Genomic DNA, 144,179 nt, shown 5'->3' with positions numbered 1-144,179 from the left:
AAATATCATATGCCGTTCATTTATCATATAAAGAAACAATCTTTTCCTCCGTGCTACAAACTCCCAGCTTATAAAACTACTTCCCCTTTTTATATCAAAGACACAGAGCCTGTTTTTTTTTTTTTTTTTTCAGAATTAAAGGGCAATGAGCATCCTTACATTCTACTATTGAATACAAGATTGCTGTGCTTTCTTATGAAACAATTCAACACATTATTGTTTATACTTGTTTCAACTCATTTATCATAATACTCATTCAACTTCATACTCTCCTGCTTCCATATTTCTGCAACTGATTTTAAGTTTGTTCTTGCCAAATCTGTTTCATACACTTTACAAAAATCTGCCATATCCTATCTTATCTTATCCTACAACTAGGATTATTAGCTGTCCAACTACAGAACACTTTAATTGGCTGTGTAGCCCAAAAACTATGCTCCCAGAGCATTTAATCTTCGAATGCAAACTCCCTGGTCTGCCCCATTTATCTGGTAACCCTGTTACCCATACACTCTAAGGCCATGGTCCTAATGACCTTTCTCATCGACCCCTGGTCGGTATCTACGGAAACCCAGTTTCCCATTTCACTGTTATCCAAAAATAGAATAACTACCTATAACTCCCAAGTACCCTGACCTGGACTTCGGCCCTCATAGCCGATACACAATGTCAGATTAACTTCTAACTACCCTGACCTGGACTTCGGCCCTTATAGCCGATACACAATGTCAGGCTAACTCCCAAGTACCCTGACCTGGACTTCGGCCCTCATAGCCGATACACAATGTCAGGCTAACTCCCAAGTACCCTGACCTGGACTTCGGCCCTCATAGCCGATACACAATGTCAGGGTAACTTCCAAGTACCCTGACCTGGACTTCGGCCCTCACAACCGATACACAATGTCAGGATAACTTCTAACTTAAAATCAGCCTATTACCATATGCATATGTTTACATATATACTATAACATAGAGATAGAAACCTTTACATGCATATGAAATGTCAGGCTAAAACAGTCATATACATTCAATGCTTGCTACGTCTCAAATGGACACTCCGAAATGAGACCGCTTTACCAGAACACAACTGGGGGTCACGTTCCTGCGTGTCCAAGACACCCACAGTGGTGAGGGTTGACCCAACCTCACCTTTCGCAACAAACAACAAATGTTAGTACTTAGTAGCAATATATACACCGACTAAGGGTTTAGGTTCTTTAAGAGGGTATTACGTCAAAAATAAAACAGAGTTACCTGGACGTCATTGGATGGACTGAAAAACATTGTAAGCAGACAATGGGCTTACCTGGCCAGATATTTTCAGTGTATCCAATGCAGTCCAGATGTCTCACTCCGTCCACAGATGACGTCACCTCTCCTGGCTGGCTCGCCAAATTGTTGTGGAATTTTTCCTCAGGTACAAAATACCTGTTACCTGTTAGTCAGTGATACCAAATCAGACAATATATAGCTATATATATAATGAGATCAGACAAGACTCAAGATGGCTGAATCATAGTGACCTGATTTATTACAACATTGCTGGAGTTTATATATACTCAAATATGGGTTTGTCATTACAATCTGACGTTCAAGAAATGGGTTGTTATTAACATCTTTTATCCAATCAAAGTTAACAACTAATTATAGTAAGCATTATGTCAATCTAGATCGTGATTCTCTGTCATAAAGGGAAATTTCTTGGTGACACACAATAAAAGTTCCAAAGGGGCTTTTAGAAGATATTATTGGCTTTGTGGTCAGCTGTCCAGACAGAGTTGATATTCTGAGAGATAGGGAATTTCCACTGTTTCGTTCATCTGATATATTCTTAGCCTTTGCAAGCTCAGTGACACATGTAAAGAAATCAAAGTAAAATGAGATTAACTCGAAAGACATTTTGTTTAAGATAACCATTCTAAATGCCAGTCAAGGCATCCTGTAAAGGCCAATAAGGTATCCAGAAAATGTGAGATAGGTATGCCACGACAAACAACATTACAGAGAGACATCATCTCTAGGTACTCATTTTTCCTATTGGTGTAAACTGGTGGATAACTATAGCCACATATGAAGCACGAGGACCGAATTGGTTGGGAGAGCTTGCCACCACCATTATATGTCTCCATCATTACTACTTGGGTAAAAAGGAGATTTTAGGCTTTTAGTAGGGTTGCACACCACCGACTGCCCGGCATCCCAGACACGGCCACCCCAAATGGGAACCACACTGTGGCCATCTCTGGAGCGCCGGGCCCCAGCAGGGCAATTCCCATACCGCTTAAGGAGCTCAGATCTCCTATCACGACTTATTTAACCACGAAATCCACTCCTCCTCAGGATCTTCATCATCAGCTACTTCTTCTGAAAGCATGTGGAAAGGTACAAATTCAGGAGCTTCTGCCCGAAGGGTTCCTCTTTCAGCCAATTCGGATGAAGACAGGGAGGCAGTTGTGGGCTCTGGTAACTGATATGACCACATCCAGTCAGGTACCTCCTCTTCATCTTCCAGATCTTCGATTGGAGAATCTCCATCCCTCACATCTGGGAGTGTCGACTAAGATCTGGTGACTGGTCTGGACATGGGAGAGGTCGAAGGGGACTCCGACGAATCTACGACAGGAGGCATGCGAACTACTTCAGAGAGAGGTAGTAGATGGTTCTTATGCCAAGTCTTTATTGGACCCACACTTCCTTCGGGCCGAATTTGATACACAGGAAGGTTTGGTAGCTGCTAACAGATGACATAAGGGTGGGACTTCCAACGGTCCGCCAACTTGTGTTTTCCAAGGACACCCACGTTTCTCAACAATACCCTGTCCCCGGGCTGCAAGTCTTGGATCTGAACTTTTAAGTCAAAATTCCTTTTATTCCTCAGCCCCCGTTGATCAGATTTTGCTTGAGCTTTATCATAGGCCGTTTTTAGACTCTTCCTCAATCGGTCCACATATCCCTTGTGCGATGCTGAAGAGGTGTGATCGGGTGAGATGCCAAAAGCCAAGTCCACTGGCAACCGAGCTTCTCGTTCAAACATTAGATGATATGGGGAATATCCAGTAGCATCACTGACAGTACTGTTGTAGGCATGCACAATGGCAGCTACATGTTTGCCCCAATGCTGCTTCTTCTCTGAGCTCAAAGTCCCCAACATGTCTAAAAGAGTCCTGTTAAACCGTTCAGGCTGGGCATCTCCTTGTGGGTGGTAGGGAGTAGTTCTCGTCTTTTGGATGCCTAACAGATCTAACAGTCTCTTTATCAGTCTGCTTTCAAAATCTCTTCCCTGATCTGAATGGAGGCATTGTGGTAATCCATAGTGTACAAAGAACTGCTCTACAAGAACTTTGGCTACCGTTGAGGCCTTCTGGTCCTTTGTTGGGAAGGCTTGGGCGTATCTGGTAAAGTGGTCTGTTACCACAAGGACATTCCCTTGACCACTAAAATCAGGCTCTAGGCAAAGGAAATCAATGCACACCAGTTCCATGGGTCCCTGGCTTTGCAGATGGCCCATTGGGGCTGCTTGACATGGCAGGGTCTTCCTTTGTATACATCGAACACAAGAATGACAGTATCCTTCGACTTCGACCCGCATACAGGGCCAGTAGAACCTGTCTCTGACAAGCTGAAAAGTTCTTTCAGGTCCCAATTGACCATGATTATCATGAAGAGCAGCCAGGACTCTCTCCCTGTATTTAGCTGGTAAGAACAGTTGCCACTTCTCCTCCAGGTCTTCTGATGGGCCTCTTCGGTAGACCACCCCCTCTCAGGTCTGTAGCCGGGTCCATTCTCTATGCAACAGACGGGCCCCTTGAGGAGAGTCTGTTAGAAGTAAATGAGGGCGCTGGATCTCCAAGGCTTCCAACAGAAGTTTTCCCAGAGGGTCTTCTAGCTGTTCCTTCCTCAAGTCCCTTTTGGACAGCCGGGGTAAATCTTCCCCTTCGACTTGGGTCACCCTGCAATAGCATTTGGGTACTCCAACAGCTGAAACCCCAATCTCCTCAGCTCTTGATTCTCCTCTGGATCGAAGTTCAGTTCCCTGATATAGGGCACGCACCCCTTCTGGAGCCAAGTGAGTCCATTCTCCATCAGGTTCGTGTGGTACATGCAACCTTCTGGATAGGGCGTCTGCATCCCTGTTCCCAACTCCTGGCCAATACTTCAGGCTGAACTTAAAGCTAGAGAGGGCGGCCAACCATATATGTCCTGTGGCATCCAGCTTGGCTGTAGTCAACAGATGGGTAAGTGGATTATTATCCGTCTTGACTATGAATTCAGATCCGTACAGGTAATCTTTCAGTTTGTCGACCACTGCCCACTTTAAGGCCAGGAATTCAAGTTTGTGGGTAGGATAATTCCTTTCAGCAGGTAGTAGACTCCTGCTCACGTAAGCGACGGGTCGCAGGTGACCCTCATGCTCCTGGTAGAGTACCCCACCCAGCCCATCTCGGCTGGCATAGACATGTAGTTCATATGGTTTTGTGGGGTCTGCGTAGGCCAACACAGGGGCAGTGGTTAGATTATTTTTCAACTGAATGAAGGCCTCTTCACATTCTGGGGTCCACTGATCCTGGATGGACTCCTTAGCCTTCCGGGTTCCCATGGTGAACTTCACTGGCTTGACCAGTTCAGGATTCAGGAACTTCATCTTCTTCGTTCTCCCCTCCACAAACCTCCTGTAATAGGAGCAAAAGCCCAGGAACGACCGAAGTTTGGTCACATTTGTAGGTCTTGGCCAGGAGGCGACAGCATCCAGCTTGTCCGGGTCGGTGGCCACCCCTTCTGCAGACACAATGTGGCCCAGGTAATGGACCGAAGACTAATAGAACTGGCACTTCTCAGGAGAAAGTTTCAGGCCTTCTTCATGTAGCCCCTTCAGGACCTTTTTTCAACCTCTCCTCGTGTTCTTCCAAAGTTCTGCCAAACACGATAACATCATCCAAGTATACCAGTACCTCTATCAAATTCATATCTCCAACAATCCTTCCATCAGCCTTTGGAAGGTAGCAGGGGCCCCTGACAACCCCTGAGGCATGTGATTGAACTCAAAGAACCCCACAGGGGTGATGAAGGCTGTCTTCTCCTGATCTTCAGGGTGCATGGGGATCTGATAATACCCACTCTTTAAGTCCATCACGCTGAACCACTTCGCCCCTGACAGGCTCTGTAGGGTGTCTTCAATTCGAGGAGTGGTATACTGGTCTGGGATGGTTCTTCTGTTCAGTGTTCGGTAGACAATACAAAGCCTCAGAGATCTGTTTTTCTTCCAGACTACCACTATCGGAGAAGCGTATGGGCTACTGGATTCTCGGATAATCCCGGTCTTTTTGAGTTCTGCCAGCTGCTGACGTAGATCTTCTAAGTCACCTAAGGGAACTCGCCAGACTCTTTCCCTGAAAGGTTTGTCTTCACTCAGGCGGATCTTATGAGTGGCACTCCTGGCGCATCCCACGTCAAACTCATCCTTAGAAAATATTTCTCTCCATCTAGCAAGTTGTGCCTTGGCCCTCTTCACCCATTCTGGTGGGAGGGCAGCGTTTCCAGAGCAGAGCTCTTCTATGACAACTTCACCCCTTTCCTCCTTTTCAATATCAGATGGAGCAACTGGGGTAGCCGGGTTAACTTGGCCCAACAGCACTTGGCCGGTACCTTCACCGGTGTAGTAGAGGTGTTTCTGACACTCACTAAAACCCTTCCATGATTTTTCTGTAACACCTTCAAAGGGATCACTTCGGGGATTACTTCTATCCCTCTCTGTTCTTCCTGTGGACCTGATTCAAAGATGATAAAAGGGCCTGGCTGCTTCCATGTGAGTTTGACTGAAGCTTTTAAACAAGCCACCTCTCCCGGCTGCAGGACCTTTTCCGTTCTGTCCAACTTCCAGATTCTTCCAACTCCTTCTGCAGGGGTCTTCTGCTCCAATACTAGTCATTGATAGGCCTGCCGTAGCATGGGGTGAATCCTTGGCGTTGGAGTATCCTGTCCCTGGACCAGTTGTGTCAAGAGGCACCTTACCAGGTCCATGTTGGTCCCTACGATGAGAGAGCTTCTGCTGGCCCCTGGCGGACGAGGGCAGACCACCGCTAGGGTGTTGAAAGTTTCAGCTTTACCAGCCACTGAGGGGTCAAAGGTCAACTTGATTGGCAGATACCCATCATAGGGGAAACTTTGAGTCCCTATACCCCATATCTCCAGGTCTTCCAGTTTCTGCAGAGGTAGATGGGTGAGGTGTTTATCATAAAACTCTCTATACAGAAGAGTCACTTGAGCCCCAGTGTCATGGAGAGCTCTTGTGTTAATTCCTTCTACCTGGACGGAGACTACAGGCGAAGGCCCGACCAAGTTAGTTGGGAATTCTCTTGAAGTGGCCTTTTTGTCTGGTTCAGTTCTCTGCATCCAAGCTCTTTTCTTCCTTGATTTTCTTCTGGATTTCAGTCCCCCCTGGGACCGGTGTGCATTGATTTTACTCCTCCCAGTAGCCTGGAGTATAGAACTAGGGGTGTTGTACCTAGATCTGACTCCCTGACTCAGATTCCCTGAATCAATGAGTCTCTTGGAGTCCGTTGAAACTGGCGGGCACCCGGCCGACTCTTTCACCGGTGCCCTCTGAAGTTTTCCGCTGGCTTGCGTGGTTTGGAGGCAACATTCCCTGGGCTGGGACATACTCCTTTAACATGTCCTACTCCCCCACAGTTGAAACAAGTTGGCAATCTTCTAGGTTTCGGTTCCGGGTCTAATCTAAGGTTAGGAGGTTTATCCGGCTTCTCCGACGTGTTCCCATTAGGTATAGTAGATGCCTGACTAGTCAGGATGGACACCATTTCTATCAACTGGGACAACTGGGTTTTTAGGAGTTCAACTTGTGAGTCGCCTTCTTCTGCACTTATCACTCTGACTCGAGCAGTTGAGTCAAACTGCCGACTCCTCCTTTTGTTGTCCAACATGACCTCTTCTTCTCTGACCATTCGGATCAGGTCAGGGTATTCCAAAATGCCACCATCTTGGCGAGTTTGCAACAGTATGGCAATGGGATCTAAAGGTTGAGCCCGTCTCAGCACCTGCCGCGCACGAGTCTCATCCACCTTTCGGGGGTCTATCCCTTTCTTTAGCAGGATCTGGTAAATGATCTTGTCCAGGCATCTAATAAACTCAGACAACTTCTCTTCCTCTTCTTGGTAACAGTGGTCGAACTGGTAAAGAAGTTCAGTCATGTTCTTCGTCCGACCAAATACATCTTGCAGAATGTCCAGATAAGCCTGCGCAGTACAGTTTTTTGCTTAGCTTGAGATTATGTACAGCCTCTAGTGCAGGTCCCCTCAAACTTTCCGTGATTCTCTGTTTCTTTTGCTGTTCTGGTACCTCCCACTCTTCCAGAGGCTGAGTGGCAGTATCTAACCACTCTTCAAATCCATCTTCTGCTGAAGGCACAGGCTGTTTTCCTGAGAAGGTCCTGAGCTTCCTATATCCAGTCATCAGATAGTTTGGGGAGTCCTTACTACATTTTGCTACGATTTCCCCGAGAACAGCTGCAATGTGGCATTCTGGCCACTAGGTGGAGCCGAGTTCCTACAAAAGGACATACAGTCTTCTTATGCACAATGTAAAGGGGAAAACCCTGCTACATAAAAATTATTGAAATGAGAACGAAAAGTTCATAGGTGACGGTAAATGGTGAAGAAAATCCCCACACCAAAAAAGAACAGTGAATGTGCTCACGGAGGGTATGGACCCAATTTACCCTATAGCAAATGGGTCATATAGGCTGGTTACACTGGAAATCCCCAAAGGTAGCTGGATCACCCGAAGTTTCCAAAAGGTGGTCAGAGCATTTCATAAATGGATGCCAGGGAGTCCCTCACGAGTTGTACATAAAGGGATAAGGCAGACAATACTGACATAGTGTAAAACTGCTTTAACCACTTCCCGCCCGCCCTATAGGCAAATGATGGCGGTAAGGTGGTTGCATTATCCTGACCGGACGTCATATGACTTGGGGAGGGGTGCCACTAGAACCACCAGGGATGCCCACCCATTACCCCAGGGATGCCCACCATGGCCACCAGGGATGGCAATCAGGGCTCAGGGAGCCCACCAGTGCCCTCCCCATCAGTGCTGCCCGCCAGTGCCCTCCCCATCAGTGCTGCCCACCAGTGCCCTCCCCATCAGTGCTCCCCACCAGTGCCCATCATTGCCATTTATCAGCGCCGCCCACCAGTGCCCATTATTGCCCACCAGTGCTGCCTATCAGTGCCCATCAGTGCCACCTATCAGTGCCCACCAATGCTGCATATCAGTGCTACCTATCAGTGCCACATATCAGTGCCCATCAGTGCTGCCTATCAGTGCCGCATATTAGTGCCACCCCATCAGTGCCACCTCATCAGTGTCTGTCAGTGCGACCTCATCAGTGCAGGAAAAAACGTATCAATTTACAAAATTATAAACCTAAAACAAAAAATTTTTTTTTTTCAAACTTTTCATTCTTTTTTTATTTGTTTAGCAAAAAAGAAAAAACCTTGCGGTGATCAAATACTACCAAAAGAAATCTCTATTTGTGGGAAAAAAATGACATAAATTTGGTTTAGGTACAGTGTTGCATGACCGCGCAATTGTCATTCAAAATGCAACAGCGCTAAAAGCTGAAAATTGGCCTGGGCAGGAAGGGGGTGAAAGTGCCCTGTATTGGGGTGGTTAAAATGTATTAAAGGAAAGAGCGATACACTTACAAGCATCCAAGATAAACATTTAGGGAATAGAGATTTAGATGGCAATTCTGACGTTACTGACGCGTTTCATCATAACAGACATAATCATAGGAAGTTGCCTTGGCAACTTCCTGTGATATTGATGCCTCATAACGGAAGGCCCAAGAAGCACCCGAGTAGAATGCGCCGTGACAGGGAAAGGTGGAACCTGACCTTTAAATAAAAAGGCCTAAGTCACCTTCTGTCTGATCCATCATGGTAGCCAAAGAAGTTGGCAGTCCTTTTCTTGGTCCATCGGAAGCCACAAAAAGAGTCTGACCTCCAAAAGGACTCGGTAGCTGCCAGATACACCCAAATCGCACTAACCACATCCAAGGTATGCAACCCAAATTCCTTGGAATGAGCCGTCTTGGGACACAAGGAAGGCACAAGGAAGGCAACACAATGTCCTCATTGAAATGGAAATCAGAGAAAACTTTGGGCAGGAATGGACAGGGATGAAAAACCACTTTATCCCTATGGACCACCAATAGGAACTGGGACAGGATAATGCCAACAATTCCGATACCCTGCTGGCCGAGGTAATAGCCACCAAGAATGTCACCTGCTGGGATAATGTTGAAAAGAGAATCTCCCAAATATTCTTAAATGGAGGTTTCTGGAGAACCAAAAAGCACTACATTTAAATCCCATGGTGGCAAAAGGGACTGTACAGGTAGAGCCACATATCGAACTCCCTGAATGAAGGTACGAACTAAAGAGTGCATGGCTAGTGGTCGCTGAAAGAAGATTGCCAAGGCAGACACCGGGCCCTTGATGGTACTCAAGGCCAACTTCTGATCCACGCGCCGTTGAAGAACACAACACAAACAGCAGACTGGATGGGAGATTGGGATAGAACTGCTAACATTAATAGCAGAGGTTGATGAGAAGATGCCGAAAAGTGAGACAGTTTATGACACACAACCACACAAGAGGCTCCCTTAATCTGTACGCACTGAGCCCAGCAGGGATGGATGGATGGTTTACATGCAACTAACAGAACTGACACCCCCTCATAAAGGCATACAAATCAATATGTGAATGTCCTTCAGGAATGGAACATCAGTTGCTTGATTGAACTGTATAGAAATAACTTCAATAATAGGCAACACTGTGTCTGCATACAGTGGGAAAAATAATTATTTGATCCCCTACCAACCAACAATAATTCTGGCTCTCACAGATTGGCTACAGTAGAGGCTCACGTGGTACACAGATTAGTTCTGTCAATTTAAGAAGGTGCTCCTAATGGCAACTCATTATGTGTATAAAAGAAACCTGTCCACAGAATCTTTCTTCCATTCAAACCTCACTATCATGGGCAAGACCAAAGAGCTATCAAAGGAAGTCAGGGACAAGATTGTAGACCTGCACAAGGCTGGAATGGGCTACAAGACCATCATCAAAAAGCTTGGTGAAAAGGAGACAACTGTTGGAGGCAGCGATTATTCGCAAATGGAATAAATACAAAATAACCATCAATCGTCCTCGGTCTGGAGCTCCATGCAAGATTTCGCCTCATGAGGTTAGGATGATCATGAAAAAAGTGAGGGATCAGCCTAGAACTATAAGGGAGGAGCTTGTAAAACAAACCATTGGTAACACAATACGCCACCATGGATTAAAATCCTGCAGCACCTGCAAGGTCCCCCTCCTCAAAAAAGCACACGTACAGGCCCATCTGAACTTTGCCAATGAATACCTAAATGATTCAGAGAAGAATTTGGAGTAAGTGTTGCGATCAGATGAGACCAAAATTGAGCTCTTTGGCATTAACTCAACTCGTCATGTTTGGAGGAAGAAAAATGCTGACTGTGACCCTAAACACCATCCCTACAGTCAAGCACACAGGTGGAAACATTATGCTTTGGGGTTGTTTCTTTGCTAAAGGTACAGGCTGACATTGCCGCATTGAGGGTCCAATGGACACGTCTATGTATTTTAAAATCTTGGATAAGAAACCTTTTTCCCTCAGCTAGAACACCGAAGATGGGTCATGGATGGGTCTTTCAGTATGACAATGACCCAAAACATACCACCAAGGCAACAAAGGAGTGTCTCAGGAAGAAGCACAACAAGGTCATGGAGACCATAATCCTATAGAAAATTTATGGAGGGAGCTGGAACTTCGAGTTGCCAAGCGACAGCCAAGAAACCTTAAGGAATTAGAGAAGATCTGTAAAGATGAGTGGACCACAATCCCTCCTGAGATGTGTGCAAACCATGTAACCAACTACAAGAAACGTCTTACCTCTGTGCTTGCCAACAAAGGTTTCTCCACCAAGTACAAAGTCATGTTTTTTTTGGGGGAGATCAAATACTTATTTTACTCACCGAACTGCAACTTTTTATAACATTTGTATCATGTATTTTTTCTGGATTTTTGGTTAATATTCTGTCCCTATCATTTAAAATACACTTACAGTATGATACAAATTATAGACCCTTCATTTTTTTGGTAAGTGGGCAAACATACAAAATGTGCAGGGGATCAAATAATAATTTTCCTCACTGTACATTAGGTATAGCCTGGATGGATGGATAATTCAGATGTAAGTAAAGCTGACATTGCCAAATAGACGCATGGGCTGTGTGTATATGTGTCTCCAAACAGTGGACAATAGTTACCCGACTGAACATTTCACAAATTATATTCAGGGTGAGATATCTACCCATATTCTTCCAAGTGCAGCTACTAACCTTCAAGAAAGCAGCTAGATCAGGCCCAAGATAGGTACTGTGGCTACATGATTAATGGTACAGCAATCTCTAGGTGATGACTGCTTTTCCGGTATACCAAATGGGATTGTACAAAGTTGTTTAACCAATGGGTAAAATACACTTATGTGGAAAGACAGTAATTACGGATGATCGTTATTAACCACAACTTTCAACTATCCATCCCAACAAAATAACCCATCCATGATCCACGGAATGCAGACACCTATAACACCTTATCCAACGCACAATATTTCTAAGGGAATAAGGAGGACTGTACGAAAAGCGAAGACTGGGGTGATGTTGGTTGTTATTTACAAGACAATTTTGATACGTGTATATTTCAATGAACTTTTAACATGTTGATTGAAATAAACTTTTTTTTCTTATGTAGTCTGCATACATGCAGTATTGGTCCAAAAATATAACCACTTTGAAGGTAGGGTTTCCTTCCTTCCTTTCCCCTATATTTTTTTTGAAGAGCGCTCACTAGTGCCCCCAGATGCAGGCTGAGGCTGCTGTTTACCACAAAGGAGGCGTTAAGACGACTGCATTCCAACTTAAAAGTTAAGCTTCTCCTTAAGTGCAGGATTAACTCCTTGTAATCCGTGGCCCAAGTTTTGTAGAACTTTGTATTGGACATCAGTTCCTCAATAAACTCTGTGAACTATGGATAACAGCTCATCGAGACACTTCATTACTCCTCTCTCAAGTTAGTTGGGCAGCATTTCTAAACCGATACTGCCATGTACTGGACTCCACCAGCCCAGTAACCATCACTTCCCAGTGACATTGATTCATATGCTTCACTTGAATACTAGGAAGGCTAACTCTGTTCCTTAACCACTTTAGCCCCAGAAGATTTCACCCCCTTCCTTACCAGAGCATATTTTGCAATTTGGCACTGTGCTACTTTTAACTGTTAATTGCACATGCAATGTTGTACCCAAACAAAATTTAAGTCTTTTTTTTTCCCCCACAAAAAGAGCTTTCTTTTGGTGGTATTTGATCACCACTGGGAATTTTATTTTTTGTGCTATACCAAAAAAAAAATTAAATTTTTTTTATTATTTTGAAAAAAATTATCATTTCTAATTTTTGTTTTAAAAAATATCCAATATATTTATTGGTTTGCGCAAAAGTTAAAGCATCTACAAATTATGGGATAAATACTATAATTTACGCATCTTTTACTTTCTGACTGCCTATCTCATTTCTTGAGGTGCTATCATGGCAGGGCAGTACAACCCCCCCCCCCCCCCCATTACCCTTTTTTGGAAAGTAGACACCCCAAGGAATTTGCTGAGAGGCATGTTGAGCTTGTCACAAGTGAAAAAATGACAAATATATATATATATATATATATATATATATATATATATTTTTTTTTTTTACACAAAGTTTTCACTGAAATTATATATTGCTCACACATGCCATGGGTATATGTAAAATTGCATCCAAAAATACATTTTGCTGCTTCTCCTGAGTATGGGGATACCCCATGTGTGAGACTTTTTGGCAGTCTAGCTGTGTACGCGACCCAGACAACCAATCACCACCTTCATGATTTCAAAGGGCATAAATTGCTCATTTAAATTTTCACTACCTATCACAGTTTCGGAGGCCATTAAATACCAAAATAGCACAACCCCCCGACCCCTTATCGGAACGTAGACAACCCAAGCTATTTGCTGAGAGGCAGGTTGAATCCATGGAATATTTATTGTTTTGCCACAAGTTTCTGAAAAAAAGAAAATGTTTTTTTCTTTACTACACAAGTGAAAAACGACATATATATATATATATATATATATATATATATATATATATATATATATATATACATATATATATACACACACACACAAAGTTTTCACTGAAATTAGTCTGTCATATGTGGTGTCCCCATAGTCAGGAAAAGCAGCATAATGTATTTTAGGTTGTAATTCCACGTATACCCATGGCATGTGTGAGCAATATATCATTTAAATGACAACTTTGTGTAAAAAAAAAATAATAATTTTTCAAGAAACTTGTGGCAAGACATAAAATATTTAATGGACTCAAAATGCCTCTCAGCAAATATCTTGGGGTGTCTACTTTCCAAAAAGGGGTCATTTGGAGGGGTGTTTGAACTGTCCTGAAATGTTATGCCTAACATTAGAAGCTTATGCCACACTTTACCCACTCTTCTAACCCCTTGAAGACCAAGCCTTTTCTGACACTTTTTGTTTACATAAAAAACATTTTTTTTTTTTGCTAGAAAATTACTTTGAACCCCCAAACATTAAATATTTTTTAAAGCAGAGACCCTACAGAATAAAATGGTGGGTGTTGCAAGTTTTTTTGTCACACAGTATTTGAGCAGCCATTTTCCAAACGCAATTTTTTGGGGAAAAAAACACTTTTGATTTTTAATGAACAAAAACACAATATATTGCCCAATTATTTGCCTTTACAGGTTTACCAATTTAGATATACAGAGGAGGTCTACTGCTAGAATTACTGCTCTCAATCTGACGTTTGTGGTGATATCTCACATGCATGGTGCAATTGCTGTTTACATGCGACATAAGACTGATGCTTGCGTTCAACTTTAGGTGCGACCACAGGGAGACAGGGGTGCTTTCATTTTTTTTTAAATTTATTTTGCTTTTTTATTTTCTTTATACACGGGGGGGACTTCCCATCCCACTGCTTGTAAAAACAGTCTAGCAGCTCATTAGCCACTAGGATTGCTTTTATATAAAAGCCTCATGTTGGCTGAAAAAAGGATACCAAGATGATGCCTAAACCTGCAGACATAATCCTGGTATAACCACTCAAAGTCCAGTGACGTACCAGTACATTGCTGGTCCTTGTTGGGCATATATTGTAATGTTCTTTTTTTTTTTTTTTTCCATGCAGCCTATGGGCTGAGCAAAAAAAGAGAACCTAACAGATTCCACCATTCACAACGATCAATGTGGATGAAGAAATCTCTGCCAGAAAGTGTGTAGTATGGCCACCTATAGAATCGCCCTGCATCCACCCACTTCTAATGATGGGCATACATGCAATGTTCTTTTTTTTTCGTTCAGCCCACTGGAACCAAATTTTCGGTTTAAGTGATTTACGAGGGGCCGAATGTTCTGGAGCCGATCATATCCGGGGTCACCCCAAGGATGACAGAGTTCATTGTCATTGCATAAGTGCATAAACCGCAAAATTTGCTTGTATCTAGTCTTGGCCATGGCAGCAGAGAACACGGGCATATGATGAATTGGGTCAGTGGACCAATATGACCGCAACTCACTCTTTTTAGTAATGCTCGTGATGAGGGGTAGGCCCAGAGAGGTCCTATATTCGGAAACAGTGTTACGTTTCCATGCAAATAGTCTGGCAAGGGTCAAATTTGGGTTTGTAGCAATAAATTGATCAGCATATTTATGCTTTGGTCCACAATAGATCTGTACAGATCTGCCATGAGAAACAGCTCATAAAAAAAGAAGGGAGAGTTAAATCAAAGCTGAATTTTAGGTTGGCCAGTGAATTGGGGAAGTACGGGCACTGCAGAAGTAGTGGCCTCCCAATCCAGGTTTGAAAGTGCAGCGGGAGGGATATTATGGGCTCTACAGGCCTACATTTGACTTCTTGGTGGCTGTGGAAACACTACTTGTGCTAGCCACCGCACCAGCTTGAACTGCACTCGCCACATCACCAAGTGTTTCTGAAGTTCTGGTTTGTCTTCGACCAAGATGTACTAGGCTGCTGGTGCTTGCCATTTCATCAGAAGGTAGAGCGACACTAGTACTGGCACTCTGCTGCATAGGAGAACCATGCGATTGTAGCACCTGAGCAACAGGGGAATGGGGTCAGGTATGCCTGACCTTAGCAAGGACCTCTACTCTGTCGTCAGAGCCATCTGTCAGGGTCCCGCTGCTCTCTACAGGTTTGAATACTGAGCCTGATTTTAACAGTGAGAACTCCCCATTGCTCTCATCTGTCATGTTTATAGGTACCTAGTGCGACTCACAGGTAAAGCACCTGGTTGTCCAAGACTGTTTGAACCGCTACAAAATAATAATTTAACTTTTAGCGCTAGCAGAGATCAGGCCTGACTCTGCTAATGCTGCAGTTTTGTGTAATGTGTATTGGAAGTGACAGTGATCTACTGATACTGCACTTCTTGGGGGGTGGGCAGAGAGGCTAAATGCAGGTGTCGGGGCTGATCCTGCTAATGCTGCATTTTGGGAACACTATACTATTGGGAACGCTAGTATAGTTCTAATCTGATGAAAGATATTGATCTGTTCAGACACTATACTAATAATGAAGGTGTATAGTGTATGTGTGTTACTGGCAATCCCAATCCCTGACGCTATAAAAGACTGACGCTAACTGAAGCTGACACTAACTAGCGTCACCCGTGATACTAATACAATGATCAGTAAAAAAACTGTACACTGTACCTAGTGACACTGTGACAGGGAGTGAAAGGATTAACTGGGGGGACGGGGGATTAAGGGGTTAAATTTGTCAAATTGTGTGTACTAGTGTCAGTGTATGTTAAGATCTTACATTGCCCTACTGTTAGCCGCCATCTTGGATCTGTGCAGACTGCTGCCTCTTATAAACTCTGATTGCATCATTACTTGCCTGCTGCCTGAGTGTCACAGTGATAATGCTGCACACCTGACTATATCTATCACCTGATGAGTTGCAGTCCTTACTCTTGTGTTTGTGCATCTCTGCTAGCAGTCTTCTGTTTTCCATATTCCTCCGTGTATGACCTGGCTTGCCTGACGACTCTGCATCAGCAGACGACCCCGCATCGGCAGACTGCCCGTTTCTTGACTTGACCCCGGCTTGGTTGACTACCCGCTTCTGGACTTAGACTTGGCCCCAGCTTGTTCCTGTTCTCACTTCCTCACTCTTGCTGTGCGTTTATTGTTGTTTGCTCCAATAAACTGCTTTATTTTACCTGCATCCTCGTGTGGTCTGGTTTCCTGGAACCCTGACAGTACACAAGGGCCATGAAACCTGACGATGCAGGTGCTCATACGCTCCCTATGCTGGTTACCAGGCTTGATCAACAAGATCACCTATTGGGTCAGTTCTCTCAGATGTCGCAGACGTTGCTTGCATGCACAGCGCACCTCACTCCTGGTGCTGCTGGGCCGGAGGTCCCTCCTGTTTTTGCACCTGCTGCTGCTCCTGTTGCCGCTCCTGCTCTTGCAGTTGCAGCTGGAGTTGCTGTTCCTGAGGCATTTCCTTCTGACAGGTCCAAGGTGGGCTTCCTAATCTCTTTGCTCTCAGACAAGGCCTTGGCATGGGCGAATCCCTTATGGTAGAACAATAATCCTGTGATACTCGATTACCTTTCGTAGGGTATTCAATGTGCCTGCTTGCTCTGCCTCTGCTGCTATGGGTAGGAGTTGAGATGATGAGTAATATTAAGTTTTTGGGTACAAAAATGACAGGTGAATTCTGATGGTCTGCACATACAGTATATGACAAAAGTGAGTACACTCCTCACATTTTTGTAAATATTTTATTATATCTTTTCATGTGACAACACTGAAGAAATTACACTTTGATACAATGTAAATTAGTGAGTGTACCGCTTGCATAACAGTGTAAATTGTCTGTCCCCTCAAAATAACTCAATACACAACCATTAATGTTTAAACCGCTGGCAACAAAAGTAAGGACACCTCTAAGTCAAAATGTCCAAATTGTGCCCAAAATGTCAATATTTTGTGTGGCCACCATCAGGGGCGGACTGAGCGGTCGGGCACTTCGGACGTGGTCCGAGGCCCCGGCCGGGAAGGGGGTAATGAATAAATGCACCCTACTGACCCAACATAATCGGGCTATCGGGGCCCGGCGGCCAGCGCTACGTAGGTGGAAGGAGGGGAGGAGCCCGGCAGCAGGCTGTGCTTCCGTGGGAGGAGGGGCCCGGCACTGGGTTTCCATGGTGTGTGTCCTTCTCTGAGCGGAGGTGCGTCGCGTACTGACGCTGCGTATGTGACATCGACATGCGCCGCCTCCACAGGCCACAGAGGCCAGTCAGATTTCATTAAACATAACAAGCAAGCAAGCCACAGGCCCACAGCCTGCCAGCCAGCCTGCAAGCCACCGCCTGCCAGCCACAGCCTGCCAGCAAGCCTGCCAGTGCCAGCCACAGGCCCACAGGCAGCAAGCCACAGGCCCACAGCCAGCAAGCCACAGGTTCACAGGCCCACAGCCAGCAAGCCACAGCCTGCCAGCAAGCCAGCCAGGAACAGTGGCGGAGCCAGAGGGCTAGCTGGGGTGGCAATTGCCACTCCAGACGAAGTCCTTGCCACCCCTGTTGCCACCCCGCTGAAAATATTACACTCATAGGCGTGCGCACGGGGTGTGCCGGGTGTGCCTAGGCACACCCTAATCACCCTCGTGCAGTGCTTCTGCATGGCCGCCGCCGCTGTGTCTGCTGCTCTCTGCCCCTGGCCGCTCAGCTCCCGAACCCAATCCTGTCGGCGCCACCCACTGTAGACTGGTGGGGGAGGCGTGCGGTGCAGAGACTGAGAGGGACTGTCTGGGGGAGGGACTAGCCTGTGCAGCGGCTGCCCAGCGCAGCGCGGGAGAGAACCAGGCAGTTAGCAATCGAAGAAGCCGGCGCGGCGAGGAGCGGAGGAGGAGTCGGATGACAGGAGTCCAGTCAGGACTCAGTATTAGCAGCATTGCCAATCGCCATCAATTATTCAGGCTCAGCAAAGAAGGCAGCGGGGGAGAGGCCAGAGAGCTGATTTCTGTCTGTGGTGCTGCAAGAAAAACCTCACCTGGGGAGTCGGGACAGGTGAAAAAAAGGTAGGTAAGAGACTACTACTGTAGTACTGTCTGACTGTACTAGTGACTGACTGAGTAGTGAGAAGTCTGTAAAGGAAAGGGGATCTATCTTGCGGGGAACCTGCCCTTGCCCAATGACTGGCCTGCTGACTGTAAGGGGGGGATCTATATGGGGGACCTCACCTCACCCTAGCCTGCTGTAAGGGGGGATCTATATGGGGGTCCTCACCTCACCCTGGCGTGCTGTAAGGGGGGATCTATATAGATATAGTCCCCCATATAGATCCCCCTTACAGTAGGCCAGGGTGAGGTGAGGTCCCCCATATAGACCCCCCTTACAGCAGGCCAGGGTGAGGTGAGGTCACCCATATAGATCCCCCTTACAGCAGGCCAGGGTAAGGTCCCCCATATAGATCCCCCCTTACAGCAGGCCAGGGTGAGGTGAGGTCCTCACCTCACCCTGGCCTGCTGTAAGGGGGATCTATAGGGATCTATATGGGGGATGGGACCTCACCTTACCCTGGCCTACTGTACAGGGGGAGGGCTATATGGGGGACAGAACCTCACCTCACCCTGGTCTACTGTAAGGGGGGGGATCTATATAGGGGACCTCACCTCACCCTGGCCTGCTGTAAGGAGGATCTATGGGGGACCTGCCCTGGCCTGCTCTAAAGGGGATATATGGGGATCCTGCTCTAAAGGGGATCTATGAACACTTTGTATATTGACCCCCCAAAATAATACCTTGCCACCCCTTTGCCACCCCTGTTTAAAAAGTCTAGCTACGCCACTGGCCAGTGCCAGCCAAAGGCCCACAGCCAGCAAGCCATCGGCCCACAGTCAGCAAGCTACAGCCTGCCAGCCAGCAAGCATGCCAGTGCCAGCCATAGGCCCACAGCCAGCAAACCACAGGCCCACAGCCAGCAAGCCACAGCCTACCAGCAAGCCACTGCCTGCCAGTGCCAGTCACAGGCCCACAGCCAGCAAGCCAGAGGCCCACAGCCAGTTAGCCACAGCTGCCAGCCAGCCAGCAAGCCACAGCCTGCCAGCCACAGCCTGCCAGCCAGCCAGCCAGCAAGCCCACCAGTGCCAGCCACAGGCCCACAGCCAGTAAGCCACAGGCCCACAGCCAACAAGCCACGGCCTGTCAGCCAGCAAGCCACAGCCTGCCAGCCACAGCCTGCCAGCCAGCCACAGGCCCACAGCCAGAAAACCACAGGCCCACAGCCAGCAAGCCAAAGCCTGCCAGCCAACCAGCAAGCCACAGCCTTACAGCCAGCTAGCAAGCCTGTCAGTGCCAGCCACAGGCCCACAGCAAGAAAGCCACAGGCCCACAGCCAGCAAGCCACGGCCGGTCAGCCAACCAGCCAATTTGCCAGTGCCAGCCACAGGGCCACAGCCAGCAAGCCACAGGCCCACAGCCAGAAAGCCACAGCCTGCCAGCCAGCCACAAGTCACAGCCTGCCAGCCAGCCAGCAAGCTTGCCAGTGCCAGCCACAGGCCCACAGCCAGCAAGCCACAGGCCCACAGCCTGCCAGCCAGCCAGCAAGCCTGCCAGTGCCAGCCACAGGCCCACAGCCAGCAAGCCATAGCCTGCAAGCCAGGCGGCAAGCAACAGCCTGCCAGCCGTAGCCAGCAATACCACAGCCTGCCAGCAGTAGCCAGCAAGACCACAGCCTGCCAGCCACATTTAGCAAGACCACAGCTTGCCAGCCAGCAACCATACTTAAGTATAGTTTAGTAGTATAGTAGTAAGTATTAAGTAAGAGGAGCCAACTTGACCTAGGTATCAGGGAGCTATGTTGTGTTGTTTTATTGTGGGTGTGGCTGGCTAGCTACTCTTTAGCACCTTAATCCTCCCTTCCATTCCACCTTTCTTTCCTTCAATCAGAACCTTCTTCCCTGGTCACTGTGCCTCTATGTCACCCAGCTTACACCTCCCCAGATCATAGTACCTCCAAATTCAAACTCCCCTTCTGCTCATATCGCCTTTATTTTACCCATCCCCCACCACCCCTTTCCCAGGCACATTGCTTCCCTTCAACCACCTTACTTCTCCCCTCCCCCTATTTCATTCTTTGATTACGCTGCTTTTGCATTATGCATCTTACCCCCAGGTCACAGCACCTACTGTCCTCCTTGAGCCTTCCCACCTCACTTCCCCTTTCTCTATTTCTCATCAGACATCTCATCCCCAGGTCACAGCATCTAATGTTCACATCAAGCCTCCCCTTTCCATCCATATCACCTCTCCCTTACTCACCTTTTGGCATCTTCACTGTGGACACTGGATGATCTTGTCCTGGCACTGGTTCAGTGCAGTGCGGTTAGATGTGTTACATATAATAAAAGCCTAAAATTAAACATTGTGTCTCACACTGTTGCCCACAATCAGTATAGAAGGGTGCATGGCCCACAGTGCCAGCCCACCTAAATGGTGCCAATTTCAGTCTTAGACCTAATGGATATGCACTGCCCAAAAGAAAAGAAGGATGTTAACAGAGGGGTCAGAAGAACAAAAGGGGGCTTGCAGAATCATTATTACAGAAGGGGAAGTTCTTTGAGATGTTCTTCTGCCAGCTATCGTTGGGGCCCTTTAAGAGCGACAGTGCACTTAATGACAGTCCTAGTTAACCTGCATGCAGTACAGGTGCAATATAGTCTTAGCACCTGTACTGCATGCAGGTTAACTAGGACTATCAATAAGTGCACTGGCACTCTTAAAGGTAGATGTAGTTCAAATTCGGTAAAGCTTGGGTGCAGTAAATTTTTAGATACACTTATTGTCCTGCTTTCAGTGGCTCAGTCCCTGCTCGCAATATGTCAGCAATGTGCAAATATCCATCTCACCAGTCCCTGCTGCAGTGACCTCTCGTTACAGAAGGGGGGATCCCCTCGGTCTCCCCCCAAAATCCTCCAGTAATCAGCAATTGGAAGCAGATGGTAGGTGGGCACTTCAGTTTCCCTGCAGCAGCGCTGCCGGTATTGTGTTTTGGGTGGTTCTGCACTCCCCTGGGTGTCCTTACTCCCAGTCTCAGATCTCCGTTGGTAAGGTCTCTCGCTGGTAAGCGAATATTCAGACAGAGGTGCTCTCTCTCTAACTTCCTCGGTGCCAAGAGGAAGAATTTTACCAGGCAATTTAGTAAAAGTAATCTCTCTGCTCTAACCATTATAGTGTAGTCATCAAAAGTCTGCCGTCTCAAACTACAACTCCCAGGATTCTCAGCACTCTGCATAGAAGTATATGGGCTTGCTTGGCTTTAGCTCTCCCCCTGCTGGCCAGGGGAGGATGGTGCAGCATAACAGTAACTCAGTAGAGTGAGAGAAGAATAAGGGCATCATAAAGATAGACTGTGCTGAATAATAATTTAGATTTGCAAATTAGACAAAAATGATTTTGTGTGCATAATTATACAATTTCTGAATTCTGTCTAAATTCGTGAGTTGTGTATTTTTCCTTACTTTGGACAATTTTCACAGGATCCTGAACAAAAATGACTTGTAAAATCAAACAGCAATACAAAGCCAAAAGTTAAAAATGTAGTTGCAAAATGAAAGATGGGGTGTGCTGGTTGATGATTTTGAATTGCAAATGAGATGAATCATAAATAGAGTTGAGCGAACACCTGGATGTCCGGGTTCGGCGGGTTCGACTGAACTTGAAAAAAAAGTCCGGGTTCATGAACCGGACTTAACCCGAACATTGCCCCGATCCTGAACCCCATTGAAGTCAATGGAGACCCAAACTTTTGAGCACTAAAATGCCTCTAAAACAAACATGGAAAGGGCTAGAGGGCTGCAAATGGCAGCAAACTCATCCTAAGAGCATGGCAAGCGCTCTGCAAACAAATATGGATAGGGAAATAACTTAAAATAACATAAAAAAAAACATAAAAATAAAAAGTATTCATCTTGAATTATGTAGGAGGACGAGGCCCACATGGAGTAGGAGGTTAAGGTGGCAGTGGATGTGGCGGTGTAGGTGGAAGCGGCGGTGGAGGAGGACGAGGTACCCAACACTGGTTTTTGTTTTTAATTTTATATCTTTTTAAATTAGGGTACACCCCAAAAGAGTTAGAAAGATCAAATACAACAATGGCTCGGTAAGGCCGATATACATGTCTGTTCTGCACAAGATATGGACAATTCATGTGGGATCCATGCCTGGTTCACTTTAATGAACGTGAGCTTGTCCACATTGGCTCTGGACAGGCGGCTGCGCTTGTCTGTGATAACGCCCCTAGCCGTGCTAAATACACGTTCAAATAATACACTGGCTGCAGGGCAGGCCAGCACCTCCAAGGCGTAAACGGCAAGCTCAGGCCATGTGCCCAATTTGGAAACCCAGAAGTTGAAGGGGGCATTCAGAACGTCTAGGCGTGTGCACACATACTGCTCCACCATGTTAGTGCTGGGTCGTGGTGCTGCTGGTGGAGCTCCTGTTGCAAGGAGAGGACGTGGTCGATCTGTGCCAGCTACACGCACAAGTGAAACAGCTTTCTGAGCTGCGAGTAGGTAACAGAACCTTACAGCAGTATTTGGCAGGGCCTAATGCACCTCTACAAATGTTGAGGCAAGAACAAGTACAGGCGATAGTAGATTGGGTTGCTGACAGTGCCTCCAGTTCCTTCACATTGTCTCCCACCCAGTCTTCTGCTGAGAGGTCAGAGTTGGCACCTGCAGCCGATGTCCATCAATCTTTCACCTCACCCCCTTGCAAATCAGCCAAGCAGTCTGAGCCCCAAGTCATGCAGCAATCTCTTCTTCTTTTTGATGACTCTGTTAGCATGGTTTCCCAGGACCATCCACCTAGCCCTGCCCCAGAAGTGGAAGAGATTGAGTGCACCGATGCCCAACCACTTATGTCTCAAGATGAGTACATGGGAGGACCATCGCAGCACGTCTCGGATGATGACGAAACGCAGGTGCCAACTGCTGCGGAATTCCGAATTGTGGAGACCGACAAGGGTTGCAGGGTTGAAGACTGCGTGGAAGAGGATGTGGAGGACGATGAGGTCCTCGGCCCCACATGGAATGAACGTTATGCAGGTGACCTGAGTGGTTTGGAGGAAAAGGTGGTGGTCGCACAGAGCCACCAGCACAGCAGAAGGGGGAACAGGGTGCAAAAGCGGAGCGGCCGTGCCCTATACACTACGCCTGCTACTGCCCAACGCAGCAAGGGACTGAGCACACCAAAGCCAGCTCAAAGGAGTTCCCTAGCGTGGCAGTTCTTCAGACAATGTGATGATGACAGGACAAGAGTGGTTTGCATGCTGTGCAATGAGAGCCTGAAGCGAGGCATAAACCATATCAACCTGAGCACAACCTGCATGACCAGGCATCTAAGTGCAAAGCAGGAGCTGCAGTGGAGTAGACACCTAAAAAACCAAGAAAGGTCTCTGGCTCCTCCTGCTTCCTCTTCTGCTGCAGTCTCTGCCTCTTCATCCACCTCTGTAGAGAGACCGGCACCTGCCACCCCGCAAACAAAGGATCTGCCAGCAACACCACCACCTGGGTCACCAACAACCTTCTTCACAATGTCCCGTGGAAGCGTTCAGCTTTCTATCCCCCAAACACTGGAGCAGAAGAGGAAGTATCCGCCCTACCCACCCGCGATCCCTGGCCCTGAATGGCAGCATTTCAAAATTCCTGGCCTTTGAAATGCTTTCATTCCGGCTGGTGGAGACGCAGAGTTTTAAAAGCCTTATGGCGGTGGCTGTCCCACAGTACGTCGTGCCCAGCCGCCACTACTTTTCCAGGCAAGCCATCCCTTCCCTGCACAACCAAGTGGGTGACAAAATCAGGTGTGCACTGCGCAACGCCATCTGTGGCAAGGTCCAGCTAACTACGGATACGTGGACCAGTAAGCACGGTCAGGAACGTTATATCTCCCTAACAGCACACTAAATGCAGTGGCGGCTGGGCCAGAGGCTGATAGCAGTTTGGCGCATGTGCTTCCACCACCGAGGATTGCAGTGCACTTCAGTTTGCCTCCTGTTCCTAACTCCTCCTACTCCGCTTCCTCATCCTCTACCGCCTCCTCATCTGGTCAGCGTAACACCTTCACCACCAACTTCAGCACAGCCAGGGGTAAACGACAGCAGGCAGTTTTAAAATTTGCCTGTTTGGGGGAAAAGCCACACACCGCACAGGAGTTGTGGAGGGGCATTGAACAGCAGACCGCTGAGTGGTTGGTGCCAGTGAGCATCAAGCCCGGCTTGGTGGTATGCGATAATGGGAAAAATCTTGTAGTAGCTCTGGGTCTAGCCGGGTGGACACACATCCCTTGCCTGGCGGATGTGCTGAATTTGGTGGTGCAGAGGTTTCTTTAAAAATTACCCGATATGTCAGAGCTGCTACAGAAAGTGCGGGCCGTCTATGTGCACTTTTGGCGTTCTCACCCTGCTGCTGCTCGCCTGTCAGCACTGCAGCATAACTTCGGCCTTCCCACTCACCGCCTCATATGTGACGTGCCCACAAGCTGGAACTCCACCTTGCACATGCTGGTCAGACTGTGCGAGCAGCAGCAGGCCATAGTGGAGTTTCAGCTGCAGCACGCACGCATGAGTCGCTCTGCGGAACAGCACCAATTCACCACCAGTAACTGGGCCTCCATGCGAGACCTGTGTGCATTGTTGCGCTGTAACATATGCAGACTAGGCCGCAATGAAATATTTTTTCCCTAAATGGGTGTTTATTGAATAGCGGAATAGAACAACAGTATCCAAAGGGTGTATCTCACAGTAAAATATGCAGACTAGGCCGCAATGTAATATTTTTTCCCTAAATGGGTGTTTACTGAATAGCGGAATAGAACAACAGTATAGAAAGGATGTATCTCACTGTAAAATATGCAGACTAGGCCGCAATTTTTTTTTTGTATAGCAAAGCGGAATACAACAGTATGCAATGGGTGTATCTCACTGTAACATATGCAGCTTAGGCCATAATTAACTTTTTTTCCCCCTAAATGGGTTTTTATTGCAATGCGAAACACAACAGCATGCAATGGGTGTATCTCACTGTACCATAGTACAGTGATCCTATTTCCTATCCTATATCCTATCTCCTATCAAAGTTGACGTCCGCATTAGGAGAAAACGCGTCAGAGAGGAGCGCCACATCGTCACTACTCATCGCCGCGGACCACGCTGCAGGCGGCCGCGGCTCACCATCTCCACCTCTCGGTTCCAGTCCCCGTCTCGTGTTAAGATCTTATATGTAAGTGCATCCTTTTATTTTATTAAACATATATGAAGGTACTGCACTATTGGTCTGTCTTCTTTACATGACACTTCGTGAGGGTCATAACGGAACCAGAGGGGATCAATTCAGGTACATGTCAATGAGTGAGGAGGATATTCATCACCTGAGGAGCTTAAGGATCAGCCCTATACTACCTGCTATCTGGGAAGAGGCGAATCCACCTTTTCTACAGAGGGGAATTTTCACCTAATACCCTGTCCTCACCCTGGCATGAAATATCTCTTATCTGGATTTCATTACTCAAACGCCCAGAGTTTTTTGTTCTGGTAAGGGGCCAGTCTTTCTATGGTGGTGGGATCTACTGCACACCCTGAGTTGCTGTGGAATTCTTCACTTGGAGACACTTTGGAGTGCCTAGATACACTATAGACTTTTTTTGGACTTCTGCACCTTCACCCAGTTATTTTTTGTATATCACCTAGGATATATTTGTATATACCATATTTTCTGTCATCATCTACACTAAATTGTATCATACACTTATTTGCTCCACTTTTTATTCACTTTAACTGTTGTTATACCGGTTTTCCTTTGTTGTTTTTACTGGTGTCAGCAGCAGGTCATTTATTGGTTTCACAACAGGTGAATATTTGAGTGACGGATTATATGTTTGTACACAAGCAGCTTATATCAAGTTTGATCAGCACCTATTAGTTTAGCGCACCTGCTTTTATTTACTTCATCACTGTTTTCCAATTGGATCTAAGGTTGCAGCTTTACTATTAATTCCATCCAGCGCACTTTCATTTTTATTATAATTTACATATGCACAGAGCTTGCATTAAATGTGCAGCTCCGCACGCCTAACAGACTCATAAAAGTATTTTTTTTCTCCTTTCTCCTCCTCACTTGGCTCAGGTCAGGGCATAAAGATCGTGCACTGCATTGCTCCTATGCTTTCCCTCAAAGCAATCTCCAGCCTGACTCTACAGTAATCTCCTATCTCTCCATCCGGGCAAAAAGATTGTGCACTGCACCCCCACATAATCAAATCAATGTAGATCGCTGTCTGATTAAAGAAGATTGTTCCTATGCTTTCCCTCAAAGCAATCTCCAGTCTTACCCTACAGTAATCTCCCTATCTCTCCCTCAGCAAAAGTATCAGGAGCCTCTCCCTAGTATAGTTTGAGCAGAGTGACGCGCGCCACTATGTGACTCCATTCCTATATAGACTCTGGGTCACATGCTGCACTGGCCAATCACAGCCATGCCATTAGTAGTCATGGCTGTGATGGCTTCTAGGGCACACTAGTTAAACGCTTGCTGATTGGCTGCCTTGCACCTGTTGAAACCGGACCATTAAAACCGTGCCAAAACATCAAATAACTTTACCAAACAACGGTCAGTACCCGAATATACAGTGAAATGTTCTGGTTCCGGTCCAGGTACCGAATACCCAAAAGTCCGGTACGAACCCGAACAATACAGTCCGGGCTCGCTCAACCCTAATCATAAACGATTTATTAGACTTCAGTCTGTGTATTTATGTAACTTATCTAACTCAATTGTTTGGCTTTGTGTGTTTTTCTGCACATCAGACAATTTTCACAGGGCCCTGGGGAAAAAAATGACTAAAAAGTAGAACAAAGACGATTAACTCAAAAATTGGAAATTATTTTAATTTGCAAATTAGATGCATCACAAATGATTTTTGTTATGATATACTGTATATAAAAAATCATTTTTGTTTCATCTAATTTGCAAATCATTTCCAATTTTTGAGTTAATCATCTTTGTATTACTTTTTAGTCATGTTGTATACTGTATATACTGTATATAAATATATACACTGTATTGTCAAAAGTATTGGGACTCCTGCCTTTACACACACTTAAGCATTAATGGCACCCCAGTCTTAGTCTGTAGGGTTCAATATTGAGTTGACCCACCCTTTGCAGCTTTAAATGTTTCTGGGAAGTCTGTCCACAAGGTTTAGGAGTGTGTCTATGGGAATGTTTGACCATTCTTCCAGAAGCGCATTTGTAGGCCTGGCTCGTAGTGTCCACTCTAATTCATCCCAAAGGTGTTCTATCGTGTTGAGGACAGGACTCTGTGCAGGCCAGTCACGTTCCTCCATCCCAAACTCGCTTATCCATGTTTAACCCCCCTCTCTCTCTCTCTCACACCTTTCCTCTCTCTCACCCTTCTTTCTCACCTGCCTCTGCCATAAGATATGAAATGTATGAAAAAATTAAGAAATGTTTGTTGTTTGAGTTTTGGATTGCAAACTCTAATGCAAAAGGCTGCGCACACCAATGGTGCCAGTACATACTATCCTTTTATATAAAAGTTCTATCAGGTAGGGTTCTCGGTGTACAATTTTTCAATAAAGTGGAATGTGCTCAATTTCTTCAAAAATGCTCCAACAAAGTGGGGTTAATTTATTAAAACTGCAGAGTGCAAAATCTGGTGTAACTGTGCATGGCAGCCAATCATCTTCTAACTTCAGCATGTTCGATTAAGCTTTGACAAAACAAAACAAAAAAAAAAAACTTAAAGCTGATCGGTTTCTAGAGCTACACCACATTCCAAAGTAAAGCAAAAAACGTCTTGGCTTAATATATACTGTCGGTGGCCACAAGCATTGCTCTCAGTTTGTTTATTTCCAATTAAAGGACATTGGAGTGACTCAGGCGGGTTTTTAAAATAACCTGTTAGGGCCTTATTTTCCTCTCTATTATGGAACGAAAGGAGAGAGTTCCATTGTGCTTCTCTGTCACTTTTGGATACATTTTGCTGCAGCTTGAGAAACAGTGGGAAGTTGTTGGATGGACTGATACAAGTATCTCTATGCCTATGGCAATCATTTGACCACCCAGTAACATAAGACTACACTCACTGATTTTTGGTAGATTCCCCAGCCATACTGAGGTTAACATATAAGATCATTCCTCCAAGTTCCTCCACTGGTGCGCAGTCATGTTGGAACAGGAAGGGACCTCCCCAAATTGTTCACACAAAGTTGGGTGCATGAAATTGTCCAAAATGTCTTGGTATGCTGATGCCTAAAGAGTTCCCTTCACTGGAACTAAGGGGCCAAGCCCAACCCCTGAAAAATAATCCCACACCATAATCCCCCCTCCACCAAATAAGTTTTTTAATTCCATAAAGACATGAATGAGTGAGTTTGGGGTGGAGGAACTTGACTGGCATGCACAGAGTCCTGACCTCAACCCGATAGAACACCTTTGGAATGAATTAGAGTGGAGACTATCAGACAGCCCTTCCAACATTGGCGCCTGACCACACAAATGAGCTTCTGGAAGAATGGTCAAACATTCCCATAGACACACTCCTAAACTTTGTGGACAGCCTTCCCAGGAGAGTTAATGCCGCAGAATAATGAGACGCCAACTAGGAAGGACAGAGATTAGGGATTGGCAAGACTAATATTAGCACTGTAGTTCATAGCTTCTAGAGAAACGCACCTGGAAAAGAGTAACACAAGAATAGCAAATATAATTTCTTAAAAGCCCTTAGAAACAGGCTGTAATGTCCTGGATATAAATCATTTCTGGGTGTGGGTCAGTCTTTTAATTATCAGACTTCCACAGAATTGATGATAACAGATGCGAGCCAGATGCTCCAAACAGGTGTATATTCAACCAATTGCTGAAACCAAGCCTACTTGCTCACAGGATGTCGGGATGATTCCTCAGCTCTGGCAAGCACCTGTAAAGATGTTGTATTGCTGGGCTATACTGGTGAGCTAGTGGGAAAAGTAGGGGCTTTTGATGTCTAGCGCTTTCCGCAGCACTTGAATATACACCAACCAGAGGAAACTGCAGCTAGTCATATCATATGTCAGGCTCAATGGTAGGCTCTATATTCAGACCAATATCACAGGGCTGGATGTTACCTGTATCTTGAGACTTGGTAAAATGGCTCTTGATTGTCAAAGTACAAATAAAATTATGCAGATCTTTATACAGCCCAAACTGATTTGGGCTTCTGGAAGGAGAAAAACGTAGGCCTTTCTTAAGAATAGACATTTCTGCTCCATTTAGGCTATAGGAGGATAAGTTGAAGATTTTGATCGTACTTTCTAACTGCTCCCTTTCCTTTCTTTTTTGTTTAGCCCTGACCACTCTTCCTCCTCTTCTGTCTCTGGTAGTTTTCTTTTTTCAGTTTTTTCTATTAATGCGCTTTTTTGGGATTGTACTCAAAAAGTGTTCCCAAGGGTATCATCGGTGGTGTGCATGTTGGAAGTAGCTCTAGAGGGCTGCATGTCAATTGAAGCAATCCATATTAATTTTGGGCACCCTTGTTAGCGAAATTCTCTAAATCTTGTGATAATGGGCTTTACCGATTAAAAATGGATAAAGCATACGATGGAAGGAGAGCTGTATTGGCCATGATGGGCGGAGTAAAACCCCTTAGGGTGAGGAGTAAAATCCCAGGATGATTCCTCAGCTCTGGCAAGCACCTGCAAAGATGTTGTTTAGCTGGGCTGTACTGGAGAGCTAGTGGGAAAAGTAGGGGCTTTTGATGTCTAGTGTTATCCGTGGCACTTGAATGGGCAGCAACCGGAGGAAACTGCAGCTAATCACCTGTGGAGACACTGCGTCTGTGTGTGATGCAGCTGGCGATGACATCAATCGCTGCGCCGGAAGAACAGAGCGGAAGTCGCTGGAGGGATGGACTCCTGGGATGCAAGCCTGTGTGCATGGTCCCATCACTATGACAACATGTTTTGCTAACCTGCGCATTATCAAGTCATGTGACGGACGGACCAAAAATAAATATTTAAAAGAATTGAGCTGGTAACAGACAAAGAGGGCTGGATTAGTGTAATTAGCCTTGGACGTATCCCTTGTTGGAGATACAACAACTTTAAAGCTTAGCCTATTACAGATTAACTGCAGTTCACAAATAGGACAGTAGATGTCGCTAATGCTAAGTGATATGCTATGCATTTTCTATGATGTGTATTTCCTGTACACTGCACTGTACTTGTTGGTTATCTTTTCCTGTCTGTGTTTTTCCTCAACATGAGAAGGTGATATCTTTTGCTATCTGTGGTTATGTTCCAATAAAGAAGGCAGTTCCTGTTTACTCCACAATGTCTGATCTGAATGGACTCCGCTGCACCCAGTGATCGCACTCTGCAACAGGTTATGGGCCCAGGATCCAGATAAAGTCTTATGACCAGGTGCGGCCCAGGCAGAACAAAGCCTTCAACGGGAGACAGTGTGACTGATGCGGAGATCGACATAAGGAAGGTTTCCAGTGACATCTCCTATAAACAAGTTAGACTGTTTATATATAAAGGAGGGAAAAATGGCCGGAAACTCAGAACTTAAACTCTCAGTGGCCAAGCTGAACAATGACAATTATCAGCTATGGAAGTTTAAAGTGGAAATGCTATTATCTAGAGATGACTTGTGGGAGGTTACCACCACAGAGAGGCCACAGGACAGTAATCAGGACTGGGAAAAGAAAAACAGACAGGCACGGGCCACCATAAGCTTACTAGTGGAGGATGATCAGCTCATACATATACGCCATGAGGACACAGCGAAAGGGATGTGGGACGTTCTAAAAAGACTGCATGAAAGATCCAGTTTAAACAGCAAGCTGTTTCTACTGCGGAAACTTTTCAGAAAGAGACTTAGCAGAGAACAGGACATGCAGGAGCATATAAATGCAATGCTGGAAGTGATCGCGCAACTCAGATCAATCGGGGAGAATATAACAGACAGCCACGCAGCAGCCATGTTGTTATGCAGTTTGCCCGATACATATACTGCACTGATCAATGCACTGGAGACACGATCTGAGACAGATCTGACGCTATCATTTGTGAAAACCAGGCTCATAGATGAGTATCTAAGTATGAGAAGAAAGGAATTAGTGCATGACTCCACAGAAACTGACACCAGAACCGCTCTTAAAGCTACAGACGCAAGGTTACACAGGAAAGAGACCAGAGTGTGTTTCAGATGTCACAAACAGGGACACATAAAGAAAGACTGTGCTATATGGAAAGCAGAGCAAAGAAGACAGCGTCCCTATTATGCTAAACAAAAGGTGAAAGCCACAATCAATGATCCATGGGAAGGAAACTGGAATGCCACTTTTAAAGCGACAGGCAACAATAAATGTCAAGGCTGGTGCATCGATTCGGGGGCAACGAGTCACATGACAAGTGATAGAAGTTTTTTCACAGAACTTGATCTGAACAACAAAGAAACTATTTATCTTGCAGATGGAAGCAAAATACATGCAGAAGGATATGGGCATGGAACCCTTGTATGCCCTGATGATGCGGGACACAATCTAGCCATACCAGTGAAAGATGTACTTTATGTTCCTAATCTAGAAGGAGGACTCTTATCTGTGAAGCGTTTAACAGCCAGAGGACTCACTGTAAAATTCCAAGGTGACAAGTGTTCAATCCTAAACGGCAACCAAACAGTAGCAAGTGCCAAGATGGATGATCATCTACATCACCTCGACACAGTGAAGGAAAAGGTGAGACTATGTACACACAAGCACAATGACTGCATACATATATGGCACAGACGTCTAGGTCACAGACACCCAGAATGCATACAGGAACTACAGAGGAGGAATCTGACAAGGGATCTAACAATATCCCCTTGTCCAGTTACTGTTAAGTGTGAATGTTGCATTAAATCAAAAGCTACAAGAGCAACACTTCCCAAAGTCAGTCAGAAGAGAGCTTCAAGACCACTTGACTTAGTTCACAGTGATGTGTGTGGTCCCCTAAACCCACCTACACCTGGAGGCAAAAGGTACATAGTGACTTTCATAGATGACTATTCAAGATACACAGTCACCTACCTAATACAACACAAGAGTGAAGTTTTTGACAAATTACAAGACTATATAATAAAGACCAGTAACAAGTTTCAGAGGAAGCCTCTCATATTTCGGAGTGACAATGGAGGTGAATTCACAGGATATAAGATACAAGAATACTTAAAACAGAATGGAATAGAACATCAAAAGACAGTCCCATATACACCAGAATAAAATGGAGTAGCTGAAAGAAAGAACAGAACTCTGACTGAAATGATCAGATGTATGCTGACAGACTCTGGACTACCACAAAAATACTGGGGTGAAGCAGCTATGACAGCTACATATTTGCAGAACAGACTTCTTTCCAGAACAATAGAGAAAACTCCATATGAACTTTGGCACAATGAGAAGCCAAATGTAAAACACCTAAGAGTTTTTGGATGCAAAGCATTCATCTACATACCTGAAGAAAAATGCACCAAACTCCAAAACAGAGCATTTGAAGGTATCTTCATTGGATATAGTGACAATGTCAAAGGTTACAGAATCCTTAATCCCAAAACAGACAAGGTTACCATTAGCAACAGCATAACTTTTGTTTAAGATTTAAGAGACAATGTAATGACAACAGTAGAAGCAAGAATAGAAGAGAAAACTGACATTGACCAGCCCGTCTCTGTAACTTCTGAACAAACAGTTGAAGTGAGTGCAGACTCTACCAGTACTGAAGAGCAGACACAAGAAGGCTCAGACACAAAACCGAGACTTTCAACAAGAGAAAACAAAGGTAAGCCACCTGTACGTCTCTCATACAAAGCAAGTACTGCCAGTATCAATGAACCTGCAACCTGGGAAGAAATATCTCAGCTTTCAGAACAAGAAGCAAGTAAATGGATAAAGGCTGCTGATGAAGAGATAAAATCCATGCATGACACTAAAACATGGACACTTACAGAACTAACACCCGGAAGGAAAGCCATAGGCTGTAAATGGACTTTTAAAGTGAAATACAATGCAGATGGCACAATTGAGCGATACAAAGCAAGACTAGTAGCCAAGGGCTATTCTCAAAAATACGGAGAGGACTATGACGACACATTTGCACCAGTAGTCAAGCACAATACAATATGGACTTTACTGACAATAGCCGTCACAAGGAAAATGCAAGTGAAACATTTTGATGTGAAAACCGCGTTTCTACATGGCGAGCTAACAGAAGAAATTTACATGGAACAGCCGCCAGGGTTCAAAGATGAACAAAGGCCAGACCTAGTATGCAAACTTCGCAGGAGTATATTTGGTCTAAAGCAAGCAGCCAGAGCGTGGAATATAAAAATAAATGAAGTGCTTACACATCAAAACTTTCTGAGGAGTAAAGCAGACCCCTGCTTATACACAAAGAAATTGGGAGAAAGATGGGTCTATATGCTTATTTATGTGGATGATATCCTGATTTGCTTTGAGCAAGAAGGGGATGAAGCAGAAATACTAGAAAAATTAAATCAGAACTTCAACACCAAAGATCTTGGCAACATAAAGAATTACCTCAGCATCCAGATCGAGAGAGAGGAAGATGGCAGCTTTCTTCTGAACCAAAGACACAAAATACAAGAAATAATTGAAACATTTGGAATGGAAGACGCCAAACCAGTAAAGTTTCCTATGGAAACCAACTACCTAAAGGAAATGAATTGCCAAGATAACCCATTACCTACTAATACTCAATACAGGAAGGCAATAGGGAAATTGCTATATCTTACCACTGCTACAAGGCCGGACATTGCAGCAACTGTTGGAATCCTATGCAGAAAGGTTTCAATGCCAAGTCAAAAGGACTGGAATGCTGTAAAGCGAATCATTCGCTATCTTAAAGGGACTTTGCATTACAAGTTAAAGTTACCAGCAAGTGATGAAAGCACCTTAACAGGATATATGGATACTGACTGGGCAGGAGACACCAGTGACAGGAAATCTACCAGTGGATACTTATTTTTTCTGTCAGGAGGTGCCATCAGTTGGACTAGTAAAAAGCAACTCTCTGTTTCACTGTCCTCTACTGAAGCAGAATACGTTGCTGCAGCGCAGGCAAGCCAAGAAGTTATATGGCTGAGACAGCTATTAACAGATTTGAGTCAACCACAGTTGGGACCAACAGAAATTTATGAGGACAATCAAGGATGCCTTGCACTTGCGCGCATGAAAGGAGTTAATTCAAGAACCAAGCACATTGATGTGAAGTTCCACTTTCTTAGGGATCTTCAAGAGCAAGGTCTTCTTGAGTTACTTTATTGCCCAACCGCGGATATGACAGCAGATATCCTTACAAAGCCTCTGACCGCTGAAAGACACTCAAGGCTTACAAAGAAGATGGGTTTAATAGACTAAGCCTTAGCTGTTGAGAAGGGGTGTTGGAGATACAACAACTTTAAAGCTTAGCCTATTACAGATTAACTGCAGTTCACAAATAGGACAGTAGATGTCGCTAATGCTAAGTGATATGCTATGCATTTTCTATGATGTGTATTTCCTGTACACTGCACTGTACTTTTTGGTTATCTTTTCCTGTCTGTGTTTTTCCTCAACATGAGAAGGGGATATCTTTTGCTATCTGTGGTTATGTTCCAATAAAGAAGCCAGTTCCTGTTTACTCCACAATGTCTGATCTGAATGGACTCCGCTGAACCCAGTGATCGCACTCTGCAACATCCCTGACATCTCCCTCCAGAAAACCTAACAATTGCGATTTCGGCTCAATACACATTAACCACTTGCCGACCAGCCACCGTAGTTTTACTGTGGCAGGTCGGCTGTGTTACGCAAAACAATGTACCTGTACCTGTTCCTTCGCTTTGTGTAGCAGATAGTGGGGGAGCGCGTGCTGCTGGAGGGGGAGCCAATTAGTGGGTCTGGCGGACACGATGTCCGCCGGGCACCCACGATCACTCCCCATGGAGACAGAATGGCGGTCTGCTGATATAAACAAGGCAAACTGCTGTTCTTTCATTGATGAACACAGGGATCCTGTGTTCCTCTTATTTAGGAACACAGGTCTCTGTGGTCATTCAGTGAGTAAATCCCCCACACAGTTAGAAAGCATCCCCTAGACACACTTAACCTTTTGATTGCTCCTGGTGTTAACCCCTCCTCTTCCAGTGTCATTAGTACAGTAACAGTGCATATTTTTAGCACTGATTACTGTAGTAATGTCACTGGTCCCCTCAAAAGTGTCAATTAGGTGTCCAATCTGTCCGCCGCAATGTCGCAGTCCCGTTAAAATTCGCTGATCACCGCCATTACTAGTACAAAATAATGAAATAAATAAATAAAAATGACATAAATCTATCCTCTAAATTGTGGACGTGATAACTTTTGCACAAACCAATCAGTATACACTTATTGGGATTTTTTATACCAAAAATATATAGCAGAATACATATTGGCCTAAACTGATGAAAACATTTGATTTTTTAAGCTTTTTTATTGGGAAAGTTTTATAGCAAAAAGTAAAAAATATTGTTTTTTTTTTTTCAGAATTGTCGCTCTTTTTCTGTTTATAGCGCAAAAAAATAAAAACCACTGAGGTGATCAAATACCGCCAAAAGAAACCTCCATTTATGGGAACGAAGGGACATGAATTTTATTTCGGTACAGCGTCACACAACTGCGCAATTGTCAGTTAAAGTAACTCAGTGACGTATCGCAAAAAATAGCCTGGTCATTAAGGGAGTAAAACCTTCCGGTCCTTAAGCAGTTAGGAAAAAAAATTTAATTTATATGTAGCAGGATTCCCAGTCGTTTTGCTGGATATGGGTCCACCAGGGTCACCAGGGTCACCAGGGTCACCGCTAACAACAACAGCACATTTAAGCATGTTCTCCAAGTGTGAGCACTGAGACAAGGAGTTGGAGAGGGTCTTCCTTTTACCTCTCCCAGGCAAAGAAAAAGGGGTCTCCTCTCTTCTGATCAGGGAGCTATACGCTTCATTTTGGTCCCGAGCCCGGGCATAGTATGCAGGTGAGGTGAGGTCTGGGACCCTTTTGGTGTAGGCCTCACAGAACCCCAACTTTTCTGCCAGCTCCCCTCTTTCAATGGACTCCCGAGTCTCTTTATCAGGCACATTACTGGTTATGGGGCCTGGTGAGCTGCTCCCAGCTTCAGAACCCTAACCCCATTCCTTTTCCTTCCTCGGATCTCCAATCATCCATTCCTTCCTCGACAGATCCGTACTTCTGCTGAAAGGAGGGAGACCCCACATTAATAATCCCAGCTTCTTCCTCACTACTTTGACTGGTCGGTGAGGCCTTGATGGCCGCGGGCCAATTTTTCTGGGATATGGGAACAGGGGCAGACCTTATTTCTGCTGCGGCCGATTCCGGTGCATTCTCTGGCCACCTCCCGGCCCGCTGAATTGGCATGCACCCTCTTCCTAGTGAGTCCCTTGCACTGATAAAGCTGGACCACTGTCAGTCTGCATGGTCTCCAACTTCATCAGCACCCGGATCGTGCCCCTCCCGCCTCCGCGGAGGAACCTGGACTCCGTGCCTGTCACTTCTCGAGTGAGCCCTGACTCCCAGGCCACACACATCTGCCTGGGCCGGCCTCCACCCTTCTCTGCCCGCAGCAGCAGGTAGCCGCAATGCCCGTACTGACTCCACGCTTGCACTTTCATAGTTACTCTCTCACACTGGGGACATACCGTGCCAAGGTACTCCAGGCCTCCTCCCGTGCACAGCGCCAGTCCTCCTTCAGGCACCATCCGTATGCCTGTGTCCCATACGAAGGCCTGGCTCGGCTTACCAGTCTGCTCCTGGATGTTCCCAGCAGGTTCTCCGCCGGCGGGTGAAGCGATCATGGTTGCGCACTTCTGCTCTCCAAACAACTCCATGGTGCTTTTCCTTGCACGTGTCTCCCTCTCACCCGCACCCGAAGGGGGAGTATTATATGGACTCCCTTCATCACTCCTGATTGGCTGGGCGCGATCGATGCCTTCACCCTTACTCCTTGTTTGGCGGTGGCTCCTCCTGCTAGGCAGTGCTTTGTGGATCGCGCTTTCCCGCATGGTGCAGTAACTCTTTCTATGCCTTGCTCTCTCTCTCTAGCCTGCAGGGAAGTTACTGCAAAGCGGACCATGTCCCTTGCCAGACATGCATCCACTTTTCTTACTTACAACAGGGCCCCAGCTGCACCTCCCTCTCCCGGAGCCAGCTGTACCCCTTTGCCAGGCAAGAGAATTACGTATCCCGCTGTCACAAGCACGGTCAATAGTGCTCTCCCCAACACATGTGCAAGTAAGGCCCACCATACGGTCTCTGAAGATAGCCCCACTGCCTTCCCCGGCATGGCCGACTGCAATCTTCACAATATCAATGCACTCACTGTATAGAATGAAGGTCCCGCTGTCAACATCAGTCCATATAGCTTGCACACACACCTGGCCCCTGGCACCTTGCTCCTCGTGCCCCTGGCCGCCATTTTCTTTGTCCATCTCTGGACCTTTCTCTGTTAAGCAGCTGCAGCTTCTGTTCACTGACACAAACTTCTTCCCTGCTCTCCAATACCTGATAGTGGAGGGCTCCCACCATTTTGCAGAACTGACTGGAACATTTTCGTTGCCATGGGCAACCTTCCATGTGCACTTCAATCTTCATCCCACTCTCCCTGCCTCCCGCACAACTGACCTCACACTTGGCTTGAGTTTTGTAGAAAAGTTTCAGACACAAAAATAGAGATTTTTGACATTTTCTTTGGACGTTGCCAAGGGCAACTGACCAGGTAACCCATGGCAAAATCTCAGATGAGCCCCCAAATGTAGCAGGGTTCCCAGTTGTTTTGCTGGATATGGGTCCACCAGGGTCACCGCTAACAACAACAGCACATTTAAGCATGTTCTCCAAGTGTGAGCACTAAGACAAGGAACAGTCCAGTATCTTTGGGTTTTTATGTTTATTTGAGAACTTGGATGGGAGAAGGGATGAGTGGGATACTCCTCTGACTCAACTATGCACAACTGTAATGGGACAACTGAAAATGCTGCTTGACGCTGGCCAGATGCCGGTCGACGCTGATTAAATGCTGGTTAACGCTGACTTGCTGCCCGTTAACACTGAACTGACTTCTGACACCTTCAAGTGGTACAAAGTCCTAGTTAAAGCTTCCTTTACCCCTCTTCACTGAGGTAGCTACTTGTATACACTGCTGCGTTGCTTAACACTTTAGGGCCTGCACCGGCACCCTCTTTTACATACACTTATCTTCAGGGCTTAGGCACTGGCACCCCCTTTCCAAGCCCCCTCTACTGGTTAGCTGACTTCTGTATTCCTCTGACCTTCTGGAGTGGTCCCCTATCCTAGGCAGACCCCTGGGCAGTTTACAGTACTCACGACACTGTTTTCCTGGAAACTCCTGCCCCAGCAGCTCCACTCGGTCCTCAGCGCAGTGGATCCCTCTCTGCAGCTAAGCTCAACCTTCTGTCCTTCAGGCCGACCACCTAGGACACCCTCAGTTGCTCCTCCTGGGACTCTGCTACCCGCCAAACACACCCTGTCACATGCTTCCCTCAAACTTATATCTCTTCCCAGGATGCATTGCAGCAGATTCTGCCCTCTGGGATAGATACAAGCCCTGGAGTGATATTGGCCAGGTTTCGTCCACTGTCCAATGAGAGCCCTCATTGGACACAGTGGGGAGGCTCCCCAGACACAACAGTCACCCCTGGAAACCCATGACAGCATAACAGAATAATCAGTCCCCCTGATAAGCAGACAGGGCCACAATATGCTTTTCCTAGCACCTACCTAGGAGGGTGCTACATCTATATGTATAAAACCACATTCAAATAACCTATTTGGAAAGGCCAGAAATAGTATAAGGATATATACATGTGTACACACATACCAAATATATACATATACATAAACTGTACATACATTCATGCACTACCACAACCACAATACGAATACACGCAGGGCAGTATAGCACAGAACACAAAGTGCACTGTACTAACATTACTATGTAAATGTATTATTTCAGTGCAAAAAATAGATTCAAGGTTGGTGCAAATATGCCATTTCAATAACACCAGGTTTATAGAGTTCCAACCTGTAGTTTCCATAACCTGATGAGTTGATTATAATCCTCTGAAATAAAATATGAATTAAATAGGATGACTTTATGAACTATACACAATATTAGGTTTTGAACATGAACCCCTTAGACAAAGGAAGGACAAGGTAGGACCGAAAAAGCACAAAGAGAGGAGGGTAAAGGATATTTATGTTAGACTGTGTGTTTCAAACTCTTCGTTCCACCCTTTGGGGGACAGAGTATTTAGCTTGAAAATCCAAAACACCTCCTTCTTACTAAGCAGAGCAAATTTTTCGCTATCCCTTAATGTTCTATCTGAGATGTATTCAATTGCTATAACTTTTAGACATATAATGTCCAGGTTATGGTGTAGCAAGAAATGTTGGAGCACACTATGCTTATCACATCCGCCTTTGATGAACCTCCCATGTTCACCCATGCGTTTACGTAATGTACACATAGTGCGAACAACATATAGTACATTACAAGGGCACCAAAGTACGCATAGTATGTATTCGGACGAACAGATGATGAATTGCCCAATAGTGAACACTTGACTGTTAGTACTGGAAAAACTAGGTTCGCCATGTTAAATAAACTTACATGATAGGCAACCGCTCTTACGACACTGAAATATCCCAATTCTGTAATCGAAATAAGAGCGGATGTCCATAGTATGCACTATTTTGTAGGATTTCAATCCACTTGGAGCAATAGTGTTTTTAAGGGTTTTTGCCCTTCTGAAGGGGACCTGGGGGGCCCTAGGTAATTTCTTTGCTAACTTGGGGTCGAATTGTAAGCTACTCCAATGTCTGTGAAAAACCTTTATGATCTTTATATATTTGTCATTATAAGCTGTAACAAATCTAACTGTGTTTTTTTTCTTCACCTTTCTGGACTCTGCTTCAAGTGTGGGACGAGGGGAGATGCATGTTTTTGGAATGCTTCACTCAATAATGTTTTGGGAAAACCCTTCTCTAGAAGCATATTCACAAGAATCTGACCGTGCTTTTCATATTCCTCTCCTTTAGTACAATTACGGTGTAGCCTATGAAACTGGCCTTCTGAAATATTATTGTGCCATTAGGGTTGGTGGCAGCTGGAATAATGTAAATAAGAATTGCTAGTTGGTTTACAATGGTTTTGAGAAAATATATTACCTTGTTCATGGGATAGTGCCAAATCTAAGAAAATGAGTTTGTGTGGATCTATGACTATGACATTTGTGAACTGCAGCCCAAGATCATTCTTATTACAATGGGATACGAAGGAGGAAAACTGTTCCACAGTTCCAGATGAGCAGAACATCATCAATGTACCTGCCATAGTACACGATGTGTTGGGAAAAGGGATTATAGTTCCAAATAAAGAGTTCCTCCCAGTATCACATTGTAATATTGACATAGCATGGGGCAAAATTAGCCCCCATGGCTGCTTTTAATTGGAGATAAAACCTGGTCTAGGAACATGAAATAATTGTGTAGCAGACAAAATTCTGTCCCTTTAATCAAAAATTGGAAGTAGCTTTAGTGGGCTGTGTGTCGATTGAAGCAATCCATGGTAATTTTGGGCACCCTTGTTAGGGTATTGCTCTAAATTTATTGATAATGGGCTATAACAATTGGAAATGGATATAGCAAACGATGGAAGGAGAGCTGTATTGGCCATGATGGGCGGAGTAAAACCCCAGGATGATTCCTTAGCTCTGAAAGGCACCTGCAAAGATGTAAAGATGTTGTATAGCTGGGCTGTACTGGAGTGCTAGTGGTTAATCAGGGGCTTTTGATGTCTAGTGCTGTCCGCAACACTTGAATGGACAGCAACCAGAGGAAACTGCAGCTAATCATCCATGGAGACACTGTGTCTGTGTGTGAAGGGGGTGGTGATGACATCACTCGCTGTGCCGGAAGAACAGAGCTGAAGTCGGTGGAGGGATGAACTCCTGGAATGCAAGCTTGTGCCTGCCAGAGCTGAGCAATCATCCTGGACATTTCCATCTGTGGACAAGTAGCCTGGTTTCAGCCATTGGTTAAATATACACCTGTTTGGAGTATCTGGTTTGCAAAGAAGTTTTAGCCTAATTTTTAGACTGTTTTTATGGTTTATCCTATGATCTCAATGGTATAATAAAACTGTTATTACCAATTCTGTGGAAGTATGGTAAATGCAAGACTCACACCCAGAGATTATATTTATCAAGGACATTACAGCATGTTTCTAAGCACTTTTAATTAATTATATTTGCTATTCTTGTGTCACTCCTTCCCAGGAGATTTTATTGCTAATGTTAGTCTTGCCAATCCCCAATATCTGTCATTCCTAGTTGGAACCTGATCATTCTGTGACTTTATTTCACATTTTTGGGACCTGATCAACGGCTGCCTTTGCTACAAGAGAACTTCTTTAAATACTATTTTGCCCAAAGACTAGCACGGAGTCCCTTAAGGACAGATCATAATAATTTGAAATATTCATGAATTCTACACTATCAATCATTGCCTTTATGTTTGGAATATGCCAGTTGTAGTGTATGCTGGGGTCCATGTCATTGTTACAGTGGGCCCTTGTTGAGTGCGTAATTTGAGTGTACAATAATTATCTAAATAATTTTTATTTTACTTATATTTTTTTTTTTCTCCCCGCCAAGCGCCTTTTCTACAGTTATTCTCTTATCAAGGAGATTGACTGACAGATAGAACATGCTGCAGTCCATTTTTAATAAAGCCATGATATTAACCAATCCTGGCCCCAAAGATCAAGGTAAGATGAGCAAGCCCCCCTCAGGTTTAATTAACAAAGTAACCTCACATGAAGGAATTTGAATTGAATATGAGGGAAGCTTTTCTCCGGGTACAACATGCTAGGGAATATGAAAATATGTACAATGGTGTAACCTATCATTCTTGCAAAAATACATTAGACCTAGAAATCACACCCAAAGGTCTGCGTATTAAAAGCAATGTAACTTTTTGGACATATATTTGAAAAAAAAGATTTTGAATTGTTAGCAGAATTCTGCGCTACTAAGTGGTTTAAATGTATTATACAACAAAGAAAAAGGAAACTTAAAATAGCTCAAACACGTGTTAAAAATAGTGACATAGAAGTAAAAATAGAATGCTTCCTGCCTTTATCACAAATGGCATGAAGTATTAATTAAAAATCTACAGAAGGCTAAGGACAACATTTTGTAAAAAAAAAAAAAGACGAAGAAATTGGAGAGAGATATCGAGGACTATAAGATGGGAAGAGTTTTTGAGTGGAAGCAAAATATCCCCTTGGCTGATTGCCGAGGTGGCAATCAACACAATGCTCACCCCATGGCAAAAAGAACATAAACACTACCAGTAATAAGCACGGTAGTAGAGGGCCCTCCTATAGACATTATCACAGCAATAATAATAACAACAAAGATAGATCGCAACAGCGCACAGCCTTTCATTCATCACAGGTTTATCAGACACACAGCATACAGAATGAAAAATCAGTTGTCATTGCACCCCAGAGCAATAGGAATCTGTATGGGGCCGGGGAACCTGAACTCCATTGAACATAAAGTCCTAAAAGATATGGACGTTAATGCTAATATCGATATAAAACAGGCAGATAAAGGAATAAGTATAGTTGTCCAGAATAAGGATGACTATCTAAGGGAGGCGCATTGTCTCCTCTCAGACAATAATACTTGTACCAAATTAAAGAAGGACCCCTTACCTGAATATCAACAGGCACTAAAAACCATAATTATTGAGGCTTTTGAAGATGGGGTTTTGGATAAGAAAGAAGAGTAGTTCCTATTACCTACAATCAATAGTACCCCATATTTCTACCATCTTCTGAAAGTCCATAAGTCTTTGGTACACCCCCCTGAGCGACCTATGTCCTAGCACGAATAGTTGTATTAGTGGGCCTTTCACATTATATAGACTTCTTTTTTCAGCCTATTGTGTCCAACCTCCCTGCATTCATCAGGGACTCTAGTCTACAATTGTGAAGAAGGCTACTTGTGGGCATCCCTGAATGTATGCTCACTCTATACGTCCATCCCTTACACAGTAGGTCTGAGAGCTTTACAAAGACCCTACAGTTAGTTCTCCACTAACTCAATTTTTGATTGAAGGGACAGAATTTTGTCTGCAACACAATTATTTCATGTTCCTAGACCAGTTATATCTCCATTTAAAATGCAAAGCTATGGGGGCTACTTTTCCCCTATGCTTTGGCAATATTACAATGAGATACTGTCCTCACCATCCCCCGTGGACACATTTATAGACTGGGCATAAGGGAAAGGCTACCTGTACTTTGCACTTTGTTGTTAATTGATTGCACACATTTTTGCACTTATGCACTTTGTAGTATTGCACTGATTTGCACATTGCATATGGATGAAGCACTGTAGCACTTATGTAAATAGTATTCACACAGAGATGGCCTCGCGGTTCGCTCGGCGGTCGGTTCGCGGCAAATTTTGCTTGTTCGCTACCCGCTAAATTTGCGAACACATGGCGTTGTTCACGGCGGCCATAGATTACATTGGGGAGAACTTTGACCCATGACACAGCCGTCAGGTGGAACGGGACAGCCAATTGAAACATTCCAGCACATGGACAGTCCCCCTACCCTATAAATAGACCTGACCTGGCGGCCATTTCACATTCCGCTTTTTGCCAGTGTAGGGAGAGGTCTGCTGTGCTCATCAGGGAGAGTTTGCTAGACACATATAGCGCTGTGAAGATCCACAAAAGTCCTTTTCAGGGCTGGTATTTCGGTATAGGTCTACTAGTATCTTTTGAGTTTAGGGAGAGGTATCCAGTGGTTGCTTTAGTGGCAGTTAGAGATCGGCTGCAGTCACACACATCGCTCTGTTAATGTCCACAAAAGTCATTTAAAGTGCTGCAATGTCTTTATAGGGTCTATTACAGTCTCTTTAGTATAGAGGCAGGTATCCAGTGGTTGCTGTAGGGGCAGTTAGAGATCGTCAGCAGTGACACAAATCACTCTGTTAATGTCCACAAAAGTCATTTAAAGTGCTGCAATGTCGTTATAGGGTCTATTACAGTCTCTTTAGTATAGAGGCAGGTATCCAGTGGTTGATGTAGGGGCAGTTAGAGATCATCAGCAGTGACACAAATCGCTCTGTTAATGTCCACAAAAGTCATTTAAAGGGCTGCAAATTTTTTGGTACTGCTGTGCAGTGCACTAAAAAGGGGGGGGGGGGAGGGGGGGGGGGTAATCCGCAGTATAATATACTTTGTAGAAAGCATATTATAGTGGATTAGCAGTATTATTATGCACTGTGCAGCATTGTGACAGATGTGGTGGTGAGACTGAGCATTTCTGCACCAACACAACACACAGTGAGAAAAGCACTTATAATGTATTATAACTGGTGTGATAGACCAATTGCCCCCCCCCCCCCACAATACCACATATTGAAGTGGGGTGTTATCTGAGTATACTTTTACATGTTTATTTGTGTCATGCAACAATATTGCCTCGTTTTCTGAGTGAAGTCTGGTACACACAGCGCCAAACTCACTGGCCAATTTTTGGAACTGGTGTGATACACCAATGCCCCCCCAATACCACATATTGAAGGTGGGTGTTATCTGAGTAAACTTTTTCAAGTGTATTTGTGTCATGCAACAATATTGCCTCGTTTGCTGAGTGAAGTCTGGTACACACAGCGCCAAACTCACTGGCCAATTTTTTGAACTGGTGTGATACACCAATGCCCCCCCAATACCACATATTGAAGTGGGGTGTTATCTGAGTGAACTTTTTCAAGTGTATGTGTGTCATGCAACAATATTGCCTCGTTTGCTGAGTGAAGTCTGGTACACACAACTCAAACTCACTGGCCAATTTTTTGAACTGGTGTGATACACCAATGCCCCCCCAATACCACATATTGAAGTGGGGTGCTATTTAACAGTATCATTTTCTAAGAGTGTATTTTAGTCCTGCAAAATTTGGCCTCTTGCTGTGTAAACAGTGCTACACACAGCGACAACAGTTACTTGCCAATTATTTGTAGAACTGGTGTGATAAACCTGTGGCCCCCCCAATACCACAGATTGAATTGAGGTGTAATTTAACAATATATGAGAAATAGAGAGAATCAGCGCTCAGATCCTTAAAGATGATGGACCACGCAAAAATATGAAGGGTTAATGTGTGAAACTCTAAGTAACAATAGTTAAATGAAAAATCTTATAGAAAAACTACTGATGTAATGGTGTACTCAGATCACAATAAATATCTGCAGTGAAGTAAAAGATCCAGTAACAAAAGTGGCATTCCATGTAGCTGCTCTGCAAGACAGTGAAAGTCCCAGAAAGTGATGACATATCGTGGTTAAATAAGGATATCGCTTAAAAAGGAAAGGATTATACAGTCTTCCATCACTGAAACCCATATATATATATACTTTGAAGCGCTGCTATTATTTGAAGAATACCATAAGATTGTCGGCATATATAAGGCATTTTTCTGATTGGAGAAGATCCAGAGGTTCTGTATGGTGAATGATTGCACCTAAAACGCTCATTTGAGTGTTAATGGAGGTGAGCGGCCATTACACCTAATGTTGGATGTTTTAGCTCATCTACCACTGCACCTGGCTGTCACCGGAATTTATTACTTCATCTTTTTAGCCCCTTGATCTTTTTATGGACATCTGAGCACTTTATTTATTCACCGTTATAATCTTTTTATAGTCACCATATTGATTTATGGACTTCCCAGCACTTTATTTATTCACGTTGTTTATTAGCACCTGTATATATCAACACATGAATATATGTATATATATATATATATTTTAATGAGATTATTTTGATTTTTTTGCCTATTTTTTCATCATTATCTTCACTAATTTTCACATCTGGATTTATAACCTGTCTATACTTATTTTATGTAGTGATCACTGTCACAATTTCAAGCTACTGGTGCCTAGTATTTTATCACCACCCCTGCACTTATTCAACACATTATCAATGCTTATTTTTTACGTAATTAATTTATTCATTTATGAGCGTTGATTGATCATTGATTGTTTGATTACACCGTGGAGATTTATTGTGATTTTATCAGATTCTTGCAGTATCACTACTTTTACCACTTTTGTTACTGGATCTTATACTTCACTGCAGATATTTATTGTGATCTGAGTACACCATTACATCAGTAGTTTTTCTATAAGATTTTTTATTTAACTATTGTTACTTAGAGTTTCACACATTAACCCTTCATATTTTTGCGTGGTCCATCATCTTTAAGGATCTGAGCGCTGATTCTCTTTATTTCTCATATTATTGTGGTATGTGGTGACATTACTGAATTAGCAGCTTAGTCCTTGGTGTTCCACTATATACATATATCTATTTTCTTCATTCTTTATGTCTTATACCTACTGGTAGCGCATAGGTTTACCCTTTCTATTTAACAGTATACTTTTCTAAGATTGTATTTTAGTCCTGCAAAAATCTGGCCTCATTTGCTGTGTTAACTGTGCTACATACAGTGACAACAGTTACTGGCCAATTATTTGTAGAACTGGCAGGCTGACGGACCGGCAGATAGGGAAGAGAGGCAGGTAGAACTTGCATTGCACAAAAGGTACAAAGCAGACTGCAAATGTATCAGGAGCGAGCCATAAACCATGTACAGTCACATCTGGCGCTCCCAGGACGCCGGCACATGGCTCCGCAGTGTGGGCTTTTTTTAATGTGTCTGTTGCTGACACCAGTGTTGCCATCTGCAGCCTTTGCAGTCAACGCATAAGTCGCGGTAAGCCTAACACTCACCTGGGGACAACCACCCTAAGAAGGCACCTGAAATCCCATCACCAAGCCCACTGGGAGCAACACCGTCAGAACCCACAAAGCCACACTCCATGCCAGCCTCTTCTCCTTCTACTGTCTCCTCACAGTTGTCTAACACTCCACCTTCCATGATGCCGTCGTCACGTTGTTCTGGAAAAAGGCAGGTTTCTGTGGCTCAAATGTTTGAGCGTTAAAAAAGGTTGTCCGACAGGTGTCCGACTACATCGGTTTAACGGCCGATGTGGATGCTCTGAGGAGTGATGAACCCCTGGACTACTGGGTGGGCAGGCTTGACCTCTGGCCAGAGCTTGCACAATTTGCAATGGAACTGTTGGCTTGCCCCCCCCCCCCCCCGTACAGTATCCTGTCCGAAAGGACGTTCAGCACAGCAGGGGGGATCGTGACCGACAAGCGCACTCGCCTAGCTCATGACAGTGTAGACTACCTCACATTTATAAAAATAAATGAGGCATAGATCTCTGTGGAATTCAACACATGTGACCACCAGTAGACCATGTTTCATTGAAATTCCTCATCACAGGCTACAAATATCTGCCAGACCGCCATCCACCCACAACAATTCCTGGTCCTTGTCTTCGCTAAATACAGCGGCATAACATTTCATGTCCATTGAATGGATCGTTTTTGGGGCCTATACAGGACGTCACTTACTGTTCTGTGTACTGTGAATGCCTACTGTACTTCTAGCCATCAAATAGTACGTTCTTTGCTGTCAGTTCAACCCTCGTGAGCTAATTTTTGGAGCCTATACAGGCCGATACTTACTTCTGTATACTGTGCATGCCTACTGTACCTCTAGACATCAAAAACAAAGTTCTTTGCTGTCAGTTAAACCCATGTGAGCTAATTTGTGCAGCCTATACAGGCCGACACTTACTGTTCTGTGTACTGTGAATGCCTACTGTACCTCTAGCCATCAAAAACTAAGTTATTTGCTGTCAGTTAAACCCATGTGAGCTAATTTTTGCAGCCTATACAGGCCGACACTTACTTCTGTATACTGTGGGAACGCCTACTGTACCTCTAGCCATCATATACTACGTTCTTTGCTGTCAGTTCAACCCATGTGAGCAAATTTTTGCAGCCTATACAGGCCGACACTTACTTCTGTATACTGTGTGAACGCCTACTGTACCTCTAGCCATCAAAAGCTAAGTTCTTTGCTGTCAGTTCAAATCATGTGAGCTAATTTTTGGAGCCTATACAGGCCACCGCTTACTTCTGTATACTGTGAATGCCTACTGTACCTCCAGCCATCAAATACACTACGTTCTTTGTTGTCAGTTAAACCCATGTGGGCTACATTTTGGGGCCTATACAGGCCGACACTTACTTCTGTATACTGTGTGAATGCCTAATGTACCTTCAGCAACAGAATACTACGTACTTAGCTGTCAGGTAAACCCATGTGGGCTAATTTTTGGGGCCTATACTGGCCGACACTTATTTATTTATCCTGTGAATGCCTAATGTACCTTCAGCCACAGAATACTACGTTCTTTGCTGTCAGTTCAACCCATGTGAGCTAATTTTTGGAGCCTATACAGGCCGACACCTACTTCTGTATCCTGTGAACGCCTACTGTACCTCTAGCCATCAAAAACGAAGTTCTTTGCTGTCAGTTCAAACCATGTGAGCTAATTTTTGGAGCCTATACAGGCCGACGCCAACTTATGTATCCTGTGAACGCATACTGTACCTCTAGCCATCAAAAACGAAGTTCTTTGATGTCAGTTCAAACCATGTGAGCTAATTTTTGGAGCCTATACAGGCAGACACCTACTTATGTATCCTGTGAACGCCTACTGTACCTCTAGCCATAAAAAATGAAGTTCTTTGCTGTCAGTTCAAACCATGTGAGATAATTTTTGGAGCCTATACAGGCCGACATCTACTTCTGTATACTGTGAACGCCTACTGTACCTCTAGCCATCAAAAATGAAGTTCTTTGCTGTCAGTTCAAACCATGTGAGCTAATTTTTGGAGCCTATACAGGCTGACACCTACTTCTGTATACTGTGAACGCCTACTGTACCTCTAGCCATCAAAAACAAAGTTCTTTACTGTCAGTTCAAACCATGTGAGCTAATTTTTGGAGCCTATACAGGCCGACACCTACTTATGTATCCTGTGAACGCCTACTGTACCTCTAGCCATCAAAAATGAAGTTCTTTGCTGTCAGTTCAAACCATGTGAGCTAATTTTTGGAGCCTATACAGGCCGACACCTATTTATGTATCCTGTGAACGCCTACTGTACCTCTAGCCATCAAAAACTAAGTTCTTTGCTGCCAGTTCAAACCATGTGAGCTAATTTTTGGAGCCTATACAGGCCGACACCTACTTCTGTATACTGTGAACGCCTACTGTACCTCTAGCCATCAAAAACGAAGTTCTTTGCTGTCAGTTCAAACCATGTGAGCTAATTTTTGGAGCCTATACAGGCCGACACCTACTTATGTATCCTGTGAACGCCTACTGTACCTCTAGCCATCAAAAATGAAGTTCTTTGCTGTTAGTTCAAACCATGTGAGCTAATTTTTGGAGCCTATATAGGCCGACACCTACTTATGTATCCTGTGAACGCCTACTGTACCTCTAGCCATCAAAAACGAAGTTCTTTGCTGTCAGTTCAAACCATGTGAGCTCATTTTTGGAGCCTATATAGGCCGACACCTACTTATGTATCCTGTGAACGCCTACTGTACCTCTAGCCATCAAAAACGAAGTTCTTTGCTGTCAGTTCAAACCATGTGAGCTAATTTTTGGAGCCTATACAGGCCGACACCTACTTATGTATCCTGTGAACGCCTACTGTACCTCTAGCCATAAAAAATGAAGTTCTTTGCTGTCAGTTCAAACCATGTGAGATAATTTTTGGAGCCTATACAGGCCGACATCTTCTTCTGTATACTGTGAACGCCTACTGTACCTCTAGCCATCAAAAACAAAGTTCTTTGCTGTCAGTTCAAACCATGTGAGCTAATTTTTGGAGCCTATACAGGCCGACGCCTACTTCTGTATACTGTGAACGCCTACTTTACCTCTAGCCATCAAAAACAAAGTTCTTTACTGTCAGTTCAAACCATGTGAGCTAATTTTTGGAGCCTATACAGGCCGACACCTACTTATGTATCCTGTGAACGCCTACTGTACCTCTAGCCATCAAAAATGAAGTTCTTTGCTGTCAGTTCAAACCATGTGAGCTAATTTTTGGAGCCTATACAAGCCGACACCTACTTCTGTATACTGTGAACGCCTACTGTATCTCTAGCCATCAAAAATGAAGTTCTTTGCGGTCAGTTCAAACCATGTGAGCTAATTTTTGGAGCCTATACAGGCCGACACCTACTTATGTATCCTGTGAACGCCTACTGTACCTCTAGCCATCAAAAACAAAGTTCTTTGCTGTGAGTTAAACCCATGTGGGCTAATTTTTGGGGCCTTTTATGGCCGACACTTACTTCTGTATCATGTGAATGCCTAATGTACCTTCAGCCACAGAATACTATGTTCTTAGCTGTCAGGTAAATTCATGTGGGCTAATTTTTGGGGCCTGGAATGGCGGACACTTAACTGCTGTAAAAAAAAAAAAAAAAAAAAATTTAGGGGAACTTTTTCAATATCAATACTTCTGTTATGACATTGTCCATGTGCTGGGACTATTTGTGCAGAGCTAGTACGTCTTTTGTGGCTGCAAATACAGTATGACCTAAAGGTTTTTAAAGTTCGCCTCCCATTAAAGTCAATGGGGCTCGCTGCGAACTCGCGGTTCGCGGAATTTTGAGAAAATTAGCGGCTGTCGCTCGCGAACCGCCCCGGCCGATGTTCGTCCATCACTAATAGCACATATTGTATTTATTGTATGCACATGGTAATTATGTTGGTATAGTTATCAACATTATTATTTATTTATATAACACACACTTTTACACACTTAATCACATTTATGGTTTAGTGGGCTAGTCCATAAGCCCTCCCACAGTCAGTAGTGACACTCCGCTTGTCACTACATAGTTACATATAGTTACATAGTTATTGAGGTTGAAAAAAGAAATCCATCCATCCAGTTCAACCTATGATGTGTGTGTGTGTTTGCTGTTAACCGTACATTGTATACATGTATGTTGTGGTCTTTAAGGTGTCCATCTAATAGTTTTTTGAAACTATCAATGCTCCCTGCTGATACGACTGCTTGTGGAAGAGAATTCCACATCCTTACCGCTCTTACACTAATCTATTTTCTTTTAGGTTTACCTCGATAAAAGGCAGCGCCATAATTCACCTGCACACAAGCACTTTTCTCTCTTTTTATGGTTTATCCTATGACCTCATAAGGTATAATAAAACTGTTATCAATTCTGTGGAAGTCTGGCAAATACAAGACTGTGACTCACACCTAGAGAATATATATATGCAGGACAATACAGCCTATTTCTTAGCGCTTATTGTTGCTATTCTCAGAGGTGTTGAAGCTGTTATAGCTGCAAAGGGTGAGTCAACTCAATATTGAACCCTACAGACTAAGACTGGGATGCCATTAAAGTTCATGTGTGTAAAGGCAGGCGTCCCAATACTTTTGACAATATAGTGTGTGTGTATGTGTATATATATATATATATATATATATATATATATATATATATATACATACTGTATATAACAGATATGCAAGACTTTGGTCTGTATATAATATAATTTATGAATTATAGCTGTCTTAATTATTGAATTGAAGGTGCTGGTAATCCTGCCATAAACATTTGCCCTGGAGGGACACACATGGCAGAGGTAATTGTGGGGATAAATTATCATCTGGAACTTGTTTGACTCAATTCTCTGTCATAAAGTAAGTACAATACAGAGACCCTTCCTCTGATCTCTCTATATAAGTGCCATCATCGCTCTCATGTTCATCTCGCAGAGTTCACCTGATCAGGACCAAGGCATTAGGACCTGCTCACCGATATCCAGTTCCTGTAGGGAGGAACACAATCTGTCTATCATTTCTTATTGTACTGTGTATTGTACTCATTTATGGGTTTTTTTTTCTCATTATTATCTTATTTGTCATTGACTTTGGATCATAAAGTACAATGTGATGTTTATAATTCTGTTGTCTATATTTCAGCCCATTGGCCACATGAGGCAGACTTCAGTAGTGGGAGTGAATTTGATTATAAATTTGAAAACGGATTATAATGACATTGATCTCTTGCAGTCTCTAATTGTCTTCTTCAGCATTCCTTCAGTCTCCAGCAACACCTGTATCATGTCTCTAACCATCTCCTGTAGTTTGGCTGCATTCTCTGATATTCTTCATTACTATGTCTGCAATCTCACTCTGACCATCTCCTGTATTATGTCTGCATTCTGTGACCATCTCCTATATTATATCTGCAGTCTCTTACCATCTCCTGTATTATGTCTGCAATCTCTGACCATCTCTTGTAGTCTGCATTCTCTGACCATCTCCTGTATTATGTCTGCAATCTCTGACCATCTCTTGTAGTCTGCATTCTCTGACCATCTCTTGTATTATGTCTGCATTATGTGACCGTCTCCTGTATTATATCTGCAGTCTCCTATCATATCCTTTGTTATGTTTGCATTCTCTGACCATATCCTGTATTATATCTGCAGTCTCTGACTCCTGTATTGTGTCTCCATTCTTTGACCATCTTCTGTATCATGTCTGCAGTTTCGAATTCCTTTAGTATGTCTGCAGTCTCCTATTATCTCCTGTAGTATCCAACTATCTCTTCTAATATGTATGCAGTATTTGATCATCACCTCTAATATGTTGACAGTCTTTTGAAATCTTCTGTGTATCTCTGTAGTCTCTATCAATCTCCTGTAATATGTCTGCAGTCTCGGACCATCTCTTGTATTATGTCTGCCTTCTCATATCATCTCCTGTATTATATCTGCAGTCTGTGACCATCTCCTTTAGGATGTCTGCAGTCTCTGATCATTTCCTGTATAATGCCTGCAGTCTCTTATCTTATACTGTATTATATGTATTATATGCACAGTCTCTGACCATCTCATGTAGTATGTCTGCAGTCTCTGACCATCTCCTGTATTATATCTGCATTCTCTGATCATCTCCTGTATTTTGTCTGCAGTCTCTGACCATCTCCTGTATTATATATGCAGTCTCTGACCATCTCCTGTAGTATCCAACCATTTCTTGTAATATGTATGCATTATTTGACCATCTCCTTTAATTTGTTGACAGTCTCTTACAATTAATCTTCTGTGTATCCCTGTAGTCCCTGGCAATTTCCTGTAATATGTCTGTAGTCTCTGACCATGTCGTGTGTGTGTGTGTGTGTGTGTGTGTGTGTATATATATATATATATATATATATATATATATATATACAGTATCTCACAAAAGTGAGTACACCCCTCACATTTCTGTAAATATTTTATTATATCTTTTCATGTGACAACACTGAAGAAATGACACTTTGCTACAATGTAAAGTAGTGAGTGTACATGTTGTGTAACAGTGTACATTTGCTGTCCCCTCAAAATAACTCAACACACAGCTATTAATGTCTAAACCGCTGGCAACAAAAGTAAGTACACCCCTATTTCAAAATGTACATATTGGGCCCAAAGTGTCAACATTTTGTGTGGCCACCATGTTTTTCCAGTGTTTTTGCAGCATTGCCTTAACCCTCTTGGGCACCAGAGCTTCAAAGGTTGCCACTGGAGTCCTCTTCCACTCCTCCATCACAGAGCTGGTGGATGTTAGAGACCTTGCGCTCCTCCACCTCCCGTTTGAGGATGCCCCACAGAGTTCAATATAGGGTGAAGGTCTGAAAACATGCTTGGCCAGTCTATTACCTTTACCCTCAGCTTCTTTAGCAAGGCAGTGGTCATCTTGGAGATGTGTTTGGGGTCGTTATCATGTCGTAATACTGCCCTGTGGCCCAGTCTCTGAAGGGAGGGGATCATGCTCTGCTTCAGTATTTTTTTATAGTACATGTTGTCATTCATGGTTCCCTCAATGAACTGTAGCTCCTCAGTTCTGGTAGCACTCATGCAGCCCCAGACCATGACACTCCCACCACCATGCATGACTGTAGGCAAGATACACTTGTCTTTGTACTCCTCACCTGGTTGCCACCACACACTCTTGACACCATCTGAACCAAATAAGTTTATCTTGGTCTCATGAGACCACAGGACTTGGGTCCAGTAATCCATGTCCTTAGTCTGCTTGTCTTCAGCAAACTGTTTGCGGGCTTTCTTGTGCATCATCTTTAGAAGAGGCTTCCTTCTGGGACGACAGCCATGCAGACCAATTTAATGCAGTGTGTGGTGTATGGTCTGAGCACTGACAGGCTGACCCCCCCACCCCTTTAACCTCTGCAGCAATGCTGGCAGCACTCATATGTCTATTTCCCAAAGACAACCTCTGGATATGATGCTGAGCAGGTGCACTCAACTTCTTTGGTCGACCATGCCGCGGCCTGTTTTGAGTGGAACTTGTTAAACTGCTGTATGGTCTTGGCCACTGTGCTGTGTATATACAATTTGCACTGCATAGTACAAATCAGTTCTCCATATCCACTATTACTATATAAGTGGCGCTGAGATGTCTCAGATTGTTCATGGAGTGTAGACATGACTGTATCAGTGTGTATGTAAAGACAACTTGTGTTTTCTGTCTGTAATTCCCACACAAAATACTGATCTTCTCTCTCCTCTCCAGATGTTGGGGAAGATTTTGCTGTTCATGTTCATTATACAGTCAGTGAAGACAGGTGAGTGATGTATATATATATATATATATATATATATATATATATATAAATATTTATCGATCTGTGTAACCTGGGCAAAAATAGAAATATTAAACTATTCTACTCACTAAGAATCCCAACCCCCATTATGTGTTCTGGCTGCTCCTGACATTCTATTTGATCCATAAGATAAAATACATGAGATATCCAAGATTTCAACCTGACTAATTAAGATCCAGCTGTGATGGCGGCAGGTGAACGTAACTGGGAACTCCCACTACCAGAGCTCCTGGAAGATTTAGGAAACTCTCCAGCAGTGCCTAGACAAAGTCTTCTAGCACCCAGGGTAACAATGCCAAACCGCACCTCCCATCCAGTAGTATGAGAATTATGTGTCAGTAAAACCCCCCCCCCCCCCACAACAATTGAGCAAACAAAAATTCTCCCTCCTCCCAGTACAAATCCCCCGTCACTGAAATCCTCCCTCCAAGTACAAATCTCATCCCTTCTCCAAGCTCAAATCCTTTTGCTATCTCAAAATCCCCCCTCCTAGCAGATATCCCCCCCCCCCAAGAATCACCCCTTCTAGCACACATACCCCCAGTCATCCATGCTACCACAAATTCTTCCCCCAAATCCCTCTTTCTAAGAATAATTCCTCCCCAATTTCCCCTCCTAGCACAAATCTTCCCCTCCCCCAAATCACCCCTTCTAGCACAAATCCACTTCCCCTCATCTCCCCAACACAATTCCCCATCAAATCACCCCTCCTAGCACATGCACACACACACACAGACACACACACACACACACACAGACACACACACACACATTTCTCCTCCTAGAACAAGTCCCCTCCTCCCAATCCCCCCAGCAGCAATCCCCCTTCCAGCACAAATCCTCCCAATCCCCCTTTCTAGCACAAATCCTTTCCTCTTATCCCTCCTTCCAATACAACAAACACCACCCCCACCTCCCCAATCACCTCTCCTACCACCCCCCCCCCTAAATTACCCCTCCCAGCACAAATTCCCCCTACCCCTCTTCCTGGACAAATCTCCCCTATCCCCTCATAGCATAAATCCTTTCCCCATATCCCTCCTCCCTGTACAACAAATCCCACCCCCAATCACCCCTTCTAGCACACACCCCCCATTTCACCTCCACCTATACCGCGTTACCCCCCAAATTGCCCCTCCCAGCACAAAATCACCTTACCCCTCTTCCAGGACAAATTCCCCTCAACCCTCCCCCCACACCTAGTATTAATCCTCTTCCTTCTTCCCCTCCTAGCACAAATACTCTCATCCCCAGCACAAATGTTTGCTACTGTCTAGACACTCCCCCCCCCTTTCTTCAGAGCAGTTCTTTACTCCCTCCATTCCTCCAACACACAGACTTCAGATATAGCGTGGCAGAAGGCTGTGGGGTGCCCATCCTCCCAGGCTTCACCTCATCAAGATATGTCAGAGCTAAAGAGGGGCCTATGAGAAGCGGACTTCTAACAGTTTTGACAAGCAGCTGGCAGGAAAGAGATGCCGCTGCTGCAGGGGTAAGGGATCATGGCTCGGGGATGCGTCAGCTGTCACAATGGGACTTCATAGGGTTTGATTACCTGGCCCGTACCTACATTCTTTTCTGGGAGGAGATAGAGGCAGGTGAGCAAACCCTGCACCTTAAGGAACGCTGCAGCAGCAGAAGGAGGAGCTGGAGGGGAGAGAAAGAGCAAAGCTCACACCTCCTCCCGACTCTTTCCTCCTCTCCAGATTTGGTTGTATCTTCCAGCTCAAAGCTGACAGGAGTATTTATGCTGCTGTCGCTTCTCCTCTCATATTGTAGTGGCATGAACTATCCTCGTGATTAGGGATGATCGAACTTTTGAAAAGTTCGGTTCGACCAGAACACCCGAACTTCACGAAAGTTCGGTTCGGATTTCAGAACCCCATTGAAATCAATGGGACCCGAACTTCTGTAATCAAAAAACACCATTTTTAAGCCCTAAAACCCAATAAATGCCCCTAAAAAGTGCCTAGGGTTCTGGGTCATGCCCCAGGGACTATTAATCACACAAAAAAAAGTTCTTAAAAATTGTCATTTTTGATAAAAAAGCCAATTATTGAAAAATTAAAAAAAAAAAAAAAAGAGATTTTTTTGATTTTTACTTTGGATTTAGTATCTGGGGGGTCTAAAAGGTGTGCATGTGAAGTTTCAGCTCTGTAGCATGTCCAGAACCATGAAAAAAAAAAAGATAATTTTTCAGTAGAACAGGGATGTGGTTCGGGAGCCTCCTTTAACTTTAACACCTATATGATCTTTTTTTCTGGTTCTGGACATGCTACAGAGCTGAAACTTCACAGGTACACCTTTTAGACCCCCCAGACACAAAATCACACAAAAAAAAGTTCTTAAAAATTGTCATTTTTGATAAAAAAGCCAATTATTGAAAAATTAAAAAAAAAAAAAAAAAAAGAGAAACCAGAAAAAAAAAAGATTGTTTGTATTAGAAAACTTTAAGCACAGGAATATGGCTTCTCTGCTGTAACACCTTGCCGGTTTAATAGCAGGCATTTTTTTGGGTTCTTTGCAGTCAGGAAAAACATCTGAACTTGTGTATAGTGGTACTGTGCACAAGTTCTGATGTTTTGCCTGCCTCCAAAACCCTCCAAAAAATGCCAGCAAAAACACACCTGGGCATTTTTTTTTTTGACGCTAGCGTTTTTTTGGCATTTTTTGGGGTTCTTTTGAGGCAGGCAAAACATCTGAACATGTGTATAGGGGGGATATATAGACATATATGTCTGAATATATACCCCTAGACATATATAGGTGTGATAGTAGCAGAAATAAATGCTTGCGCTAATGAAATCATTTACAGTAATATATTTCTGCTACTATCACACCTATATATGTCTAGGGGTATATATTCAGACATATATGCCTATATATACACCCTATACACATGTTCAGATGTTTTGCCTGCCTCAAAAGAACCCCAAAAAATGCCAAAAAAACGCTATCGTCAAAAAAAAAAAAATGCCCAGGTGTGTTTTTGATGGCATTTTTTGGGGGGTTTTGGAGGCAGGCAAAACATCAGAACTTGTGCACAGTACCACTATACACAAGTTCAGATGTTTTGCCTGCCTCAAAAGAACCCCAAAAAATGCCCAAAAAAACGCTAGCGTCAAAAAAAAAAATGCCCAGGTGTGTTTTTACTGGCATTTTTTGGGGAATTTTGGAGGCAGGCAAAACATCAGAACTTGTGCACAGTACTACTATACACAAGTTCAGATGTTTTTCCTGACTATATATGTCTCGGGGTATATATTCAGACATATATGCCTATATATACACCCTATACACATGTTCAGATGTTTTGCCTGCCTCAAAAGAACCCCAAAAAATGCCAAAAAAAACGCTAGCGTCAAAAAAAAAATGCCCAGGTGTGTTTTTGCTGGCATTTTTTGGGGATTTTGGAGGCAGGCAAAACATCAGAACTTGTGCACAGTACCACTATACACAAGTTCAGATGTTTTTCCTGACTGCAAAGAACCCAAAAAAATGCCTGCTATTAAACCGGCAAGGTGTTACAGCAGAGAAGCCATATTCCTGTGCTTAAAGTTTTCTAATACAAACGATCTTTTTTTTTCTGGTTCTGGACATGCTACAGACCTGAAACTTCACATGCACACCTTTTAGACCCCCCAGATACTAAATCCAAAGTAAAAATTAAAAAATCTCTTTTTTTTTTTTTTTTTTTTTTTTTTTTTAATTTTTCAATAATTGGCTTTTTTATCAAAAATGACAATTTTTAAGAACTTTTTTTGTGTGATTTTGTGTCTGGGGGGTCTAAAAGGTGTACCTGTGAAGTTTCAGCTCTGTAGCATGTCCAGAACCCCAAAAAAAGATCATATAAGTGTAAAAGAGGGGTCCCACCATCCCTGCTCTACTGAAAAATTATCTTTTTTTCTGGTTCTGGACATGCTACAGAGCTGAAACTTCACAGGTACACTTTTTAGACCCCCCAGACACTAAATCCAAAAAAAGTCATGCCTGCCTCCAAAAATGCCCGATAAATGCAAGAAAAAGCGCCGTAGAGAAGCCGTATTCCTGTTCTAATAAAAATTATAAGAAAATGCTAATTTTTGGGGGGTTCTGGACATGCTACAGAGCTGAAACTTCACATGTACACTTTTTAGACCCCCCAGATACTAAATCCAAAGTAAAAATTAAAAAATCTCTTTTTTTTTTTTTTTTTTTTTTTTTTTAATTTTTCAATAATTGGCTTTTTTATCAAAAATGACAATTTTTAAGAACTTTTTTTTGTGTGATTTTGTGTCTGGGGGGTCTAAAAGGTGTACCTGTGAAGTTTCAGCTCTGTAGCATGTCCAGAACCATAAAAAAAAAGATCGTTTGTATTAGAAAACTTTAAGCACAGGAATATGGCTTCTCTGCTGTAACACCTTGCCGGTTTAATAGCAGGCATTTTTTTGGGTTCTTTGCAGTCAGGAAAAACATCTGAACTTGTGTATAGTGGTACTGTGCACAAGTTCTGATGTTTTGCCTGCCTCCAAAACCCCCCAAAAAATGCCAGCAAAAACACACCTGGGCATTTTTTTTTTGACGCTAGCGTTTTTTTTGGCATTTTTTGGGGTTCTTTTGAGGCAGGCAAAACATCTGAACTTGTGTATAGTGGTACTGTGCACAAGTTCTGATGTTTTGCCTGCCTCCAAAACCCCCCAAAAAATGCCAGCAAAAACACACCTGGGCATTTTTTTTTTGACGCTAGCGTTTTTTTTGGCATTTTTTGGGGTTCTTTTGAGGCAGGCAAAACATCTGAACTTGTGTATAGTGGTACTGTGCACAAGTTCTGATGTTTTGCCTGCCTCCAAAACCCCCCAAAAAATGCCAGCAAAAACACACCTGGGCATTTTTTTTTTTGACACTAGCGTTTTTTTGGCATTTTTTGGGGTTCTTTTGAGGCAGGCAAAACATCTGAACATGTGTATAGGGGGTATATATAGGCATATATGTCTGAATATATACCCCTAGACATATATAGGTGTGATAGTAGCAGAAATATATTACTGTAAATGATTTCATTAGCGCAAGCATTTATTTCTGCTACTATCACACCTATATATGTCTAGGGGTATATATTCAGACATATATGTCTATATATACCCCCTATACACATATTCAGATGTCATGTCTGACATCAAACATGTCCTCAAAAAAGCACTGGCAGTGGCAGCCCCTGCAGCATTAAAAAATGCTTGCTGGTGAGAAGCCACATTCCTGTCCCGAAGCAGAGAAATGATCATTTCTCTATAGCGGTCACCCTGCTATGGAAGGGTTTTGTCACCCTGCCATAGCAGTCACTGCCAGTTAACCCTACACTACACTACGGTCCCCTGACACTTAACACTTTCCCTACAGAAACTAAATTTTTGAAGCTAACTTAAGTGTAAAGGAGCACTCTAACTACACTAGATATCCCTTTCCTCACACTAAAAATAGCTACATGACACTTTTAAAGTAAAATTAACAGAACTGCTTCCACTCTCTTCCATGTCCAGTATAACAATGCTGGGAATATGGCGGGGCGATCTTATATACTGGGGGGCGTATTCACTAATGATTGGTCTAGGGACCCCCTAGTCACTCCAATCACATTCCTAGCATTCTTCTGCCCCCTCAATTGGCTTTTGCTAATGGTTCTGGTCCAATCACGGGCTTTTAAAGCCCATTTCCTGAAGCATTGCATTTTGGGCGGTTCTGGTTGCCGAATTCCGAACTTTTTGGGCAAAAAGTTCTAAATTCGGCCGAACCTCGAACACCCAATGTTCGGGCCGAACCGATGGTGGACCCGAACCGTTCGATCATCCCTACTCGTGATACCAGAACCCAAGCAGCCCCCTTTCCCCACCCTGCTATCCAGCCTTTACTGAGAGCTGAAATGTCACTTCTGAACAGACTGACCCTGTAAACTGATTGCTAGGCTCTTGTTTGCATAAACATGATAGATGGATAGACAGACAGATAGACAGGGGTGTCAAACATTGTGGACACTTTTGGAAATTTTAATGTTTTGCATCTTTGCAGGCTTATAGGAAATAATTTTTTTTGCACCATATGCAACTGGTTATATGTCAATTTAATGACAATTTAATGCTGAATTCAATACTAAAAACAGAATTCGAATATATGCAGTACAAAAAAGTTATGCTTACTTTAGTCTACAAAAGAAACACAAATGTAAAAACCAGGCCTTTTCTGACTTTAGATGTAAAAATAAGCTTTTTTTTTTCTAGAAAATTACTTAGAATCCCCAAACATTATATATATACGTATATATATATATATATATATATATATATATATATATTAGCAGAGGTCCTAGAGAATAAAATGTTGGGTTTTGTGCTGTGCTTTTTATGTCACACGGTATTTATGCAGTGGTTTTTCTACCGTGTTTTGGAGAAATTACATTTTAATGAATGTTTTTACACACAAACACGATATAATACCAAATTTTTGGGGTAAAATATCCAAGAAGGTGTTAGGGCAAGGAAATAGATACCTAACATGACATAACATAACAGTGGGACGGAGATCCCGGAGAGAGGGTCCCGCAAGCGGCGGGAGAGGCGACCCCTTCTGTCACTTGTAAAAAAGAAAGCAATCCAGTGGCAAATTAGCCGCTCGGATGGTTTTTACATAAAAGCTGATCACCTCCTGTAAAAAAAAATATCAGGATAATGCCTGTAGCTGCAAGCATCATCCCGGGATACCACTTGAAAGCCGCAACATACAGTATTGTCTACACGTTAACTTTAAAAAAATACTAAAGAAATACTAACAATATTCACACATTCTACAATTACACTTCACTTACACCGCTAGCAGTCTTTCTTCTACAGAACAAACAGCAGAACTGACTTTCCTCAACTTCATGCTAGATTTTTTGCAGTTACTGCTATTTGATTGGTTCCCAGAACAAGGACTGTGATTGGCAAGTAGGGTTTGAACTTAACATCTGCTTCTTAACCACTTGAGGACCGCAATGCATTTATTTACATTGCGGGTTTTGAGTGGTATAGTGGGATGATGCCTGCAGCTACAGACATCATGGCAGTATTGTCTTTTACAGGAGGCAATCTGTTTTATGTAAAAGCCCTCCTATATAGCCGCTGGACTGCTTTTACAGGCGGGGGAAGGGTCGACCCCCCGTCACCTGCTGGTACTTCTCCAGGGTCTCCGTCCCACCAGACATTAAGTTATGTTAGGTATCTACAGTATTTACTTGTGCAAGTACCGTGTGACATAGAAAATTGAAAAACCCACCATTTTATTTTATGGGGCCTCTGCAAAAAAAAAAAAAAAATATTTAATATTTGGGGCTCTAAGTAATTTTCTAGCAAAAAAGCTGATTCTTACACGTAAACAAAACGTGCCAGAAAAGGCCTGGTCTTTACACTTGTGCTTCTTTATTAGACTAAAGTAAACATAACTTTTTTTGTATAGCACATTTTTGAATTTTGTTTATGTATTGAATTTAGCATTGAATTGTCTTTTGGTGTAAAATAATATTTATTTTAAGCCTGCAAAGTTGCAAAACATACAATTTCCAAAAGTGTCCACAATATTTGCCATCTCTGTATACAGTATATATATATATATATAGAGAGAGAGAGAGAGAGATATGGATATATCATATACTGTATATATTGTAGATCTCACGTATTCTTCCCCTCTTATTAGCTAAAGTGTGTTACAAACGCCTTGGCTGTTTCTCCGATGAAAAGCCCTGGTCATGGACTCTGCAGAGACCCATCCCCCGTTTACCCTGGTCTCCAGAGAAGATAAATACTCGATTCTTGCTATACACCCGGGACAACCTCAACACCTACCAGGTAAGATCTAATGTGTGTGATTAACGCAGACTAAACCTGTAAAATTTCTATCTAATGCAAGCAATTAGTGAGGCATTATATAGCTAGAAATAATTAATGTTTGTATAAGGTACCTTGTGACTTTAAAGCGGAGTTCCGGGCACAAAATCCTCACCTTTTGTCACTTCCTCCCTCTGTGGCCTCGGCCCGCGCCGTCTCTTCCGGGTTGCAATGATTCCTGGGAGCTGAACGTCATCGCTCCCAGGAATCAATGCGACGGCACCGGCCCCGCTCGTCACTTCCGGTGCGACGCCATTCCCTGCTAATGCCCAGAAGCTGTGTAGGAATGCGGCGCCGCTCTGGAAGTGACGAGAGGGGCCGCTGAAGGCGCATTCTGGGAGAAGAAGACGTGGAAGAGGACGCAGAAGAGGATCCCGCTGGCTTCACCTGCCCACAACAGAGATGGCAACGCTGTGGAAGAAATTTTATAAGTGAGTATTTCTTCTTGCAGGTAAGTGCGAACCGGGACAGATCAGAGGCTAGCCATTGTGGAATGTACTAGCCCTGACTGTCCCGGGGGTATGTTCATTGAAAAAATGTTTTTGTGCCCGGAATTCCGCTTTAATTCAGCTGTCCATCATGACAGTGGAGTTTGTTAATTTGATGACCTCCAACAGATTGGGCCTGAAAACTCTTGTGAATAATTTTGAGGCACTAAAAGTGTATCTATTGTCAAAGCCTTCTTTTTTTTCAATATAGCAGGTAATGGTTGAAATCTGTCATCTATTTTTTCTCTCTTTTTCCCAGAGGGGAGATTGCCCTTCATTTCCAGGCCCTGACAGGTTAAAGGAAATTTACCAAAATGAGAGAAACCCCTTCTTAAACAGTTGTCACCAAAACAGGTGTTCCCAGTTGAAAGATTTCCCCTCTTTTCCTGTTGTAGTGATAATGGTAACTTTCTGAATTTCCCAACACTTTCTGTCTCTGTGACACCAGGACAAATAGAGAAGGTGAATCCTCATAGGGAGCACAGAGAATAAACAGATATTTGACAGGGAGTCAAACCCTTTCACACTCCATTCAATCGTTTTGGCTTTAAATACACTTTCAGTGAAGTTCACACGCTAATACAGATTGTGCTCCTTGTATAGGTCATGTATTTCTCATATATGCTTTCCTCTGCAGGAAATAAGTGCCATCCAATACAAGACTATTGAAGAGTCCAATTTCAAAACTTATCGGAAGACGCGATTTATTATTCACGGGTTTCTGGACAATGGCGAGAAGAGATGGATGATCGAGATGTGCCAGGTACGTAGATACATCTCTTCAATGTCTTTTCTGTTCTGCTGGATACCACTCTATCATGTTCTGTGGGATGTCAATCCACTGTGTTTTTCTGCATGTCACTCCACTATATTCTGCTGGATGGCAGTCCACTATTTCTTACTGGCTGTCAATCCACTATGTTCTGTTGGATGTCAATCCACCCTATTTTTCTGGATGATGCTCCACAATGTTCTGCTGGATGTCAGTCAGTTATTTTCTACTGGATATCACTGCATTATGTTCTGCTGGATCTCATTCTTTAAGCCCTGCTGGTTGTCATCCCACCATGTTCTGCTGGATATCACTCCACCATGTTCTGTTAGATGTCATTCCACCATGTTCTGCTGAATGTCACTCCAACATGTTCTGCTGGATTTCATTCACTAGTCTGCTGGTATAATTCAGAACATGCAACTTTGAGAGTCTGAATTACATGCTCTGGTCTCATTAGACCCTGACAGTGGGCAGGATATTAGGAATGTCTCAGGGTCTAGTGGCTCTTAGACTTCTTTGGTTCTCCTGTTCCTCTCAAACGTACTAAATATTGTTTTGCATCACCAATGGCGCCATAATCTGTAACCATTCTGCTTTCAGGCCATGCTAAAAGTGGAGGACGTGAACTGTATCTGTGTGGATTGGCACGGCGGCTCTCTGGGGCTCTACACTGAAGCTTCAAACAATATCCGTGTTGTGGGGGCTGAGGTGGCTTATTTCACTAAAACTCTTCAGGTACGAAAAATTACTTCCTTACCTCTTTTAAATACTTAGAATCTGCATGACAATATAAAAATATTTTAGCCAACAAAGGAAAAACAAAGCAAAATCATCAATTTATTTGCTGGAACAAGTCTTCTATCTTCTCTCTGGCAGAGCACAATAGGTGTCATAGCGCTGCTGGCCTGCTGTATTTTATTAATTTTATTTTATAAAGAAAACCTGTAGTGTGAGAACTAATAGATTTCTATTCCTGACCTCCTACCCAGAATGCTGGTTTCCTGGTAACATTCTCCAAGTCACTGGCACAGAACAAACAGGTCAGGGAAGTCAAAGTAAGGTCAGAACTCCTGCATGATTGTTTTAGGTTAGAAAGTTCTGAAGCCATTGGAACTGACAGTCATGCAACTAGCATTTTTAGTAGAGAGTAACAACAGCAGCATACATACTCTCCTATTACAGGTCTCCTGTGGCAGGTAAATCCGTTCCAAAATATGTAGTGCATATATTCATATCCGTAATCAGACCTGATCACAGGTGTAGAAATATGGGGCAACTTAGGAAACTGTGACCATAGGTCAATTAGTTTCAGTAAATCATAAAAATAGGAAAAACAAGGGTAATACAAGGACACTGAATTTCAAAAGAGCCAAATTCCCTAAAGTGCGCTCTTTGCTAGACTATATAAAATGGGATAGAATCCTAGGAACCAAGAGCACGGAGGAAAAATGGGAGTGCTTTAAGAACAGTAAATAAAGGGATTGGCCAGTGCATTTCAAAGGGGAGTACATTTAAAAGAGCTAAAATGAACCCTGGGTGGCTAAACTCCAATGTAAAAATGCATATTAAAACTAATGAAAAGGCCTTCAAAAATACAAGGCTGAGGGGTCAATGGCAGCATTCCAACATTACAAAGAATGCAATAAGAAATGTAAGAAAGCAATTAAGGTGTCTAAAATAGAACACGAAAGGCACATAGCAGAAGAGAGTAAAAAAAAACCCCAAGAGATTCTTTAAGTATATAAATAGTAAGAAATTGAGGCCAAAACACATTGGCCCCATAAAGGACGATGAAGGGAATCTGTCTACAAAGGACAGAGAGAAGGAGACGGTGCTAAATAAATTCTTCTCCTCAGTCTTAACCAAAGAATTGGGGGGCTACATTAACCCAGCTTGTAATGTTAAAGTTAAAAACACATCACAGGAAGCACCCTCATGGGTAACAGAAGACAGACTCAGAATTAGACTTGAAAAGCTTAACATAAATAAGTCAGATCTCTTACACCCGAGGGTCTTTTTTGAACTTAGCCAGGTGATAGCCATACCATTGGTCCCAATTTTTATGGATAGTCTACTGATGGGAATGGTACCAGCTGAGTACCAATATTTACCAATAATGAAAAAAGGGCCGAGATATATCCCTGGTAGTTTCAGACCGATTAGCCTAACATCAGTAGTCTGCAGGATATTGGGGGGGGGGGGGGGTGATAAGGGACTATATACATGATTTTAGTAATAAAAAAGTATCATTAGTAGTAATCAGTATAGATTCATGAAGAATCATTCTTGTCAGACCAATCTAGTAACCTTCTGTGAAGAAGTAAGCTGCCATCTAGATAAAGGAGAGCCTGTGGATGTAGTGTATCTGGACTTTAAAAAGGCATTTGATACAGTTTCCCACAAATGCTTACTGTACAAACTAAGTTGCATAGGTATGGACCACAGGGTGAGTACCTGGATTGAAAACTGATTGAGGATTGAGTAAGTCCTGACTTTAGCACGAAACGCGTTACATTTTATGTTCCTGTCATACCTGTGATGTGATTTTAATACTTCAACAAAGTTACCAAGGAGTATAGCAATATTCCGGATTGAAAACTGCTCCAAGGGCGAGTCCAGAGGGTGGTGATAAATGGGGAGTACTCGGATTGGTCGGGTGTGAAAAGTGGGGTCCCCCAATGATCTGTCCTGGGACCAATCCTGTTTATTTTTTTTTTCATAAACAACCTAGAGGATGGAATAACCAGCACAATCTCAGTATTTCTGGACAATACAAAGCTAAGTAGGGCAATATCCTCTTTACAGGATGAGGAAAGCTTACAAGAAGACCTGAACAAAATAATGGGGTGGGCCACAACTTTGTACATGGCAAATGAGGTTTAATGTTGAAAAAAAGAAAGGTAATGCATTTGGGTGCCAGAAATATGAACGCAAGTTACTCCCTAGGAGGAGAACCTCTGGGTGAATCTATGTTGGAAAAGGACCTGGGGGTCCTATTAGACAACAAGTTTAGTAATGGCATGCAATGCCAAGCTGCTGCAAGCAAATCCAATAGTATACTGGCATGTATAAAGAAGGGAATTGACTCCAGAGACAAAACAAATATTCTCCCACTCTACAAGACTCTGGTCCGACCGCATCTTGAGCATGCAGTCCAGTTCTGGGCACCAGTCCTCAGGAAGGATGTGCTGGAACTGGAGAAAGTCCAGGAAAGGGAACCAAAGATAATCAGCTATGAGGAAAGACTACAAGCACTGAGCTTATTCTCTCTGGAGAAGAGACGCTTGAGAGGGGATATGATATCAATGTACAAATACTGTACTGATGACCCTAGCATAGGGAACAAACTTTTCAGCAAAAGGGAATTTATTAAGACACATGGCCACTCACTAAAATTAGAAGAGAAGCGGTTTAACCTAAACTGCGTAAAGGGTTCTTTACTGTCAGAGCCATAAGGATGTGGAATTCTCTTCCACAAGCAGTGGTATCAGCAGGGAGCATCCATAGTTTCAAAAAACTATTAGATGGGCACCTTAAAGGTCACAACATACAGGGGTATACAATGTACGGTTAACAGCAAACACACACATACATCATAGGTTGAACTGGATGGACTGGTGTCATTTTTCAACCTCACAAACTATGTAACTATATGTACAGTATTTAGCTGTTTGGTTGGAGTTCAGCTTTAAGAAAATGATTTGCTAAAATTTGTATGTTTTTTTCTTCCTTTACAAGAATAATTTTAACTATTCTCCATCCAATGTCCACATTATTGGGCACAGTCTGGGAGCACATGCTGCGGGTGAAGCTGGAAAGGATCACCCTGGAATTGGCAGAATAACCGGTGAGTTCCTCCAGGTGGCAACTTACAGCACACCTAAGTTCTTTCTTCTAAACCGTTGTGCAACTTTTTACTCCATAGCAACCCATAAAATACATTTAAGATCTCTGGGAACCCTTATTAAAGCTTATTTAGGGATAGTCAATGGGAAAAATGCCCCTTACATTGGCCATCATTAGGAAGAATACAACCCTTAGGCTGGTGTATCAAAGGTGGGAACAACAAAATTTATAATGAAGGTATACTGGACAGTGACTGAAAAAATTGGTGAATATTTAGGTTGTGGACCAGAAGGATTTGCCTCCTAAATGACCAGGCCATTTTTTACAATTCGGCACTGCGTTACTTTAACCACTTTAAGACCGGAAGGATTTGCCCCTTCCTGACCAGGCCCTATTTTGTGATTCGGCACTGCGCTACTTTAACAGACAATTGCATGCTCGTGCGATGCTGCACCCAAATAAAATGTCCTTTTTTTTTCCCCACAAATAGAGCTTTCTTTTGGTGGTATTTAATCACTTGTGCGATTTTTATTTTTTTGCGCTATAAACGAAAAAAGAGCGACAATTTTGAAAAAAAAAAAAAACAATATTTTTCACATTCTGCTATATGACATTCTGAAAAAAAAATTAAAAATATAAATTTTTTAACATTGTAGGCCAATTTGTTTTCTGCTACATTTTTTTTGGTTAAAAAAAATCACAATAAGTGTATTTTGATTGGTTTGCGCAAAAGTTATCGCGCCTACTAACTAGGGAAAGATTTATGTCATTTTTATTGGTTTTTTTTTTTTTTTTTTTTTTTTTTTTTTACTAGTGATGGTGGCAATCTGCGATTTTTTGCGGGACTGCGACATTGCGGCGGACAGATCGGACCCCTAACTGACATTTTTGACACTTTTGGGGGGACCAGTGACATTAGTACAGTACTAAAAATATGCACTGTTACTGTAATAATGACACTGGCAGGGAAGGGGTTAACATTATGGGTGATCAAGGGGTTAAATGTGAGCCTAGGGGAGTGATTCTAACTGTGGGGGGGGGGGGGGGGGGCATGGCTTCTGAAATGACCTATATAGAAGAATCACATGGGCTCTATGATCATTTCAGGGAGAAGAACGGTCAGCTGTGTTTACAACAGCTGAGCGTTCTTCTCTCTCAGCGGGGAACGATCGTGGGTGTCAGGCGGCAATCGGAGCCGCTTGCCCACTGCATCAGCTTCCCTGCTGATGAGCGGGGGCGGGATAGCGACGGCGGCAGTGCGCGCTTGCCCCCTAGCCTACAGAGAGCGAGCCCTGTACACAGTGTTAGTCAAGTAACCTAAAAAAAAGTAATTAGTTATAGTTACTAGTTACTCACCCATTTTCTGAGTGGCACTGGTGGTACCTGAGTTGTATTTGCTGGCTGGCTGCGTGGTACTGGCTGGCTGCGTGGTACACTGGTACCTGAGTGGTATTTGCTGAGTGGTACCTGAGTGGTATTTGCTGAGAGTGGCACTGTGGTACCTGCCCAGTTTATATGGTGGGTAGGTGTATTTGGGGGTCAGTGGGAGTATAGGGTGGGTGGGTAGGTGTATTTGGGGGTCAGTGGGTGTATAGGGTGGGTGGGTAGGTGTATTTGGGGGTCAGTGGGTGTATAGGGTGAGTAGGTAGGTGTATAGAAGGGTCAGTGGGTATATAGGATGGGTGGGTAAGTAGGTCTATATAGGGGTCAGTGGGTGTATAGGGCGGGTAGGTAGGTGTATATAGGGGTCAGTGGGTGTATAGGGTGGGTAGGTGTATATAAGGGTCAGTGGGTTTATAGGGTGGGTAGGTAGGTGTATATAGGAGTCAGCAGGTGTAAAGGGTGGGTAGGTGTATTTGGGGGTCAGTATGTAGGTGTTGTGAGGGATTAGCTCGGTAGCGGGTGTGGATAACCCCTTTTGGGGGGGGGTTCGTCACACAGGGAGATAGCCGAGGAGTGGTTGAAAACAACAGTTTATGGTTTATTCTTCCAATTTCTTCAAAACAGTGCATGCAGCAAAAACATCAAAATAAAATAAAACACAAAATAAATCCTGGCCACTGTGGGCGTCTACCTTCTCACACACCGGAACCTATCTAAGGAGTCTTCCCAACCTACTCTTTGGGCAGACCCTGCTGGTTCTACAGCAGACACTCAAATGTCCATTTGTGTTTTCTTTACACAGAAAAAATTCAACACCTCACCTTTAGAAGTCTCTCATCTGACTGCTCTCCCCAGCTTACACAGCCTCAGGAGACAGCAATCAATAGACTCCCTTTGGACAAGTTATAGAGATCTTAATTGCCTCATTCTGAACAGCTGAAAGTGTTCTCAACTTCCGTACACCTTCCTGCCTACCTCTGCAGCCGACACCTGATAGCAATTAGTGAATTGTCTAAACCAAGCAGAAATATATCTCCCGTCAGTGACAACACCCATAGATTTTCCTGACTTCCTGTCACATACCCCCCCCTCTTGTTTCAACCCTAGGGTTGGGACACAGTTTGACAGGCACGCATGTGCACGGGACAAACCATCTGCATTCCCCATTTGAACACCGGGGCGATGCGTTACCACAAAACTAAATTCCTGAAGGGCCAGAAACCACCTATTTATTCTCCTATTGGTCTCCTTGTTCTGTGCCATCCACTTCAATGGGGCGTGATCCGTCACCAGTTCAAACTGTCTACCCAGGAGGTAGTATCGGAGAGAATCCAAGGCCCATTTCACCGCCAAACACTCTTTCTCAATGGTGGCATAATTCTCTTCATGGGCCTTCAACTTTCGGCTGAGGTACATAACAGGGTGTTCTTCCCCATTGATAATCTGGGACAGTACAGCTCCTAAACCCACATTTGATGCATCTGTCTGGACCACAAAGTCTCGTGAAAAATCAGGCGACTTTAAAACTGGCTGGCTACATAAGGCCTGTTTTAAAGCCTGAAAAGCTGTTTCTGCCTCGGGAGTCCATTTGATCATGACAGACTCCTTCCCTTTGGTCAGATTGGTCAGGGAAGCAGCCTGTGAGGCAAAATGGGGAATAAAACGGCGATAATAACCTGCAATCCCCAAAAATGCACGAACCTGTTTCTTGCTGGTGGGACGTGGCCAATCCTTAATAGCTTCAACTTTGTTTATTTGGGGCTTGATTAGACCTCTACCAATGGTATACCCCAGATACTTCGCCTCTTCTAGCCCAATGGTACATTTTTTTGGATTGGCTGTAAACCCAGCTTTCCAGATGGAATCCAACACAGCCTGAACTTTTGGTAAGTGTGAGTCCCAATCCTCACTGTGAATGACCACGTCATCGAGGTATGCAGCAGCATAGGCTAGATGAGGCCGAAGGGTCTTATCCATGGTGCGTTGGAATGTGGCAGGAGCATTCTGTAACCCAAAAGGCATCCTCCGATATTGGAAAGATCCGTCTGGAGTTACAAATGCTGTTTTTTCCCTGGCCGACCCCGAGAGAGGAATTTGCCAATAACCCTTGGTAAGGTCTAACGTGGTCATGTACCGGGCAGTGCCTAGGCGATCAATTAGTTCATCTATGCGGGGCATAGGATAGGTGTCAAACTTAGTGATTTTATTCAGGCGGCGAAAATCATTACAAAACCGCCAACTTCCATCTGGTTTGGGCACTAAGACAATGGGACTGGACCAATCACTATTTGACTCTTCTATCACCCCCAACTCAAGCATTTTTTTTACTTCCTGGCGAATGGCATCTCGCCGGGCTTCTGGAATTCTATAAGGCTTTAACTTGACCTTATCCCCTGGGGTGGTGATAATGTCATGTTTAACTCCCGAGACCCAACCTGGCAGGTCTGAAAACTTCTCCCTATTACGGAGCACAAATTCTTTAACCTCCTGTTTCTGAAGTTTGGACAGAGTCTCTGCTATCCCAACTTCAGGGACAGCCAGGTGAACTGGAGCAGAAACTCGGGTAGTCTCAGCGACCAAGGACTCTCTATCCTTCCATGGTTTTAACAAGTTCACGTGATAGAGCTGCTCAGGTTTTCGTCTTCCTGGTTGGCTAATTTTATAATTCACCATCCCTATTTTCTCCAATACTTCATAGGGCCCCTGCCATTTGGCTAGGAATTTACTTTCGACCGTGGGGACCAACACCAACACCCTATCACCAGGTGCAAAAGAACGGACCTGGGCCCCACGATTGTAAATCCTTTGTTGAGCCAACTGGGCTTGGGCTAAATGTGCCTTCACAATCGGCATCACTTGGGCAATTCTATCTTGCATTTGGGCAACATGCTCAATCACACTTCGATGAGGGGAACTCTCACTCTCCCATGTTTCCCTGGCAATGTCAAGTAGGCCCCGGGGGTGCCTCCCATACAGCAACTCAAACGGAGAGAACCCTGTGGATGATTGGGGAACCTCTCTTATGGCAAACATCAGATAAGGGAGCAGATAATCCCAATTCTTTCCGTCTTTATCCACCACCTTCCTCAACATTTGTTTTAACGTTTTATTAAACCTCTCCACTAACCCATCTGTTTGAGGGTGATATACTGAGGTACGTAACTGGGTCACTTTCAGGAGTTTACAAAGTTCTCTTGTCACCCTGGACATAAACGGGGTGCCCTGGTCAGTTAGGATTTCCTTAGGTAGACCCACCCGGGTGACAACTTGAAATAACTCCTTGGCTATGGTTTTAGCAGAGGTATTTCGGAGAGGAATCGCTTCTGGGTAACGGGTGGCATAATCCATTATCACCAAGATGTGCTGGTGCCCTCTTGTGGACTTCAGTAAGGGCCCAACCAAATCCATGGCGATCCTCTCAAAAGGAACCTCGATAATGGGCAGGGGTACCAAAGGACTACGGAAATGGGGCATGGGTGCATTAATCTGACACACTGGACAGGAAGAGCAGTACAATTCCACTTCCTTAGTGATCCCAGGCCAATAAAACCTCTGGGTGATTCTCTCCCGGGTTTTTTCTGCTCCCAAATGTCCCCCAAGAATGTGCCCATGGGCCAGTTCCAAAACCATCTTGCGGTACGGTTTAGGCACTACCAGTTGCTCAACAGTGTCCTCTATCCTCTGTGACACTCGATATAAGAGGTCCCTCTCAATAATGAAGTAAGGGAGGGCAATCCTCTCGTCAGGGTTAACTAGCTCCCCATCTATCTTCACTACATTCTCCCGGGCTCTTAGCAATGTGGGGTCCCTCAATTGCTCAGTGATAAAATTTTCTCGGTGCACTTTAAGGTCATCCAACCCTAACGGCCGCTGTTCCTCTTCTGAGGTAGCAGGCTCCTCCCTAGGGACTGGTGTTTCCCCGGCTAAGACTGAGCACGGAAACTCAGGATAATCCTCACAGTTAGAGGATTCTGGAGTAGATGGTTCAGGCTCAGAAGAACCACCTACTGGGGAATCTGGGCAATCCCAGAGTTCCCAGAATTTTGGGAAATCCCTTCCCACAATGGCGTCATGTGGCAGTTTGGGAACTAAACCCACTTGGTGACACAAGTTACCGAGGGAGGTTTCAAAGGAAACTGTAGTCACCGGATATTCTCGAGTGTCCCCATGTACACAAACTACCGCCATTTTCCTAGGATGTACGTTTTTTTTCACCACTAGATCACTTCTCACTAAGGTAACCAGGCTACCTGAATCCAACAATACCACAACATCTTTACCATCTAAACACATTCTATATAAAGGTTTCTCATTCCCCTTTACTGCAGTGTATGTGGTTGCAAAAAAAGACTGTCGTCTCTCTGTCAGAAAGTCACAATGCATGGGTTCATCATCCACTGGGCAAACCGCTGGGCAAACTGCTGCTACATGTCCCTCTTCCCGGCAACGGTAACAAATCAACCTTCCAGTCCTCTCCTGTGGGATGGGTCTTCCAGGTCGCTCTCGCCAAACATTAGTAGTAGTCCTACTAACACCTCGAGTTGCTCTTTGGATCCTCTCTCCACCCCCATCCCCTGACGCAGTCTTACTTATAGGTGGGGAGGGTCTGGTCTTGGGGTGAAAAGTCTGTGCATCTCTGGAAAAAGAGGTCAAATTCTCAGTTGTTAGGTACCTTTCGACCAGGTCTACTAATTTGTCTGCGGTTTCCGGACCACCATGGCTTACCCATTTCTGCAGGGTGTTAGGAAGAGACCTAAGAAATTTGTCCATGACTACTCGCTCCAAAATTTCTGGTCCGGACAGAATTTCTGGCTGCAGCCATTTCTTAGCCAAATGGATGAGGTCATACATCTGCGACCGGGGTGGTTTCTTCAGCTGATAACTCCAATTGTGGACCCGCTGAGCACGGACATCCAAGGTTACCCCAAAACGTGCCAATATTTCCACTTTTAATCGATCATAGTTTTTTGCATCTGCAAGTTCCAAGTCAAAATATGCCTTTTGGGCTTCTCCAGCTAATAGGGGGGCCACTAGTCCAGCCCACTGTTCTTTAGGCCAACTCTCTTTCTCCGCTGTTCTTTCAAACGTGGTCAGAAACATCTCAGGGTCCTCATCTGTAGTCATCTTTGGCAATAAGTGGTTTACCCGAAAAGTCGGTATGTTACTGGCCTGACTCCCAACCTCGGTCTGCTGTCTCTGAAGCTGTTTCACAATGGCCTCCATTTGCTGCTGGTGTCTCTGTTCCACGCCTTCAATGGCCTCTCGGTGAGCTTGTTGTTGAGCTGCAAAGCTCCGCTGAAAATCCGCATTTGCCTGCTGTTGAGCTGCATTTGCCTGCTGTTGGGCTGCATTCGATATAATCAGTTGTTTCAGTATTTCCTCCATTTTTTTGGGTTTACTTTAACTGCCCGCGGCACTCCACCATATGTGAGGGATTAGCTCGGTAGCGGGTGTGGATAACCCCTTTTGGGGGGGGGTTCGTCACACAGGGAGATAGCCGAGGAGTGGTTGAAAACAACAGTTTATGGTTTATTCTTCCAATTTCTTCAAAACAGTGCATGCAGCAAAAACATCAAAATAAAATAAAACACAAAATAAATCCTGGCCACTGTGGGCGTCTACCTTCTCACACACCGGAACCTATCTAAGGAGTCTTCCCAACCTACTCTTTGGGCAGACCCTGCTGGTTCTACAGCAGACACTCAAATGTCCATTTGTGTTTTCTTTACACAGAAAAAATTCAACACCTCACCTTTAGAAGTCTCTCATCTGACTGCTCTCCCCAGCTTACACAGCCTCAGGAGACAGCAATCAATAGACTCCCTTTGGACAAGTTATAGAGATCTTAATTGCCTCATTCTGAACAGCTGAAAGTGTTCTCAACTTCCGTACACCTTCCTGCCTACCTCTGCAGCCGACACCTGATAGCAATTAGTGAATTGTCTAAACCAAGCAGAAATATATCTCCCGTCAGTGACAACACCCATAGATTTTCCTGACTTCCTGTCACAGTGTGTATATAGGGGTCAGTGGGTGTTTAGGGTGGGTAGGTAGGTATATAAGGTGGGTAGGTAGATGTATATGGGGGGGGGGGGGTTGGTGTATGTACAGGTACAGTGCAGTTCGGTATTGGTGTGGCTCTCATTGCTCTCATGGTTCCCCTCGGCCGGTCCGCTCTCCCTCTCCGCTCTCCTCCATGTCACATGCCACTGCCAGTACCGCAGACAGCGCCGGCAGGGTCATAGAGGAGTGAGGAGGAATTACACTACTGCCATCTAGTGGCAGTAGATGTAATTACGGTAATGCCACCTAAGTAACGGGAATGGCGTTACCGCGGGGGGAAAAGTAATCAATTCGATTACTAGTTACCAGCAAAAGTAACGGCGTTAAGTAACGCCGTTTACTTTAATGCCGTTATTCCCGGGCGGTCGTAAACTGGTTAACGGACTATTGCGCGGTTGTTCGACACTGTACATAAATAAATGTCCCTTTTCCCACAAATAGAGCTTTCTTTTGGTGATATTTGATCACCTGTGTGATTTTTATTTTTTGTGCTATAGAAAAAAACAACAACAATATTTTTCACTTTGGGCTCTTTCACACGGTCCGCCTCCGTAGGCGGATCCGTGTTGCTCAGCGGGGATCGATCCGCGATCCCCGCTGAGCCGAACGGATGACAGCTCCGTCTCCGCTTGCAGAGCGGAGAGGGAGGTGTCTCAGCCCCCGCTGCCCTGTATGGGGGATCGGATGAGAGCGGACCGCTTGTCCGCTCTCATCAGATACGATCCGATCCGATTACTGAACGGATGGAAAAATAGGGTTTCCATCTGTCCAGATTTCAAGCACAGGATCGGATGCGGATGGCAGCGGATGTCAGCGGAGGTGTCTCCGCTGACACCCGCTGCCCCATAGAGCTGCATGGAGGATCCGATCAGATCCGCCTAAAAAACTGACAGGCGGATCTGATCGGATCGCCCGTGTGAAAGAGCCCTTTCTGTTTTATAACATTACCAAAAAAAAAAAAAGTAAAAATCTATTTTTTTCATCCTTTTAGGCCAATTTGTATTCTGCTACATAATTTTAGTAAAAAAAAAAAAAAATCGCAATAAGCGTATTTTGATTGGTTTGCGCAAAAGTTATCATGTCCAACAATTAGGGGATAGATTTATGCCATCTTTATTTATTTATTTTTTTACTAGTAATGGCGGCGATCTGCGATTTTTAGCGGGACTGCGACCAGTTGCGGCTGGTTCTCCATGGGCCGGGGGGAGGGGAGGCAGATCGACCACACTATACCCCCTCCCCCCAGGACCACATCAGCCTGCACACCATTGCCCCCCCCCCGGTGGTCGCTCGGCTCACTCACCCTGGACATGTGGAGGGCAGGCAGGCAGCAGGAGCGGCAGCTTCCCCCTCAGTCTTCTGCATCTCCTCCCTCCTCCTCCTCCTTGGCCAATGGCATGGCTTCTCCTTTCGGCCAATCAGGAAATGGGTCTCAGGACCCGCTTCCTGATTGGCCAGGAGGAGGATCCGTGTAACAATAGCGAATATTCATTCGCCATTGTCAAACAACTGGGTGGGCTCAGGGCGCAGTGCTCTGCTCCCTGAGCCCACCCTTTTTTGAAGCCTATTAGAGCCTCTGGCTCTAATCACGTGCTTCGAAAAAAAAAAACCCCATTGGAATCCATGCGTCCCACGCCCTGCATGTAGATTAGGAGGCCGGACACATGGATAAGGGGGGAGGCGCCCCTGCACCCCCAATGGACGGGCTGCCACTGACTGTGACATTGCGGTGGACAGGTCAGACCCCTAACTGACATTTTTGACACTTTTGGGGAGGACCAGTGACATTACTACTGTAATCAGTGCTAAAAATATGCACTGTTGCTGTACTAATGACACTGGCAGGGAAGGGGGCTAACCTAGGGGTGATCAAAGGGTTAAGTGTGAGCCTAGGGGAGTGTTTTCTAACTGTGGAAGGAGGGACTTGTGAAATGATCATAGAGACCTGTGATCCTATATAGAAGGATCCCAGGCAATCTGTGATAATTTCAGAGAGAACAACGGTCAGCTGTGTGGACATCAAAATACATAAAGCTTCTTACACATAAAAGATAGCATAAAAAAAAAAGTTACCATAAACGATAACAAGACACATACATACGCTCCTATTCCCAATATCCCAAAGAATTAATCAAATATTACTTAATTCTGGCAACAACTTGCACTTGATATCTGGAACAGGACAGTGAGTAAGGTTTTCTGCTGCATGCTTTCCTTCCACAGCTCTAAAAACAAACCTCTCAAAACAAACCTCTTTCCCCTATGCTAGAGACTCTATTTATAGTCCTGTAGACCAGAGACCACCCACAGGATGTAAATATTCCTGCTGACCAATCACAGGTTGTTTTGTGAGTGATTTCAGCAAGACATGGTTGCTCTTCCCCCAAAACCACATGGTCAATTGGATATGCGGCAGCCATCTTTACACACAACGTTAAAGCTCACCAAACCACCTGTGGGTTAGTGGTATTATTACACATATATGGGAACATTTGTCATGAAGCATTTCATGTTCCCCCATGCTAGACTCTATTTATAGTCCTGTAGACCAGAGATCACCCACAGGATGTAAATATTCCTGCTGACCACTCACAGGTTGTTTTGTGAGTGATTTCAGCAAGACATGGTTGCTAGAGATGGCCTTTCGGTTCGCCCAGCGGTCGGCTCGCAGCAACTTTGCTCGTTCGCAGTTCGCCGATCTTGCGAACATATGGCGTTGTTCACGGCAGCCATATTAGTTTACATTGGGGAGAACTTTGACCCATGACACATCCATCAGGTGGAACAGGACAGCCAATTGAGACATTTCAGCACATGGACATACCCCCTACCTTATAAATAGACCTGAGCTGGCTCCCATTTTACATTCTGCTTTTTGTCAGTGTAGGGAGAGGTTTGCTGTGTGCAGCAGGGACAGATTGTCAGTGATACAAATAGCTCTGTTATAGGTCCACAAAAGTTCTTTAAAGGACTGGTATTTGGTATAGGTGTACTATTTCTATTATGTCTCTTTTGTCAGTGTAGGGAGAGGTTTGTTGTGGGGAGCAAGGATAGATTGTCAGTGACACAGATCAATCTGTTAAAGGACCACAAAAGTCCTTTCAAGGACTGGTATTTGGTATAAATGTACTATTCTTTGGTGTGCACTATATAGGGGTGTAATACACTGATAATATACTTTCTAATATAGAAAGCATATTATAGTGGATTTGTATTGTGCACTGTGCAGCATTGTGACTGGTGAGGTGAGCATTTCTGCAGCAATACTACAACTACAAAGAGTGACAAAAGCACTTTTATAAAAGTATTATAACTGGTGTGATAGACCAGTGGCCCCCTAAACGACAGATTGAAGCAGGGTGTTATCTAACAATATACTTTTATAACAGTGTATTTGGGTACTGCAAAAATGTTGCCTCTTTTGCTGCATTAACTGTGCTACACACAGTGACAACAGTTACTGGCCAATTTTTTGTAGAACTGGTGTGATAGACCAATGGCCCCCCAAAACCACAGATTGAAGCGGGGTGTTATCTTAACAGTATACTTTCATAACAGCGTATTTGTGTCCTGCAAAAATATTGCCTCTTTTGCTGCGTTAACTCTGCTACACACAGTGCCAAACTTACTGGTCAATTTTTTGCAGGGCCGGAGTGGGACTCATTTTCAGCCCTGGAGTTTCATGACTTAGACCGGCCCACTTTATTTCATGACTGACTATATTAAAATAATGTAATTAAAACCTCAGAATATAAGTTTGCAAAGGCGCACTGTTCTCTATTCTCTACAGCCTTGTAATTCATTGTATTTTTCAAAAAATATTTCCAATTCAGTGCAAATGCAGTAGCCTAAGGCCTCTTTCACGAGGCCGCTCCGTTTTTTTTGTCCGCTGAGGCACTTTTTTTATTTTTTTTTACGGGCACGGATGACACTTGTGTCATCCAGTCCGTATGTCCGCATATCATCCCATCCGTTTGCGGATGATATAAGGACATAATGTATGTCTATGGGCATTGCGGATGTCAGCGGATGACACCGCTGACATCCGATTTTGCGTCCTTTCCGTTTTTTAAACTGAAAAAAAGTAGGGTTCTGTTCTGTTCCAAAAAACGGAACAGAACTGAAAGGAAGAAAATCAGATGTCAGCGGTGTCATCCGCTGACATCCGCAATGCCATAGACATTCGTTATGTCTGTATATCACCCGCAAAAAAATAGGATGATTTACGGACATGCGGAACGTCCGTGGGAAAGAGCCCTAAGTTTTGCTTCACAGTGAAGATTTATTAGAACAGTAAATAACAGGACAGTATCAGAATCTATTTTCTTTAAGAATTAGTATTCATAAATATCCAAACATTGAAATGAAGAAAAAAAATCTAACAAAAACAAATATATTAAACAAAATAAATAAAAGATTAAAATAAAATGTATTGCTCTAATGATAGTATCATCTCTTTTTCAAGGAAACAGCTGCTACAACTTGGTGGTTATAGGCTAGAGGAGATGGTTAGAGGCTGTGGACATGGTACAGGGAGAGATTGTTAGAGGCTGTGGACATGGTACAGGGGGAGATGGTTAGAGGCTGCGGACATGGTACAGGGGGAGATGTTAGAGGCTGTGGACATGGTACAGGGAGAGATTGTTAGAGGCTGTGGACATGGTACAGGGGGAGATGTTAGAGGCTGTGGACATGGTACAGGGGGAGATGTTAGAGGGTGCGGACATGGTACAGGGGGAGATGTTAGAGGCTGCGGACATGGTACAGGGGGAGATGTTAGAGGCTGCGGACATGGTACAGGGGGAGATGGTTAGAGGCTGCGGACATGGTACAGGGGGAGATGTTAGAGGCTGCGGACATGGTACAGGGAGAGATTGTTAGAGGCTGCGGACATGGTACAGGGGGAGATGTTAGAGGCTGTGGACATGGTACAGGGGGAGATGTTAGAGGGTGCGGACATGGTACAGGGGGAGATGTTAGAGGCTGCGGACATGGTACAGGGGGAGATGTTAGAGGCTGCGGACATGGTACAGGGGGAGATGGTTAGAGGCTGCGGACATGGTACAGGGGGAGATGTTAGAGGCTGCGGACATGGTACAGGGAGAGATTGTTAGAGGCTGCGGACATGGTACAGGGGGAGATGTTAGAGGCTGTGGACATGGTACAGGGGGTGATGTCTGAGGCTGTGGACATGGTACAGGGAGAGATTGTTAGAGGCTGCGGGCATGGTACAGGGGGTGATGTCTGAGGCTGTGGACATGGTACAGGGAGAGATTGTTAGAGGCTGCGGACATGGTACAGGGGGAGATGTTAGAGGCTGTGGACATGGTACAGGGGGGGATTGTTAGAGGCTGCGGACATGGTACAGGGAGAGATGTCTGAGGCTGCGGGCATGGTACAGGGGGAGATGTCTGAGGCTGCGGGCATGGTACAGGGGGAGATGTCTGAGGCTGCGGGCATGGTACAGGGGGTGATGTCTGAGGCTGCGGGCATGGTACAGGGGGTGATGTCTGAGGCTGCGGGCATGGTACAGGGGGGAGTGGTCAGAGGCTGTGGAGGGGTCTTACCTGGCCATGATAAGAGGCGCGTGCCACTGCTGGGCCACTGCAGTTTTTTTCTTTAGATTTAAAAATTGCGTCCCCCGGCGCCATTAGGTCAGGAGGCGGGACAGAATACTTAGCTGAGACAGGAGGCGGGGCAGAGGCGGGACGAAGTGCTTAGCTGGGAGGAGGCGGGATGGAGAGAATACATCCTCGGGTCTGAGAGGAGGCGGGGCGGAGGGGGGACAAACTGCTTAGCTGGGAGGAGGCGGGACGGAGGTCGAGCATAATTGTAATAATGCAGAGCTGGCTGATTACATTTTTTCTCTACCTCCGTCCCGTCTCCTCCCAGCTAAGCAGTTTGTCCCGCCTCCGCCCCGCCTCCTCTCAGACCCGAGGATGTCTTCTCTTCTCTCGCTAAGCAACCAGTCCTGCCTTCTCTCTATCAGCTGTGTTCTAAAATTTTAGAACACCGATGTCACCGGCCCTCAAGCCGACCAGCCCACCGGGAATTCTCCCGGTTCTCCCTATTGGCCAATCCGGGCCTGATTTTTTGTATAACTGGTGTGATAGACCAGTGGCCCCCCAATACCACAGATTGAAGCGGGGTGTTATCTAACCGTATACTTTTATAAGTGTATTTGTGTCCTGCAAAAATATTGCCTCTTTTGCTGCGTTACCTCTGCTACACACAGTGCCAAGCTTACTGGCCAAATTTTTGTATAACTGGTGTGATAGACCAGTGGCCCCCAAATACCACAGATTGAGGTGGGGTGTTATCTAACAGTATACTTTAATAACAGCGTATTTGTGTCCTGCAAAAATATTGCCTCTTTTGCTGCGTTAACTCTGCTACACACAGTGCCAAACTTACTGGCCAATTTTTTTGTATAACTGGTGTGAAAGACCAGTGGCCCCCCCAATACCACAGATTGAAGTGGGTTGTTATCTAACACAGCCTTTCTCAACCGGTGTGCCCCGGCACACTAGTGTGCCGCCAGAGGTCCTCAGGTGTGCCGCGGGATCATGGTAGAGAAGGGCTGTCAGATGAGCCTGATCTCCCGATCCCCTGCCGAACTGTACATCTGCGCTGTGAGGGAGCTCCGTCAGCCTCAGGAAAGTGAAAGTAAAGGGAGGGGGAGTGTGCCATGCTCTCTGCTTCCCCCTACAGTGCAGTACCTGGCTGTGTGAGGAAAGGTATTGTACTAGAATTACTGTATTTTTGTACTAGAATGTACTAGTATTGTACTAGAACTTTTAAAGTTTGTGTGTATGTGTGTGTGTATGTGTACACATGTGCATGTGTGCGTGTTTCTGTGTGTTTGTACATGTGTTTGTATGTGTCTATATGTGTGCATGTATACATGTGTATGCATGTGTGTGTGTTTGTACATGTGTTTGTATGTGTGTGCATGTGTCCATGTGTCTGTGTGTGTTCATGTATACATGTGTATGCATGTGTGTGCATTTGTATGTGTGTGTGTGTGTGTGTGTTTTTATGTGTGTGTGTGTGTGCATGTGTCTGTGTGTGTGCATGTATACATGTGTATGCATGTGTGTGCATTTGTATGTGTGTGTTTATGTGTTTGTACATGTGTTTGTGTGCATGTGTCTGTATGTGTGCATGTATACATGTGTTTGTGTGTGTATGTGTTTGCATGTGTCTATATGTGTGCATGTATGCATGTGTATGCATGTGTGTGTGTGTGTGTGTTTGTACATGTGTTTGTATGTGTGCATGTGTCTGTGTGTTCATGTATACATGTTTATGCATGTGTTTGCATTTGTATGTGTGTGTTTGTGTGTTTGTACATGTGTGTGTGTGTGCATGTGTCTGTATGTATGCATGTATACACGTGTATGCATGTGTGTTTGTACATTTTTTTGTATGTGGGTGTGTGTACGTGTATGTGTGTGTGTATGTATGTTTGTATATATATGTGTGTGAGTGTATGTATGTTACTTTTAAAAGAGGCAATATGTCGCTTCTCACCTCCTGTTTTAAGCCCGGAAATGCAACACCACCACACTGCAACCATGCACACAGTTGAAGGTTGGTTGCAGTGCAGCCCCATTCACCCTGGGTATACCTCCAGCTGCAGCCTTCACACGTGTACATCCCCAGATGCTGCCTCTGCAGCTAAAGGGGAGCAACTGAGGGTAGTAAAGACAGCTCAACCATGTGATTTGACTGCCCCTCCAACCTGACATGTGAACACGCCCTGTGTTTTGAATGTGTGCTGCATGTAGGGCTTCAATGGGCTTTCCTACCAGCAGAAATGCAGGGAAAGAGGTCCCTGACCCTTTTTTTAAACTTGTGCCGCACCCAAAGCACCCCATGTTTGCCAAAGTGTGGGGTGGCATTAAGAATTAATGGCACTCCTAAAGAGCAGAGCATTTGTCTGTGTGTCAGGAACGAGCACGATTCTGCACGTGTTCTGCGATACACAGTAACGTGAATCAAACCTTGGGCAGGGGTGCCTCAAGACTAAAAATACTTTTCAAGGGCGCCCCGACTGAAAAAAGGTTGAGAAACACTGATCTAACAGTATACTTTCATAATAGCGTGTTTGTGTACTGGAAAAATATTGCCTCTTTTGCTGCGTTAACTCTGCTACACACAGTGCCAAACTTACTGGCCAATTTTTTGTATAACTGGTGTGATAGACCAGTGGCTCCCCAATACCACAGATTGAAGTGGGGTGTTATCTAACAGTATACTTTTATAAGTGTATTTTTGTCCATCACAAATTTTGCCTCTTTTGCTGCGTTAACTGTGCTACACACAGTGACAACAGTTACTGGACAATTTTTTGTAGAACTGGTGTGATAGACCAGTGGCCCCCCAAAACCACAGATTGAAGCGGGGTGTTATATACCTTCTTCCACATATACTGCGCTTCTCTAGAGACTTTTGTCACAGGGTAATTTAAAAAATGACAGGCAGAGGAAGAGGCAGGCTGTTATGCAGGGGTAATAGGGGTAGGGCAGGAGCATTAGGCCGGAGCCAAAGTGTGAAGTTTCAGAAGGTGAGTTTGATTATGTCAAAGGACGCACCAGACTTGGTTGAGTGGCTCACTCAGCCTTCCTCTTCTGCACCCTCCTCATCCTCTCTATCTGCACCCTCTTCACTCTCTGCTGTGTGCACCCCCAAAGACACCACCACCACTACCATATACCCTCCGCTTGAGTCACTGGAATTATTTTACGATCCATCACAAGACATTTGCAATGCGCAGCCATTCTTGGCATCGGATCAGGAAGAGAAGGTAGCAGAGAGACCAGTGTGCCCCCTTCAATGCAGTGCAGTGACTTCTGTTATGACAGTGTCCATGTTGTGGGACTATTTGTGCACAGCTAGTAAGTATTTTGTGGCTGCAATTATGACCTGAAGGTTTTTAAATATCGCCTGCCATTAAAGTCAATAGGGCCCACTGCAAACTTGCGGTTCGCGAACATTTGAGAAAGTTTGCGGATAACGTTCGCGAACCGCCCCGGCCGATATTCATCCATCACTAATGGTTGCACTTCCCCCAAAACCACATGGTCAATTCGATATGCGACAGCCATCTTTACACACAACGTCAAAGCTCACTAAACCACCTGTGGGTGAGAGATATTATTACACATATATGGGAACATTTGTCATGAAGCATTTCATGTTTACATATGTGCGAATTGGATGCGGGTTTCCCTGCATCCAATTCGCATGACATGAGAGTGTGACTGGTTTTCAATGGAGACAGTTCACACAGGTCCGGGGGAGCTGCCGCCGCATTCCAAAACGGTCCTGTGCGTGTTTAGGTCCAGTTCAGGTGCGAATTCAGGCAAATATTCAGACATAATTCGCATTTGAACCAATGAACAGGAACACATTAGACCCCATGCTGGGAACCGCAGCCGCACATATTTGAACCCAGCCTTATAGTAGTGGTCAGAATTCCACTCTTACAGACAGCTAAAAAAAGATTACTGATGTCATGCTACTGGCTCTGCCAAATGGTGTTAGCTCTGAAACTATGTAGGCATCATAAAATGGAAGGTCAGTTAGCCACAGCTCAAGAAACCTCTAGCAACCTCTGAAAAATTGTTATGTAGCACTGTCCCCATAGGACTTGCTGTATGGTGATTTGTTGGTCCTCCTCTGATTGGTCCTCCTCTGATTAACTGCAGACAGTCACTTAAGGTACAGTTCACACATTATTCCTTACTCCCAATGGTTTGTTACTCAATAAACCGTCCAGGGGCGTTGGCTTTTGGTATTTATTGTGGAACTTGGATGGGAGAAGGGAATAGTGGGATACTCCAACTGGAACTATATACAGTTGATAAGGACAACTCTTACTTACGAGGTTACTTGTGGAAGCAGTCACACTGCTTTGACCATACTGCCACGTGTATGGAAAGGGTTAAGTCACCTTGCTTTTTCTCCAGCAATAGACTTGATGAACTACATTATCTTCAGGATACTCTCTAGCATCCCCTTCACTGACACCCATCCACTGACTCTTCTAGCTGCAAGGATGCCCCCCCCCTCCTCAGGTCAGGCCCCTTGACACAGATCTTTACACACTGTATGCAGGATCAGATCCTTCCAGTGTCTCCCTTCCAGTCAGCTTTATAGGACCTCCTGGTTCAATTCCTCTCTACTCTTTTAGGCCCTCAGGTCGACCACCTGAGGCCGCATGGCAACTTCTACCGAGGAGGAGGCAGCCGCCCACTCCCTTCGGGACTCCGCTCTCCAGCTAAAAGACCCAGAGCACATGTGCTCTTGGCATTTATACAGTATCCAAACATGCACTGAGGCACTTCCCTCTGCCAATCAGTAGGGCTGTATACTAAATGCCTGTGCACTAATTTGTCAGGTTTCCTCCCACTGTCCAACATGCTTCCCTATTGCACCAGTGTGAAACACTTCAGGCACTTCAGACAAACTGAGCTGCACCTGAGCACAATAAGCAGACCTCACCAGCAGATCCTGCTCTCTGGTAGGCAGAGAACAATTTAGATTTACCTGGCAATCCTTCTGGTAAGCAGAAAGGATACAAAACTTTACTGTCTCTCTCTCTCTCTCTCTCTAGCACCTACCTAGGAGGGTGCTACAGTTATAAACGGTCATGTCAAATCTATTGCTTGATTTTACCCTAACAGGTAATTTAACGGGGCAAGTTTTTGTACATCTACTGAGCCCAAGCAGTGCTGATACACAGAGGCATCTGTGCATCAGTACTGCTTGGACCAAGTAGGAGATAGACCACTAACATATTATCCTTAAAAGTTAACTTTTATTATAATTAAAAATAATATGATTTCCAGTACTCAGCTGTGGTCACAAGTGCACTAATATGGCTATAATCATTTTAAGTGTGCAATAAACATGTAGCACTACCCCTGCAGTAGCTGCTGGATTTTGAGTCCCCTATTCCTGCACAGCCAAGGAACATGCATTTCCAACTCTCATCCAGACACAAGAAATCACTCCATGGGCTTATTTTTGTTGTTTTTTGGGGAAAACAACTTGGATAGGGTATAGGGATTATGGGATGCCCAACCTGACTTTAAGAACAACAGTTGAGGACAAACTTCCTTCTCTATGTACACAAAAATGAGGATCCTGGATTGTAATACCTCTGGAATAATCGCAGTCCCTATGAATCAATGGCAAGGTTCTGTACGAACCAGAAGCTCTAAGCCTACTTTAGTGAAAAAAGCCAAAGTTCCAAACTGTATGCCGGAGTATCGTGTCTCCTCAGTAGAACCTCACACAATTGTTACAGTTTCCGATACTACCAGCCTACCTGGCTGCCTTGACTACAAGCCCACCTGGGATTGGGCTTGAGCTCAACACCGTCCCTAGGAAAATATGCTACATCTGGCAGTCTTTCCCCTTGTACTCCCCTGGGTGTGCTGAGGTACTCACACTGTCCTTTGATTCCTGCTGCTCTGGGCAAGACCTCTGTTCAGGCTTCCTACTGTCCAGACCCTCCCATGCCAGCCAGAATGTCTTCTGCGCAAGACCCAAAGGTAAAAGAGAACCATCTCTTAGGCTTTCTCTCCTTCCTTTCCTCAGCTTAAGCCTGGAGGCAGGGTTCCCATGCCTCATGGCAGCAATCATGGCACTCCATCTTCCACCCAACTCCCTTGCTGACCAGTCTCCTCAATATTTAAGGGCTGATCTAGCCACCCTGCCAGTGCCTTCTGCCTGGGGACTGGCCAGATTCCTTCAAGTATGCAGATCAGGACCTCCTAGCCTCCGCCCACTAACTTTCAGAAGCTTCTCCAAGCTTCTAGAACCAGAAGGAGGTACCCGAGACCTGCCCTGTAGAGCTCTCTTGCCTAACCTAGAATAACCCAACCCAATTACAGACTCACACAACTACCATGAGTCACAAAAACAAATTTATCCACACTAGAGGGTGCTACAAACATGTTTCTGAGTTCCAGTTGACACTGTTCTTCTGTGGAAACTCTACCACTTTCATTATGAAGAATTCCATTAAAGCATCTTTATACCCAAGAGGAAAAATGTAATATATTGCAACATACCAGTTCCGTACCAAGTATTAACTCTGTCACATGGGGTAGCAAGAGTCATGGCTACAGTCCTTGGATGCCTTTCCTGTTCTAGGGTGACAGCACTCACTCACTGTACTAAATTTATAGAGGAGTCATGTTGCCTCTCAAGCACAGGATCACAGAACACCTCCCCCTTCCTCTTCACTAAAGCATTGGGGGACGTGTATTGTAGTCCACAGATGGTTTAGAACAATGTAACTGATAAAAGTGTAGCTCATTGTTAGAGTTTAAATATTCTTTATTCAACATATATGTGCAAATGAAAATTACTCTTACTCACTACTTACAGAATCAACGTGCCACAAATAGTCATACACGTATACAGAATTTTTAAAAAAGACAAATCATCACTCTAGGTAAAGGGAATCTTTCTTTGTTTACAAACTGACCGTTCCTTGTATTTTATGATCCAGGATTGGACCCGGCTCAGCCATACTTCCAGGACACACCCATTGAGGTGAGACTAGACCCGTCAGACGCTAAGCTGGTCGACGCGATCCACACTGATGGAGCTCCAACTCTCCTCAACCGTGGTATGTCTTTAGTATTACGGTATTTATAACTAGCAAAAGTTTTCCTGTTCCAAAAAGAGCACGTTTAGGGAGCAAGTCATGCTAAAGAAGTGTCTTAGCCTGTAGTAGTGAACCGCGAAGGGTGTGGCAGCAGGTAGTATGTACAGCAGAGGAGTGCAGAGGGTATGACAGTGGGCAGTATGTACAGGAGAGGAGTGTAGAGGGTGTGGCAGTGGGCAATATGTATAGGAGAGGAGTGCAGAGGGTAAGATAGTGGGCTGTATGTATAGGGGAGGTGTGCAGAGGGTATGATAGCGGGCAGTATGTACAGGGGAGGAGTGTGGAGGGTATGACATTTGGCTGTACATGCAGGAAAGAAATGTGGAGAGATATGAGAGAAATAGTATGTACAGGAGAGGAGTGCAGAGGGTATGACAGTGGGCAGTATGTACAGAAGAGGATTGCTGAGAGTATGATAGTGTACAGTATGTACAGGAGAGAAGTACAGAGAGAAGGAGGGGAGTGCAGATGGTATGACAGTGCTCAGTTTGTACAGGAGAGGAGTGTGGAGGATATGAAAGGGGGCAATACATAGAGGAGAAGGATGTGGAAGGTATGGGGGGGGGGGCAGTATGTACAGGAGAAGAATGTGGAGGGTATGAGAGGGGGCAGTATGTACAAGAGAGGAGTGAGAAGGGTATGAGAGGGGGCAGTATGTACAAGAGAGGAGTGAGAAAGGTATGCGAGGGGGCAGTATGTACAGGAGAAGAATGTGGAGGGTATGAGAGGGGGCAGTATGTACAGGAAAGGAGTGTGGAGCGTATGACAGTGGGGAGTATGTACAAGAGAGGAACGTGGAGGGTATAAGAGGGGGCAGTATATACAAGAGAGGAGTAAGGAGGGTATGAGAGGGGGCAGTATGTACAGGAGAGGAGTAAGGAGGCTATAACAGTGGACAGTATGGACAGGAAAGGAGTGTGGAGGACATGAGAGGGGGCAGTATGTACAAGAGAGGAGTGAGGAGGGTATGTTAGTGGGGGGTATGTACAGGAGAAGAATGTGGAGGGTATGAGAGGGGGCAGTATGTACAGGAGAGGAGTGTGGAGGGTATGACAGTGGGGGGGGGAGGTATGTACAAGAGAGGAGTGAGGAGAGTATGACAGTGGGGGGTATGTACAGGAGAAGAATGTGGAGGGTATGAGACAGGGCAGTATGTACAGGAGAGGAATGTGGAGGGTATGACAGTGCGCAGTATGTACAGGAGACGAGTGTGGAGGGTATGACAGTGTGCAGTATGCTTAGGAGAGGAATGCAGAGGGTATGACAGGAGGCAGTATATATTGGATAGGAGTGTGGAGGGTAATGTTCAACATGTGCAGGACAGCGGTGCGTGAGTTGGAAGTGTGGGTATTGCACAGTGAAGAGGTTTGAAGTAGGGATTGACCGATATCGGTTTTTCGTTGCCGATACCGATATTTTGGCTATGCATATCGGTATCGGCCAATATTTTGTACATTTAAGGTTTTGCAAAATAAACACAAATTTTGACACAAATCTGTTACTGAACATGTTAATGTTTATTTATTAACTTTTTTAACATTAAGGGCTCGTTCTTCACACCTTAACTGTATGAAAACTGATAGGAAAACTACACTTGCAGGGGCATCAGTCTCACATCATCTGATTGTGAATGATACATAAACTGCTGCAGTAGTGCACTCACTCACTGCAATCATTTTAAATCACTACTGCAGCAGTGCAGTCAGTGGTAGCAAAACTGCTAGAAACAAGCTAGACAACAGATAGACAGGGGATTGGAGTCAGTGGACTACTGCTGCAATAGTGCACTCACTGCAATGATTTTAAATCACTACTGCAGTCAGTACAAAACTGCTAGAAAAAAAGCTAGACAGTGGATTGGAGGAGTCAGTGGACTACTGCTGCAGTAGTGCACTCACTGCAATGATTTTAATCACTACTGCAGTCAGTGCAAAACTGCTAGAAAAAAAGCTAGACTGTGGATTGGAGTGGACACTATTACTACTACACTTTTCAATACTCCCAGTTAAGTAGAACAATATTATACTGCAGAAAGCAGAACATTTCAGCATGTTCATGTTCACCTGTTAAACGGCTTCTGTTTTTTCATGTAATGCTGCCACTTCATTAACATGCTCAATTGGTACAGGAGGAGAGGAGAGGAGGACAGAGGAGCAGAGAGAGAGAGCTATCTTCTAGCATGGGAAGCAAGTCTTGTGTAGTGTGCCTCATTTTCTTTCCACCACTGAAGAGGATCACTTCTTCTGTCAATTACTGGTTCCTTCAAATAGAGATGAAGTTCATCATCCAGGCTCATTATTGCAGATTCAGAAGAATCCTCCACATGAGGCCCCAATAAAACACTGAAAATGTCCTGATCAATTCGGCCACAATGAAGAAGATTCTCTTCTGTTTGTTGTTGTCTTTTTGGAAATGTTTCTGTTTTTGCAGCATGCTGCTCTTTCAGATTATAAAAATGCTGTTCTGAATATGTCTTTTCGGCAGGAACCTCCTGCACCTCCTGTTGAATATCTTCTGTCAGCCATTGTTTAGCCTTGGCCAATACATCATCAGAAGAGAAAGCATGGTTCTTGTATCAAGGATTCAAAAGTCTTGCCAGCACAACATTTTTAATCTCTTCATGCTTCTCAAAACATATATCAATCAAAGCTCTCTGGCTTGACAGACCATAATTTGAAAGTTGGAGGGTGTTGTGTGCCATGACACTGAGGTCTGACATATCAGCAAGCCTCATTCCTTTCTGCATGTTTGCTCCGCTGTCTCGAAGGAGCACAAGCATCGCTAGATCTTTGGTGATTCCCCATTCTTCAAGCATGCCGAAGAAACATTTCTCTACTGTACTCCTCAGTGTGGGATCTTTGCATCACATTTGTATTCAAGACCAATTGCCTTTTTGTCCATCCGCTGTCAATGAAGTGGCATGTAAGATTCATTAGTGACTCTGTTTGTCCTCCTCCTGACTAGCAGTCAGTCGTGAATGAGAGTGAGTTGCCAGCATTCTCTGGTTGCAGCTTAGCCTTTACTTTCTCAATGACCTTTTGGTGAATCTTTCTCAGCATTTCGGTTCAATATTACTTCTCACTCTTCAGTGTGTACCTTGGCTCAAGTATGGACATCAACCGCTTAAATCCTGAGTCAGACACCATTGTAAATGGCTGGTTATCAGTGACCATCATCTCTGTGATTATTCTGTCCAGCAGTTGGGATCTTTCATCTGAATCTAGACAGTGACACCTGTTTTTTTCTGAAACATATCTGTTGCTGTTGCCTGGGATAGTGGAGGATGTATTTCAAAATCACATTGATATTCATTTTGTTTTTTTTCCGTGCTGCATGATATAATTCAATATGATTAACTCTTAGATGGGCCCAAAGATTTGATGTATTTTTGTTTTTTTCAGTTACTTATCCCATGCTTATATTGTTTGTACATGTGTTGCACACTGCTGCTTTTCCTGGATATGGTTGAAACGAGAAATAGTCCCAGATCACACTTTTACTTTTTCTGACTTCATCTATTTCTATTGCAATTTGAAAGAGACAATACGGTTAAAAAAAAAAAGCTGGCTGGCTGCTGGCACCCTTCCCTGCTGTGGGTGGCCTGCTTGCATTCTGTTGTGAGTCGGTGGCTGACACCTGGCAGTGTGGGTGGCTTGCTGGCACCCTGTTGTGGGGTGGCTGGCTGCTGTCCTCCTGTGGTGGGTCAGTGGCCAACGCCTGGCAGTGTTGGTGGCTGGCTTGGTTTCACCCTGTTGTGGGTCGGTGGATGACGCCTGGCAGTGTGGGTGGCTTGCTGGCACCCTGTTGTGGGTGGCTGGCTTGGTTTCACCCTGTTGTGGGTGGCTGGCTTGCTGGAACACTGTGCTGGGTGGCTGGCTTGGCGTCACCCTGTTGTGGGTGGCTGGCTTGCTGGAACACTGTGGTGGGTGGCTGGCTTGGTGTCACCCTGTTGTGGGTGGCTGGCTTGCTGGAACACTGTGGTGGGTGGGTGGGTGGGTGGGTGGGTGGCTGGCTTGGTGTCCCCTGTTGTGGGTGCTTGGCTTGGTGTCACCCTGTTGTGGGTGGCTGGCTTGCTGAAACACTGTGGTGTGTGGCCGGCTTGGTGTCACCCTGTTGTGAATGGCTGGCTTGCTGGAACACTGTTGTGGGTGGCTGGCTTGGTGTCACCCTGTTGTGGGTGGCTGGCTTGCTGGAACCTTGTGGTGGGTGGCTGGCTTGGTGTCACCCTGTTGTGGGTGGCTGGTTTGCTGGAACACTGTGGTGGGTGGCTGGCTTGGTGTCACCCTGTTGTGGGTGGCTGGCTTGGTGTCACTCACCCTGGCCTGTTGTGGGTGGCTGGCTTGCTGGAACACTGTGGTGGGTGGCTGGCTTGGTGTCACCCTGTGGGTGGCTGGCTTGCTGGAACCCTGTTGGGGGGTGGGTTGCTGGATGCTGGCCTAGTATCCTGTTGTGGGTTGATGGCTGGCGGCTGGCACCCTGCTGTGGCTGGCTGGCACCCTGTGGTGGGTATCTGAGGCCAGGGCCTGTGGGTGGCTGGCACCGTGACCGGACTGCAGCTGCACATACTGTCCGAGGCGTGGGAGGCGGTCTTAGAAGGCAATGATGTCACGTGTGCGCCACACACAATATCAGCAATATTGGTAACTTTCGGGGCCGATTCCGATATATCAGGGAAAGTGCATATCGGCCCTCGATATATCGGCCTTGCCGATAATCGGTCGATCCCTAGTTTGAAGGATAAACCTAGTACTGTGTGATGGGGTGAAGATAAAAGGGAAAACAAATGTGCTTGCTGGGAGTGGACTTTCCCTACTTGACTTTGTCCCGGTGGATTCAAGACAGGAGACAGATTCCCCATTGAGAAAGTAAAATGGCACTTATGCATTATACAAGGGGCCTCTAAACTTCTTAGTACAGTAAACCCCCGCTCCATCGCGGTTCAGTTTTTGAGGTCCCGGTATATTGCGTTTTTTTTTTAATGTTATTTTATTTATTATATAAATCATTAAAAATGAAATATTTTTGTGTTTTCCATAGCTCTTGCTATGTCTCTCAGTGTCTTGTATGTGTTTAAATGAGTTTCTATTGTTTTAAAAGTGTGTTTAAAGACCTTAAAATGCTTTTACACGTACAGTGACAGTAAAAAAAAAAACATGCCTACAATGCATTTTAATAGGGTTTTTCTATTTCGCGGATTTTCACTTTTCGCGGCTGGGTCCGGAACGTAACCCCCGCAATGGAGGGGGGTTTACTGTATTTTGTGTTTTGTAAAAAAATATTTGTAAACTACATGATATAATTTAGGCGAACATAAAAAAAAAAAAAAAACTTCCATAAAACAAAGATAAGAAATTCCAAATAAAGCTCAGCCCATCACTGTCTCCCCTTTGAAATAACATTAACATAATAAAGCTTATATGGGATTTCAGTGATTGGGTTTGCATATACTTTAAATATTTTGTATTTTTTTTTCTTTAGATTTTGGAGGATTTGGAATGAGTCAGACTGTTGGGCACTTGGATTTCTTCCCAAATGGAGGGCAACACATGCCAGGATGTGCAAAGACAGAGATCATAATAGCTGGAAACCTGGATAAAATAACCAATGGTAATTGTACTATACAATGAGAAAACACACTCGCTTTGTGTGGGAAGTAAAAATTACTTTATTTCTAAAAAAAATTAATAGCAGTAGTTTTTTTTTTCATGCTTCAATTCTATTTCAATCTATGTTTTAGTAATTTGTACTGAAGTTGTCAATGTATAGCCCAATTTTGATTTCATCGTCTGACAAATTTTTGTGGGCCATAGAACTCATAGGTGGTACAGTGCTTAGATTCTGGTAAATATTTGTTGCATTTGCATCTCAAAGTGGCTTGAAATTTGTTGAAATTGCCTGAAAATGCCTATGTGTATGGCCAACATTATAATATGTCTCATATTTATTTAATATCTTACACTTGATTCCATAATAGATATAAATCTTACACTTTATTACATCATACAGTACATAAATCCTGTAAATTTTTAAAAGCAGTAATAAAATAATTCAACTTATAAATTGTTCAGTTTAAAGCATATCTCAACATTCATTATGTTATAGCTTACCCATCCTTAGATGTGGTGGATGCATTAGTTTACTTATTTAATTTTATTTTCACCTGATGATCCTACCAAGGGCACACTTCCTGTCCCAGGCTGACAACGCTTACTCACTGTACTGTATGTATGGAGGAGCAGCATTGCCACCCTAGAACAGGACTACAGATCGCCTACCCCTTTTCTCACTTCCATAACAAAGAGGGAAGGTGCTGTACAGGCGGTCCCCGGGTTACAAACATCTGACTTACAAACGACTCCTACTTACAAACGGAGGGAGACAACAGGAAGTGAGAGGAAATCTACCCCTAGGAAGGGAAATTTACTTCTGTAAGAGTTCTCATGGGAAAAAGGGTGAAAAAGAAAGATAGCCCTAACGGGACTTTGTATGAGGTGAATGCAATAGTCACTGGGAGTAAAAGAGTAAAAGAGTAGGTTTATTCTCAAATTGAATTATACAATAAATACATGTACATGACCACAAACATAGTAGCAAGACATATAGGACATGTTGAATGATGGTAGCAGAATGGCAGCATGGTAGCATAATAAACATATTAAAAGCATATCAACATCAATATTGCATGACGATAAATATTCTGTATTGGAAACTCTACGCGTTTCGTGGGTCCTTACGCCCACTCATCAGGAGTATACGAATAGATTTGTCTGAAAGTAATCAAAAGAGATGTCAGTGTCCGCTGTGTCTTATGTTGGCCAGTAAATGTGGAGTTTTAAAGAATGTGTGTCTGTCCTGAATGGGGAAACTGCACTTACTTCTGGCTGCATCAGACTGGTGAGCGCTACCATGAAGTGGGGGTAAGTTCGTCTGATCCGGGAGCTGAAGGGGCAAAGATATGTCGCAGTTAGGCGGAGAGTCAGGATGGGAAACGTATGGGGTGGAAAGGAGTGAAACAAAGTGGGTGACATGACACTGCCTGAGAACACACAAATAAATCAATAAATGTAGCAGTATATCATGAGTATGTCAGTAAATCATAAGTATATCAATATAACCTAATGTAGAAATATATACTGTATCCCAAGGTGATGCCACAAGGGAAAGAATATTTGTGTATGAGAGTGTGTTCCAGCAAAACCAGTGTCAGAATCATGAGGAGAAGAAAACAGGCAAAAAAGGGGGGGGGGGGAAGAGAAAGAAACTAAAGGCCCAAAAGAGAGTGCAGATCTCTGTGCATCTAATGAACCGAAAAGATAATAGAAGTGCTGTGTCACAAAGGATAGAGTGAAGAAAGTGAGTAGGCTGGTCTGGTTGAAAAGCATCAATAGATTATGACATGTTAAAAGTTGCACAGGGATGGTAATGATGCAAAGTAACATTGTTGTGGAGATGAGTTCAAATTGATAATTCATAGTTTCTTTATTTGTTTCAATTTGAATTCATCTCCACAACAATGTTACTTTGCATCATTACCATCCCTGTGCCACTTTTAACATGTCATAATCTATTGACGCTTTTCAACCAGACCAGCCTACTCACTTTCTTCACTCTATCCTTTGTGACACAGCACTTCTATTATCTTTTTGGTTCATTAGATGCACAGAGATCTGCACTCTCTTTTGGGCCTTTAGTTTCTTTCTCTTTTTTTCCCCCCTTCCCCCCCCCCCCCTTTTTTTGCCTGTTTTCTTCTCCTCATGATTCTGACACTGGTTTTGCTGGAACACACTCTCATACACAAATACTCTTTCCCTTGTGGCATCACCTTGGGATACAGTATATATTTCTACATTATGTTATATTGATATACTTATGATTTACTGACATACTCAAGATATACTGCTACATTTATTGATTTATTTGTGTGTCATGTCACCCACTTCGTTTCACTCCTTTCCACCCCATACGTTTCCCATCCTGACTCTCCGCCTAACTGCGACATATCTTTGCCCCTTCAGCTCCCGGATCAGACGAACTTACCCCCACTTCATGGTAGCGCTCACCAGTCTGATGCAGCCAGAAGTAAGTGCAGTTTCCCCATTCAGGACAGACACACATTCTTAAAAACTCCACATTTACTGGCCAACATAAGACACAGCGGACACTGACATCTCTTTTGATTACTTTCAGACAAATCTATTCATATACTCCTGATGAGTGGGCGTAAGGACCCACGAAACGCGTAGAGTTTCCAATACAGAATATTTATCGTCATGCAATATTGATGTTGATATGCTTTTATTATGTTTATTATGCTACCATGCTGCCATTCTGCTACCATCATTCAACATGTCCTATATGTCTTGCTACTATGTTTGTGGTCATGTACATGTATTTATTGTATAATTCAATTTGAGAATAAACCTACTCTTTTACTCTTTTACTCCCAGTGACTATTGCATTCACCTCATACAAAGTCCCGCTAGGGCTATCTTTCTTTTTCACAACTAATAGGGATGGAGGTGTTTACAATTGCTAGTGTTGGACCACTTCCTTTTGATCATGGGAAAAAGGTGTCTCCCCTGAAGCGTTATCACTAATCCTTATTTCCACAACAACCCAAAATTTTCAAGATCCAGTTGTCATAGGGACTAAAAGTGAGGTGACATCTTCTGAACAGGGGTACAGACAGCAAAACAAATGGTACAGGGGTGTTAACCCTTCCCTATGAAATCTAAAAAACTTAAAAATTATTATTTTGGCTTAAAAAATTTACCTGTTCCGACTTACAAACAAATTTGTTTTAAGAACAAACCTACAGACCCCATCTTGTTTGTAACCCGAGGACCGCCTGTAGTTCTTAGAGATAGTTGGGAACAATGTACTTGATAAGTCAGCCAAAGCAGGGAGCAGAGGAAGATATCAGTTCAAAGGATCAACAGGTATTTTTTGCACAGATCTAACAAGATGCTTTCAGTGGTAGATTTAACAGGCCAAAAGGAATAAAATATAAGAAGTTTATTGTACAGGATTGCATACCTTTTCAGCTGTAGGGAAAGACTTTGCCAAGATGTAATGTTACTGTAGAGATAATATTGGATATATGGACGATTTGCAGTATATGAACACATGACTCTGTATAGATATGATCCTCATGGATGTGGAGAAAATCAAATGTTGACTGTTGGTCTCGATGCCTCTTTTCAGTGGTAGATGACCTGGCCGCATGCAATCACCTGCGCAGCTACCAATATTACACAGAGAGCATTCTCAATCCTGAAGGGTTCCTGGGGTACGCTGCATCATCCTACGATTACTTCATGGAGGTAAGTTCTGAGCTTATAGCCACAATGAACTGTGACCACAAACATCTAAATTAGGGGGAGCAGGGGGGAGACCATCTGGGTTCTCTGCTTATTATCGATGTGGAGCTTTGAGAACCAAAAGAGAAATACAACTCTATGGTAAACTCTATTGTAAGACCCCCAGACATAGATTCCCATATTAATGTAATAGAGAAACATTTTTATTTAGGTATTGATGGAATTTTGAGAGTAGGGATGGGTGAATCTGTCTAGGTTAAATTTGCAGGGGGGGGGGGTTGTGAATCCTAATTTAAAATGCAAACTTAACGGTGAATCCCTCTGAAGTCTGATAGGGCAAACCTTGATACTAAATTTCAAGACTAAAGGCAAGCTTTTAATATAGAGATCTGTGCACTGCCATGGAGTACACCTAACAAAGCAAAAAAAGTTTAAAAAAAATATCATACAAAGGGAAGAAGGCTCTTTACCTGTGGCTTCAAGGGTGACATGGAAAAAACACTGAAACAAACGACAACGTGTTTTGGCATCACATATTTTGCATGTCATTAAATTTTAACTTTTACATCTAGCTTGGCTTAAATATCATGACAACACCACAATCATTTCAAAATGAAAAAAAAAAAAAACGCTATATTAAATAGTCTTGGCTGTAACAGATTTTGATATCCAGCAGTAATAGGCCTGAACTCACGGTGGAAAAATGATTAAAGTTAAATTTCTCAACTTTCTATTGGCTTAACAATTTAATAGTAGCTTGTGAGCTTATTTTCTCACCGGTACCACACTTCATTGTCCTAAAAGTTTGATAAAATATTATTAAAGGGTGCACAGCAACACTTCAAAACCACAGCCCCACTTTCCGAAACCACCTCCCATTTCCGTATCCACAATTAATCCCAGAATATTCCCAATATAGGTAGGGGTTTGATAGAAATTGGCTAGGATCAGGAGAGTATGTGAGTGCCAAAAGAAGTCCTAGATAGAAATAGATGAGGCAGGTTTTATCTTGTACTAAAAATTAAAAACTAGATATTGAAACCTTGTGGATTTTACTGGTACCAGAGAAGGACAGAGATACTGAATTTTTTAAAAAGTATCTTTATTATGTAGCACAATTCCCAGCCGTTTTGCTGGATATGGGTCCCCCTGGGTCACCGGGTGCAACAAAAGTACCTTTGTGCATGTTTCTCCAAGTGTGAGCACTGAGAATATGACCAGTCCAGTATCTTTGGGTTTTTTTGTATTTATTTGGTAACTTGGATAGGAGAAGGGATGAGTGGGATACCTCTTTTGGCTCAACTATGCACAAATTGCTAGGGACAATTGAAAAATGCAGTTTGGCACTGACTTGACGCCGGCTGGATGCTGGTCAACGCTGGTTAACGCTGGCCTGCTGCCTGTTAACACTGAACTGACTTCTGACTGCTTTCCTGAATGAAGAAGTCCTCTTTAAGCTCCCTTAAGCACTCCTGCTGAGATAGCTACATGTATACTCTGCTGCACTGCTGAACACTTCAGGGCCCATACCAGCGCCCCCTTTCACTCTTTTATCTTCAGGGTTTAGACACTGGCACCCCCTTTTCTAAGCCTTCTCTACTGGTTAGCTGGCTCCTGGATCCCTTTGACCTTCTGGAGTGGTCCCCTCTCCTAGGCAGACCCCTGGGCAGTTTCAAGTACTCACGACACTGTTTTTTCCCGAAATTTCTACCCAGCAGCTCCACATGGTCCTCAGCACTCTGGATCCCTTTCTGCAGCCCAGCTCAACCTTCGTCCTCTAGGCCGACTGCCCAGGACACCTTCTCCAGCTCTAATAAGAGGAGAGACAGCCGTCAGCCTCCTCATGGGACTCTGCTTCCCACCAAAGACGCCCTGTCACATGCTCCCCTCAGACTTATAACTCATCCCAGGGTGCATTGTGGCAAACCCCCGCCCACTGAGACAGCCATAAGCCCTGGTGTGCTATTGGCCAGGTTTCCCCCACTGTCCAATAAGAGCCCTCATTGGAAACAGTGGGGAGACTCCCCAGGCTCAACAGATCACACCTGGAAAGATGTGACAGCCTAACTAAATGATCAGGCCCCCCTGATAAGCAGACAGGGCCACATATATGCTCTTTCCTAGCACCTACCTAGGAGGGTGCTACATCTACAAAAAAATGTAAAAAGTAAAAAAATAACTTATGTTTATAAAACCATGAATTAGGTGCTTCTTTGGATTTTACAGGCCATAGATAGGCTTCATCAATGTTTGTTCTTTGCTAGTAATTCAAGAGGTTGACGTGTTTCACATACATCACTTCCTCAGGACCTCAATATCTTGACTGCAAAAAAAAGTTAGCCTATCCAAAGAAGAAAAGCACAATAATCAATTATAGAAAAAACTCTGACATGGAACATTATATATCGCAAACAGACTATGTCAATCTTGGACAAGTTACATACGTCAAATGAAGCCCAACAGACGCCAATGGTGTGTCGTGTGGCACAAAGGCGTGGTGTACTGTGTGAGGCAGATCGGCAAGACCCAATATATATATAATGCAGTTACTATAGTCCTATATAAAGGAGCACAAATAATTAGTAAAAAAGGCCTATAAGTGGGGCTACAATATATGTTCAAGTAGAGATTTGTCACAAATATGATACTTACTTAATATTTTATCCCTAGGTTGTGTGGATCAGAACCAAACAGAAATCCCAAGGACAATCCAACAGCTCATTCCATCACAGTTAATGTAACATGCATTTAACATTGTGGCCATATCTAGAAATACCGACAAAGAGTTTCCATTTGGAGCAGTACAATTCTCTGCAGTCTATAGTAGCCACAGAAATCAATGATTACAAAGGTTCCCAATTACCAATAGGTCTTACCAATAACGGCATATCACTGGATATCCCACAACCAATCTATACATGCTTCCTCATCTATTCAGTTGGCCCAACATAGCAAAATATCTTGGGGAAAATGGTGAACATGTCTAAATGTTACATTCCAATTGTCTAATCCACACAAACAGATGAAAAGTCTATCATAGTTACATAGTAGGTGAGGTTGAATAAAGACAATAGTCCATCTAGTTCAACCCATGTAGGTGTATGTGGCCGTAATCATCTCTCATACCCCTGAATGTTCTAATTCTTGAGATGTACATCTAAGAGTCTTTTGAAAGCCACCATACTTCCAGCAGAAACCACCTCTTGTGGTAGAGAATACCCCAATCTTGTAGCCCTAACAGTAAAGAACCCCCCACGTTGCCTGAGGTTAAAACGCTTCTCCTCTAATCGCATTGTATGCCCTCTAGTCCTCATGCAATCCTTTCGACTGAATAGCTTTTTTTCTATGCTGAGATCACCATTGAGATATTTATAAATTGCTATCATGTCCCCTCTCAGGCATCTCTTCTCCAGGGAGAATAAATCAAGCGATTGTAGACGCTGTTCATAATTAAGGTCCTCCGATCCCCTAATTTATTTAGTTGCCCTTCTCTGGACTCTCTCCAGCTCCAACACATCCCTCCTGAGGACCGGCGACCAGAACTGGACAGAATACCCCAGATGTGGTCGGACCAGTGTTTTATAAAGTGGAACGATTATAGTTTTATCTCTGGAATACATCCCTTTCTTTATGCATGCTAATATTCTGCCAGCTTTGGCAGCTGTCGCTTGACATTGCATGCTATTGCTTAGTCTATCCTCTACCAGGACTCCCAGATCTTTCTCCATTTTTGATTCCCCCAAAGGTTCCCCCCCTAAAGTGTATTGTGCTTTTATGTTTTTAGTCCCCAAGTGCAAAACCTTACACTTCTCCACATTAAACCTCATTTGCCATGTCGTTGCCTACTCAGTTACTTTGTCCAGGTCATTCTGTAGGATATCTGCTTCATGCTGTGCAGTTATTGCCCTGCCCAATTTTGTGTCATCTGCAAAAACTGATATAGAGCTACTGATCCCGTCCTCAATGCTGTTTATGAATAAATTGAACAAGGTTGGTCCCAGGACTGAGCCTTGGGGGACCCCACTTACCACCTCAGACCAGTCTGAGTATGCGCTATTTATTACCACCCTTTGGACACTCCCTTTTAGCCAGTTCCGTATCCAAGAGCAGACCTTGCGGTCGATGCCTGCAGACCTTATTTTATAAATGAAGCGCTTGTGAGGAACTGTATTAAACGCCTTAGCGAAATCCAGGTACACCACATCCACTGGTCTCCCCCTATCTAGCTCACAGCTCACCTCCTCATAGAATGTTAAGAGATTGGTTAGACAAGAACACCCATTTGTAAACCCGTGCTGATTACTGCTGATGATGTTGTTGTCTTTAGCAAACTCTACGATATAGTCCCTTATCATCCCCTCCAGAAGTTTACATACTATCGATGTCAGACTGACAGGCCTATAATTTCCCGGGACATGCCTCTGCCCTTTTTTGAATATTGGTATCATGTTAGCTTACCTCCAATCCCCTGGTACATTTCCTGTCATAATACTGTCAGCAAAGATCAGGAACAGTGGTCTAGATATAACCTTACTGAGTTCTTTGAGAACTCTCGGATGTATGCCATCCGGGCCTGGTGATTTATTTGTGTTAATTTTATCCAGCCTTTCCCTGATTTCACCCTCTGTTAGCCATAGTGGCAAGTCTTGTGTATTACTACTAACAATATAGTGGTCAGTGTACCCCTCCTTTTCCTGAGTAAAGACTGACGAGAAAAAGGCGTTCAGCACGGTTGCCTTTTCAGTGTCCTCTGTAACCATCCTCCCATCATCGTTAATTATGTGTGCTCTGCCCTAGTTTTTTTGCTGTTGATATATTTAAAGAATTTCTTTGGGTTCTTTTTACTATCCTCCGCTATTTGTCTCTCAAAGTTGATTTTAGCAATTTTGATTTCGTATTTACTTTTCTTATTTGCCTCTTTGTATTACTGGAAAGCCGATACTGTGCCCTCTGATTTTATATTTCTTGAAGGCCATTTTTTTTCCCTTAATACGTTTTTTAACATTATGGTTTAGCCAGCCAGGTTTGGCTTTGTCTCTTCTAAATTTATTTCCCATAGGAATGCACTACGAGATGCATTTGTTTAATATGTTCCTAAAGCTTTCCCATTTTTCCTCCGTGGTCAGTGTTCCTAGGGTTTGGTCCCAGTTTACCCTTTCCATCATAGAGCACAATTTGTGAAAGTTTGACCTTCTGAAGTTTAGGGTTCTTAAGTTCCCCACTTGCCTTGTTATATTGTTATTTACGCTAAATGTGACTGGACTCCTACCTCCGAGATTAGGTCTGGGTCATTAGTGATCAATAGATCCAGGACTGCATTTTCTCTAGTAGGAGAATCCACCAACTGAGACATGTAGTTGTCCTGTAAGGTTTCCATGACTAGACGGGCCTTCTGTGAGTGTGTAGTCCCTTCTTCCCAGTCAATGTTGGGATAATTGAAGTCCCCCAATATGATGACTGATCCCAGTTTTGCCACTTTACCCAACAGTGATATAAATTCCAGCTCTACCTCCTCCCTTTGGTTGGGTGGCCTATAGCAAACCCCCACAATTACTTTTCTCTTTTCTTCTTCCCTGTGGAGTTCTACCCACACGGATTCTAGCTCCATACTCATCCCTTCTGTAATATCACTCCTCTCTATCACCCTTACATTATTCTTGACAAAGAGACATACCCCTCCCCCTCTTTTTCCTACCCTGTCCTTCCGGTAAACCGAATACCCTTGGATATTGGCCAGCCAGTCATGTGAGGGGTCGAACCAAGTTTCCGTTATTCCCACAAGGTCTATGTCCTCCTCATGTACTAACATTCCCAACTCATCCATTTTATTAGCTAGGCTCCTGGCATTTGCATATACCCCTCTCAGTTTTGTGTAAGTTGATAGTGAATGGTGATTATTTTTATTCCTGTTTGGTCTGAGGTTTTCCCGCACAGACCCCCCCATTGACGTTATGGAACTACTGTCGCTGCTGACTCTAATACTGCCTTCTGTCCTTTGCTCCCTCCTGACTGACTGTACTTCTGAGCCCTTCCCCCCCACGTCTCCTAGTTTAAAGGCCCCACCAACTTGGCGGCCATCTTTCTCCCCAAAAGAGCTGTACCATCCCCATTAAGGTGCAGCTCATCCTTACTAAAGAGGCGGTAGCCGACTGAGAAGTCAGCCCAGTTCTCCAGGAACCCAAACCCCTCCTTCCTACACCATTTCCTGAGCTACTTGTTAAGTTCCCTAAGCTCCTTCTGCCTCTCTGGTGTGGCTCGAGGTACCGGCAGTATTTCAGAGAAAACCACCTTGGAGGTCCTATTCCTCAATCTATTCCCTAAGTCCCTGAAATCGTTCTTTAGGATCCTCCACCTTCCTCTTACTTGGTTATTAGTGCCCACATGCACCATGACCGCTGGGTCATCCCCAGCCCCGCCCAATAATCTGTCTACCCGATCAGCGATGTGCTGAACTCAAGCGCCTGGTAAACCACATACTGTCTGGCTACCGCAATCTTTTCAACAGATTGCCCTCTCTGTCCTCTTGATGATCAGTCACAGAGCACAGTCAGTCACAGAGCACTATCAGTCACAGAGCACAGTCAGTCACAGGGCACTATCGGTCAAGGAGCAGAGTCAGTCGAGGAGCACAGTCAGTCAAGGGGCACAGTCAGTCGCAGAGCACAGTCAGATGCAGAGCACAGTCAGACAGTCGCAGAGCACAGTCAGTTGCAGAGCACGGTCAGTCAGTCGCAGAGCATGTTCAGTCGCAGAGCACAGTCAGTCGCAGGCACAGTCAGTCGCAGGCACAGTCAGACGCAGGCACCGTCAGACACAGGCACAGTCAGAGGCAGGTCAGTCAGTCACAGGTCACAATGAATTAGTTACCCCCCAATCAGCCAATCAGCTGATCAGCCCCCCTACTGAGGTCTCTCGGTCCTCCGCCACCGCCGCCGCCGCTCTGTCACTGGTCCCTTGAGTCCTCTGTACCCGCACCCGGCACCCCGGCATCCTCGTGCGACTTCCCTGCACGTGTTACCCGTATATGTCACCCACGCCTCTCCTCCACACACAGCTCTCTCCCCCGGCCTTGCTTGCAGCTGCTGCTGCTGCCTCGCACACTCGAACGCTCTCCTCCTCCTCTGTTTCCGGGAATACTCTCCTCCTCCTGCTTCCGGGAACGCCTCCTTCTCTCTGTGTGGTCTAGGATTTGAAAGCCACACAGAATCCAATTACATGATAAGCCTGTAAAACAGTACGTATCACCAAACGCCATAACAGGCTTATTGGGTAAGTGGATTCTGTGTGGCTTTCATAATAGCCTTTTCATCTTTTTGCATGGATTAGACAATCAGAATGTAACATTTAGATATACTCACCATTTTCCCTAGATATTTCATGACCTGACATGGCCTGAAGATGGGCCATGTCCGAAATGCGTCGTTATGATGACAGCCTTCTGACAGATCGCTCCATGGATGGCATTTGCGATTTCCTGGGTCCACACTACACACTGCACCCAGTGACTATCGTACCCTGAAATCATATTCAGTGCACTTCCTGGAAGCTTTGACACCCACTCTCTGCTTGAGTCTCCCGGGTTGCCTTGGGATTGACCAGTGAGCCTGTGACCCTCTGCACAGCCTCATGCCACCTTCGGCTGCCTCCATACCCCCTCTGTTTGCCGACATCAGGCCATCATATCACCACAGTAGCACACATTGGGCTTTCCACAACATCCTCCAGACACCATCTGCTTATTACCATTCAGGGGAATGAGTGACTCTACCTAGGCAGACCATCTCCTTTCTCCTCTCCAACACCTTCTTGAACAATGGTATGTTGTCTCAGCCTTTCAGTTGCACTAGTGTGGGATATGGCAATATGTGATTGACATGCTTACAGACTGGTCTGTTTACACAGGAGCCTTTTTCTCTCTTTTAAGTTCATTGTTTGACCAATAAACTATAATTTTTATGCTTGCATCATCCTTTGCTTTGGTCTTCTATCAATATGGGACAACATCTATACGCTTCTATTGAGGAACTTTGTGGTCGTATCAAAAATATTGCACAGTGGCTTGAAAGTATCTAAGCAGCCTGGTTAGAGCTGTTTGAGCGTTTTGTGTTATGGGGTTACATCGCTCTGGCTCTGTCTCCCACTATCTCCTACTTGAATATAACTTGTATATAAATAAATGATTCTGCAAAGGAAACCATAAGCTTATGTGATGCTGCACAGGCAAAATCCTCCCCCCCCCCCCCCCCACCATCCCAACAGCAAATCTCTAAGGCACAGACACATAGCGTTTTGATACCTTAATGACATTCAGTAAGGTTTATATCTGCTTTAACAGACTTTCCAATGCCTACAAGCCCTATACTAATCTCTCTATGCCATTCATAGGCCCCACTTCCCATATTTTCAAAGATAGCACAAGTCAATATGGCTACTGTGATCTCACCCTTTATTAGTGAGGGGGTGGCATATCCATACACCCCCTTATTGGATTTTTAAGCCAGCAAGGTTTTTAGCCACCTAAGTTCAAAGGCCAGGCAGTGCATTATGGTTACAAATAATAGTGTCCAGCCATTCTGTTCCAGCAAAGGTGTTCTATCGGGTTGAGGTCAGGACTCTGTGCAAGCCAGTCAAGTTCCTCCACCCCAAAATCGCTCATCCATGTCTTTATGGACCTTGCTTTGTGCACTGGTGCGCAGTCATGTTGGCCATCCCCCACAAAGTTGGGAGCATGAAATTGTCGAAAATGTCTTAGTATGCTGACACCTTAAGAGTTTGCTTCACTGGAACTAAGGGACCAAGCTCAACCCCTAAAAAACAACCCCACACCATATTCCTCCCTCCACAAAATGATTTGGACCAGTGCACAAAGCAAGGTCTGTAAAGAAATGGATGAGCGAGTTTAGGGTGGAGGAACTTGACTGGCCTGCACAGAGTCCTGACCTCAACCAGATAGAAACCTTTGGGTGAATTAGAGTGGAGACTGCGAGCCAGGCCTTCTCAGCCAACATCAGTGCCTGACCTCACAAATGGGCTTCTGGAAGAATGGTCAAACATTCCCATAGACACACTCCTAAACCTTGTGGACAGCCTTCCCAGAAGAGTTGAATATGTTATAGCTGCAAAGGGTGGGCCAACTCAATATTGAACCCTACGGACTAAGACTGGGATGCCATTATAGTTCATGTGCCTGTAAAGGCAGGCGTCCCAATACTTTTGACAATATGATGTATATTGTTGGGGAGTTCTGTTATTTTGTTCACCCCTGGAAATGCAGTATGCGCCATATTATCACATGATACTGACAGAAAATGTTTCTCTATCCGTAAGTTGGGCCGCTTGCTCGGGGCTCGAAGCTTCATATACTGATTTGTCACCAGAAAATTGTGAAGATGGGCATTTTCATCACCTATTTGCATTTTTCAGTGATACTTCTGCTGTATTTTAACCTGAACCTTGACCTTCCCATCCTCAAATGTATATCCTATACCCCTAGTGTAAATCCTATTATAAACACACTGTAACCCCTTAATTTTACTCTTAGCCTAAAGGGCAACCATCATCTTTTCTTCAAAGGAAATGTGACGCACCAAAACAAACCCATCCTATGGTGTATGTATGATAAAAATGATAGATCTGAAATACATTGTGGGAATTTATCATTGATGGAATATCTGTATGGAATGTCACTGGTCTTTTGAATGTGCAGTTTGAGGAACAATGCCTTTCTCTCTTCAATGTAAAAACAAGTAGAGGGAAACCATGTACATTTAGGGCTATGAAAACATCCCTTTAGAAATGGAAGGATTGGTGATGACAGTAACCACTTTTGTTGTAATATTTGTACCAATCTCTCCTCTCTCCCTGCAGGGTGTCCGTGTCGGCTTCCCATGTCCCAGAAATGGGTGCCCAATGATGGGACATTTTGCAGCAAATTATTCTGGAATCACATCGTCCACTCAGAAATTTTACTTGGACACCGGAGATGACAAACTCTTTTCAAGTACGTTTCAGATGGATTAGCACTGCTCTTACCAACCCTCATAGTTCACTATTACAGTCCCTCTCCTTTCCATTATTATTGTCTAGCCTGCAAATTCTGTAGGTCTCATATGGATATTTCTAGAAAGGTGCACGATACAAATAACTGCATTGATTGACCTAAAGGCAAGAGTGTATTTTTCCCATCCTAAAGTGAAAATAATTTTTTTTTCATGACTTACCTATATATGTCAAGACTATTTATGTCTAAAACTTTTACCTAACTTTACATATTGCCTTTATTCTGTACATACTAAGGCTGGGTTCACATATATGTGAATTGGATGCTTTTTTGGTGATAAAATGGTAGGGTGATGGCGCTGCCTAATAATATAGGTGTACAAAGGTGTTGGTGGGTGATAGTACAAAAAGCTGAAGGTGCCGTGTGATAATATAGAAAAATAGCAGCACTATTGAATATTTAATGTATAGACCGAGGAAGTCAACGGAGCCGCACGCTCTGACGTAACGCGTATAGGGGGCGGAGCTTGCGTGTCTGACGCCGGTCGTTTCTCTGGTGGAACTAGACACAGATTGCCATACCAGCAGGCACGGCTGAGTGCCCGTACAATGTGAGCTGCTTTCTTATTTCCAATAAAGCGTACATACTTATAAGCAGAGAGCACTAGATTTTTGCCTTTGTTTCTTACTGCATGTCCCAGCGACCTCTGGAGGTGAAAGGCTGGAGAGTCATCCCAGGAGTCCATTATCCTCATATAGGCTAATGCTGGCCCGTTTGGGTCCCATATTGAGGTGAGAGGCCAATCTTTCTGGTGGAGGGATTCAACACACTGGTGTTTTTACCATCTCTCACGGGATTGAGGCTTCTATTTGGACACTTCAACACATTAATAATTGCTTTTGAGCACGGCATCATTTATTGAATTGTATATGTGGACATTTATTAATTATACAGTCACTTCAGGAATAATTTGGTGCACGTCTGGCGCATCACGTTTTTTATTTTATGTGATTTTGATTGTGAGGTGTGGACACGATTAGTGTATGCTGCCGGCCATTTTTTATGCACATTTATTGTTTATGTACATTTTTTATGCACATTTATTTTCACGCACAGTGATTTAATAATTTTGCTTGCACTTTATGTACATCACATACTAGGCTTTGCGCTGATAGTTTATTGTTTATAGTAACTTTACATATTGCCTTTATTCTGTACATATTAAGGCTGGGTTCACATATATGTGAATTGGATGCTTTTTTGGTGATAAAAAGGTAGGGTGATGGCGCTACCTAATAATATAGGTGTACAAAGGTGTTGGTGGGTGATAGTACAAAAAGCTGAAGGTGCCATGTGATAATATAGAAAAATAGCAGCACTATTAAATATTTAATGTATAGATGTCAATGGACATTTAAAGTGATACGTGTTACTGGGTGTAAATAAAGGAAGTAGTGTGGTAGGTGATAAAGATCTGAATGATATCTAGATCAAAAGAAATATATGCACAAAAGGTGTATCAAATATAAGTCAAAAACATAAACTAAATACAATCTTGATCATGCAATATAGACTTGTTAATAAATTAAAGTGCTCTGTGCGTTGCAAAATACCCCGTGACTACCGCACACTGTAGTATGGAGGTAGGTGAAAAATAAATGAAACCAAAATATGTAGCAGCAAACAACAAAAAAAAGTCCAATATAGGTGCTCAAATGTCTATGTAACAAGTGTGGTGACCAGATAAAATAGACAAAGTTCAGATGTAGACAGCAGGTACCAATAATCTTATGGTGAGCTATAAGGAGTGACCCCGTGGTGGGCGGTGAGGTGCTGGGTGATCCCTCTGATAAAAAGCTCACTCACCAGAAATACCCACCCCACACAGGGGTATAGAGCGGGTATGTAATGGCACTTTTCCACTGCAAGTACCGGCTAGTACCGGCTGGGCTCTACTCGGCCCTGCTTGGCCCGGTTTGCTTTTCCACTGCGGTACCGCATGGTATAGTGTCGGAACGGTTCGGTACGGTACAGGTTTGCTTTTCCACTAAAGTAGTACTAAAGTTAAGTGGGTGGGATAACAACGGGGTGGGTGTGATTCTCTGACCAATCAGTGGCTAGTAGTGACTGCATGCAAAGGATTGTGGGATATGGTACCAGTTTGGTACCTGTTGGAACCACAATCGAGTAGGTACTGTTTTTTCAGAGCCGTACCGTACCGTTCGGTTCCATGCAGTGGAAAAGCAAACCTATACCGTACCGTACCGAACCGTTCCGACCCTATACCATGCGGTACCGCAGTGGAAAAGCACAAAAGCGTGCCGAACTGGTACGGTTCCATGCAGTGGAAAAGCGCCATAAGTGTATCCTGCGGCAGGAGAGATCCTAATATCCTCGCCAACTCCTGGATGGGAATGTCCTGGAGGTGATCTGGAGGTTCCTAAATGGATGATTCCCCAGGGAGAGTAATCGGGATCTAGCGGGCTCCTGTCTGCGGGTAGTGGGCGTCCAGAAATATCCTCGGGGTGTAACTCGCAGTGGTGTACCAGGGGTTAATAAATAAGGCACATAGCGTGATACCGTATGGGCAAATTGAATAATAAAATGTTTGAGAGGTACTCACATTCCAAACGGAAGATATATGCATACAGTCATATGAATGGAGCGCAAACGCGATCCAAGCCTCGATCTCGGCCAAACCGGAAGTGATGCGACACGCTGTACGCGTTTCGTAGTACATACGTCTTCAGCAGCGTCGGGTCACTTCCGATATCTTCCATTATATACATGTGGTAACCAAGCAACAGATTGTCAACAGGTCTGGCACGTATTCCGAAGGCGGGACTGCACGCCACGGACTACGGAAAAATGGAGGTATTCGGTGCTGTGAATGTTAGGTAAAGGAAATATGCACATATAACCGCATAAGTTGGATACGGCATTTTACACATGTAACCGAACAAATCAAGTACGGCACTATGCATATGTAACCACACAAAATAAAGACAGCACTAACAAAAAAACAATTAACTACTCCATATTATCTCACGGGTATCAAATAGATATATATATATAGATATATATATATATATATATATGGGACCTGGACTGCAAATTATATTTAATACATTTAGAGCTTAAGCGCATCACATGTATATAATCAGAAAAAAATATACAATATATATCATAAATGCGGGAAAACCTCCCTATATCTTTAAATAACATGTTATAAATTATACACAAAGTTTATTATTGATAAAAATAAGATTAAAAATATATTTAAATGGTTATTAATGAAGGAGAAAGAATTTAATAGGAAGAGGGTGTGGGAGGATGCTTTTTTAACCTCATCCAATAGGCATAACATATGAATGTGACTGGCTTTCAACGGAGCGGATTCACACATGTGCAAGGCAACTGCGGTGCGGCTTTAAAAAGGGTCCTGTGCATTTTTGGGTCTGGTTCAGGTGCGAATTCAGGACTGCAAACAACAGCTGGACATACACTATATTGCCAAAAGTATTGGGACGCCTCCCTTTACATGCACATGAACTTTAATGGCATCCCGGTCTTAGTCCGTTGGGTTCAATATTGAGTTGGCCCACACTTTGAAGCTATAACAGCTTCAACTCTTCTGGGAAGGCTGTCCACAAGGTTTGGACTGTGTCTATGGGAATGTTTGACCATTCTTCCAGAAGAACATTTGTGAGGTCAAGCACTGATGTGGATGAGAAGGCCTGGCTTGTAGTCTCCACTCTAATTCATACCAAAGGTGTTTTATTGGGTTAAGGTCAGGACTCTGTGCAGGCCAGTCAAGTTCCTCCACCCCATACTCACTCATCCATGTCTTTATGGAACTTTCTTTTGGCACTTGTCGAATCATTAGGTCCGGGGGGGACTATGGCGTGGGTTTGTTTTTCAGGGGTTGTTGGCCCCTTCCTGTTCCAGTAAAGGGAACTCCTAAGGCGTCAGCATACCAAGACATTTTGGAAAATTTCATGCTCCCAACTTTGTGGGAACATTTTTGGGATGGCCCCTTCCTGTTCTAACATGACTGCGCACCAGTGCACAAAGCAAGGTCCATAAAGACATGGATGAGCGAGTTTGGGGTGGAGGAACTTGACTGGCCTGCACAGAGTCCTGACCTCAACCCGATAGAACACCTTTGGGATGGATTAGAGTGGAGACTATGAGCCAGGCCTTCTCATCCAACATCAGTGCCTAACTTCACAAATGCACTTCTGGAAGAATGGTCAAACATTCCCATAGACACTCCTAAACCTTGTGAACAGCCTTCCCAAAAGAGAGGAATCTGTTATAGCTGCAAAGGGTGGGCCAACTCAACATTGAACCCTACGGATTAAGACTGGGATGCCATTAATGTTCATATGCGTTTAAAGGCAGGAGTCCCAATACTTTTAGTATTATAGTGTATGTTTTGGAGCCTAATGCTGCCCATACCCTATACGAAAAATCGTTCAAACTCATTTTCGAAAAACAAACACTCGGCCGTAAGAGCAAACGATAATGCCATCATGTAATAATCAATAAATCATTCAATGGACATAGGTGAATCCATTTTATGTTTGTTTTTTCATATATTTCTGGTGCAAACCGTTTGGAGAAACACATTAACCTTTCAATTTATCGTTTGTTCAGCAGAAAATTTACAAACTTGTCCTTTGTTTTTTTGGCTCAAACATGTCACAGACGATTACCGATTTGTGCCCATTAATTGGCCGAAAAATGAACAAACTGCCAAATTGACTGAATTTCGGCCAATTTTACGTATAGTGTATGACCAGCATTAGACTATTCCTATATGTTTGTTGGAAATGAGTGTTAAATGGGAGACTCTATAATGTAGGAAGGAAACACTTAACCATTCTGGTATCTTTCTTCCTATGGGGTTTATAGGATAGGATGCCTTCACCACTCTGGTATCCTCTTACTTGGAGTTTATCAGAAAATTTGGCTTGTGGGAGGGACATAGCTTCCTGAAAGAACTAAAATCTAATAAATAAAATCGGATTGACCAAGGACAGTGAGGCTGGGGAGAAAAGAAATAGATGATGCTGGATGTCCTCCAGCCAGGAGATTAGGTGACTTTATTGGCTTTTCATCAACTGCTGAGCACAAAATGTTTGCGCACAACTTTGTAATCGTTTTCCATGTTTGAGCAAATAATTGGAAATGGGCAATGGGGCAATGTGATTGTTTTTCTTATCAATTTCCATCTCAGTTTTGGTTGCATGTTTACCAGAAGTGTAACCAGAACCTTCAGGGCCCCAGTGCAAGAAACCATGAAGGGCCCCCCTGATCGGGGCCCTTCCCTTCAAGCCTTGGGCTCTTTCCACTGATCCTGGGGCCCTTTACTCTCGTTGCAGGGCCCTTTATTATGGTCCTGCAGCGGGACCCTTTCACAAGTTCTGCAGTGGGCCCCCTTCCTGCCATCTTGGGGCCTCCCCACGGTGGTGGAATGACAGGGCCCAGTCGCAAGTGTGACCTTTGCGATCCTGGAAGTTCACCCACTGGTGTCAGTAATTTTAATTTTTTGGTATTATAATTGTATAACCAAAATGACTCTGTCCATTCAGAAAAGGAAGGAGCTGGTAAATTACATATTTACCGACCCCTTCCTGGTTCTCTATTGTGAAACATCCCCTGCAGCAGCCGGCAGCAAAGGTAAGGGAGAACAGTGGGGGGGGGGGGGGACCAGGGGAGCACACAGGGGCCCAGAGACAGCAGAACGCAAGTGAACTGGATAGGGCGGGGGCAGCATACAGAGGAACCAATCTCCTCCATTTCCTCCTGCAGCTACAGGAGGAAAAGGAGAACTGTGATTTCTCTACATGCTTCCCCCCTCGCCCCTCCTATCCAGGTGTACAGGGGAGCTGCACAGGCCCCCTGGAGCATGGGGCCCGGTTGCAATTGCAACCCCTGCAACCAGAGGCGTAACTAGAACCTTCAGGGCCCCGATGCAAGAAACCATGAAGGGCCCCCCAGACCCCTGGCCGGGGCCCTTCCCTTCAAGCCCAGGGCTCTTCCCACTAATCCTGGGGCTCTTTACTCTCATTGCATGGCCTTTTATTATGGTCCCGCATCAGGATCCTTTCACAAGTTCTGCAGTGGGCCCCCTTCCTGCAATCTTGGGGCCTCCCCACAGAGGTGAAATGCCAGGGCCCGGTCGCAAGTGTGACCTTTGAGATCCTAGAAGTTCACCCACTGGTTTGCTACCGGGCCCCCTGGAGCATGGGGCCCGGTAGCGATTGCAACCCCTGCAACCCCTGTAGTTACGCCCCTGCCTGCAACCCCTGTAGTTACGCCCCTGATGTTTACACAAAATCACAAGATAATTTAAATGGTGTGCAGCAGATTGTTGTGGATCAAATTCAAATGATAATGTCAAACTTTCAGGAACTATTTCATGTATTAGTGCAAGGTTTTTGGGGAGGACTGTATTGTAGCCCCAAACTTTATGCAGGCGGGAATTCTGGCAAGGCTCATGCACCTTCTACTGCTGCCATGATGTTTTTTTTTTGTTTTTTTTTTTTTATGCCATTTTATAAAATCACATTTGGATGTTTCAATGGAATGAGGAATTTTAATAATATGATACATTCGTTTCTTAATAAGCCGCAAACATCCTTTTAGCTGATAACATTACATTAGGGGGGTGTTTGTAAAAAGAAATACTCCTCCATTGAAACTGCATATCAGTTTGTTCTGTGCGGATGGGGAAAAATGAAATGTTCTCAGGCTATATTCTTTGCAATTTGAATGTGTGATTGTGGAAAATACTGCATTGTGGCCACTAGATGGCACCGAGGAGCATACTTATGTTCAGTGCCATCTAGTGGCCATAATGCAGTATTTTCCACATGCACACAGTTGAATTGCAGAGAACATAGCCTGGAAATATTTATATTTGCCCCATTTGTACGGAACATTTTTTTAAATATTATCATGTAATATTTCTGCAGGTTGGCGATACAAGGTCACTGTTCAAGTTAAAGGTGATTTTATTGTGCTTGGATCATTCGCTGTGTCCTTAGAAGGATCTCATGGGAGGACTCCGGAGTACAAAATACACAGGTGAGCAACACTCATTAACCACTTTACCACCAGAGGATTTTGCTGTCTTACATCCAGGCCACTTTTTGCGATTCGGCACTGTGCGACTTTAACTGACAATTGCGCGGTCGTGCGACGCTGTACCCAAACGAAATTTACGTCCTTTTTTTCCCACAAACAGAGCTTTCATTTGGTGGTATTTGATCACCTGTGTGATCTTTACTTTTTGCGCTATAAACAAAAAAATAGCATAAATTTTGAAAAAATAACAAAACTTTTAAATTTTTTATATGAAATTTCCCCCCAAAAAATGTAAAAATCAATTTTTTTTAAAATTTTTGGCCAATTTGCTTTCTGCTACCTATGTTTGGTAAAAAAAATCACAATAAGCGTATTTTGATTGGTTTGCGCAAAAGTTATTGCGTTTACTAACTAAGGGAATGATTTCTGGCATTTTTGGTGTTTTTTTTTTAACGCGTAATGACGGCGATCTGCGTTTTTTTTTGTGGGACTGCGACATTGCAGCTGACAGATCGGACCCTTGACTGACATTTTTGACACTTTTGGGGGTACCAGTGACATTACTACAGTAATCAGTGCTATATATATGCACTGTTACTGTAAAAATGACACTGGCAGGGAAGGGGTTAATGTATGCCTGGTGCTTACTGACGTGTGTGGGGGGAGGGGACTGTGTGACACAGGGACAGATCGCAGGTTCAGCTATGCTGAACCCTGCAATCTGTCACTGTCTGTCACTTAGGAGATCCTCCCGCTTTGTTTACACGAGCGGGCAGATCTCCACATTCAAATCCCTGACGATCGGGGAAGAGCAGCGGCGATCGTCGCTGCTCCTCCCCTGGCCCGACTCCCGCTGTGACTGAATACAGCGGGAGCGAGCGCTGCCCACAAGGGGAGGAGTCCAGCGACCTAGGTCTACGTCGCTGGACGGGAACTAACCACTTTGCCGCAGTAGAGCTCGAGTGAGCGGTCGGCAAGTGGTTAAAGACCAAACAATTTTGGTCATTCCTAGTTGCCCTAAATGTCATGGGTTTAGAACCACTTTAAACCTAAAACCAAAATAACAAATTAAAGCCAAACTCCAGCTCACAGTTTCTAATTCGTTACAACAATTTTTTTTTTTCCTCTTGGGATAAAGGTTTTACATAAGTAAATAAAAGCTGATCACTTTATTCGCCTCTGCCAGTGTAAGACGTTCTGTCCTATTTATGTAAACGTATACATTCTGTGCGACCTGTCAGATCGCACTGCGATATGCGATCTGATCTGGGGGTGTCGTTAACTTTGAATTGACACCCCCAGCGTATCGCATATGGCAGCGTGAACCGCCTGTGCTGCGGATGCGATGCGGTTATACGCAGTATATTTGCAGTGTTCCCGCATCGCAATAGTGTGAACCAGGACTAATACTGTTTTAAAATGTTGCTGTTTTTTTTTTTTTAACAACCAAAAACCCCTGCACGTTTTTTTTTCCTTATTTTAATTTTTTTAATTTTATTGTATTTGAATTGATTTATTCAATTAATATATTTTAATTTTACAGTGGTCCTATCATACCGGGCAGGGCATACACAGCTTTTATTGATGCCAACATAGATATTGGAAGTGTCAATAAGGTGACATTTGTTTGGCGCGGAGACCTACTGAAGATTTTGCACGTTGGAGCTTCCACAGTGACAGTGCAGTCTGGGAAGGATGGAGTGATGTGAGTATTTCCCTTATATTGTTACTATAGAATTGTCCGCAAACCAACTCAGCCCTGGCCGTGTCACACTGAAAATTGCCTAAAGTGTTATTAAACCCAGACCCTGCATTCACTATATCTGATCTCCCACAGTACACAGAGGATGGAAATGCAATTATTTTAGTAAATGAAAACTGCTAAATACCTTTTCTCATCAGCAGTATATAGCAGCCTTTTGACTTCTATCGGTGTCCAGCAGAGTACTGGTTAAAGCTTGGTAATATAAAAAACCCGCGCTAAGTTAATATATAAAAATTTCCCTTTTCTAATTTTTTATTTTTTTTTTGATGTAGTAAACAAAGTGTGATGTATTAAAAAAAAGTGTTGTATTGGGGGTTCAGAGTGTTGGGGTATTGGAGATACAGATAGGTGGAGTAATGGGGGTGCAGAGTGTTGGAGATGCAGAGAAGTGGAGTAATGGGGGTGCAGAGTGTTGGAGATCCAGAGAGGTGGAGTAATGGGGTTGCAGAGTGTTGGCGATGCAGAGAGGTGGAGTAATGGGGGTGCAGAGTGTTGGAGATGCAGAGAGGTGGGGTAATGGGGTTGCAGAGTGTTGGCGATGCAGAGAGGTGGAGTAATGGGGGTGCAGAGTGTTGGAGATGCAGAGAGGTGGGGTAATGGGGGTGCAGAGTGTTGGAGATACAGAGAGGTGGAGTAATGGGGGTGCAGAGTGTTGGAGATGCAGAGAGGTGGAGATGCAGAGAGGTAGAGTAATAGGGATGCAGGGAGGTGGAGTAATTGGGGTGCAAAGAGGTGGAGTAATGGGGTTGCAGAGTGTTGGAGATGCAGAGAGGTGGAGTAATGGGGGTGCAGAGTGTTGGAGATGCAGAGAGGTGGGGTAATGGGGGTGCAGAGTGTTGGAGATACAGAGAGTTGGAGTAATGGGGGTGCAGAGTGTTGGAGATGCAGAGAGGTGGAGATGCAGAGAGGTAGAGTAATAGGGATGCAGGGAGGTGGAGTAATTGGGGTGCAAAGAGGTGGAGTAATGGGGATGCAGAGTGTTGGAGAAGTGGAAAGGTGGAGTAATGGGGGTGCAGAGTATTTGAATAGCAGAGAGGTGGAGTAATGGGGGTCTCTGCACCCCCATTACTCCACCTTTCCGCTTCTCCAACACTTAGCACCCCCATTACTCCACCTCTCTGCATCTCCAAAACTCTGCACCCCCATTACTCCACCTCTCTGCATCTCCAACACTCTGCACCCCCATTACTCCACCTCTCTGCATGTCCAACACTCTGCACCCCCATTACTCCACCTCCCTGCATCCCTATCACTCTACCTTTCTGCATCTCCACCTCTCTGCACCCCCATTACTCCACCTCTCTGCATCTCCAATACTCAGCAACCCCATTACTTCACACCTGTGCATTTCCAATACTCTGCACCCCCATTACTCCACCTCTCTGCATCTCCAATACCCCAACACTCAGAACCCCCTGCATCCCCAATACAACACTTTTCACCCCCATTACTCCAACTCTCTGCACCCCCATTACTCCACATCTCTGCATCTCCAATACCCCAACACTCTGAACCCCCAATACAACACTTTTCATCCCCATTACCTCACTTCTCTGCACCCCATTACACCAATACAAAACTTTACACCCCCTGCCCCTCCTATTACACCTCATTCCCCAATATGCTCTCTCTGTACCCAATTACATCTCACTCTGTCCCTCCACCCCCAATACTCTGCACCCTCTTCCTCCCCTGACATAAAGCGCCCCCTGCTGGTCACATCTGGGCTGTTCCCATCTGCAGGGTTTGGGATGAATGGTCAGAGGCCATGAAATAAAGCAAAGTGGTCACATGAGCTCAGTAGAAATGTGTGATTAGTGAAGAATGGTGACCGCCTAGTGTGTGAGCTCAGCCCCTCCTCCTCCCCATACACCACACACCTTCCTGTCATTGTATCACCCAGGAGAAGGCAACTCCGTCCCACCAAAGCCCCGCCTCCTCTCAGTCAGCTGTTCGTAAGTCTTAAAATGTAATCAGACCTGGAAAATGTCTTGTGCGCATGTGCACCGGGGCTCGCACCAGCTGGTTGTGACGTAGTGTCACCGGAAGTGACGCGGGTCCGGAATTACGAACAGCTGACTGAGAGGAGGCGGGGCTGAGGTGGGACGGAGCTGCCTTCTCCTGGGTGATACAATGAAAGGAAGGTGTGTGGTGTACAGGGAGGAGGAGGGGCTGAGCTCACACACTGGGCGGTCACCATTCTTCACTAATGAATGAAATAACAATTTTAGAACACCGGTCTCTCTGCGCTCCAAGTCCCAACGGCTGTCCGTGGGGCACATGCGCAGTAGCGCAATCCCACGGACACAGGGACTGGACACAGAGACACTTGGACTTTATTATATTAGATATAAAGTGCCAAAAAACTCAAGTGAGTTCATATATTAAACAGTCCATATACAGTATCTCACAAAAGTGGGTACACCCCTCACATTTTTGTAAATATTTTATTATACCTTTTCATGGGACAACACTGAAGAAATGACACTTTGCTACAATATAAAGTAGTGAGTGTACAGCTTGTATAACAGTGTAAATTTTCTGTCCCCTCAAAATAACTCAACACACAGCCATTAATGTCTAAACCACTGGCAACAAAAGTGAGTACACCCTTAAGTGAAAATGTTCAATTTGGGCCTAAAGTGTCAATATTTTGTGTGGCCACCATTATTTTCCAGCACTGCCTTAACCCTCTTGGGCATGGAGTTCACCAGAGCTTCACAGGTTGCCACTGGAGTCCTCTTCCACTCCTCCATGACGACATCATGGCGCTGGTGGATGTTAGAGACCTTGCGCTTCTCCACCTTCCCTTTTAGGATGCCCCACAGATGCTCAATAGGGTTTAGGTCTGGAGACATGCTTGGTCAGTCAATCAACTTTACCCTCAGCTTCTTTAGCAAGGCAGTGGTCTTCTTTTAGGTGTGTTTGGGGTCGTTATCATGTTGGAATACTGCCCTGCTGCCCATTCTCCGAAGGAAGGGGATCATGCTCTGCTTCAGTATGTCACAGTACATGTTGGCATTCATGGTTCCCTCAATGAACTATAGCTCCCCAGTGTTGGCAGCACTCATGCAGCCCCAGACCATGACACTCCCACCACCATGCTTGACTGTAGGCAAGACACACTTGTCTTTGTACTCCTCACCTGGTTGCCGCAACACACGCTTGACACCATCTGAACCAAATAAGTTTATCTTGGTCTCATCAGACCACAGTACATGGTTCCAGTAATCCATGTCCTTAGTCTGCGTGTCTTCAGCAAACTGTTTGCAGGCTTTCTTGTGCATCATCTTTAGAAGAGGCTTCCTTCTGGGATGACAGCCATGCAGACCACTTTGATGCAGTGCGCGGCGTATGGTCTGAGCACTGACAGGCTGACCCCCCACACCTTCAACCTCTGCAGCAATGTTGGCAGCACTCATACGTCTATTTCCCAAAAAACAACCTCTAGATATGACGCTGAGCACGTACACTCAACTTCTTTGGTCGTCCACGGTGAGGCCTGTTCAGAGTGGAACCTGTCCTGTTAAACTGCTGTATGGTCTTGGCCAACATGCTGCAGCTCAGTTTCAGTGTCTTAGTAATCTTCTTTTAGCCTAGGCCATCTTTATGTAGAGAAACAATTATTTTTTCAGAACCTCAGAGAGTTCTTTGCCATGAGGTGCCAATATTGAACTTCCAGTGACCAGTATGAGAGAGTGAGAGCAATAACACCAAATTTAACACACCTGCTCATCATTCACAACTGAGACACTGACAAGTCACATGACACCAGGGAGGGAAAATGGCAAATTGGATCCAATTTGGACATTTCTATTTAGGGGTGTACTCACTTTTGTTGGCAGTGGTTTGGACATTAATGGCTGTGTGTTGAGTTATTTTGAGGGGACAGAAATTTTACACTGTTATACAGGCTGTACACTTACTACTTTACATTTTAGCAAAGTATCATTTATTCAATGTTGTCACATTAAATAGATATAATAAAATATTTACAAAAATGTGAGGGGTGTACTCACTTTTGTGAGATACTGTAAATGTCCAAAGAAATGTGCCAATGTGCTCAAAAACTGCGCTGATTTCCTTAGTAATGGAAGGTGCTCATCGGTGAGAAAGGTGCCACACTCCCCTCCTGCCCCTCTACTCACCAAAATGAAGACCATCTCTGGGTCAAGGGGAGTACGGAGTCCTGGATATAAAATCTGGGTAACCTCCAGCAATCACCGCTCACTTCAGTTGAAAGTAGTTTTTCCTTAATAGGCTAGGCCCAAATAAATAAAAAGATCCATAGTGAAGTATTGCTAAAATACTTACAAGACAAAGGATAAAAGATTACAATAAGGTGATAACAATAAGCTTCCTGGAATGCCGTCTCTCATGCATTCCACGGAGAGACAGGAAGTGACATGGGTGGTTAAATCGGAAGTTACATCAACGAGCTTCACCCGCCTTCCCGAGCGTCAAAGGACATCTTGTCCTTTGTACTGGTTAAAGCTTGTAGGAGGAGTTTTCATCCTGGCCTGACTGTCCTATGAGGCTGCATGACCCCTAACCCTCTGTCAGGATAGTGTTGATTGGCCCTGTGCTGATAACATGCACTCTCTCAAGAAAACAAAAAAAAACTCGCTAGCAATACACACCAAACTGAGCATGTGCAGAGTGCACCCAAAGCTCTGTTCTATCAGCAGATGGATTGGGGACAGTGGAAGAAGGGGAGGATCAGAGAATACAGGACCAAACCACATTTTTACACAGTGCACAGGATTAACCCCTTAGGTTCTACAATTAGTATAACAAGCATGCTTTACTGCATATACAGACTGATTTTACTGTTGTGGATTTATTCACAATTTAAATATATGTAGTACGGAGCTTGTGTGTTTATATTTTTTAATGGATAAGATATGTCATCAGCACACTGACAAGCTTGTTTCAAAATACAAAGCTCTTCTTTATTGCATTCAGAGCAATAACAAAAACTGACAGGGCTACCACCCTGTTATTATTTTCAAAGGAGGTTTAATCTTACAGGCGCCCCGCTAAAAGCTTCAGCAAGCCATCACTATAAAACAGTTAAAAGAGATCTTCTATATTAAAAGCAATGTAGGGGTAAAAAAAAAAAAAAAACTAGGAACAAAACTGTTGACGTGTTTCAGCCTCCTGCATAGGCTGAAATGCATTAACTTTTCTTTTACCCCTACGTCACTTTCGATAAAGAATATAAAGGAGATTGGATTTTAACCTTCCAACTTGCCGGCTCTTTTTTATTGCATGACCATATACAAAGACAACATTTCGGGATCACAGCGGGACCCTTCATTAGACATCACGTGCCTGCGTCCCTAGCGACTACTGACGTCACTCAGCCCATACAGTTATATGGTCGGGAATCCCCAGCCACACAAGCAAGGGGGAAGGGTTGGGGAGGGTGACATCATTTCATTAATGTGGTCACATGGCCATATTTGGGCAATGATGTCACCACTAACCCAACTCCTTCCAGTATATTGCTGATGACAGCTCAGAAAGCTGTCATGGGGCAAGTGGTCTTCATTGAGTTAGGGTTGTCAGGTTGTTTCTTTCAGTGGGTTTTGTTCATCGTGGTTTGTGAGAATTGACATCACTGGACAACGTGATTGACAATGGATTTACATTGTGGGACATTTTTAAGGACTTGTTAAAAATGTTGTAGTCATTTTTATTTACTTTTTACATTATTTTTGTGAATGAGTAGCGGTACTATTTGCCCATTATTCATTCACATGTGGGGTAGTATCTGGGTGCCCCCTTTTTGTTGATTCCAATAAGCTCCCTGCCTGCAGACCCCCACCACCCGGCCAGGGTTGTGGGAAAGAGGCCCTTGTCTTCATCAACATGACACTCCCCCCCCCCCCCCCCATGTTGAGGGCGTGTGGCTTGCAAGGCTGCATCCTCAGATTATTGTATAGATTTTGGTGGGGACCCTTAACTTTTTTGCCCATCTTGCTGTAGGATGTACAGTACAAGGTGACATAGCTATAGAAAAAACAAAGACTTTTAAATTGCGAAGAATAAATTACCTTTCAATGCCAGCTTCTTTTTTGTTCATAAAGTGGGTTTCCATGCAATTTTTACAAAGAAAAACAAGCTGGCAGGTAGCTGCCATATACCTGCATGTAAGCAACATTTTCCTTTTCATAAAAGTCAGTTTTGCTGTAGTAGGTTGTATACAGTATATCTTTAAAGGGCGGTTAGTCAACCACCTCCCGCACAGCCTAATATAATAATAATATTATTCAGCAGGAGCACCATCATCCCAGTGGGCACCTCGTGCGTGTCTTAGACTCGCTGACCAGCGGAACACAGATCGTTGTACCAGGCCGGCCATGATACTATGTGATCATTGTGACCGACCACACAATGGCTTTCATTCATAGCCATTCATTGTGTACTAGCTGTGATTGGTTACAGTGATCACATGGTACAGGACCAATCACAATGCACCTGTACCATGTGAAAGCTGTGGCCAATCACAGAGATCACAACTGTACACAAGGCACATAAATGGAAGCCATTCATAAAAACAGTTGCTCATCATTGTAATAAACAACCATAGTGTAAAAAAAGAAAACCCTGATCAGCTCTATGGTGACACTTCTGCTGCTTTGGTCACAGTATGTGAAAAAAAAAATGAAAAATACATTGTAAAAATAAAAAAAAAGTTAAAAAAAAATGTAAATGTTTTTTTTTCTTACATGCTGTCACAAGTCAGTGTCCCTGATTACCGCCACACCAGTCATATGAGGATGCTGCACTGCTCTGGTTCTTCATTTTATTAAAAAATTGTTCTAAAAAAATAACAACTTCAAAAAAACTCACCATGCCTCTAACAACTTTGGGTTGTGTACTTTCCAAAAAGGGGTCATTTGTATTTGTGCTGTCCTGCCATTTTAGGGCCTCATATAATTAAACAGCCAGTCAAGTATATCAGAATTGATAGATTTTTTAATATATATACCATAGATTGTAGACTCTATAACTTTCACACAGACTCAATAATATACACTGATTTGGATTATTTTTTACAAAAAAAATGTAGCAGAATACATCTTGGCCTAAATTTTTGAAGAAAGATTAATTATTTGCAAAACTGTTTTTTTTTTTTTTTTGTAAATATTTTGCTGTATTTTTCCTTTATATAGCAAAAATTAAAAACCCAGTGGTAATTAAACACCACCAAAATAAAGCTCTATCTGTCTCAAAAAAATGAAAAACTAATTTGGGTAATTATATTTCAAAATATGACAGGCCTGAAATTTGAAAATTGGCCTGAGCAGGAAGAGGTTGAAAGTGTCTGGTATTGACGTGGTTAAAGGAACTGGACATTGTTTCACTTTAAGCATTATTAAAATTTCTGCCCACAGCCAAATTAAATATTTTACGTTTTTGTTTTTGCATTAGTGCATGTCGCCCAAGTCAATGCCCAAGCCCCCATGCCAATTGTTTGACAATAGCCTAATAGGATAGAAAATAGCTGTTATTAGGATTAAAGATTCGGGTTCCATTTATTTCAATGAGATTCCCATTTAACCCATTGAAGACTAAGCCTTTTTCTGACACTCAAGTTAAAATGAGTATTTTGTGCTAGAAAATTACTTTTATATATACCCCAAACATTATATACATACTTTTTTAGCAGATATCATCAAAACGGCGGTCGTATTTAAGGTCGCACTGTATTTGCGCAGCGGTCTTTCAAACGCAATTTATTTGGAACAAGTACACTTTCATGAATTCCAAGGGAGGTGCCAAGCTGGCTGCATGGCCTAGTAGGCCTCAAACCGTGGCCTCAATTTGTGTGAAGGCCCAGCCGCAAGTGCACTCATCCCAACCAGGATCACTGGGGCCACCCCCCCAATGGAGGCCGACTCAGCCGCATGGCCCAGTAGGCCGCGGCCTAAATTTATGTGGATGCCCAGCTGCCTGGGCACAAGCCTCAGTGGAGTGGAACACAGAGGGGCAGGGGAGGGAAGGGAAGATGCCCAAACGGAGGGTAGTGGCTTCAGCCACCCTCACTGGGGCCGCCCGCCCCACATAGCTCCCGACCAGTGGGCCACAAAGCCGCGGCTTAAATTTGGGGCCTGATTCGGCCGCATGAGGCGCCAACCCATGGATGCCAAACCATCCACTTCCCTAGCCCAACATCTGCAGCAGGGAGCCCATTCCTGTCCTAGTCACCAACCCACAGGGTAGCAGGGGAACCCTGCTCAACCCCCCATTGTGCACCAGGAAAAACCTGGTCAGCAGCAACTCCAACAAGCCCCCCTTAAGAGCATGTGGCAAAAGCCAGCTCATAACCTCACCCAAGGAGGGGGGGTAGTGGGAGGCTGGGCTGAAGACCCACAGTGACCACCAGATTTTTAGAGTCCTGGTGGGGAGAGGGGAAATGGGGGTTCCACCATCCCAGGGAGTGGCCCAAAACATTCACCCCAAAAAACCCTCCAGGGGTAGTGGGGGGACAGCTACTTAACATACCAGGAACAGGGTGGGCACCGCTCCTTACAGACCACCACTCCATCGGGATGTGGGTGGCTGTCGGCCAGGAGGAATGCTGCAACTCGAGGCCAGGTCGTATGCCCCCACCCAGTGAGGCTTTGTAGCGGCCAACCTAGCGCAGAGCTAAGGCCTGCGCACGCTCACTGGCCAGACTGGCGGGGGACCCTCTGGATCTAGATTATCAAGTCTGTCGCCCAGTCCAGCAGTTGATAGTAGATTTCTCACAGGAACAAAATAACAAAGATAGGAAAAAATCCATTTAAAAGGAAAAAAATTGCCAGGACCAGAGATCCCAGCAAGGAACTAGGTCTTTACTCCTGACTAGGCAGAAAAAAAGTGCATACAGCTGAGTGTGGGTGTATACCCCCTAGGACTGCCCATAGGCGTAGTCAAGCTTTTTGCTGCCTAGTGTCCTACTCCTGTAGGGGGCAGTATAACCCAATGGTTAAGAAGAATCAGGAGCTGTGTCCATCAATGAATGAAAGAGAAAATATGTTTTTCTTTTTTCAAATTTCACAACAATGTAGATACATATTAAGGTTCCCTGAGGAAGCAGAGAAAGTGTTTTTATGTATTTATGAAAGTACTGTAAATGTATAACAGTTGAAGCCATTGTGCTATGATTTTGTACACATTTTTATGTCTAAATTGCAAACCTTTTTAATCATGTTTATATAATAAATTTTTCTTTTTTATGATATGTATGTGAATGGGCTCATCCCAGCAATAACACCACTACCTGTCCTTTTTTGGTAGGGGTACGTCCTGTCCCTTCCTTCTTTTTTCTATGTTAATATCCAAACTCATCTAATGTTCATTGAACCAAAGCCAGGCACTTTTGACCCATCACTATATAGTATCATCTATCCTGGAACTTTTTGGCAGGGATGGATTTGATGTATGACTGTATGTTACCTTCAGAATCTCAGTTTTAATCCAAGTATGTTTAGCTATGAGAACATTCTTCAAACTTTTATATCTATGTTGGCTACTTTTATATATTATATACCTTGTCATAAGCCATATTACGGGTTTCTAGACTTCATGATATTAAAGAACAAGTATAAGAATGTCACTAATGTCCTGTTCTTTATATTCAGATATACATTCCGTGACAATGCCAAAATGGTGGCTGGAGTCCCCCAGGTCCTCGTTCTGAACTAACTGCTAAGAGAGTACAGGAGAGGGCGCTTTTCTACCTGTTTGCCTACAAATTACTGAACAACGAGTGAATAAAGTTTTTTTTTCTTTACATGTATCATCTGTGTTTTGAGTCGTTTTATTTCAAAAGCAGAAAGTTTCTGGATATGTGTTGTATATCAATGATGTGACCCTAAACGCCATCTCATCCCTTTAGGCTCCTTTCACACTTGTATGACTCCAACGTTGCGCTGACGTTTTGAGTGCAATTTTGACGCAACTTTAGATGGATTGCAAGTTGCATTGTATAACATTCAGGTATAACTTTCATGCAACTTCTGAGTGTTAACATTGAAGTCTTTGACCCTCAAGTTGCATGAAAGTCAGACCACAGTAGTGCATGAACTACTTTGAAGTTGCTGCAACTTTAAGGGGCCTTGGCTCCATTCACACTTGTGCAACTTGTCAGGCAACTGTGGACATCAAAGTTGCATGACAAGTCTTTCCCCATATTTTCCAATGACTACCATTCATATAAGAGTAACCTAAAGTTGCAGCAACTTAAAAGTAGTTAATGCACTACTTTGGTCTGACTTTCATGCAACTTGAGGGCCATAGAATTCAATATTAACCATCAGATGTTGCATGAAAGTCATACCTGAATGTTATACAATGCAACTTGTGTGCAACAGTTTTCCATTATCACTGGTCAAAGCCAAAGTCTTATCCAAGTTGCACTCATACAAAGTTGTTCCAAAGTTGCACTCCAAAGTCAGCGCAATCTTGGAGTCGAACAAGTGTAAATGGAGCCATTTATGGCCTTTTTTAAGCCTTTAGCCAATAATTAGTGAATGTGGTCAACTTAATAAAAAAAAAAAAAAACTCATTGTAACAAGAGAAAAAATGTAATATATTGCAACTAACCAGTCTTTGGATTTAGAAGTACGTTAAATTATCTCAGGCTTATTTCCTTTTTTTTCACTTGGGGATCCTGCCATGACAGGAAGTGAAAAAAGTCTCCCAAACAGGGCACAGAGAGTAATCCACCACAGCGCCCCCATTAACATTTTTTTTTGCCTGGATGTGATGCAATTGTATGGTGGCAAAATGTGCTCCTTCCCACAGGTCTGGTCTGGGTATGTTAGGCACTGGGGTGTAGGATTATGGATGGTATATACATGTCCCTTAGGTTTCTAGCCTACATATGGTGAGGGTCTCTAGGATTTATATTAATAAAAAACATGTTGCACTATCAATATAAAGTGCATAAACGCATAACAATTAATTAATCAAGTAAAAGATTTATATATATATATATATATATCAAAAACTCAATAAATGAGAATGTGTTAAAAAACATTCATAAATGATCCAGTGAAGTCCATCAGAAAAAAAGAAGAAGAGAAGTGCTCTTGTGCAAAAAGTTAATTTATATATTCTTCATACCCTAAAGTGCACACCCAACTTTCAAGTCGCTTACAGCTATCCTAACCCCAAGATGGGGTCTGGCTGCACTTTATCCTAGTATCATCATGGGATGGATGAATATCAGCAGCCAAGATTCCACGATGGCTTAAGCCCCATACACACACGCAGATCGTCGTCATACAAATGTTCATCTTTTCTCCCCGGGATGTCGGTGTCTGTTGAAAAGTGCAAAGACAGCACAAGGACAGCACAAGAATTTTGTCTGCAGACTTCAGCTGACTGCAGAAGTGATGTCATGTAATGGTTAACTTTCCCTGTGTTTTTTATTTTCTGAGCATGCCCAGTCTTGCAAATCTGCGGTCTGTCGGCTGATTTCTGTACTGACAGGCAAACAATTGTCCGTTCTGGTGTCTGCAGACAAAAATTTTCATGTTTGCAAGAAAGACTCTTGTCCGCAGATTGTGTGCAGACATCTGTCGGAGGCACCATACTAACACGCATACAATCGGCAGATCTTTCGTCCGCCGACGTTTGTATGAAGACAATCTGCGTGTGTGTACGGGGCTTTACCATACTCTATCCCAGTATCTCTAGGATTTATGTCTGCCATGGAGAAGAGATATACATAAGAAAGCTGGCAGCTTATGGCTATGATTAAGGCTACATGCCGAAATGCATGAGCCCTGTATCATTTTATACTAAACCTGGATTAATAAACAAATTAATTGCGGGAGATCGAGTTGCCAGCTTTCTTGACACTAAAAGCCAGTGCTCCGACCAATTACCACCTCAGTGAATTCCAACAGGTGTTCTCTTCTATATTTAAGCATGGAGAAGAGATGTGCTTGGGTTCAGTCTGAACTGGGCTGCCATTTAGGTTGAATGATGTCACAAGCACCCCTGACCCTTTGTTTACAATGCCGCTGCGCTGCAAGGCAGAGTAACCCCCCAGCTGAAGCGCATTGACCATGGACTTACAGGTTCAGCAATATAGAGCTGAACCCAAGCTCATCGCTACTATAAAGGAAACAAGCTTTGTTGTTCTCTCAGATCTTAAAAAGTTCTCACCTGGGTCCTGCAGCCCGGAGACTTTGTAGAGCTTTGGGTGGAATGAAGCCTCCATCCACAGGTCCACATACTAGCAGTTAGCCAGACCTCACCAGTCCCAGCTGTCCATACATTTTACACAAAGTGTTGGATACCTGTGCCCCCCCCGACACGTGCCGTGGTTCTTTCCTCCAACCCCTGTGTCACTACAGGATTCAACAATGACACTGAGATTGAAGGATGGAACTACAGTGCACAGTGTGGGACACAGAAATCTGACACTACCAAGAGGTTGTCAGTGGCTCCTGCATTGGAATATTGGGGGGGGGGGGGGGGTTTGTAGGCTGTAAGTTTACCTCTTCTGTTACAGGCACATATATTCTTGAACTTTTTTAAAAACTGACATGTTCATTATGAGAAAGATACATAGAGAAAACACAAAATGCATGGCATATGTACAACTTTGCACTCACTTGCTCACTATTGCAGTAACAATAGTCAACTGTAAATAAATATATATACGTGTGTATACAGTGCCTTGTGAAAGTTTTCGGCCCCCTTGAACTTTGCGACCTTTTGCCACATTTCAGGCTTCAAACATTAAGATATAAAACTGTAATTTTTTGTGAAGAATCAACAACAAGTGGGACACAATCATGAAGTGGAACAAAATGTATTGGATATTTCAAACTTTTTTAACAAATAAAAAACTGAAAAATTGGGCGTGCAAAATTATTCAGCCCCCTTAAGTTAATACTTTGTAGCGCCACCTTTTGCTGCGATTACAGCTGTAAGTCGCTTGGGGTATGTCTCTATCAGTTTTGCACATCGAGAGACTGAAATTTTTGCCCATTCCTCCTTGCAAAACAGCTCGAGCTCAGTGAGGTTGGATGGAGAGCGTTTGTGAACAGCAGTTTTCAGTTCTTTCCACAGAATCTCGATTGGATTCAGGTCTGGACTTTGACTTGGCCATTCTAACACCTGGATATGTTTATTTGTGAACCATTCCATTGTAGATTTTGCTTTATGTTTTGGATCATTGTCTTGTTGGAAGACAAATCTCCGTCCCAGTCTCAGGTCTTTTGCAGACTCAATCAGGTTTTCTTCCAGAATGGTCCTGTATTTGGCTCCATCCATCTTCCCATCAATTTTAACCATCTTCCCTGTCCCTGCTGAAGAAAAGCAGGCCCAAACCATGATGCTGCCACCACCATGTTTGACAGTGGGGATGGTGTGTTCAGGGTGATGAGCTGTGTTGCTTTTACGCCAAACATAACGTTTTGCATTGTTGCCAAAAAGTTTGATTTTGGTTTCATCTGACCTTCTTCCACATGTTTGGTGTGTCTCCCAGTTGGCTTGCGGCAAACTTTAAATGACACTTTTTATGGATATCATTAAGAAATGGCTTTCTTCTTGCCACTCTTCCATAACGGCCAGATTTGTGCAGTATACGACTGATTGTTGTCCTATGGACAGAGTCTCCCACCTCAGCTGTAGATCTCTGCAGTTCATCCAGAGTGGTCATGGGCCTCTTGGCTGCATCTCTGATCAGTCTTCTCCTTGTATGAGCTGAAAGTTTAGAGGGACGGCCAGGTCTTCGTAGATTTGCAGTGGTCTGATACTCCTTCCATTTCAATATTATCGCTTGCACAGTGCTCCTTGGGATGTTTAAAGCTTTGGAAATCTTTTTGTATCCAAATCTGGCTTTAAACTTCTCCACAACAGTGTTTCGGACCTGCCTGGTGTGCTCCTTGTTCTTCATGATGCTCTCTGCACTTTAAACAGACCTCTGAGACTATCACAGTGCAGGTGCATTTATACGGAGACTTGATTACACACAGGTGGATTTTATTTATCATCATTAGTCATTTAGGTCAACATTGGATCATTCAGAGATCCTCACTGAACTTCTGGAGAGAGTTTGCTGCACTGAAAGTAAAGGGGCTGAATTATTTTGCACGCCCAATTTTTCAGTTTTTTATTTGTTAACAAGGTTTGAAATATCCAATAAATTTCGTTCCACTTCATGATTGTGTCCCACTTGTTGTTGATTCTTCACAAAAAATTACAGTTTTATATCTTTATGTTTGAAGCCTGAAATGTGGCAAAAGGTAGCCAAGTTCAAGGGGGCCGAATACTTTCGCAAGGCACTGTATACCCACCCTAATGGATGTGGTAAGAAATAATAAATAAACTACATGAAATAGTGAATATTATACGTGAGCTTGCTGCTCCTTTAAGAGGTATAGTGCCTTAAATCATATATATGTGTAAAAAGGACGCTCCTACTATGAAAACCTAATATGTGTAAGCGGTAGCATAAACTCATTATATATATATATATATATATATATATATATACAGAATATCAAAGTTCAAAAATCAATAGAAGTCAAAATCAATAAAGTCCATCATATAAGTGAAAATTATTGCAGTTCCTAATTAAAGTGCTGAGGTGCCAAATGCTGTAAACCAGGGCTTCCCAAACTTTTTTGGGCCGAGACCCACTTCTGAATACATTTCGTTTTCGGGACCCACTTGCTTGTAATTGAATATTGTAAAGAGCTACAGAATTTGTTGGCGCTATATAAATGCAAGTAATAGTTGTAAGTTTTCAGCACCCTCAGACAGTATAAGGCAGGCAGAGGACGGAAATCAACCACCCCAGGACAGGGATCAGCAGTCTATATGGCACTCACCCTCCTTTATCTCCCAGTGGTCCACAGTGAAGGTGAAGCCCCTGTTTGCCCTCTCCAAGGCCCAGTACACCTCACCCAGAGTCTCCATGATGAGAAGCTCTATGCTGGTCTTGGTTTCCTGGCTCTTCTCCTTCAGATCATCTACTGGGGTCACAGAAGCTGCCATGAACTCCTGACACCGCCGGGCCACCTGGTCCTCCTATGACACTGAGGCTGCCATCTCTGCCCACTATAGCTGAGAGAATTCCGCCGCCAGTCTAGCCACCACTGCTGCCACCAGCAGGACCGAGGAGCTGGCTCCGCACCCCATGAACATATCCTACATAACAGCTCACATCCATACAAATACAACATTACAATGCCATAAAAATGGTTACTCACTGATGCAAGTATCCTCCTCGCGGGGAAATGCAGACCAGCCCCAGTAAACTGCGTGGGCGGGGTCCTGAATCCATTGCGATTTGACTGCTCTGGCTCTCTGTAATTTGCACGGGCTCGCACAGCACAATTTAAACTGGCCCACTCTCAGTGATTTCCGGCTCAGCGGGACCCACTCAAACGCAGCTCGCGACCCACCAGTGGGTCCCGACCCACAGTTTGGGAACTCCTGCTGTAAACAAAAGTGGTGCAGTCCATGCTCCCCTCCTGTGTGCCCGCTCACTCGCCAATGGCCATAGACTTCTATAAACAGAAGTCATGTGCGCTTTGCAAAACATCACCAAGGTGATAGCCTTTGATAACGTCCCGTGGGAGGGACGAAACATGCCAGTGACTGCTAGTGGTAACGTCAGATCCGGCAGGTGACACGCAAGTGGCGGTGTACTTCCAGATCCCAGTTTTTATGCTTGATTTATAGGGATGTAACGATATTACCGCTATCGCGGTATCGCGGTTGTTCACATGGCCCGATATCGTCGTGGTGGGTGCACGGTGTCTGGCCGCCGTCTCTGTGTCTCTCTCTGTGTCTTGTCGGCTCCTGCTGTCTGCGGTCACTCATCTCTATGCTCCACTGCTACTGGCCGAGCCGAGGCGAGAGGCTGCCAGTTGGTTTGGAGCAGTGTGGGTGGGCGGGCTTGTGGAGCGGAGGCGGAGCCAGCGCACGACAGCGGCGGAGTCGGAGCAGCTTCCTTCCAGGCAGGCACCGTGACCACAGCGTGACAGGCTGACAGCACCACGGCAAGTCGGCAAGAGGAAGACAGTGACACCGGACCGCCGGTGAGTCAGTTTATGTGTAAAAGAAAGTGAGCACACATATGCATTGCTGGGCAGCAGATGACCAAGAACTGTGAGCGCGCTCTCAGCACAGCAACAAGACTAATGGCCTGTAGTGGGATCACACATGATCACCAGTCCCTTCTGGGGCATTCACCTTTAAAAGGGATTCCAGGCTGAGCAGGAAGAGCTTAATAATATCAGAACAGCATCTAGGAAAAGGGTCTGGTCTGGTATTGATCAAGGGAATGCCTGGCTCTTAATTAACAAACAGAAGTAAATTGGCTGAAATTGTAACTTGCTGGAAAGTTAAACAGCATATTGATCTTTGTAAATGTCAGGTTTGATGTAGTAGGTTGGTTGTATACATCGTACTACAGATGTGCCAAGGTATGATCTTAAAAATACTATAAAAATTGCTACTCCCCATTCTCCACCAACCAAACATTTTTTAAACATTTATTTTCCTTTGGTACTTATCCACAGTGGCAGTGCCCAGCCACCCATGCTGTTTGTTTCATGATCCCTTTCCCATTAGCCTAGAAAATGTTTTTTACATTCAGCTTTTAGCTTTTCCACAATATCGCAATAAATATCGTACCGTGAGGTCAATATCGAAATTGTATCGTACCGTGAAATTTTGATATCGTTACATCCCTATTGATTTACCTTGTCCAAAACTGAGTGGAATACTGTGTTCTTAGTATCATTTTAATAAACAGAATTGCGATATATATTCCTCCTCTCTTCTGGCATTATACTATATACTATACATGAAGGGAATCCACATCCACAAAGAAGGAGCTCCGTTGGAGGACTACTAATCCCAGCATCTGAGATGTTTTGCAAAGCGCACATGACTTCTGTTATTGGAGTCTATGGCCGCTGGTGAGTGAGCGGGCACACAGGAGGAGAGCACGGACTGCACCCATTTTGTTTACAGCATTTGGCACCTTAGCACTTTAATTATGATGGAACTGCAATAATTCTCACCTATATGATAGACTTTTATTGATTTTGATTTTGACTTATATTGATTTTTGAACTTTGATATTGTGTGTATAAACAGAATAAAATAAAGATTATTGCGCTAACTTGAAAAATTTAAGCAGCTGACATCAATCACTGAACTAAGGAGAGTGATAAATCAATACAAATACAAAAATATGTGCAGCGCTAGAAGAAAAAAATTTTCCAACAAAATAAATTGTCCAATCGCAGGAAGCATTCCACAAGTAACATAAACAATGGATGGTGAGAAAAAGTCCAATATATAATGGTGCAAATCATATATAAGTGCAGCAAATCCCGTCACCAGTGAAGGTAGAAATATATTGCGCTCACCAGATGGATGGGACCCCAAAACACCTTATAGTGTAGGAGTCAAACAGGCTTAAGAATGATGGAGTATCCCCACAGATTTTTCACCGATTCCAACGGCAACCATGCAAATCTCCGGTAGATGAAATAATTCAGAGATTCCCCTTCCACATGGTGGGTGGTAAAACCGAAAAAAATGGAGGGACATATAGCGTAATATTGCTAAAATCAATTTAATATCAATAAAGCTGATACACTTACAGACATCCGTGAAAGACAGGCATATAAGATGTAAAACAGCTGGGCTGACCAAGTCCTCTTTACATGTTTCGGCATAAATGCCTTTTTCAAAAGATAAAGTCAGCAGGTAGCCAGTGTTCATATATATATATAGAGGTAGAATTAATTGGGTACACCTGTAGGAAGTAGGCAGTGGACTGCATGGAAACCGGAAGTAAAACCGGCGTGCGTTCCAAGCCTCACTATGGTATAGCGCCAAAAATTAAGCCTATTAGATCATAAGGGGAAAATAAATATTTAACAGGAAGTGATGAAATGCCTGGAGGGGATGGCATTAGCCATCGTACACCCCAAGCCTCTTTCTGGATTGTAAAACAGGATATGCTGACATCACATCCGGGACTGGGCGGAAGTGATGTCAGCGTCAAAACATCGAGGGGGGACGGCATTTAACCATCATCAACCCCAAGCCTCCATCTGAAATGTAAAACCGGATATGCCGACATCACATCCGGGATTGGGCGGAAGTGATGTCAGCAAGGCAAGGCGGACCGCTTTACCGGAAGTTAGGGCATATCAATGCACCAGGTCAACAAACCAGAAATGGAGACAACTCAGATTGGCCGATTCAACAAATAGTGAATAACGCCAATAAGAGAACAAAAAAAGAGGAAAATAAAAATAAAATGATGACGTTATAGTTAAACAGCGCCAACAAAAGAGTAGAAAAGGAGGGGAAAAAAACGGTTTAGTTATCTAAAACCATAGTATATCATCATAGTGGGCTCATTTAAAAAAATGAGAAACCAATATTTGGAAAAAAACAAAAATGTCAATTGTCCACAGTTGACGGGACATAATAACAAATTTTGTCTATACACAGTCCATAGTCTATCTCCATATTAGGTGACCCTTAATACAGGATATCTATAACAAAAAAATAATATTTTTATTAAATAACTACATGATGTATACAGCCAAAGGACAAATGTAATAAAAATATTTTTATAAAAAAATATCGTAAATAAAAATGATAAAATCACATAAAAGAACGAATAAGGATAAAGGGAACGTAAAAGGCTAATGATAGCCAAAAAGGTAGGTGGGAGTGGGATATTTAATACGCTAAGCTGTGTTTATAAAGGCGTTTATATCCCACTCTATATTCAACCCAAAAGGATGGTAGGACTTCAAAGTATAGATCCAGTATGTCTCTCTCCTAGAGACACCACGAATTTTTGAGCCACCCCTCCAGGGAGGTACATACTGGTCTATGACCTGAAATAAAGTGCCAGTGGGATCTTTATGGTGATAAAGAAGGTAATGTTTACCTACAGTATGCTTATCCTTGCCTGTGAGAATGCTCGTAATATGTTCATTAACACGCACATTAAAGGACCTAATAGTGCGTCCCACGTACTGCTTTTTACAGGGGCACGTTAACAAATAAACAATATGAGTAGTTATGCAAGTGGCGAAAAACTTGATATGGTAGAGACTCCCTGTGACAGAAGATTGAAAAGATGTGAATTTCCTTCTTTTATCACAATTATATTCACACACTCGGCACTTCCGGCAGGGATAAAAACCAATAAGATCAGCAAAAAAATTTTTTGGTTTAATTGGTTCATCCGGTACATTGGGAGCTAATTGTCCTCTTAATGCAGGGGCACCTCTGAAAGTGACCGAGGGTCGTACAGGTAAGACGGTACCCAGAATGGGATCATTTCTAAGTACATCCCAATGTTTAGAAATAATTCTCTTGATGGAATTATGCTGAATAGAAAAATTGGTAAAAAAGGACCATTTAGCAAAGTCAGACTGGTTTTTTGTTTTATTTTTATTTTTAGACCCAGAAAGTAATTGTGCTCTATCAATCTGGGTTACTTCCATTATAGTGGACTTAAGAACATCAGAATTATAACCCTTAACTAAGAACCTATCCTTTAACAGCTGGGCTTGTTGGAGGAATTCATGTTCATGAGTACAATTCCTCCTAAGTCTGATGAATTGACTCTTAGGTATTCCACCCAACCAAGCCTTGTGATGACAGCTGTCAACAGGCAGGTACGAGTTACGGTCTGTGTCCTTGAAAAAGGTACTGGTGACAAACTGATTGTCCACTATGGAAATATTGAGGTCTAAGAAATGAATATTAGTGGAACTATATTCAAAAGATAAATGGATACCTCTCGTATTGTCATTCAAGAATGACATGAATGTCTCGAGAGATGAGGTGTCCCCCTTCCACAGGAGGAGGATGTCGTCTATATAACGCACCCAGAGAACCAGCTCGGGTGCGTCATAAGGGAAGACGACATCCTCCTCCCATTTGGCCATAAAGAGGTTGGCTAAACTAGGGGCGAACTTCGCCCCCATGGCCACACCCCTTTGTTGTAAAAAGTATTGGTGATTGAACCAAAAGTAATTCCTTCCGGTAGCAAATATCAACAGATCTAGAATGAAATCTCGATGTGAAGGAGAGATAGATTTATCTGTCTTTAAGAAGTGGTCAACAGCGTTTAAACCCTGATCATGAGGGATACAAGTATAGAGCGAGGTGACATCTGCTGTCACCATCAGATGTTCACCTTCTAACTTGATATTTTTCAGCCTGTTGATAACATCACAGGTATCCTTAATGAAGGAAGGAGTGTCAAAAACCAGCGGTTGTAGATAGAAATCGATGTATTTTCCAATACGTGATGTAATAGAATTAATGCCGCTAATAATAGGGCGACCGGGAGGATTTACCGGGTTTTTATGTACTTTCGGTAAATAGTACATGACTGGGATGCGAGGGGCTGTAGGAACCAAAAAAGACCTTTCTTTCTTGTTTATTAAGTTCCTTTCATAGCCTTTCTCCACCAGTCTCACCAATTCCTTCTTGAAAGAAGTAGTAGGGTTATTTTGTATTTTGATATAGGTGTCCTGATCGCCTAGGATTCTACCCATTTCATCATTGTAGTCCTGTTTATCAAGGACGACGATACCGCCGCCCTTGTCTGCAGGGCGCACTATGAGGTCTTTCTGCTCACACAGAGATTTTAGACCCCTTTTCAGTTGAGGCTGTATATAGGGTTTCTTAACAGCTAACTCAGCCAGATCTTTAAACACCAAATCTTTAAACACCGCCACTGATGGAGCAACCGGACCAGGGGGGTTAAATAAAGATGGATTTGATAATCCGGAATGTTTAATAGAAGAGGTATATTCACGTGGTACTTCAGTTCTGGGTTTTGACAGAATGTACCTTTGTACATTTATTTTGCGCACATATTTGTGGACATCGATAAATGTATTAAATTTGTTAATGGGTTTGGGTGGAGCGAACTTCAAACCTCTATCCAAGGTGTATAGCTCATCAGGACTGAGTTCCACCTTGCTAAGGTTGAAGATACCGGATCCAATCAAGTTTTTATTCTTTTTTCTTTGGATCCGCCACCCCCCTCTGGTACCTCGCTTGGATCCGCACCCCTTTTTCCCTTGTTGTATTGCCGGGGAAAATCCCATTCATGACTGGGTCCTGGGCGTGGCTGGTTATAATTAAAGGGTGAACTATTTTGATGGTCATACTCCTCATCGTATGAACGAGACTGATCATCATGTCGAGGTTGTTGCCTCAAAGGAGAAAACCTATTATGTGTGTTCACGTTATATGGTTTAGCATATGTTTGTTGAGGGCAAGGTCTAAATGGAGGGGGAGAGAAATGTCTTTGATAATTCTCATTGTGAGACCACTGTCCCCTAGGGGAATCTACTGGATGAGGAGGGTACCAGTTATTCTTAACAGGGCCTCTTCCATGTGGTGTTTGTGGTGGATGGTTACCCTTCCAATTCGGATTTTTTGGATTTTTCCCTTTTTTATGGGGGGGACCCTTGTTTTTTGACTTCTTTTGTGTTTTAGGTGGAAGAGAAGTTTGAACAGAGGTAGCCCCAGGAGCATTAGAAATCACATGGTCTGTCTGATTGCCATCATTTGGATCATTATTCAGTAGATTCCTTTGCCATTGAAAGACAGTACGGTTGTCATAATCGGACATGTCTCTCATAAACTTTTTTTGTTTCTTAGTTTTTTGTTCCCTTTCCTCTTTCTCTAAATACTTTTGAAGATTTTCAGAGAGAGTTTTGTACTCAGCTGTGGTGTTAAAAGGGGTAACCTTTTCTTTTAACTCTTTAATCTCCTTATCTAGGGAGGTTAATTTGGTACGTTTAATATCAACAAGATGCCGCAATAACTGTAAACCAGCATTATTGAAATAATCGGACCAAGCCTCTAAGGCTGTATCGTCTGATTGGGGGGATACCTCCCATCTCAGGCTTCTCGGAACCATTGATTTAGAGATATAATATTCTAAAAACGCAATGTCCCATTCAGAATGTAATTCTGACACCATAAGATTTTTAAGTCTTAAAAACAAACCGCCAACCTCAGTATCGGATTTGGTGGAGATAAAAACTCCATCAGTAATTACAGTTCTATTAGCTCTGTATTCAAAGACATCCATTGCTGGCATGTTCAAATCAAGAGCGACAAAAAGCTATATGTAAGTGACACAAAGAAAAAACTATGTGTACATAAGTGAATTAACACATATGTGAAAGAAAGCAGCAATAACAAAGGTCAAAAATGTGTACAAACAGAATAAAATAAAGATTATTGCGCTAACTTGAAAAATTTAAGCAGCTGACATCAATCACTGAACTAAGGAGAGTGATAAATCAATACAAATACAAAAATATGTGCAGCGCTAGAAGAAAAAAATTTTCCAACAAAATAAATTGTCCAATCGCAGGAAGCATTCCACAAGTAACATAAACAATGGATGGTGAGAAAAAGTCCAATATATAATGGTGCAAATCATATATAAGTGCAGCAAATCCCGTCACCAGTGAAGGTAGAAATATATTGCGCTCACCAGATGGATGGGACCCCAAAACACCTTATAGTGTAGGAGTCAAACAGGCTTAAGAATGATGGAGTATCCCCACAGATTTTTCACCGATTCCAACGGCAACCATGCAAATCTCCGGTAGATGAAATAATTCAGAGATTCCCCTTCCACATGGTGGGTGGTAAAACCGAAAAAATGGAGGGACATATAGCGTAATATTGCTAAAATCAATTTAATATCAATAAAGCTGATACACTTACAGACATCCGTGAAAGACAGGCATATAAGATGTAAAACAGCTGGGCTGACCAAGTCCTCTTTACATGTTTCGGCATAAATGCCTTTTTCAAAAGATAAAGTCAGCAGGTAGCCAGTGTTCATATATATATAGAGGTAGAATTAATTGGGTACACCTGTAGGAAGTAGGCAGTGGACTGCATGGAAACCGGAAGTAAAACCGGCGTGCGTTCCAAGCCTCACTATGGTATAGCGCCAAAAATTAAGCCTATTAGATCATAAGGGGAAAATAAATATTTAACAGGAAGTGATGAAATGCCTGGAGGGGATGGCATTAGCCATCGTACACCCCAAGCCTCTTTCTGGATTGTAAAACAGGATATGCTGACATCACATCCGGGACTGGGCGGAAGTGATGTCAGTGTCAAAACATCGAGGGGGGACGGCATTTAACCATCATCAACCCCAAGCCTCCATCTGAAATGTAAAACCGGATATGCCGACATCACATCCGGGATTGGGCGGAAGTGATGTCAGCAAGGCAAGGCGGACCGCTTTACCGGAAGTTAGGGCATATCAATGCACCAGGTCAACAAACCAGAAATGGAGACAACTCAGATTGGCCGATTCAACAAATAGTGAATAACGCCAATAAGAGAACAAAAAAAGAGGAAAATAAAAATAAAATGATGACGTTATAGTTAAACAGCGCCAACAAAAGAGTAGAAAAGGAGGGGAAAAAAACGGTTTAGTTATCTAAAACCATAGTATATCATCATAGTGGGCTCATTTAAAAAAATGAGAAACCAATATTTGGAAAAAAACAAAAATGTCAATTGTCCACAGTTGACGGGACAAAATAACAAATTTTGTCTATACACAGTCCATAGTCTATCTCCATATTAGGTGACCCTTAATACAGGATATCTATAACAAAAAAATAATATTTTTATTAAATAACTACATGATGTATACAGCCAAAGGACAAATGTAATAAAAATATTTTTATAAAAAAATATCGTAAATAAAAATGATAAAATCACATAAAAGAACGAATAAGGATAAAGGGAACGTAAAAGGCTAATGATAGCCAAAAAGGCAGGTGGGAGTGGGATATTTAATACGCTAAGCTGTGTTTATAAAGGCGTTTATATCCCACTCTATATTCAACCCAAAAGGATGGTAGGACTTCAAAGTATAGATCCAGTATGTCTCTCTCCTAGAGACACCACGAATTTTTGAGCCACCCCTCCAGGGAGGTACATACTGGTCTATGACCTGAAATAAAGTGCCAGTGGGATCTTTATGGTGATAAAGAAGGTAATGTTTACCTACAGTATGCTTATCCTTGCCTGTGAGAATGCTCGTAATATGTTCATTAACACGCACATTAAAGGACCTAATAGTGCGTCCCACGTACTGCTTTTTACAGGGGCACGTTAACAAATAAACAATATGAGTAGTTATGCAAGTGGCGAAAAACTTGATATGGTAGAGACTCCCTGTGACAGAAGATTGAAAAGATGTGAATTTCCTTCTTTTATCACAATTATATTCACACACTCTGCACTTCCGGCAGGGATAAAAACCAATAAGATCAGCAAAAAATTTTTTTGGTTTAATTGGTTCATCCGGTACATTGGGAGCTAATTGTCCTCTTAATGCAGGGGCACCTCTGAAAGTGACCGAGGGTCGTACAGGTAAGACGGTACCCAGAATGGGATCATTTCTAAGTACATCCCAATGTTTAGAAATAATTCTCTTGATGGAATTATGCTGAATAGAAAAATTGGTAAAAAAGGACCATTTAGCAAAGTCAGACTGGTTTTTTGTTTTATTTTTATTTTTAGACCCAGAAAGTAATTGTGCTCTATCAATCTGGGTTACTTCCATTATAGTGGACTTAAGAACATCAGAATTATAACCCTTAACTAAGAACCTATCCTTTAACAGCTGGGCTTGTTGGAGGAATTCATGTTCATGAGTACAATTCCTCCTAAGTCTGATGAATTGACTCTTAGGTATTCCACCCAACCAAGCCTTGTGATGACAGCTGTCAACAGGCAGGTACGAGTTACGGTCTGTGTCCTTGAAAAAGGTACTGGTGACAAACTGATTGTCCACTATGGAAATATTGAGGTCTAAGAAATGAATATTAGTGGAACTATATTCAAAAGATAAATGGATACCTCTCGTATTGTCATTCAAGAATGACATGAATGTCTCGAGAGATGAGGTGTCCCCCTTCCACAGGAGGAGGATGTCGTCTATATAACGCACCCAGAGACCCACTCAAACGCGGGACCCACTCAAACGCAGCTCGCGACCCACCAGTGGGTCCCGACCCACAGTTTGGGAACTCCTGCTGTAAACAAAAGTGGTGCAGTCCATGCTCCCCTCCTGTGTGCCCGCTCACTCACCAATGGCCATAGACTTCTATAAACAGAAGTCATGTGCGCTTTGCAAAACATCACCAAGGTGATAGCCTTTGATAACGTCCCGTGGGAGGGACGAAACATGCCAGTGACTGCTAGTGGTAACGTCAGATCCGGCAGGTGACACGCAAGTGGCGGTGTACTTCCAGATCCCAGTTTTTATGCTTGTTTTACCTTGTCCAAAACTGAGTGGAATACTGTGTTCTTAGTATCATTTTAATAAACAGAATTGCGATATATATTCCTCCTCTCTTCTGGCATTATACTATATACTATACATGAAGGGAATCCACATCCACAAAGAAGGAGCTCCGTTGGAGGACTACTAATCCCAGCATCTGAGATGTTTTGCAAAGCGCACATGACTTCTGTTATTGGAGTCTATGGCCGCTGGTGAGTGAGCGGGCACACAGGAGGAGAGCACGGACTGCACCCATTTTGTTTACAGCATTTGGCACCTTAGCACTTTAATTATGATGGAACTGCAATAATTCTCACCTATATGATAGACTTTTATTGATTTTGATTTTGACTTATATTGATTTTTGAACTTTGATATTGTGTGTATATACAGTATCTCAGAAAAGTGAGTACACCCCTCACATTTTTGTAAATATTTTATTATATCTTTTCATGTGACATTACACTTTTATAACTTGTATAACAGTGTAAATTTGCAGTCCCCTCAAAGTAACTCAACACACAACCTTTAATGTCTAAACCACTGGCAACAAAAGTGAGTACACCCCTAAGTAAAATGGTCCTAATTGGGCTCAAAGTGTCAATATTTTGTGTGACCACCATTATTTTTCAGAACTGCCTTAACCATCTTGGACATGGCATTCACCGGAGCTTCACAGGTTGCCACTGGAATCCTCTTCCACTCCTCAATGACTACATCACGGAACTGGTGGATGTTAAATACATTGCACTCCTTCACCTTTGGTTTGAGGATGCCCCACAAATGCTCAATAGGGTTTAGGTCTGGAGACATGCTTGGCCAGTCCATCACCTTTACCCTCCGCTTCTTAAGCAAATCAGTGGTCATCTTGGAGTTGTGTCTGGGGTCGTTATGTTTGAATACTGCCCTGCGGCCCAGGGAGGGGATCATGTTCTGCTTCAGTATGTCACAGTAAATGTTGGCATTCATGGTTCCCTCAAGGAATTGTAGCTCCCCAGTGCCAGGAGCACTCATGCAGCCCCAGACCATGACACTCCCACCACCATGCTTGACTGTAGGCAAGACACACTTGTCTTTGTACTCCTCACCTGGTTGCCACAACACACGCTTGGCACCATCTGAACCAAATAAGTTTATCTTGGTCTAATCAGATCACATGACATGGTTCCAGTAATCCATGTTCTTAATCTGCTTGTCTTCAGCAAACTCTTTGTGGGCTTTCTTGTGCATCATCTTTAGAAGAGGCTTCCTTCTGGGATGACAGCCATGCAGACCAATTTGATGCAGTGTGCGGCGTATGGTCTAAGCACTGACAGGCTGACCCCACACCCCTTCAACCTCTGCAGCAATGCTGGCAGCACTCATACGTCTATTTCCCAAAGACAACCTCTGGATATGATGCTGAGCACGTGCACTCAACTTCTTTGGTCGACCATGGTGAGGCCTGTTCTGAGCGGAATCTGTCCTGTTAAACTGCTGTATGGTCTTGGCCACCCTGCTGCAGCTCAGTTTCAGGGTCTTGGCAATCTTCTTATAGATAAAAAGAAGGTTGTAACCGCGCTAAAGGTGACAGGTAGTGAGCTGCGACTTCAAGTGTGACCACACCCCTAAAAATTATGTATTGTATAAGTCGCGCTAAATTGAAAAAACAAACAAATAAATGTCCAACTGTTTAAAGTCCCAAATATCATAAAGGTGACTAGTGATGTATGAGAATCTTGTGCTGCTTCCAAAAGATCCCGTAGGAATTGTGCTTACCAGAATGGCAATTTTAAATTGCAGAATTCATGTGATGAGATGAGTTCACGTGCCCAGGTGATCCAATGGAATTCTAGCACAAGGAACTCCCGATATAATGGTCGTGTATCATGTGGAGGAAAAATAATAATCCATAGCGTGATACCGTACAAAAATGTCAATATTAAAACTGTGTAGGACTACAAGTACTGTGAAATCCTTCACCAATTGTGCAGCCGCTTATCAAAAATAACTAGTAAAGGGCATGTATCAAAATAGAGGAAAAAAAGGACCACCACCAAACGTAGAGCCTCTTACCAGATAGATCTGTATAGGTATATTCTATCCAAGTAAAGAAAAGGTGAACCACCACCAGACATAAGGCCTCTTACCAGATGGAAATGGAAAGTCAGCAGAACATTGAATCCACATGCACCAATATCAGCAAGCCACCCAAGAGCGTATAAAGCCTCTTACCAGACCATAAGAAAAATGCTCGATAACACTTGGTATATTTTCCCAATGGAGAGGTAACCTCAGGGTCCCAATGACAATCCAGGCAAATCACTGATAGATACCACGATGTACCACTTGTTGTGCCTAGGTGGCCTCTAGGACCCCCTAATGCCGCAAGCTGAGCCGCTGTGGTTCTCAGGGTACAACGCCAGACCAGCCAATAAAGGAAAGAGAAGGCGCCAATAGTG

General features: G+C 43.8%; 1 protein-coding gene across 1 annotated transcript; it reads left to right on the top strand.

The window, feature by feature from the left end:
- Nucleotides 1-54,963: 54,963 nt before the first annotated feature.
- Nucleotides 54,964-126,068, top strand: LOC309564210 (pancreatic lipase-related protein 2-like; the record flags this gene model as incomplete). The annotated part of the gene is made up of 12 exons (XM_082268837.1): nt 54,964-55,015; nt 62,756-62,907; nt 64,072-64,197; nt 64,810-64,944; nt 67,948-68,056; nt 88,031-88,150; nt 93,668-93,796; nt 97,394-97,512; nt 107,377-107,509; nt 114,493-114,604; nt 116,148-116,309; nt 126,005-126,068. The coding sequence occupies 12 exons, from the start codon at nt 54,964-54,966 to the stop codon at nt 126,066-126,068; spliced, it is 1,413 nt and encodes a 470-aa protein (XP_082124963.1).
- Between the last annotated feature and the right edge of the window lie 18,111 nt (nt 126,069-144,179).

The sequence above is a fragment of the Pelophylax lessonae genome (assembly GCF_965119305.1).
Source record: "Pelophylax lessonae genome assembly, chromosome: 9".
NCBI classification, from domain to species: domain Eukaryota; kingdom Metazoa; phylum Chordata; class Amphibia; order Anura; family Ranidae; genus Pelophylax; species Pelophylax lessonae.
This window is presented reverse-complemented; position numbering and strand designations above follow the sequence as displayed.